The sequence below is a fragment of the Meriones unguiculatus genome, chromosome 6 (genome assembly GCF_030254825.1).
Source record: "Meriones unguiculatus strain TT.TT164.6M chromosome 6, Bangor_MerUng_6.1, whole genome shotgun sequence".
Lineage (NCBI taxonomy): Eukaryota > Metazoa > Chordata > Mammalia > Rodentia > Muridae > Meriones > Meriones unguiculatus.
Window position 1 is genome coordinate 25,618,261 of NC_083354.1, and position 142,593 is coordinate 25,760,853.

The 142,593-nt window shown below is 50.3% G+C and overlaps 1 protein-coding gene and 1 non-coding gene across 2 annotated transcripts; one reads left to right on the top strand and one right to left on the bottom strand.

Annotated features, from left to right (window-relative positions):
- Positions 1-366: 366 nt before the first annotated feature.
- Positions 367-95,622, bottom strand: Itga11 (integrin subunit alpha 11). Its single transcript, XM_021640481.2, has 30 exons — positions 95,461-95,622; positions 74,208-74,319; positions 46,096-46,196; positions 44,498-44,589; positions 43,162-43,276; positions 39,369-39,496; positions 37,589-37,737; positions 35,633-35,777; positions 34,860-35,025; positions 33,320-33,390; positions 30,541-30,685; positions 29,504-29,652; positions 26,500-26,640; positions 26,034-26,237; positions 24,586-24,716; positions 23,380-23,546; positions 22,342-22,484; positions 21,161-21,271; positions 18,262-18,347; positions 16,474-16,681; positions 13,705-13,803; positions 13,148-13,224; positions 11,221-11,310; positions 9,784-9,874; positions 8,334-8,447; positions 8,073-8,159; positions 6,202-6,312; positions 5,973-6,068; positions 3,267-3,380; positions 367-2,701 (listed from the first exon to the last, which is right to left on the bottom strand). Exons 1-30 carry the CDS (start codon positions 95,510-95,512, stop codon positions 2,630-2,632), a joined length of 3,567 nt encoding a protein of 1,188 aa, XP_021496156.1. The 5' UTR covers positions 95,513-95,622; the 3' UTR covers positions 367-2,629.
- Positions 95,623-97,481: 1,859 nt separating this feature from the next.
- Positions 97,482-97,611, top strand: LOC132654974 (small nucleolar RNA SNORA17). Its single transcript, XR_009592573.1, has one exon. It is a non-coding gene; the product is annotated as a small nucleolar RNA SNORA17 (small nucleolar RNA).
- Positions 97,612-142,593: the final 44,982 nt, after the last annotated feature.

A 142,593-nucleotide genomic window follows, 5' to 3' on the forward strand; every position in this document is an offset into this window, starting at 1 on the left:
CAAATGAGTCCATCACTGGGGTTCTCAGGGCATTGTCATGAAATCTACCACAAACTCTACCCTGAAGATGTTTCTTTAATAAGCACAAGGCCTTTCAGATTAGGCGAGGCTGGGTTAGTTTGGCCAACCTTGAGCATCAAACAGTTCCCAGCATTCGTCACAGAAAGCTTCTGTGTGTGCTCTCCACGTGCCAGCCCCTGCTTTGCTGTCTGTCGTGGCCACTGGCTTGGAGTTCAGCGCAGCACAAGGCACCCACAGAGGCTTTGATAACCAGGCCCTGACATGTTGGATCAGAATCCCCAGGGGCCATGGCCCTTGCTCCCTAGATGAGGCTTTGAAGTGCAGGCACTCTTGCAGCCAATCATGTAATAGACTAAGATTTTTTATTTTTTATTTTTTTGCCTGAGACAGTTTCTCTGTGTAGCTTTGGCTGTCCTGAACTCGATTTGTAGACCAGGCTGGCTTCAAACTCACAGAGATCTCTCTGCCTCTACCTCCTGGAAGCCTGGAATTAAAGGCATGTACCAACTCCACTGCCCAGATTCAGGAAGTAGAACTAAAAAAGGAGAGAGTCTCAGGGCTTAAGAACAAGGACGTACAAGTGTGTCTGATCCAGCCACCTTTTGGTCTGGGGGTAGGCAGGGGACATGGCAAGATGGGAGTCCTGAGGCTCTCTATCTCTGAGTCCAGAGGTTTCTGCTAGAGACATTTAGCATCATAGTAGCACAGGTGTAAGTTTCCAAAAACATGCCAAGCTGCTGACATCAGGCTTTCTACGGCAGCACTCTCATGAGATCTGATGGTGCTGGAGGGAAGACATGTTGAGTCAGGGTTTTGACTGCGTTTGTTTGTTCTCTTGTCAGCAGTGATCATATTCATAGGGTGCCCACTGATACTCTGTTGGGGGGAAATGGGCTTGGTATCACTGTTTACCTTTGGCCTTCAGTGTAGCCCTTCTGAAGCTGGGGAGACGGCGTTCCTCTTTGGTCTTGATTTGGCTATGAAGAATGGCTCTGTTGCCTCCTGGTCTCCTTGGGCACCTATGTGCACATACGCTCGCACACACAATCTTAAACCCCGAATACTTTATAAATCATGTGCTACGGTTGTGAAAAGTGAATGGCATGAGGATAGAACGGAGATGCTTTGGTTGGTGAGAAGCCTCTCTCTAAAGGGAAATGAGTCAGTGTGGGGGACGGGTGTCAACACTGAAGCTCCAGCCTGGAGGAACTGGAACCTGTGCTGGGAGAGCATCTGGCCGAAGATGGGGTGGGTGATGGTGGTGGTGGGGCACCACTGCCAAGATACAGAGATGTCATAGCAAGAGGCCAGGTGGACCTTGAGAGATGGCTACACAATGAACAAGACTGTTCCCAACATTTAGATACAAGCACACACCCTCATTTTTAAGACAGAATTTGACCTTGCTCTGTCAGAGTGGAATGTCCGTTGTTTTCAAACACCTTTTAGAACGTTTTCTTAAATATATTTCTGACAGTAAGGGTTGTATTGCACAGGGGAACAGATGGCTTTGATGTGTCCATTTCCATCTCAACAAACGGGTTAAGGCATAAATTACTGTGCTGGGCACTCGGCATGCCCCTTGTCCTTGGGGCTTGTCCCGAGAACTGGAGGGTGAGATGCCTATCTGCTTCTGAGGTTTAAGGTTCTGAGGGGCCTTGCATGGGCTTTTTCAGTGCATGCCAAGAGGGCCCCTCCACAGTGCCCCGACAGGAGCCCTTCTCCCACACATTGGTGGGTGGGAGGTGCGCGCGTGTGTGTGTGTGTGTGTGTGTGTGTGTGTGTGTGTAGGGGACTGATGCAAGGAAGAGAGGTTCCCTATCGCAGTGCATCTGTGCCAGGAACAAGTTGCAGCTCTAAGATAAGTGGGTCTGGAGAGCCACAGATTTATAGCTTTTACAGACTCCCCATGAGTTGCCTAGCAACCAAAGCAGCTGAGAGGGGCTGCAGGCGGCCAGGGGTGTGTGGGTGGTGGCTCCTGCTGGAGAACCTTCCAATGTCTGAGCGGCCCTCAGCATCCGGCTCCCTCCTGCCCATCTGGTACATCTCCCGTGTCTGTTTTCACCACTGGCCTGCAGCTGTCACATGACACCACACAACTCTGGTTCACTCATGGAGAACTATGGGGCCTGTCTGTGAAGAAAGGATGAGTGTGGCTTGGGAACCAAGAGCAAGGGTGAGAGGTGGGGTGTCTATGCTGCCGGGCGATGGGGTCCTGAAACTAGAGGTCCAGATGGAGCATGCGCAGTGGGCTGGTATCTGCCCTCTTCCCCTTGAGTTTCTTCAGAGGCGGGCAAAGTAACAAAATCCTAGCACCTTAGTGATTTAAGGCAGCAGATCCCATCCCAAAGCCTGGGAAGGCTTCCGGTGGGTCTTCGAGGAGTCCCTGTAAGTCCTTAGGTATCTGTACTGGAGGTGTCTCAACCTCCAGTAGGGAAGTTGCTCCGACACGGGTAGAGGCCATCCCACAGGGACCGGTTGCCATCCCTTCAGAGGTGAGCTGGATGCAAAGTCCACAGGTGTCCGCTCCAGCTCAGTGGGCCACACCCTAGGCCTGCCGCCCCAGGCTGGTGTCTGGCCCCATCAACTGTAGGCTTCCACTGTATTCTCACTCCAGCTCTTTGGGGTTGGGGCCCAGTCCAGGCTCCCTCTTGCGCTTGGCACTTTTAAAGAACCCGAGCTGTAGGAAGGCAAAGGTAGACAGTCTCAGGGGAGGACAGAGCAGGGGGATGCTGCTTCTCAACTAGTCCCTCAGATTTGCTCCCTTAGATGGCCTCCCCATAAGTAGCTCCCGCTCATTCTCAGGACCCCTTTCTCCCAAACTCAGGGTGTAGACTGGAGCCAGATGGGTGGAGTCCAGGGCAGGAGACAAGAAGTCAAGCTGGGTCACCCAGCCCTAGTTAACATCCCTCTCTGGGCCTCCTCAGTTTTATCTGTAGCAGATGGAGATTGAGCCCTGAGTTCTTAGCCAGAGGTTTGGAGATGAAGGAGATTTTGTGCAGTTTTATTTTTTTTCTAGTAAGAGGAACCCTACAAACCTGGCCCATATTTTGAGTGGCCTCTGCGGGCCCTGACTAGTTTTGCCTACTGTGGAAGGGGCCAGCTGTCATGGGAACTCGCATACAGTTGGAGGAGGCTGGGCAGTGCCGGCTTCTGGGGATAGGAGACTGTAACATGAGCGCAGGGTCCAGGAATTTGAGGTCAGACACGGAGACTGTTTCTGTCTCTACCTGCAGGAGCCTCACCTTCCACAGTGCCAGAACCAGCAGGGCCAGCAGCAAGAGGCCCCCCAGAGTGCTGCCCACGATGATCCAGATGGGGACCTGCCAGTCTTCTTGCCTGGAGATCTCAAATGTGACCTGCAAAGGGAGAGGGTGGCAGCCCAGGGTTAGAAGATGGCACACCTGCAGGGGGAGCCGCAGGTGTGGGAGGGACAGGTGGTCCAGCTGGCCAAGGTCTCAGAATGGCCAGTTCTGCCCAGCGGACCTATAACTGGGTGACCGGGGGATCAGGCTCCACGAGCCGTGCTCCTTTGGCATTAGCTGCTCTCCTTGATTACCCTCCATACGAGCTAATCTTTGTCAGCCCTCCTAGCTGCTCCTCATTTCTGTCAAACGTCCCAGCGTTGTTCTGTTGCAGGTGCGGTTTTCTGAGCCCCAGGATCACTTGGGGGGGGGGACGCAGGGTTGTGCACAGGGAAGCTGTTCCAATTGTCTTTTTCCTTTTTTTTTTTTTTTCTGGCAGGGTCACACTGATCTCAAACTTGTTATGTAGCCAAGGATGACCTTTAACTACCTTTTAAAACATAAATTACAGGACGCTGGCGAGATGGCTTAGGGGTAAAGAGCACTGGCCACTCTTCCAAAGATACTACTTCAATTCCCAGCAACCACATGGTAGCTATAATGACATCTGATGCCCTCTTCTGGCCTGTAGGTGTACACACAGGTAGAACACTATATATAATAAATAAATAAATCTTTAAAAAAACATATAAGTTACATTGTCCTCCCTCCTTTTTCTCCTACTCCTCCTCTGTAGCTACCTCACTCTCTTTTGAAGGCCTGGCCCCTTTTTCTTTACTTGTTATTGTTTAGCTGCTTTTTAAAACAATTATTATTGTGGTGTGCATGCACACGTGCATGCGTGCATGAAAGGGGCAGAGGTTCTTCCTCAGTCACTCTCCACTAGAACAGAGTTTGAGACAGGGTCTCTCGCTGAGCCATGGGCTGGCTGATTTGGCTAGATGGCTGGCAAACAAGCCCAGGGAGCCTCTAGTCTCGGACTCCCCAGCTGTGATTTTACATGGGTACACGGCCTGTGAGGTCTCACAGGGACCTTTGGAATGGGCCTGATGGGTGTGAGGGGGATATGTGTGATATGTATGCATGTGCACAGAGCTCAACCCTTAAATGTTTTTGTTTCATCCCTGAAGGCTTGGGCCTTTGTGCTGCCTGGCCCCGTGGACACTCTGTGCACTTCCTGGCCTCCTGTGGGGTTGCTGGTTTCCTACAGGTGAGAGACTCAGGACAGTAGGATTTTTTTTTTTTTTTTTAGAGGGCATCTTGGGTTAGGAAGAAAGTTCACTAAAAGATAGCCGAGTGTTGGTGACATATGCCTTTAATCCAGCACTCAGGAGGCAGAGACAGGAGGACCTCTGAATCTGAGGCGAGCCTACAGAGTGAGTCCAGGACAGCCAGGGCCACACAGAGAAACCCTATCTCGAAAAACAAACAAACAACAAAAGATACTAATGGGGAGAGACACGGTTAATCTGGCCTTCATGTGGTTTTGTGTAGTTAAAAAGGAGCCCAGCTCTGAGGCCTCTCTACCCCACCTCCACCCCCACTGCTGCTGGCATTTCACTAGAGCTGAGGCTCCAGGCAAGGGTGGGATGCTAGTCTGTGTCTGCTTCCTGGAAAACTGACAAGACCCTGAAGATTTACTTCACAGGGCTGTCTCCAGAACGTTCTTCCTGGACGCCCTGTCCCTCTCCCTCCCTCAGTGCCATGGTGTTACTGTGCCCATGCTCCATTGCTACTGCGCTCCACTGTCTACGCCACGTGTGACTCTGCTGTCAGGCTGGGTGCGAAGAGGGATGGCTCCCCAGCAGATGCACACCCCCTCAAAGAGGCAGAGGTGGCAGGGGCCGCTAGCCTGAGGCTGGGGTGTCTGGGTGGGCCAGACTACATGATATGGGACTAACCCCAGAGGCCTCACTGTGCACAGTTCCTTAGGAGAACTCCTGAGCACAGCTTTTGGGTTTGGCCCTAATGGCCTGTAAGGCTGCACCTCATTGAAACTGGTTCTGATGGTGTCCCTTTGCCAAAGCTGCTTTTCCCTTCCTCTTAACCTTGCCTGTTTGTAATCTAGCATCTCCCAGGTCAGTAGGTTGAGGGGACAGAAGCCTACAGCTCAGGCCAGCATTCTTGAGATATGGCCAGTGGGGGGCAGCAAAGTCCTAAGCTGCTTTCTTTCTACAAGACCTGATTTTGATCCAAGGACAATTGCTATCTTCCAGATTTTCACTCTTTTCCTCTGTCTTGAAGTCAAGGTAATCTGGCCTTACTCGGTTTTTGTCTAGTTAAAAAGGAGCCCAGCTCTGAGGCCTCTCAACCCCACCCCCCAAACCTCCATCCCACCCATTGCTGCTGGCATTTCACTAGAGCTGAGGCTCCATGCAAAGGTGGGATGCTAGTCCAGCTGTGTGCCCATGCGAGAGTGGTGTGCATGAGTGTGTGTGTTTGAGTGCATACTTTTTGAGACAGTGTCTCATTGGCCTGGTGCTAGGCTAGCTGATGGAAAAGCCCAAAGATCTGTCTTCATCTGAATGCTGGGATTACAAACTGCCACACCTGGCCTTTTTCTGGATTTTGAGCACGGAATTCAGGTCTTTGGCTGAGCTTCTCCCCCATCCCCCTTCTCGGAGGTGAGGACCCCCTGGGGCTCACCTGGCGGCTGGGGTCCTCCTCTCGAAAGATGAAGGGGCTGTGGAACTGCCTCTGTAAGGCCGCGTTGACTGTGATCTTCATAGACCTGTACTTGAGCTGCATAACCAGGGCCTCCTCAGAGCCGGCTCTGGGGGCCTCTGTTCTCGTCCATCCCAGGCAGCCCCAGGTGGAAGTCTCCCCATACCTGGTCCTCCCTTCCTTCCAGCCCTGCTGGGGGTGTCTAACTTACTGCTTTCAGGGACCTCAGCCACAGGTTCCCCACCAGGTAGAAGCTGGTCTCCTGGTTGGGGGCCAGCCTCAGGTTGCAGATGATGGAGATCACGTCGGAGTTGCTGTGATTCTGGAAGAGAGTTGCCAGGGTGATGAGGGGCATGGAGGATGGGGCCTGTGGCCTGGAATGTGAGCAGGAGCTTGGGCTATCAGATAGACCCAAGGCTGGGCCAACTGGGAGAGGGAAGCAGATGGCTAGCAAGGATAGAGACCTGTGTGGGACAGGAGGGACACTGGGAAGGTAAGCCAAAGAAAGTTCCCTTTGAAGTTGCAAATAATGAACAGTGCCCCAGGAACAGAACTTCCGTTCAACTTTAAGGATTTGGCATTATTACCGTATAAACAGGTCAAATGTTAAATTACACTGCAGCACGTTACCACAGTAGATGCAGAAAAGGGAGTGAAATAAACATCCTGATGCAAACTTCCAGAGAGTTTATCAACCAACCAATCAACCAGTGTCTCTCTAACCTTTGTGTGCACTCACACACATACCCAGAGCAAGTGCCATATCCATAAGATCAGGATCAAGATCATTCTGACCATCCTGCTGTCAGTTCTGTTTCCACTGCCCTAGTGGTCAGAGCCAGAGTAATATGACAAGAAAAGCAATTTGTAAGGATTGGGTGGGAAAAGTAACAGAGATGAATGGAAAGTGCAAATATCTTTATCTCAGAGCAACTGGACTTTATTAGGATAAAGTTGTTTTTGAGGTGGCCTTGTGCCCTCCCAACTCTACCCAAGGTCAAATCATGGGTGAAGCGCAGCTTCAGAAATGCTGTGTGGGGGCTGGCAGGACTGCTCAGCCAGCAAAGGTGCTTGTAGTGGGGGTGCCACCAGATCGGCCGACCTGAGTCTGAACCCTGGGGGTGCACATGGCGGAAAGAGAAGTGACTCCTGCATGCTGTGCTCTGACCTTCGCATGTGTGCACACTCACACCCACAGTGAAAGGATGGATGGGAAAGAATGTTAAGTGCTTCAGCTAAGAACTTTGGAGAAATGAGAGATAAGGATCTGAGCAAAGCTGCTCAGCACATGCAGGAATTCAGCTCCTCTTCCTCCCTGCTCCTCTCCCCTTACACGGGATATTCCCACTTTGCCCAGCTGATCCTTCTGCCTGAGTCTACCTAACACTGGGACTACAGGCAGCACCAGGGCATCTGGTTTATGTGGCCAGGGCTTTGTGTATCACAGTCAGCTTAATAAAGTCTTAAAGAATGTTTTTCGCACTAAGTACATGCTTTTAATCCCAGCACTTGTGTGGCAGAGGCAGTCTAGTGAGTCTGAGGCCAGCCTGGTCTACATAGCGAGTTCCTGGACAGCCTGAGCTACACAGTGAGCTCTGTCTCAAAAAGAATGTTTTTCACTAGTATATATTAGTTATATATTATATTGGGTTTCATTATGACCTTTACATGCATGCACGTAATGTGTTTGGGTCAGGTTCACATGACACTTTTCTCTCCTTCCCCCTTAACATTCCTGCTAAGTCCTTCTTCCCAACTCCAGATCAATCATCTATTTTAAAATTTCATTTTTGAAACGCACGCACGCGCGCATATGTGTATGTGTGTGTGCGTGCGTGCGTGCGTGCGTGCGTGCGTGTGTGTGTGTGTGTGTGTGTGTGTGTGTGTGTAAGTGTGTGTGTTCCAGGGATGGTTCATAAGTGGTCAGCTTGGTGCCATGGTCCTTTATTTCATGGGCCATCTCACTGATGGCCACTCGCTCCTCAATAAACTCTTATCGGTACACACTTGGCCAAGAGAGAAGCCCCCAGAATGGGGGGCACTGGATCTACTGCCCTTGGCTCTTGGCTAGGGGCCACTCACCCTCTGCGGGGTACGGCTCAGGTCTTCTTCAGTTGGGGCGCTCCGGTACTCTGTGCTGTTCCCCCAGATGTTACAGGACGTGTTGACCTGTGTAGAGGACACACACACACACAATTCTGAACCTCATCCTCAGTCCTCTCACTTCTTCCTCTACCCAGGCAAGCCCAGCGCCCACAGGGCGCCCAGAGACTGGGGGTGCTGCTTAGGGGTGTCTTTTCCCTTCTGTCCTCTCCCTGGTCGGTCCCTAGGGAACACAGGTACCTGGCTAGTGAAGAACTCCCGCAGCAGCAGCAGGCGGTTGCCTCCCCTGGTGGCGACGGGCACGGTGATCTTCATCATGACCCCGTGGATGGGGAAAAAGCCCAGGTTCTGCACCTGCAGCCGGAAGGAGTCAGCGCTGAGGGGCAGGGACAGAGAGCTGGCGGGGACCAGCCAGCCCTGCCGGGCACCAGCCAGCCCTGCCGGGGACCAGTCAGCGCTGAGGGGCAGGGACAGAAAACTGGCGGGGACCAGCCAGCCCCGCCGACAGGTGTCAGCAGGCTCGGGCACCATGGAAGCAAGACTGTGCTGAAAGGGTGGGTTCCGCAACCCTGACATAGGCTCTGTGGGCACTGAGCCTGGAGATCAAGGACCTCTACAACCACAGAGTCCTCTTGTCGGTGGGAACTTGTTGAGGCTAGGAGTGGGGGTGCTCCGCTCAGTAATCAGGGAAGGATGTCTAACTGAGTGTGTGTTGTCTGCCTGCTGAGAACACGGGGAATTTCAAGCTGGGCTCTGGGTGCTGAGAGGCTGGTACCGACCGGGCCCTGGGCTTCCCCTGGGTGAGCTGTGTGGCCTTGAGGGTCTCAGGGTGAAGCCCTGTTTCTAGCCGTCCTGCTGCAGTCCTCACACATTCTCAGAGAAGCTGACACTCACTTGAGGGGTGAGGGACGCCCCCAGTCTTCCTGTTGCAGAGGGTGTTCAGCTGCTCTTTAACTGTCATCACCCTCCTCGGTTAGCGACAGAAGCAAGATCAAAAGCCACCCTTCCCAGCTTCCTCCCAGCTAAGCACCATGTTCAGAGGTAGCCGCAGAGGTGGGATGTCTGGGCAAGCGTGACAGGGAGGGGCACACTCTTCTCTGCCTCCTTGCCGCCTGAGCTGAAAGTGTGATGGAGGAAGCTGCAGTCATTTGGGGCTGAGAGATGAAGCTGACTGTCTCATGTCTGGGATGCTGTGATATTCCTGAATGATTCTGTAGAGTCATCAACTCTGGGAGAAAAGGTGTTTTTTTTTTTTTTTTTCTTGTTTGTTTGTTTTTGAGAAAAGTAAACCTTGGTGTGTTTAAACTGCTGTTATTTATATTTAATTTAATTGTTTTTTTTGTTTTTCAAGACAGAGTTCGTCTGTGTAGCCCTTACTGTCCTAGAACTAGTGTGTGGACCAGACTCAACTCAAACTCAGAGACCCATCTGCCTCGGCCTTCTGAGTTCCAGGATTAAAGGCCTGTGCCTCTACTGCCTGGCTTTTAAAATCTTTTTGGTACACACTAAGAACCCAGTCCAGCCTGAATGTCTTTCAGATGAACCCCAGAGAGGGGAAGTGACTTTCTATAAGCCGAACAGTGAGCAGGTGGCAGAGCTGAGGCTGAGCTCCAGGCCCTGCAACGATTCTAAGGTTTTTTCCTGCTGGGGTGTGATGTTCTCAGTTCTCCCTCTTCACTCATTTCCTCACCTTGAAAACACAGCTGAAGGGAGGCCCAAGGCCATCGTATCTCTCCAGGGAGCTGTTGGCCTTGATCTCATAGTGGCTCAGGCTGCTGCTCCTGCAGAGATAAAGGAAAACCCGTGCATGGGCAGAGTCAGTACTGGCCAGAAGAACAGGTAGCTGGAGAGATCTGCTTCCTGGGACCCTGTGTTGTATGTGGCCCCTAGGGGCACTGTGTAGAGGATTCATAGGTTTGGAAATGAGTGCTCAGGGCAGAGGCTGCAGTCTGTGGGAGGGCGCCACAGTCTAAGAATCTAAGAGTCCTAGGTTGGGCACCCTGGCCTGGCCAATCTGTCCACGGCAGGGCTTTTTGGCAGCCGTGCCTCCCGGGCCCCCTCCCATCCCACGTTTCTGTTATGCCCTGTCTCTCTGTTGTCTGTGGCTGGGGACTTTCCAGTGCATAAGGGCTACTTCTTCACAGACTGGGGCTCGAACTCTCTAAGAGGGGTGGAATATCAACTACAGTTTGGCCTGGGGCCTGGGTTCCTTCTCAGTCACACGTGAGGCTGTTGAGAATTGCAGGTGCAGTGGCAATCAGAACAGATTGCATCCCTCCTTTCCTCTCTCCCTCTTTTCTTCCCTCCCTCCCTTCCTTTCTTAAAAAAATAAAAAAATAAAAAAGAAGAAATGTTCCACAGGCTGGCTCCCTATGTCACCAAGGATGCCCCAAACTTCTGATTCTCTTGCCTCCATCTCTAGAATGCTGGGATTATGGGTATGTCTGGTTTATGTGGTACTGTAGATGGAATAGGGGTTTATGTATTGGTCAGCACTCTACTGCATCCCCAGGCTGACCTGTGTGTGTGTGTGTGTGTGTGTGTGTGTGTGTGTGTGTGTGTGTAGGTCAGAGGATAGCTTTTGGGAGTTGGGTCTGGTCTTCCACCTTATTTTGAGGCAGGGTCTCTCTTGCTTCTCCTGATATACCGTATACTCCAGGCTAGCTAGCCCACAGGCTTCTAGATGAGGCTCCTGTCTCTGCTTCTAGAAATTGAGCTCAGGTTGCTAGAGCCATTTCATTGGCTCCACTCAGACTGATCTAAAAATAAACATTTATTTTATGTAATTGTGTATACATGTGTCTGTGTGTGCATATGTGAATAAGGTGCCTACAGAATTCAGAAGAGGGTGTCAGATCCCCTGTGACCAGAGTCACTGGTGGTTGTGAGCCATCTGATGTGGGTGCTGGGAACTGAACCCAGGTCCTCTGGAAGACCAGCATGTGCTCTTAACCACCGAGCCGGCTCTCGAGTCTGCCAAATTAACTTTGATGGGCTCTGTCTTTCACTTCTCCCCCAGCTTTGTGTGCTGGGGAACCTCTTCCTGCTGACTTCCATGCTTGTCCCTGCTAGCTCAGCCCCTCTTTCCCTCCCCTGCCTCCCTGCCTCAGACGCATAAGTTGCGCACCTGGTAAAGAGGACATCTGCTTCGTATTTGAGGTGGAAGCGAAGGAGGGCCACGTTGTCATCTCTGGTGCTGTCCTGCTCATGACTGTCACTACAAGGGGAATGGAAAGAGAGGATACTGGCACAGAGATTCTAGAGACTAAGGGGAACATGTGCTAGTCTTTCAGGCTGCTGGATTATGATCAGGCCACCGAGGAAAACTGACGTGTCTCCTGGATGTTGGGCCAGTAGGCGGGAATGGGTGCCAGCCCTCTCTGTGACCAAGCTGTCAGGGGGGCCTTTGGGTAGTCCATGGCCACGGCCTGGCTGTGCCACCTTCTTGATGAGCCTCCCCAGCTGTTTTGCTGAATATGAGAGGGACTTGGGACTGGGAGAAAGATGAGCCTTGAGGAAAGCCACCTACTCTGCCCTGAGAAGATCAGTGGAGTTCACTGATCCCTGTTCCCACAGGGTGCAGACCCTATAAGACATTGGGTGACTATGTCAGGAGAAGCCAAAGGGTGCTGCTCAGAGACCCCTGGAGGGGAATGGTCCAAGGTGCTTCCACCTTATAGTGAGTGCTTGACTACCAAGGCAGGTACCCACAGAGGTCAAACCCCAAGATTTTAGCTTGTACATAAACTAAGTTTGACTCTCCAGGCTCAGGGGTGGGGCTAGAAAAGGGTTCCCTGAAATAGACTGACACCCATGTCCCTTCTCGCCCACCCCATGACCACTGCTGTGCAAGTGTGTTCACTCTCCAAAGATGTTCTGCTCCAGGGAGGAGTCAGGAGGCCCCAATATAACAGGACACTCCACAAACTCAGCCATATGTCAGGTGAGGTATCTGTGGACATGTGGGGTTTGTTTAGCTGGTGGCCAGCACAGGCTGTGTCGGGGGTGAGGTTCCCCAGCCCACCTGTGACTTGGGATAAAGACATTGATGTTTGGTTTGCTTGGAGGTTTACTACTAATTGGAGGGTTTTGGAAGCTCTGAGGCTCCTGACCAGGCAGAAGCCAGCCTGCCTTTCTTCCCTCCCTCCCTTCCTCCCTCCCTCCATCTCACACAGAGGTGATTCTGTGAGAAAGGAAACAGTTTCCTGCTGGCCCATGGAGAGTCATGGGTCAGCATGAGTCAGGCTTCTCCAAGAAGCCTGAGAGACAGATATACAGGCCCACACAGAGGAAGAAAGGTTCTCTGAAAAATGGTTAAGTGCCCAAGCAGAGTGTGATGGCTCATGTTTATGGTCAGCCAGACAGGAGGGAGAGTAACCTCCGGTCCTGGCTGTGAGGGATTGCCTAGATTGGCTTAGCTGAGGTGGGCAGACCCACGCTGAATGTGGGCGGCACCATCCCCTAGGCTGGGCTCTCATGCTGAATGAAAAGGAGAATCTGAGCTGAGCACAGAATTCACCTCTCTCTACTTTCTGGCTGAGGATGCCCTGCGACCAGCTGCCTTAAGCATCAGCCCCCATTCCCCACCATGGTGGACTGTGTCCTTAAACTATGGGCCAAAAGAAACCTTTCTTCCCTTTAGTTCTCTGTGTCAGGCACTTTGTTACAGCAATGGGAACAGTAGCTAATACAGAGAGAGCTAACCAGGACTGGAGGGGCATCAGATGAGGTGTGGGACTGAGTGTCCTGCTCTCCATCGTCCTGTTTATATCTATGTTGTTGGAAGTCCACACAACCTCTGCTGGCTGTGAGGGGCTGCTGTGTGGATTGACAGAGCTGAAGGGCTCTAGCTGACTGCTGCCTAAGCTCTCTCTCTACAGGTTAAGGGACAGTCATTGTTTCTTGTGGCTGAGCCTCAGGACAGTCGGAGTGAAGCCTTCTGTCCCTCTGCCAAGCTTGGGTCAGGGAATAGAGTTTCCAGTGGGATCCAGTGGGCATAGGAGAGCACAGGGTTGGGATGGTGCTTTGGGGGTGGGGGAAGGGGCAGGCCTGACCTGCCAGCACCGAGCTGGATCTGAAGATGGTGCAGGAACACAGACTTGCTGAACTCGAAGTCCAGACGAAAAGCCACCTGTGGAAAAGCAGGCCTGAGTGGGACGCTAGAGGAGTGCCAGTTCTGACCAGCTTTTGACTACCTTCATAGCCCCGCAGAGAATCACTGAGAGAGGGGGATGGGGGTGGAGAATAGTGAACTAGGGCCATCATAGTTGCAAAGACAGCAGCTTCCCATGGGGTGTTCCCCTCCCTCATTTTTGAGATGGAGCGTCATGGGGCCTAGTCTGGCCTCAAGTTTGCTGTGTAGGTGAGGCTGGACTTTACCTCCTAACTTTCTGTCTCCACCTCATGAGTGCTGGGGCTACAGGTGTGCTGGTGTGTTCCACCCATGGCTTCATGCACGCTAGGCAGGCACTCTACCAACTGAGCTACAGCCCCAGCAAGAAATTGTACTTAGAACCACCCCAAGCCCTCTTCCTGCTCCCTGGGCCTTTGTTTGCTCCCTGTTTTCTGGGTCCCAGTTTCTGCCCCTCCCTGCTAGGCCCCCAGCCTCCACCTTGGCCTTGGCCCTGAAGAAGGGGTAGCTGACGTTGCAGACTTTCTTGTGTAGCCGCCTCTCCTCGTTCACACACTCGATGCTGTTGTCTGAGTCATCCTGGGATGGGCAAGGCAGTAATCAGGCAGGCTCACCACAGCCAGCCCCTCGCCCCACCCCAGAGGCCACCCGCCACTGGCCATAGGAATTAGACACGTGGAATGCCACTTTCTGACCACCTGAACCACAAAGGGCCCATGAGGCCGAGGCCGGGCATCGTTGGTTCAGACTAAAGGCATGAGGTGGCACAGGGGCAGGGTGGCTCAATGGCCAGTTTGGTAGACAAGTACTCAGGTGTGTGCTCAGTGTCTGGGGAACTGGAGAGCTGCAGGTGGGACTCTGAGGTCTAGACCTCCCTCAGGGTATGGACAGTGGCTCGGAGGGTGTTGACACTTGGTCCACTTAAAGGTCGGCAGCCACTGCTCAGGCTCTGACCTCTCTACCTCCACAGCTCTTGAGGCCCTTTGAGTGGCCATGTGGCATCCCTCCCAGCCTCCTCCCCCCAAGAGAAATTGTGGAGCCACTGAATTATATTGCCTGGTCTCCGGCAACTCGTGGACAGGGCTATTCCATGCTCTAGGGTCCCACACCAGCAATTACCACCCTCTCCCTCAACTCCCCACTTCCTTTTGGACACAATAAAATCAGCTACCCTGTCACCGTGCCATGAGGGACTAAACAGTGAGCCAAAGTAAACCTGTCCTTCTCTCAGTTGCTTTTGTTCAGTACTGGGTCACAGCAAAGAGGAAAGTAATTAATCTATTTGTAGCCCAGAAAAATAGCCAGTGGCTGGGCCTCCCCGAAGTTCCATGATGATTCCCTCCAAGGCAGGGCTTGATTCAGAGTCAGACGTAGGCGCTCGTCTGCTCCGGTCACAGCCACGTGTGAGTGAGTGTGCTGTGTGCAGCCTGGGCATGGTTCTACGTGGCAGTGCCTGTGCTGATGTACACCCTAGGTTTTTTTGTTTTGTTTTGTTTTGTCAACTTAACACAAGCTAGAGCCTCTGGGAAGAGAGACTCTCCTATAGAGAAAATGCATCCATAAGGTTGCATGTAGGCCATCCCTTTTCTTAATTAGTGATTGATGTGAGAGTGCCCAGCCGATGGTGGGCACTGTCACCCCTGGGTGCTATAGAAAATGAAAAGAACCAGCCAGTAGGAAGCATTCCTCTGTGGCTGCTGCATCAGCTCCTGCCTCCAGGCTCCTGCCTGCTTGAGTCCCTGCCCCGACTTCCCTTAGCGATGGTCTTACCTGGAAGTGTAAGAGAAACAAACCTTTCCTTCCTAAGCTGCGTTTGGTAGTGTGCTTTGCCACCAAATAGAACCTAACGAGGAAGCTTCCTAATAGATTAAAATAATACATGACACTAGCAGAACTCCCCAGTGAATAGAGCGCCCCACATTCTGCTCCCCCTCCTGGCTAGGGAACTGTAAGTTCAGGTACCAAGGAGGTGCCCACACGACTTCTTCTCTGGGTGTGGAACTAGGTAGGAGAGGGCAGAACGTCCTCCCCCATCTGTGCTCTGGACTCCACATGGATACTGAGACCCAAGGGGAGGGGGACCACATCTGAGGGGTCCTGGGTACCCCTGACGCCTACACTTGACAGCAGTGCCCTGCTTCGCTGAGTGGACACACCTCGAGGGCCTTCTACGCGTTTAGCTTTGGTCCAGGCGCTTGAGACAGGGCTTTTCCTCAGAAAGTTTGGAGTACTCTTCAGGTGTGTGTAGGAGTGGCAGATGCATGTGTGTGCATGTGCTCAAGGACGTCAGAGGACACCCTCGTGAATTGTCTCTCTCAGGAGTCATCTACCTTATCTCTTCACACAGGGCTTCTCAGTGGCGGGGAGCTACTTTGCCCCAGGCACCCTCCTGTTCCTTCTCCCCAGGGTTGGGGCTACAAGTGCTTGACTTGGACTTGTGAGCTTGGGATGGAACTCCGGGCCTCATGCTTGCAATGCAAGTCTTCTCAGTTGGAGCCATCTGCCCACTTGCTAGCTAGGGTTTCTTCAACAGGCAGTGATGGTGGCCTCAGAGGACACACAGGTTCCAGGAGCAATGTGGGGTGGAAGGTCCCTTTGGGGCTTGGGAAAAGACATGCAAAGAGCTGGTACAGCCCAGCTTGGTGGCTGATAGGGAGTCCATGCTCTCACTAACTAGCTGTGTGGTCCTCTGCCAGCCACCTCAGCTCTCTCCAAGCCTCATTCTCCCCTTGTGATGTGGAGATAACCCCCTCCCTGACCATACTACCACTTCCTCCCAAGGATTCTGCATTGAACATTATTTAGTATTTAGTATTTAGTATTTAGTATTTAGTGTCGGCATGAGGCAGGGGATTGTGAGGGAGCCCCAGGCAGGCCCACAGATTTAGCAGAGGATCCAGGTGTGAATGAACAGGGTGTCCTGGGAGTCAAGGAGGGGACAGTAATGGGGGCAGGGTCTGATTCTTGCAGGTATGTACACATTGATGGCATAAGTGCGCATGCTCCCAAGTAGGGCCAGGGGGACAGCTTCAAATAGTCCTCTCCTAGTCTCAAAAGATGCAGACTCCCTGATAACCATGATCCCCAGCTCTGGATGCATGCTGAAGCCCAGAGGGAGATGTCAAAGCCACCTATGTGTAGACCACCCACTGAGAACCCCCAGAGGAGGGACAGGACACAGCTCTGCCAATCCCTCTGCTACTCCTCTGCGCGTGGCCTGGGTCAGCTGGGCAAGCAGCCGAATCCTACCTTCTGGATCAGGCTGGCGAACTGCAGGTTCTCTGACTGGGAGATGTTGAGGGTGGTGCTGTAGGCGTTCTCCCCTCTGTTCTCCAGCGTGGCCTCCACTGCCACCCGGCGCCGTGTGCTCTCTACGATGAAGACTGTGGTGTCGAAGGACAGTGTGTATCTGGAACACTCCTGTGCGGGCCTCCTGAGCACCCGTTGGCAGTACTCCCTGTGGGAAGAGGCCACTGGCTATCAGGCAGGCGAGATGGGGGATGAAGGGTGGAGCTGAGCCTCAGGACTGGCACAGAGACATGGGACTGGGGGGCCTGGCCAGGTACTGCCTGTGGAAGCAGCCACCGAGAGAGGGAGTGGATGGAGAGGCCTGAAAAGAGATCATGCTTCTAGTCTACTGTGTGCACCAAGGCCCCTGATCTCGAGTCACAGGTTGTAACTGCCTCTGAACTCAGCTCTCTGATTTCATTTCACTAGTCATGTATGATCTCTTCTCTTCCTTTTTGGATTTGGCTGCCAGGAAGCTCAGCATTCAGTCTTGATTACCTAGACTGGTAGTATGTTTATTTCTTTATCCTTCGATACTGTTTGGGTGTGCTCTTTCTATGGGCTGTCTGTAGCTCGTCGTTGACATTTTACCTCATTGCATAAAAGTTAAGCAAAAATTATTGTAAAGTTTAGTCTCTAGCTTAAAAATGTGCACATGATCATGGCACCCTTGTCTGCCTTGTGTGCTAGTCTGTTTCCTCCAGGGGCTGAACTGTGTTCAGCCATGTCATGTGGAGGTCAGAGGCCAACTTGTAGGAGTTTCTTCTCTTCTTTTTACCCAGGGATCAAACTCAGATCATTAGAGGCACACACCTTTACTGGCTGAGGCATCTGCCAGCACCCCCTTAGAATCTCTCTGTAAGAGAGGCTAGCAAGCCCTGGTGTTCAGCTGGTGGACTCTTGACATTATCTCAGGTCTGAGATTAGAGGACAAGATGCAGAACTCTGGGTCATCTGTCTTTGCTTTCTGTATCTTCTTGTTGTTCTTTGCTTGTTTGTTTTAAAATTTATTTCATGTGTATGTGTATTCTGCCTGTATGTATCTACATACCATGTGAATACCATGCCCATGGAGACCAGAGGACAGCACTGTAGCCCCTAGAACTGGAGTCAAAGATGTTCATGGGGCCACATTTAAGCACTAGAAATTGAACCTGGGTCCTCTGGAAGAACAGCCAATGCTCGTCACCACTGAGCTACCTGTCCAGTCCCCTGTTTGTTTTTCTCATCTCATTCTGGCTGGCCGGGAACTCACAGAGTTCTGCCTGTCTTTGTCTCTTAAGTGCTGGGATTAAAGGTGTGTGCCACCGCATCTGAGCTCCCCTCCCCCATTTCTGAGAGGGTCTCCTGTAGCCTAGGTTGACTTTGAACTCATGAATTGAATTTCTGATCACTTCCCTGAGTGCTGTTACTGTGTATGGTCCACCACTGTGCTTTGGCTTGAACCTAGGGCTTTGTGCATGCTAGGTAAGCGCTCTATTCATTGAGCTTCGTCTCTGGCTTCCTGTCTGTTTAGTAGCTTGAGCTCCAGTGGGAGAGTTCCATTCTCAATGAAGCTGGAAAAGGTAGAGTAGACTGATGTTCATTTCATCAGAGCACCCGAGGCCAGCAGAAGGGAGAGGCCCGCCTGAGCTCTGTGCATCAAAGCAAGCTGCCTGTGAAGCAGCTGCACCAACACAGTCCAGCCTTTAGGAACTCCAGGCCACCAGCAGGAAGGGGGCAAGGTGTACAGGACAATGAGTCACTCACATGGCAGTGGGCAGGTCACTCCGAGCATCCAATACAAGGTCAGGGACACAGTGCTCATCCTCATTACAGCCATTCCAGAAGGGCACCTGCAAGGAGAGCCAGCGTGGGTGTCTGGAGAGGGGACCATGGGCTCCAACTGTAGAATCCAGGGCCCCCAGCCTCTGTCACTCCCTGCCAGATGGGGCTCTGCCTGCCTTGCCCTCCCCCAACGTTCCTTCTTCCTGACTCCTTCAGCCCTGCATAGACTCTGCCTCCTCTAAGACACAGTCTCAGCCAGGCTGGCAGCCTTGGCTCCCTCACCAGCAGCAGCTTCAGTCCACAGGAACTGCCCATCTGTTGTGTATAAGGCATGCAATATTGGAGAAGCAGGCTGAGAAAGACGCAGCATCTGCTCTTGGATCATGAGCATGACTGACACTCGAACAAACAGCTATAGTGTGAAATGTGCAAAGAAGCAGAAACAATGAGACCAGAAGAGGCAGAAGGAGGACTAGCTCTTGTGCTCTGCAGAGAGAGTTTCAAGGTGGTGACAGCGGGTCGGAGTTCTGAAGCATCGCTCAGTGAGCTGGATGCACTAGTGGGAGCAGGAAATCCAAGAGAGGGCTGGAAGTACAGAGGTCCTGAGGCTGAAGAGATGTGGTGAATGTAGGAAGTGACTCCATATTTCAGTATTGTGTAGAGAGAGACCAGGCAGAGGGGAGGAAGAAATAAAACCATGACCATTCCTACAAGGCCTTGGGTCATCCCTTGTACCTCACAGGTCAGTGTACTAGCATGGGAGGGTCCTGCTAGACAAGCACGCTGAGAGAGGTGGGAAGATGGGCGGGAGGGGCCAGGCTAGCGGCGAAGAGATCAGGGAAGATCACCCTCAGGGGGGATGAGGGTGGCATTGGCTTGCCTAAGGTCTGCGAGGTGGGGTCACCAGGACCCAGAAGCTCTTGGGGCTGAGGGAAGGGCCTGAGGTGTTGCCTGGTTCTTTTTCACATTCTGGAAGGTGGACAGCTCCACACATTCAGAACCCTAACCTATAGTTCAGAAGCTTGGCTTGGGGGCATGGGTGTGAGGTGTGGGAATGTGCCCTGTGGCTCCTCCACGGAACAGCTCGGTAGGGGCTGGGCGCTGAAGCCCAGGCTCAGTGGCATCAGAGGCCATCAACATGGAGGTGGTCTTGGTGGTGGTGGGGGAGGGGGCAGGGACTGGAGGACCGGGTCTCTTAGCTCTTCTTGAGATAGACTGGGCCCTCAGTTTAAACACGTGGTTAGAGGGGTCCAGTCACAAAGGCACTGTACACACTCCACCAAGCCTAGGCCAGGGCCCTGGTGGCTCAGGTCTCCAGCCAGCCATCTTGTAGGACAGCCAGTTCTCAGAAGTTCGAGCTAGATGACAAAGAGGGATGGTCACATCATTGTCATAAACTGTCTCAACTAAGGGTTTCATGTCTCAGCTGACCTTGCATTTGCTATGTACATAGCTGACAATGACTTTGAACTTCTGAGCCTCTTGCCTTCACCTCCTGGGTGCTAGGATTACAGGCCATGCTGGAGAGGGAACCCAGGGCACTGAGCATGCCAGGCAAGCACTCTGCCAACTAAGCCATGTCCTCAACCCCTCTGTGCCCCATAAAATGGGTATGGTGAGTCCCAGAGCTCAGGTGCCTCTGCCACAATAAGCTCATGACTATTTCTGGCTCTTTCACCTTCACCCCACTTTCTGTCACTCCACACCCTGGAGACACAGCCAGCTCTCCCGCTTTAGAAAAGGTCTCCCTCCTTGCCCAGCTCTGAGTTTAGTTTGTCTTTTAAGGTCAAGCCCAAAGCCACCCCCTGCAGGAAGTTCTCCGTTCACTATTTGGGGTGGCTCATGCCCTCCATCTCCACCTGGCACCAGGATCCTGGGGGCATCAGGATGATTGCATGTGACTCTGCCTCATGGGCTTCCCGAGCAAATAGCGAGCACTCATTCCCTTGCTGTGTAGGCTTTGTGATTATGGTGTTAGGCAAATCAGTGACTGGGAGCAGGCAGCTGCCTCCCCTGCCTGCCCAGTGACTCACATAAGGAGTGTTGGGGGGGAGGGACAAGAGAGAGCAGACCAGCATGGTGGGAGGCAGGGGGGGCAGGTGCTGAGGGAAGATGGAGGTTGCAGGCAGGGCTGGAAGGGTGTGAGGGGATGGGGGTGCTGTGGAGGGTGGAAGGGGCTGTGGGAGTGTGGGTGGGACAGGGCAGCACTGCCAGATCCTATAGTCCTAGCACACCGCTGGAGAAATCCAAGCAAGCTTTGAGTGACTTTGAGGCTGTGGGCGGGACTTCACTTAGGTGTCTCAGGAGCTCCTGGTTTCTGAGTGCTGTGATATAATTGAGCCTTTTCCTAATGCTTAGGGTTCAGTGTCGCCTTCTGTAAATCCTGCCTGCTCTCCTCGCCCACCTCGGCAGAAATAGACCTTCTTGAGGGCATTCTTCAGGGAACAAGCACTCCAGTTATTAGCAGAGGACCCAGGTGCTCCAGAACAGAGGACCAGGTGCTCCTAGTTCTGGAGGCTGGAAGATAACTGATGGGCTACTGCCGTCGGCAAAGAGAAAGCTTTTGAATCGCAGGCAGGGAGAGCCCATCCCTGAGTGAGTCACTCAACAAACCTAAGAGCAAGCCTGAGCAGCTGAGTCCTCTTCTGAAAATGAGGGAGGTGAGAACCTGAGGTCACGGCTCCATTCTGGGCCTCCACATTTCCTCAGGGGCTGCTTGGTGCTTCCCTGTGCAGAGGACAGGGAACACCACAGAGGAGGCTTGTCCTTCTGTTACTAGCCATGGGTGTCTGGGGACCACAGGCAGGAGGGTGAGGGAAGGACTCCTCCTTACTCATTACACTAAGGCTGGAGTGGATGTGTGGCAGAGGGCAGGACATACCGATGCTCTGAGTGTAGTGGGCCAGCCATTGTCTAGCATGGGACCGTAGTCAGGGTCCTCTAGGGAGTACTCCACGGAGAAGGTCACTGGCTTCACGTAGTCAGCAGTGTCCTGTGGGGCACAGAGGGCAGAGTTCAAAGAGGACAGAGCAACCATTTTGTGGGCCACGATACCAGACCTGGAACCTCCACCCTCTAAGCTGGGAGGATGGCCCTCAGGATAAGTCCTTAGGTAGACAACGGTTCCTGCCAAGGTCTGCAGGGGAAAAGTGTGAGCTAGGTGGGAAAGCAAGTGTATGCCAGTTTGGTGTTCTGAAGTTTCACCATGCCCTCGTTGACCCTTCAAAGCTCAACTCTCGCCGCTCAGATACCTCTGGTCCTCCAGGAAGCCTGGCAGATACCTTCCTCCTCCTTCCAGGGCACTGATGACACCTAACTGTTCTTTTCTCTTTGTTTTGTTTTTGCTTAACCGCATAGCTCAGGCTGGCCCCAAACACAAGCTTCCTGCCTCAGCCTCCTGAGTGCTAGGATACATGTACTACCATTCCGAGCTAAAAATCCACCTGCAGGCCTGACTTTCTTTCCCAGCAAGGAATACTCTAGAAACCTCTTATTGTAGCCCAGCCACTGGGATATGGCCTTATAATGCTGAGTATGAATGAACATGTGAACAAGGCAAGGGGATTCACTCTCTCCTGACTATGGCTGACAAATGCCTGGGGTGCCCCAAGCTGCCAAAAAGCTTGTGCTCTAGAGCTGTGGTCAGCACACATAGCATTTCTACAGGGAGGCAAACCTCTTTCTCATTCAGTGATGGGCACCAGGCCACTACCTCTCTTGGGATGCCGCTGGCCCATGTACCCATGCCTGTGCCCGCTGTATCCAGTCTTCACTCCACCCTGCTGTTCTGCCCTTTCTAGCCATGGTGGTGGTCCACTCTCTTCCTTGTCTTCCCAGATGGAACTCACTTCCCTGATTTCGTTCCTTCTAGGAACAAACATCTGGAAACATCTGGTGGGTGGCATGCCTCGAGGACTTTTATCTGAGACCCGAGGAGGGTACTGGCCAAGGTTGGCCTCGCTGCTCCCTGGCTGTGTGCTGAACTGGCCTGGCACTCATGTGGCTCACTGCTCCTGCAGAGTCCCTCCACCCTGTGTCTGTCTTGTAGGGCTCAGGGCTCACCAGCACGTGGAAGCTGATCCTTTGACAGTGTTCCTGGCCGGAGGAGAGAAGGGCAGCCCTGTTGGTGAACTGGTCTCCACCCTCGTCCAGATGTGCCCGTGGCATGTACCGCCTCTCATCCATGGTGGCATTGTACCTGATGCCTGGAAGAGGGGAGAGGAGAGGCCCAGCTGGGGCTTCATCCCCATCCTAGACTGCTCACCTGATTATCCTTGGGCCAGATGAGGCCAGTGTTGCTCAGCCCTGCTGACACATGACCTCCTCAGCCCTCCCCTCGACACCCTGCCTCACACCACTGCTCTGGGCCTTTGGGAACTTGTCCTGGGGGCTTTTCTCATGCTAGTGGTACTCCTCAGACTCATGTCTTTATTCTGTGGCGTGAGTCCCTCAGGAATGGCCCAGTGTCTCCTGACCCCCATGCAGCCCTCTGTGGTGGCTGTATCCTTGAATTTTTGTCTGTCATATCATAGATGGAATGTCCATGCACAGCCACCAGGCTGGGATGTGTTCTCTTAGCCACCCCCAGGCTGCTGCACACCCAGCTCTTCTTTCTCTGGTTTCGTGCTTCATCACTGAAAGAGACACTACCTGTCTTCTCTCCTGTGGTTTATACCCATCACTTCCAGGGCTGCCTGACCCTTCCCAGGCCCACAGCCTTGCTGGGTGGTAGCTGGGCCCATGAGCCTAGCCTGTGGTCCTGTGCTCCCCACTGCTGGCTCCAGGTTGGCACCTGAAGTTTGGCTGACTCTTAGCCTCCTTTCTGTAGCCTGCTGCCTGCCTTTTGCATACCATTCAAGATACAAAGGATGTTCTTCTGTCCCTGGCCTTTGCCATCAGCTCTGCTCACTACCACTCCTGCCCTGCCAGGAATCCCTCAAAAGGAGAGCATCAGAGAATACAGCAGGCATGGAAGGTGCCTCGGGATGCGGCCTGGTACTTAGAACCCAATTTGGGAAAGGCTCTGGCTGTGAGCCAGAACAATCACAAAGCCCACGGAGAGACTGGAACTTGGCCAACAACCCAAGGATGCTGGTTTACCAATGGTTGCTGTTTGGAAGTTGGCTGCCAGGAAGACGGGCACGAAGCAGAGGAAGGCAGCCAGGCAGGTGGCATCTCTGCCATTGCGCTTGCAGTCCTTGTGGAAGATGTTGATCTTGGATGGCTCAAAGTGCAGAGTGGCATTGATCTGAACCACTGGGCGGGCCCTGGAAAAGAAAGGCAGATGAGCGACGACGGAGGGCTGGTTCCGGCTTCCTGCCTGGACCCTGCTGCGGAGGTACAGACCCAGGTAGGAGCAGAGTCTGTTAAACCTCCCAGAGGGTGTGGTGAGGAGGAGGGGCAGAGAGGGCCCAGGAAGCTACAACACTGCTATCTTGTTATATCCCGCATCCAGGCAGCCGGCTGACAGGGACTCTGCAAGTCTAATGAGATCTGGAGTCGGGCTGAGTGGAGGGAGCACAGTTCAGGGAAAAAGACTGGAAGTACAGCCAGAAGCGGAAAGAGTCTGTTAAGGCAATCGAAAGTTGGCTGACTTTTTTTTTTTTTTTTTTTTAATCTTCAAATTTAAGGTAGTGCTGAAAGCCCAAATGATGGAATCGATCTCAATAACGTATATTTAAAGAGCTCCAACCATCTGGGCATGGCACGCCTCTCATCCCAGCAAAGACAGGTGGATCTCTGTGAGCTCGAAGCCAGCCTGCTCTACAGAGCGAGTTCCAGGCTAACCAGGGCTACACTGCAAAAGTGCTCAAAAACAAACAAACAAACCTTGGCCAGTACCCCACCTCAAGTCTCAGATAAAACAAACAAAAAAACAAAAAAACGCACAGGCTTTAAAAAAAAATACTGAGGTGGAGCCACACACCAAAAGAAAATGAAGTCAGAGGGGTTGGAAGAAAGAAACCCCTATATTCCACATCCATCTTCCGGCCTTCTAGAAGAGGCTCAATGCTCTCTCTAAGTAGCCTGGGAGGCAGGAATGGCAGAGGCCCTGCAGGGGCCAGAGCACAGGAAAAAGTCTGGGGCTGAGGGACAGAAAGCAGTCCCCAGTCCTAGAACTCTACTGAGAACAGATTGGGGCTCCAAGAACATGTAGGCTGGGAGAGGCTCAGGGTTCATTTCTATGACACTCGTTAGAGTCAGGAGGCAAAGACCCCAAAGGAGATCTTTGAAACACTCTATTCGGGTAACCTTGTTCAGCCCTCCGGTAGGGAAGTTTTCCAGTAGGGAAGCAGGGGAACCAACCACAGAACCACAGCGTTGCCCAGGCCGCCCACGGCCAGGTCCACAAGCCCATCATCGTTGAGGTCCAGTTGTCCATGGATACTGCAGCCGAAATGCTGCAGGCCAGGAGCCAGCTCCGAGGCTGTGATTCTCTGCAGGGAGAGGAGAGAAGGCTGTGTACCGTGAGCCCAGGTTAGCTCTCTCGGGGACAAACACAATCCTGAGCTCTGAGAACCCCTACCTTTAGCCACTGTTATGGATGAAAATATGATGTGTCAGAATATTTCCCAAACAAGGTTTGGTGACTGACACTTACAGTCCCAGTATTAGAGAAGTGGAAATAGGATCATGAGTTCAAGATGGGCTACACAGCAAGACCTTGCCTCAAAAAACCAAGGGCTTGAAGGTGTGTGTAGCTGAGTGCTGGAATACTTGTTGAATGTCAGTGTATATTACCTGGCAGCTAACAAACCCACCGGCATCTCTAACCTTGGTGTATTTACTTGACTATTTTACTAATAAAACATGTGAACAAATTCTCTAGACTCATACAACTCTTTAGATCATTAACTCACAACTGTAGTTACCTGCATTGGGCTCTATTGGCGATCAGCCAGGGAAGGGGGAGGGGCCCCGGGGGGCGGGGCTACAGTTGATAGATTCTGGGAGAGAGGGACTCATTGTCTATAGTGTGTCCCCCCTGCAGAAGCACCAAGCTCCAACACGTAGCTCCTGCAGTCACACAGGAGGCCCTTAGTAGTGGTTCTCAAAACAAAATGAACATACACGTATGTGTGAAAGAGATTTGTATGTTTGAGCGTGTGATGGGAGTGGGCAGAGGTAGTAGGTGGATCTTTGTGAATTTGAGGCCAACAAGGGCCACAAAGGACAATCTTGAAAAGAAAGAAAGATAGAAAAGAAAAAAGAAAAGGAGAGAAGGAAATAAAAAATAAAAATGGGGTTGGAGGGATGGCTTAATGGTTAAGGGTTCTCGTTGCTCTTACAGAGGACCCAGGTTTGATTCCCAGTACCCACAGGGTGGTTCCCAGCCATCTTCCACATGGCAGCTCACAGTCATCTCTAACTCCAGTTCCAGGGAATATAACAGCTTCTTCTGATAGCCATGGTACACACACATACATGAAGGCATCATTTATACATAAAATAAATAAGTTAAAAAAGTAAACAAAGCACTGGCAACCCTTGCAGAGGACCTAGGTTTGGTGCCCTGCACCCAAATGTCAGCTCACAATGGTCTATAACTCCAGTTCCTGGGGCGTCAATGCTCTTTTCTGGCTTCCTTGGCCACTGCAATGACACACACACAGGCAAAACATCCATACACACAAAATAAATACACACAGGCTCCATCCTGAAGGCCTGCCTGGAAGCAGAGTGAGGCCCAGGAGTAGTGGGCACTGCTCGGACTCCTCTGTTTTCTGCCCCACCCTCTCTTCACAGAGCCCCACCTGCACGGGCTTTTTCAGGATGCTGCTTTGGAAGCCATGGAAGATGTAGATGGCCCCTCTGTGGCTGTCCTCCAGTGGGGCCCCCACCACCACGTCGTTGTAGGAATCCTGGTTGAGGTCGTGAACTGAGGCGATGCATGACCCGAACCGGGCGTTCTGGTAGCTGTGGGAATCCTTCAGAGTGCCATTGTAAACAAACCGGTTCTGCAAAACCAAGGCGGGGAGAGGCTCGGAGACTGGGTGCAGGCTCAGGCATCTTGACTCCCTCTGCCTCCACTTCATCCCTCCGGACCTCTCTGGGGGCAGGGGCCCCGATACTAGAGCCCAGGGAGAGAGCTTTCTGTCCTTCCCCTGACTCCTGCAGGTCAGGTCCTAGCGGCCCTCCCCAGAACCTGGGTGTCCTTGCCCGAGGCAGGGCAGGCCTCTGGTGCCCTGAAACGCTGCCCGGCCCTCCTGGCCACAGTACCTGTCTCAGGTTGTAGACATACACTCTGCCTCGCTCTCGGCCCTCGCTGAAGTACATGGGGGCACCCACCAGCAGGACATCTGTCACTCTGTCGTTGTTGATGTCCACTGAGGTGATCTCACTCCCAAAGTAGGAGCCTATCTGTGGCACATGGATGGGAGAAGGATCGGGCTGGGTCCCCAGGTCTCACACTGATAGCCCTGGCCAGGAACCTGGTCATCCTTTGACCTGGAATGTTTAGGGTCCTGGTGGGCCCTCCCTTCTCATGCCCACCCCTCTCTCCTCTCCTGGGGCAGACTTCCCTGCTTCCAGGGTATCCAAGTCCCTTTCCCTATCTCCTCCCCACCCTCCTATATTTCTGTTACTTAACTTTAATTATACTTTTTTATTCTTCCAAGCAGTGATATGTTATAAATCAAGAAACAGAAATATTATAATGATAAAGAAGGAAACTACAAAAACTGTATGAAAATAAAAACAAATTACCCATAGTCTCAACACTCAGACAAGCCAGTATGAGTGTTTTCCTCTGATTTTCTTGGTTCTGCTGAGTCTTTAGATTGCTAGTTTTTATGTATAAGTATGTTTTTATTGTTACAATGAGGCTGTTCTTCCTCTATCCTGATTATTAGATATAACAATATATACAGAGCCTTTTCTCTAGGACATATTTTTCTTCATAAAGGTCCCACTTAAAAAATGTATTTGTCTGGATGGGGTTGATGCACACCTTTGATCCCAGCACTCAGGAGGCAGAGACAGGCTGATCTCTGTGAGTTCGAGGCCAGCCTGGTCTACAAAGCTGTTCCAGGCCAGTCATTGCTCTCACACTGAGCCTACACCTCAGCCTGGCTATTTCATTTCACAAGAGTTACTTGAATATTTCAGAGAATTCCGGTTGCCTGGCCAGGGTTAGAAGACTGGTTATTGCTGGGCCAGGCCTCTCTGAGGTTGGAAGCCTAATGTTCTTTCCGCTACTACCTCTAGACATAAGACTATGTAGTCCTGGCTGTCCTGGAGCTCACTCTGTAGACCAGGCTGGCCTCAAACTTGCAGAGATCTGCCTTCCTCTGCCTCCTGAGGGCTGAGACTAAAAGAGTGTGCCACCATGCTCAGCTCAGAAGTCTATTCTTTTTTTTTTTCTTCAGAAGTCTATTTTTAAGCCTAAAAACTTTAATTTGAGCTAGGGATGCAGCTCAGATCGTAGAGTGCTTGCCTAGGATGCTGAAGCCCCATGTCTGAGCTTCAGCACTGCACACCCAGGTGTGGTGGTACAAGCTGATAATCCTAACATGGGAGGTGCAGGTAGGAAGGTCGGGAGTTCAAGGCAATCCTCAGCTGTACAGTGAGTTTAAGGGTACCCTGGGCTACATTAAACCCTGTTTCAAAAACAAAACAAAACAAAACAAAACAAAAAACGTTTAAGGAGGAAGATAAAAATACAAACGAAAGAAAAGAGAAATAATGAGCCTGGACTGAGGTGAGGAAGAGAGAGAGGTGTCTCTGGAAAGTAATTGTAAGGCAGACAGAAATGTCAGCTAAATTTGTGGCTTCAGCACGGTGGGTCACAATAATCTAGAATCTCCTTAGTCTTGCTGCCTTCCTGTCTGGGTGTTGGAGGTGGAGCCTGGCAGGAAAGAGTTATAGCCACTCCCAGGTTGGGCCTTTCCTCCTGAAGGAGCTGGCCCTGAGTGGGGTAGGGCAGGCTGAAGCAGGTTGGAGCAGGCTGGGGCAGGCTGGGGCAGGCTGGGGCAGGCAGGGGCAGGCTGCTGGGGCAGGCTGGAGCAGGCTGGAGCAGGCTGGAGCAGGCTGGGGCAGGCAGGGGCAGCCTGGAGCAGGCTAGGGCAGGCTGGAGCAGGCTGAAGCAAGGTGGAGTGGGCTGGAGCCAGGTGGGAGGGTTGGGAGTAGGGTTATGGGGAGGGGAGGGTGAAGTGGAGGTGGGAGGTGAAATGGGGTGGAGCTGGGCAGAGGGGGTGGGGCAGAGTTGGCCAGTCTGCTCACGAGGGGCACACTGCTGCTCCCTTGGCCTGGAAGAGGAGTGACAGAATGGTGACCCTCTGTAGTTAGTATTCAGGGTGATTTGAGAGGGGCTGGTCTTCCTGGTGTCAGGCTATAGGCAGGAGAAGCTGTAGGATGAGGCTGTTCTCAGACTCCAAGTAATGAGAGAAGGCAGGTCAGGGTCTGTGTGGGGCTGAGCCCAGGATACCAGGAGATGCTGTCCGTGAGGAGATGCCAAGGCCTGGGTTAGGGGCTGCTGGGCAGTCAGGAGGTGATGTAAGGCGAGAGTCTGGGTTCGTAACCTGACCTGGTCAGGACCCTACCCTACGGTCTGGGAGAAACTGTTGCTTCCCAGGACTGTGGCTTCCTTGGCTGCTGCAATAACTCATTTGTTCCTGCAGCCAGTGCTCACTTGTCAGAGCTTTTACAGCCTGCCACACATCCAGCTGCCAGCCACATCCCAATGGGACAGTGGCATTAGCAGTGAGCTTTATTCCCAGGAAAAAGGATGCTGGTGTTTCTGTGGGTCTTGCTGTAGGGTGGAGGAGTGACACAAGGGTGCTCAAGGAATGTGACTGTCCCTTCAGGACACCCGGGGACAGCAGAAGCCCAGGCCAGGTAGCTCCACACTGAAGCGGCCTGTAGCCTCCATTCCAGTGCATGTAAGGCAGGGACTGCTGGGCAGAGCAGCAGCAGAGGTCCCCCAGCACTCTTGAGGCAGGTGGCCCCTGAGATGAAGGGAAGAAATTGCCCCAGGCTCCCGTGATGTAGCTCAGGAGTTGGCCTGATTTGAGGGAAGGGGACAGTGCAGGTTTTACGGCTGTTTAGGGTGGTAACTGCTCTTGCAGGTGCCTTCAGCCACAGAGAGAATTGGGCATGCGCCCCCTACACAGGGGGATGCTTGTGAGATGCTTCTTGCCGAGAGGAAAAAGCCCCTCTACCCGGCCTTTCAGGTCAGACCCTAACCCTCGCCCCAGCCTGCCCCCTGCAGCAGGCCCTCCATTACCTGCTCGCCCCGAAGAGCCTGGTGGATGGTGAGGCTCCGGTTGCTGTGCATGGTGAAGAGAATGACCTTGCCGGTATGGTTGAACCTCGGAGCTCCAGCCACGTACACCCGCCCCTGCTTGGAGGACACGACCGAGGTCACTGTGTACCCTGCCGGGGAAAGAAACAGGCTGGTCTCTGGTGCTAGATGCTCAGTAGGCCTTGCCGGGATTTGGCATGGGGCTCAGCCAGCTCTGAGGAGTAAGTTTTGTTTCCCTTGCACATAGATTAATTAAAAAAAATCCTGGAGATGTACAGTGGAGAGCATGTGACTGACCTATGCATGCCCTGTGCATGATCCCTGTGTATGTGTGTGTGTGTATGTGTAGTGTGTATGTATGTGTGTATATGTATATGTATGTGTGTGTATGTGTGTATGTATGTGTATGTGTGTGTATGTATAGTGTGTGTCTGTGTGTATGTGTGTGTATGTGTGTGTATGCATAGTGTGTATGTATCTGTGTGTATGTATGTGTATGTGTGTGTATGTGTGTATGTATGTGTCTGTGTGTATGTATGTGTGTGTATGTATAGTGTGTATGTGTCTGTGTGTATGTATGTGTATGTGTGTGTATGTGTGTGTATGTATAGTGTGTATGTGTCTGTGTGTATGTATGTGTATGTGTGTGTATGTGTAGTATGTTTATGTGTGTATGTGTGTGTATATGATGTATATGTGTATGTATGAAGAATTATTTAGTAAAAGGCAGAGTGGGTGTTGACAGTCTTTTTCTTTGTCTGCGGGGAGGCAGGCCCAGGGTGATATAGATCCAGCACAGGCCTGAAGCTTTAAGGACCCCGACCACCAACTGAGAGTCTGGAAGCTTCTGCTGCAGTCTGCCTGTGCTGTGGAGAACTACCTGTGGTTTATTCTGTGCTCAGAAGCTGGGTGTGGGATGCTGCTAGGGGGATGCCAGCCTTGGCGCTAGGCCTGGAACTGTCAACAGGCGCAGAGAGAGGCCCTCTCAGCCTGTCTCCAGCCACCGCCATGGGCCTCACCAAGGTACGCAGCATGGTTCTTCAGCTCCTCCGGGAACTCCTTAAGGTAGGACTCTCGGTGTGGAATCACCTTGCCTGTGCTCGTCTCCTTCAGCACTGCCCCGTTCCAGTCATAGGCTCCCACGGCTCCCAGCAGGACTCCATCCTGACACCAGGTAAGAACAGGGAGTGAGTGCTGAAGGCACCCTGGGTCTTGCAGTTTCTGGGGTACCACCAGCTACCTGGGGCACCTTTGCCAGGGGTGGTGACATAGAAACCCAGCTTCCAACTGCAGCTCTTGGCTTATAAATAAGCCTCAGAGACTCACGCCCAGTCTCATGCTAAGCACAAAATGGGTCAAGCTGATCTCAAGGGCATGAATTTAAAAACAGAAAAAGGAACATTCTAGAAATAAAACTCAAGCCCAGGGCAAACCCTCCACATTTCCTTCAACTTTTAAACTGCTCAGGTCTTTTGTTACCTGCCCACCGCACACTCTTTCAAGCCTCGCTGGCCACAGGTGACCGCCTCTATGACTGTGCAAAGGCCCTGAGTCAGAGAAAAGGCAGTTTTGCTTTCTAGGAACTGAGTGAGAGCTGTTTGGTAGAGCAGAAGCAGAGTGGACTGAGCTGGGATAGAACCTGACCAGCAGCCTGGCTGCAGCAGCTTGGACTTTTGCAGTACGGGTAGGTAAGGTCTGTGCACCCTCCCCCTAGGCCTTCGTGAGCCCACTGGGCTGGCTGTGCTCAAAGTTTGCCTGCCATTTTAAAGAGGCAGGTTGATCTTATAACAGTAGAAAAGGCTAGTTCTCTGGAGGAAACTTTCCCTGTGGAATGCTTTTGCAACTATAAATAAGCTGTCCCCAGGGAAAATCTGACCACTCTGTCAAGTTCAAAGTCAGGCTTTCTAATTAGCTCCTGCTCCACTCAGCTGGAAGGCTCTGACAGTTGGTGGGGGTGGGGCGGGGGCAAGACTGAGGTTCGGAGCCCAAGTTCCTGTCATCCACTGTCACTGCCAACATCCTGGCTTCTGGAGTTTGCTCCTTCTTGGTGGCATACTTTCTCATCCAGGCCCATGGGAGGCCATAGGGGCCCTGTGTGTAGTGGGGCAGACTGGTCCTTATCTGAACCTGAGGTTCAGAAAAAGGCAGCAGCTCTCTTAAAGCCACACAAGTCTTGTTGGGACAGGCATACTAGGAAGCGTGCACACAAAGGCCATAAAAAAAAAAATCTGCCCGGGCTACAGTCTTTTTCCAAATGAAGCATCTCCCCCCCACCCCAGGCATCCCGAATGGTGGTGGTGGTGGGGTCTAGAAGATCCTTGGGGGAAAGGCCAGTATTTTGGCTGGTGAAACCAGGCATGTGGAGCAGCTGGGAAGTGCCAGTGAATCATCTGGGAGAGACTGGCAGCTGGATCCCATGTGTCTTTGTTGGCTTGTCTAGATTCCATGATTTATGGCTTCCCAGGCACCTTGCATTTATGGGGCCACTGAGCTTCCGTGACACAGCCCGAGGGTGTCTCCACCTGGGTGGCAGTAACTGTAAGGACCATTCCAGAGAATGTCTAGGGCTCTGGCTTTTGACAGGGGCTGATTTTGTCCCCAGGTGACACCTGGCAGTGTCTGGAGACATCTTGGCCATCTTAGTTCAGGGTGGGGGTAGGGTCAAAGGAGTTTTCTGCCAATGGAACCTTGTGGGAGGTCTCTAGGACCTCCCTCAGAGGGTAAAAACTGTTTATAATTCCCTCCCTCCACCTTCCTCCAAGGCCCCCGGAGCCCTGTCTATTCTCCATGTGGAGGTGGGAATCCCATCTAGATGTTTCCTGGCACAATTATGCAGTTTGGGTCCCTAGTTGTCAAGGGGTTCACAACTCATTTGTGCTACTGTAACTCCTGGTGGGTGACCTCTGCATTCATTTCCAAATATCAGTGAAACCATCAACTTCAAACGTGGGTCCAAAGTTTGACCATGAATCCATAGCTAGCCCTCCTGGGAGTTTTTGGAATGTTCTTTCTACTTTCTGCAAACTACATGGGTTTTTCCTGTGGCCTTAACCTTCTGTCCTTGACCTGGGCCTGTGGGACCCTATGAGTGTCCAGTGATCTCTTGTGGGATTTGTCTTTGTAATGGACTTGGATCCTTTTTGTATTCTATTGTTTTCATCTTTGCCAGCTCAAACTCTGGTTTCCAAAGTGCAGCAGGAGATGAGGGATGGGACCTTTCTTCTGCAATCAGAATAACTCTACAGGGCTATGGACCTTTCCTTCTAACAGAACTGGACAGGCCCAGGGAGCTTCAGACTCCTTGAGCATATTTTCAGATGGTAGCTTTTTGGAGGTTATTTGTGCCCACTTCTGGAGGAGGAGTCGGGGGATGGTGTGATGGCTGATAATGATTGACAGGACCTGCTGGAGCTGGACACCTTCCCCACATGGATGCAAGCCCCGCCCAGCCTGCTCAGGCACTCATGCTGTCAGGTGCCTGCTGTCGCTTTTACCACGTGACCATATTTCATGGGAATCTATGGACCAAATGAGACTTTGGGCTCTGGGTGGGCCCTCCACCTCAGTGCTCTGCTTCTTGCCGGTGGGTAGTGTGTGTTTAACATGTAGAGTGGGCTGGCTTCTGAAGCAGGCAGGGGGCAATAGAGAGAAGCTGAAGACCTTAACTTCCCCATTCTAGTCCTTACAAGGTTCTAGGAGGCAAAGAGATGCCAAGAAACAGACAGGAGAGCCATGAAAGGTGGGATGACGGGCAGACCTTGACGAGTAAGAACGGGGAGGGGAGGAGAGGTCCTGTACCTCCACCACGTGCGAGGAAAAGCCCGTCTGCGACATCTCCAGCCCAAAAGAGGTTTCGTTCTTGTTGGTGCCTGAAACAGGAACAAGAAGATGCTAGCTCTGTGCGTTACTGCTTAGTTCATGGGCCCCGTTCCTGGAGCATCTTGAGGTAAGGCCGGCACTGCCTCATTCTCGCCCTGTTATTGTGTGTTAGCATTGACTATTGAAGTGTGTGTGCATTTGTGTGTCTGTGTGTGCACACATATGTAAGTATGTGTGAGTGTGTGTGCATTCCTTTCCGTATATGTGCATGTGCACTCTGTGTGTGTGTGTGTGTGTGTGTGTGTGTGTACCTGCAGAGTTACTCAGTTCTGCAGAGAGCCTGGGATAAGCCATGTTGCAAACATGTGCACTACAAATGACTGTTAAATGTGTGTGTTTTGGGGAACATCAAATAAAAATGTGTGAATTCACATATGTTTTGGGGAAGAAGTGTGTTATTCCTGCTGCCTATTCCCAGTGGTCACAGGATTTGGTTGCTGGCTCACCAGGCTTGTCACCACTGTGGATTCACACGACAAAGGCCACGTGTGCTGAAAACCATCCCACGAGGGATCCTGGAACAAGTCGTCAAAACCACATTCTCATGACTGAAGGTGACTGTTCACGTGGGCAAGGAGAGGACATGGAACCCATCAGTTTGACTATCTGAATTCCAAGCTTGGGAGGGCCATTGTGGTCTCTTTGCACGTGTCTGTTGGGTGTCATTTCAACACGCTGCGTACCTCTCAAGCTCTGGGATGCTCATTGCCTCTCATTTCTTTCCATAACCCCACAGATGCTGGGAGGCCCGTGTAAGAACATTACGGAAACACATGGCAAGAACAAGAGCTCTGCAAATGGGATCTTTCGGTGGAGAGTTTCACAAATGCTGCTCTGCTGGGGAATCAAGTCATGGTCTTGTTCCCTGGAACAGGGTCCATACAACCCAGGCTCACCATGTAGCCGAGGATGTCCTTATTCTGCAGCTTCTGTCACTGCCTCCGGAATACTGGGCTCACAGGCAAGTGCCCCTTTGCTCACTGGGCTTTATGCGCTTGAAAGCAGGCCGTCACCCGTTAGGTAAGCACTCTCCCAGCTGAGCTGCATTTCCAGCCTCAGACTATGGCTGTGGTTTACACAGGAATGGTAGAGTGAGAACTGTGACATGTTAGGACGTGTGTCAGGAAGTGGAGCCAGGCCTGCTGGGTTCAAGCCGAGGTTGACAGATACAACATAGAGTGCCCAGCAACACTTACCTTAGGGAAACAATGCTTCCGTCTGAGTCTGTCGTAAGCACTTCTATTATATGTTTGCTAAGTCTGGCGATCCTAGTTCACCCCTCCCCCTACCACAATGTCCTTAGCAGTCAAACAGGGTCTCAGAAAACCCAGCCCAGCTAGACCACCAAAGCGGTGCTCAGTAGTGGGCAGTTTGGGTGGAGCAATGGTTTCTGCTAAAGCCTTTGTGCTCAGTGAAACTACAGTCCTTGGACCAAGGGGTAAGCCCTTGCGCTTGTCACCTTCCAAGCTGAAGATCCTGTCCCCGAGGGCATCGACAATGTCCTTCAGGGCTGCCTCATCTGTGACGTTGAAGAAGTGCTTGTCGTCAGGCTCACTGGCGATGTATTTGATTTCGCTTAGAAAAGTTTCTGGATTGATCCCCCTGCGGTTGTAGTAGCCCAGGACCTGCCAGAAAACAGGGCAGGGGCGACAAAGCAGGGCATAGTACTGACTTCTCCACACATCCACAGCGCCTGACCCCGAGAATCCCGCGGTGGGCTGCAGCCATGAGCATTTCTCAAGGTGCCACTGGCATTTTAAAGCAGGTATGCTCCTGGGGTACCGGATAAGAGCCCTGAGTTTAGCTGGGTTTCTGGAATCCAGGAGGGTTGCGGTACTTTCTATTTTTTTAAAACTCCCTGGGAAAAGAAGGAAAATGCAGTCCCACACATTTCTGTGTCCATGCGCACAGTGTTACAAAGACCCAGCTCAACAACCAAAGAGGCCCTGGCCGGCTCAGAACTCCATACAGCCAAGAGATGCCCTGGAGCTCTTGTTCTTCCTGCCTCCACCTCCCTTCTGCTGGGACTGCAGGCGTGCCACCGTGCCTGGCTTCATGCACTGCTGGGGATGGAACTCCTGCATGCTTAGCTTGTTCTTCAGAGAAGGCTGCAGCTTGTGCCTTTGCTAGGAAGGCAGATCCCTGAAATCCCTAGGGGTGTGAGGGCAGAGCCTCGGAGAGTAGCACCACCCCCGCCCAGGGGCAAGAGGCAGGGCAAGGGGCAGGACTTACGGCCACAGCGTATCTGGTCACGTTATCCTTCTCGCTTTGCCGGATCACCTTCTCCAGATCTGGGCTGTCGTGGGATTCCCCGTCCGTGATGACAATCATCACTTTCTTGGCCCCTTTCCTTCCACCTTTCTGGAAAGCCTCGGAGCTGGAACCAGGAGTAAGGGTGGTCAAAAGAAGGGTGGGACAGCCTGATGTCCTTCCTCTAGGGGGCAGCCATGGAAGCCACAACTTCATTGAAGAGTTAGACATAGAAAGAAAACTTCATGCAAAAATGTATGGCATGAGGGGCCAGTCAGGTGGCTCATCAGGGCATTTGCCACCAAGTCAAGGTGGCTGGATCTAAACCCCGGGACATGGTAGAAGGAGAGAAAGAGAAATGACCAAATCTGGTTAATGCAGTGCTGGGGATTGAACCACCTAGGTTTTCATGCATGCTAGGCAAGCATTTTCCAGCTGAGATATATCCCCAAATCCTCATGCTTTCCATAGTCTATAGACTATGTTTTCCAAAGTTGGCTGGGTGCTACTGCCCTCCCCAAGGGCCTTTCTTCAATGTGACCTTGCCATTCATCCATCAAAAGGCAGGCTCACCCATTTGGTTAGGGCCTGGTCTCTGGTGATTTGCGTGGGTAATGGAATGTATTGGGAGTTGCATTGTGAGACATCTTGGCTAGGTCATGGCAGCCTCCCAGTTCTTGCTATATCCCTTGGGAACTCCCCAACGCCATGATAATAGTACCAGGTAGGTAAAGGAGTTAGCTCCAAAGTTTTTGAGGAAGACTGCTGCTGGATTCGGGTAACAGTGTTTGATGACGGCCAGAACACCCCCTTAAGGTCAACTATCCTTGAAGCTGCAAAAAGGTTGTTCCCAATATGTCAGAAACTAAGGCTCAGGTCACTGTCCCACACACGTGCACCACTGAAGGCTCCCTGTTACGATATTGCTTGCATTGTGGCTTTGCCACCTAGCCACCTTTTGCGAGACTCACGGGAAGAAGTACCCTGAAAAGGAGATCTGACCTGTGGTGGTTTGAGTAAGAATGGCCCCCAGAGGTTCATACATTTGATGCTTAGAGTGGCACCATTTGAAAGGATTAGAAGGTGTAGCCTTGTGTCCCTGAGCCAAGCCCAGCCCAGTGGCTCCCTTTATCTGCTGCCTGTGGATCTGGATGGAGAACTCTCAGCTACCTCCAGCGCCTTCTCTGCCCATGTGTCTCCACGTTCCCCACCACAATTATACTGCACCAAACCTCTGAAGCTGTAAGCAAGCTCTGAGTAAATATTTTTCTTAATAAGAATTGCTGTGGCCATGGTGTTTCTTCACAGCATTATGACACTGACCTAGACATGATTCATCACAAATATTCATAAACACTTAAAAAATCCATAAAGCAGAATCCATTGAAATGCTCCCAGCATTGGAGTTGCTTATTCTGGCCTCTCTTTGGGGTGTTCACTTTGCTTTGCTAAGTAAACTTCTGTGTATGTCTCCTGGACCTCATTCTCTCCTTCAAGAAAGCAAGAGCTGAGACACCACTGTCATAGTACCGAAGAACCAAGCCAGACGGCCATGGTGGGGAACTCGGATCAGCAGTTCCCACTGTGCTCTTGCTGATGGTGACATGAATGTGCTGTCTTGTGTGTCTAGTCTAGGTGAACTTTCAGGTGACAGGAGCTCTAGCTGACACCAGATCATAACTATATGAGAGGACTGACCCAAGAGTGAACCGAGCAGCTGAGTGCAGCCCAGTCAGAACTTTGAGGAATTAACAAGTCACTGCTTGAAAGCACAAAATGGTGGGGCCCTTTGTGCACAGCAGGGACAGCCAAAAGAGTATCTGAGATTTACACATATATATGTAAATATACGTATATATACACAATATACATATACACACTATGCACACATAAACACACACACACACACACACACACACACATATATTTTTTTTTTACCGTGCAAATTCAATGCCAAATGCTGTGCGGGTCTCTGTCCCTCCTCTCTGCTCGATGTGGCTGGCGGCTTCCACCACGTCTTTTACAGACTTGTAGTCATTGAGATGGAACTCATGGACCGCGTCTTCTCCATATTGAACTATTCCAACCTGCAAATCAGAGCAGAGGGCAGCAGAACCCTGGAGCTCAGACCTCCACCTGTGAGGGTTGTTCTGTGAGGAGTCACCCCTCCCAGGGGACACCACAGCCCAAGGGAAACAGCTGTTCTGGGATGTTGGTGGGACAAGCCAGGGGCACACAGAGGAAGGAACTTGGCAATGAAAGGGAAGGCTCATCAGGTTAATGTCTTCCTCATTGAGATGAGGAGTGGACACAGACTAGAGGTCTAAACCACCAGGGGCCGTGGCTGGGGAGAGGACTCAGCTGCTAAACTCTCCATGCAGGCACATGTGAAAAAAGCAGCCTGTGGTGCTATCCAGAGGGCAGAAGCTGGTGGACCCCTGGAGCTCTCTGCCAGTCGGCTAAGCCGAACAGTGAGCTCCAGGATCAGTGTGAGATGCAGCCTCAGAAATCCAGAGAACATTTGAGGAAGACACCAACCTCTGGCCTCCACATTGCCACATGCAGGCACACATATTTGCACACACCTATGTACACACCCACATGGACACATGCACATGCATCCCAACATCCCCAGACCCCACTTCCAACCCTGATCTGTGTCCCCACCTCCCCGAATTTATCAGGAGCAGTGTGTGGAGGACCATAGAGTTGTTGGCCAGACTCTGTGACAGTGATTCTCAACCTCCCCAGCCTTAAAATTAATTCACTGCTACTTCATAACTGTAATTTTGCTACTGTTGTGAATGGTCCCGTAAATGTCTGATATTCAGGTATCAGATATGTGACACCCATGAAAAAGTCGTTTGACCCCCCCCAAAGGGTGGAGACCTACAGGTTGAGAAACCACTGCTTTATAATGAAGAGTCCTGACACTTAGATGAGAAGAGGTCTAATATTTTCAAAGTGGGCAGTGCCTTGGCACCATTGGCCTCAGAAGAAACACCCTAGAGATTGGTATCGGGGACTCCGTGACAAGGTACAACTGCTGGATGGGCTCACCAAGCTCTTAGGGCCCAAGAATCCTTTGCATGCTGGGTACTTGCCCCTGGCATCAAACAATGGGCCTCTGGTGGGAGGCGCTTGCCCCTGTGAGAGCTTGCTACCTCTTAACAGCCCTACTTGGTAGAAAATTTCTTGTGTGTGTGTTGTATGTGTGTGGGGTGTGTGGATGTGTGTGTGTGTGTGTGATATTGGGGAGGCTGGAGGGGACTCTCAGGTGTTGTGTTGTATGTGTGTGGGGTGTGTGGATGTGTGTGTGTGTGTGTGTGTGTGTGATATTGGGGAGGTTGGAGGGGACTCTCAGGTGTCGTGTTGTATGTGTGTGGGGTGTGTGGATGTGTGTGTGATATTGGGGAGGCTGGAGGGGACTCTCAGGTGTCCTCTACAGGACTAGCATCCACTTCCTTTGACATAGGGTCTATCACTGATCTGGCACTCACCATTTAGGCCCCTTGGTTACTTCTCTGGCATAGAAAGAATTTCGTAGAGTCAGCACCTGGTACTTTGACTCTTTGTTCTCTTGTAGGAAATAATGTCCCTATCCATCGGTGTTTCACAGAGGCTCTGGCAGCTGGGGTCACTTCTCCCCAGGTCCACACGCCTGAGTCCCCCCAGAGTCCTCTGCTCGCTCAGCAGAGGTGATCCTGTAGACACTCACCTGGATCTGGCCAGGACCAATGTAGAACTTTTTCAGGATGTTAATGAGGAAGTGCTGGACCTCCACCCAGGGGTAGATGCTGTTGGAGCCATCCAGGACAATGACAATGTCCATGTAGGTCTGGCACCCTGGAAGCGAGATACAGTCAGGGTCGCCGAGGGTCCGTATGTCTCTAACATTCTTACTCACTTAAAGCAACCTTTCTTTAGTGTTTATGTGTTGGTGTGTGTGTGTGTGTGTGTGTGTGTGTGTGTGTGCACGAGGTCTGAGGTCAGCCTTGAGTGCCATTTCTCACCTTATTTCTTTTCTACAGGGTCTCTCGACTTTCTTATTTTTATTTTTGTAAGCAAGGCGGCTCTGGCAGGAAGCCCTGGGCACACACCCTGTCTCAGCTTCCCCAGTGGTGGGATTATGAGTGCCGCCAGGTCTGGCTTTTACATGGGCGCTGGAGATTGAGGCCTCATGCTTACAAGGTAAGCACATCACCAGCTGAGCTATGTCCTCAGCCCAAGTTTCTCCTATTCTGAATGATCTTTTCAAGACCAGTGAAGAATGATCCCCGCCATCCTCTGCATGGAGAGTGGTCCTCAGGCTAGGTGTTTATTTGAGCCACATAAGCAAGGCAGCAAGGATGTCCTGTATAACTACCCAGGGGGCTGTTTGAACAGAGCTGAAATCAAACCTGACCCCTCTGCTCCCCACCAGAGACTGATAGTTGCTGTCTGATCAGAACTTCTGGGGCCACTGCTCCTGCTGGACCTTAGGACCATTTGCTTTACCGCTGTGGGCAGGCGGGCGTCTTTCACTAGAACCTGGATGAATGGGTTTCATGGTTGACAGAGGAGTCATTGGGGAAAGGCTGGGAATGTGCACTCTGGCATCAGCCTGTGACTCCTGGCTTTGCCACTCACTGGCTGTGTGATCCCAGGGCAGTCACTCAGCAGCTCTTGGTTTTCTGTGCTGTGAGTAATAACTAAGAGTTGCCAGTAAGAGTAAATGAGAAGCTGCTTCCAAGGAGCCGAGCTTAATAAGTCTTAGTCGACCCTATTTTTACTGCCCCCTCCCACCCAAAGACAGGATCTCACGTAGCCCAGGCTCATCTGGAGCTAGCTCTTTAGCCAAGGTTGACCTTGAACTCCTGATCCTCCTGCCCCTACTTCCTCAATGCTAAGATTATGAATGTGTGATACTGTGCCCAGTTTGCGCTCTCTCTCTCCTCCCTTTCTCTGTCTCTTTCTTTTTTTCTTCTTCTTCTTTATTATTATTATTATTATTATTTTTTTTTATCAGTTACATTTTATTAACTCTGTATCCCAGCCGTGTCCCGATCCCTCATTCCCTCCCAGTCCCTCCCTCCCTCCCTCATCTTCACCGTGCCCCTTTCCAAGTCCACTGATAGGGGGGACCTCCTCCCCATTCATCTGATCCTGTTTTATCAGGTAACTTCAGGACTGGCTGCAAAGCCCTCCTCTGTGGCCTAACAGGACTGCTCCTCCCTTCAGGGGTGGGGAGACCAAAGAGCCAGTCATTGAGTTCCTGTTAGAAATAGTCCTTGTTCCCCTCACTTTGGGAAACCAATTGGTTACTGAGTTACCACAGGCTACATCTGAGTGGAGGAGCGCATCTGAAAGACTCTAACTAGCAGTGTTTTCAAAGCAAAGACTCATGACCAAACCTTTGGCAGAGTACAGGGAATCATAAGAAAGAAGGGGAGTTAGTCTGATGGGGAAAGGATAGAAGCTCCACAAGGACCAAATATATCTGGGCACAGGGTCTTTTCTGAGACTGACATTCAACCAAGGACCATGTATGGATATAACCTAGAACCTCTCTGTCTCTTTCTGTTTCTCTCTCTCTCCTCCCTTTCTCTGTCTCTTTCTGTTTCTCTCTCTCTCCTCCCTTTCTCTGTCTCTTTCTGTTTCTCTCTCTCCTCTCTTTCTCTGTCTCTTTCTTTTTCTTCCTTTCTCTCTCTGTGGGGCAGAGGCCACCCTCCAGTCATCCACTTTGTGTCACTGAGACAGACATGGGGCTCACCATTTATTATTTTGATTTCTCTTTTAATTTTATTGTTTTTGTTTTGTTTTGTTTTTGTAAGGACAGCTTTGGGGAGAGGGCTGGAGAAATGGCTCAGTGGTTAAGAGGACTAGGATAGGGTTCAGTTCCTAGCCCCTACATACTGGCTTACAGCATCTGTAACTACAATTGCAATGGCCTTATGGGCACCAGGCATGTACATGATTCACATACCTGCATGCAGGCAAAACATTCCTACACTTAGAGTAAAAATAAATAAACATTGCTGGGTGTAGTGGTGCACTTGGGAGGCAGAGGGAGGTGGAGTTCTGTGGCTTCTAGACCAGCTTGGTCTTCATAGTGAGTTCTAGGTCAGCTAGGGATATGTAGAAAGGGGCCTGTCTCAAAAAATCAAACCAAACCCAACAACCAAACCCAAACAAACAGAAAAATCACTCAGCCAATTAATCAATAAATCTAATAAATAAAATTTTTAAAAGATATCTTAGAAAGAACCTATTTTAGGTCTGTGGGCTTCTGTTGTGTGTGTGTGTGTGTTTGTGTGTGTGTCGACATCAGGTGTCAGCCTCAATTGATCACTCCCTGCCTTATTTTTGAGACATGCTCTCTCACTGAAGATGTAGCTCTCTGATTTGGCTGACTGGCCAGTGAGTCCCAGGAAGCCTCCTGTCTCTTTCCCCCAGCGCAGAGGTGACAGGCACATGCTACCAAGTCCAGCTTTTGATGACAGTGCTGGGGTGGAAGTCAGGTCTTCACACTGGCATGATAAACACTATGCTGACTGGGCCGTTTCCTCAGTCTTGCTTAGGTCTGTGGTCCTTGAACAAGTTTGAATAGTCTATCAGGGCAGTCTCCCTCCTCAGCCTTTCCCAAGACCCCCTTAGTTAGAAACGGCATAAAGGGCACCCTGATATCTGCATTTGCCTAGTCCTAGCAGAGCGATCCACCATAGGGGAAGCTGGCTGGCAGTCTCTCAGCCAGCAGCAGATGGAATGTTAGGGCTGTGATGCCCTGCCCTCTGACTTTCCCCTGTGCCCTGGGGCTGCCTTTAGGGACCCTGTGTGAATGCACCCCAGCCTCCCCACCCTGCAGAGGCCAGCTCTTTAGCCTGACTAGACAATGTTTGCCCTTCCTTCCTCCTGGAGGGGAGGCTGCCTGAGCCAGAGGTGCTAATCCCCTTGCCTTCCATAAACAGGCAACAGCTGCTTGTGAGGGTGTTTAGCTCAGGGGAAATGGTGAGGCTCAGAGCCAACAAGTCTAGGCTTCTGGCTCCCCAAGTTTGCTTGGGAGGGAGGGGGAGGTTTTGTGTCCACGAGGCTCTGGCGAGTTGCCCAGGGGAGATGACTGGGTGTAACCATCACCCAGGTTATTTCTGGTCTCCTTGGCTCTCCACTCATGGCTTCCTTACTGCAGGATGTCAGGGAACACCATTCATACTGTAGTCGAAATGAATGATGCCCCAGCCTGGCCTGTTGAACGTTGAGTCCTGGCTATCTCCTCCTTCCGGACACCAGGATGGTTTTCATGCATTTAGCTAACTTGTTGCCACCTGACACACTGTGGGGGAGGGGCAGCCTGGGATGAGGACCTCACAGGGACCAGCTAGAAGTGACTGCTCTCAGATCATGCAGAGGGCTGAGGCAGTCATAGAATCCACACACTGCTCTGTAGGTACGAGGTGGCAGTGAGGCGAGCAGAGCCCTAAACCTCCCTGGACGGCCCCAGTGCCGCCGGAGCCCTCAGGTTTGAAGGTACTCACTCTGCAGCGCTGGCGCCACTGTCTTGGAGAACCTGAAGTTGGAGTTGACTCTAGAGCACATGCCGGTGGTGTAGTAGGAGCTTCCGCACTCGTGAGACCAGAGAGGGCTGCAGGCCTGGGGAGCAGCACAGCACAGAGCCCGTTACAGGGCTCCAGACAGGGCCCAGCCCCACCTTCCAGGACCTAGGCCAGACTTGTCGATCGTGCTGGCGCTCCTAGTGTGCGAGGTCTCTGAGTCCAACTGTCTGCTGCAGTGCCCTTGGTTCAGGTTTCTTGGGAATGGTGCAACCTGGGTTCCTGGCCCTTCTCCACCCTGTCATGTGGGGTGGTGGCTCTTCTTCCCTCTCCTTGCCCACTCCCATGGGACCTGAGTGAGCCTTTCATCTACAGGAGTAGCCCTTCCAAGAGCCACCAGGCTGGCTCCTGTCTGCAAAGGGCCCTCACTGGGCAAATTTCCAGGCCTTACTAGGAGGAGAAGAGAAAGAATGCTTCTGCTCTGTGCCATTTGCTGCCAAAGCCACTGTGTCAGGCCCTGGGCCAAGAGCCAAAGGTAAGTTCCCCCCGGAGGCAAGGCCAGTGAGAAAGGAGCCCAGCTTCCATGCTGCTCCCCAGGTCCAAGCACAAAAAGGCTCCATCCTCTTGTAGTGGAAGTTTTGGTTTCTTTGTAAGCTCAGTTATGTTATGTAAATATGTTTTTGTTTTAATCCCAAGTGTGGGGTTTAGTTGGGGTTTAGTTTGTCCACAGCTGTTAAATTGTCTCGTGCGGGGCGTGGCTTTTGCCAGCTGGTGACAGCCTGCCGTGGGCATCGTGAAGAGGTGTAGGGCTCGGAGGATAAAAATGTGAGTCCAGAAAGAGAAGGTGTGGTGCTGAGTTCAGTGTTGGTGTGTGGTGTGGTGTGGTGTGGCGCTATGGCTTGGAGGAGCCTGCTGGCTGCAGTTGCTGTTGATGGACATTGGCACAGCCCCCAAAACAGGTGGGAGAGGTTGGGAGAAGTAAAGGGGTGTGCGCTCCCTCTCCCCAGAACGTTCTCTCTCTTACGTAGGTTTGGGAGGCCTAAACACCCCAAGTAAAGTTGGGTTATAAAACCGACTGCTTCATCCTCTCATCTTTCTGAACTATCATGGACCTGAAGGGACAGGCCAACAGAAAGACCCACACCCAGCAGGACCTGTCCCTGTTGGTCTGTGGGGGTGGGCCATCCAGGGGGTGGAAGGGACAGGCATGTAAGGAGTGTGTGGAAGCATGTGTGGGGCTGCTTGGCCAGGCCTCTGAATACCTGTGCAGAGGGTGTGTGCAGGCAGGAAGGCTGGGGCAGCCGGGGGCTGGTGCTCTTACCAGGAAGCTGTTGTCCTTGGGGTTGGTGGCAAGGCTCAGGCCGAGGCGCATGTTGTCCTTCCTCTCAGACACGTTGGACAGAGTGACCCTGCCTGGAACGGAGGAGGCACACTCAGCCCACACCCCTTCGCCTTGTCGTCTGACCAGAGCGAGCTGTAGTGGGTCACCTGAGGTGAGCCCACACCCTCTCGGTATCCCGGAGGGCAGAGTGGATCTTTCTTAGATGTGTCCGATCGATAACTTCCTCACAGCTTTCTAGGGGATGAAGCTCACAGAGTCCGAGTAACTACACAGGGTCTCACAGCAAACCCACAGCACAGCTTTCGCCTTCTTGCTTAGAGCTCTGCCTTCTTCAGCCAGCTGACTGCATCCTGGACATACCATGGCAGGCACCCACAGAGGCGGTTTTCTCTGTGCAGGGCTCTACCCATCCAGAGACCCGCCCGCTCCTCCCCGAAACGCTTACCATCCGAGGTTCAGTCATCCAACAGCCCTTCTCTACCCGCCCGCCCACCTGCCCCATGCTGAGGGTCCCTCAGAGGGAGACACCCTGAATAGCCAGCCATGGTAGGGATAGGTGGTTCTGTGGCAGGTCAGAAACCATGGCACAATGACGCAAGGACAGCTCTCAAGGTCATCTTTTCAGGACCCTGACAGGATGGAAAAGAGCTTGGATTCCCCAGAAACAAATTGTGTGTGCATGCGCTCATGTGCATGTGTACTTGTGTATGTGTGGGTACTTGTGTGTGTGTGTAGTTATTATATATGTGTGTATGCACACGTACTTAGGATACAAGGAGTGGAAAGGATGGAGTGTGTCAGTCCTAAGCTGCTGTAGACCCGTGTCCCCTGCTGTGGGCTTGGGAGTCTGCAACCCAGAGGGAATTGTGCTCTGTCGGAGGCTGATGTGTTGAAGATGGCCTGGTTTCCACAGGACTGGTCAGCACGGCTGGGGCAAGCCAGGGGCAGAACCACAGAGGTGACCCGACAGTTATACAACAGACGCCCTGGGGGTGGAGGCAGGGAGCTGCACCGTTCTTCCCTCTTGCTTCTGTCAGGTGTTTGGTTTGTTTTTTGGATAGGGTCTCACATAACCCAGATTGGCCTGGAAATCACTGTCTAGCCAAGGATGACCCAGCACTTCTGATCTTCCTGCCTCTATGTCACAAGTGCTAGGATCACAGATGCACCACCTCAGCTGTTGGGTGCTGGAGATGGAAGCCAAGGCTTGTGCTCTCCAGGCGAGCATGCTGCAAACGAGCCCACATTCCCACCTGGCTCCTCAGTGACCTGGAAGAGTGCATAGCAGGTCTAGAACAGACTCCAGGGGCCATCAAATCCACCCCTTTACACCTGAAAACCTGGGGGGCAGAGACAGAGGGGGGCTTCCTACCTAGCTTCCTGCCTGCAGTGTGAGCTCAGTGATGCACCTCACGGGAAAAGGAGGAAGAGGCAGGTGGCTGTAAGTGTGGAGATGTATCAGAGTCTGCTCTGTGTGTAACGTGGGCTGAGAAGAGCACGTGACTAAGAACACGGGAACGCTCCAGCCTGTGCTCTGGACCTGAGTGGCTGTTGCGTGGAGGCCAGTGGCTACTTACCCAGGTTGAGCTTGGTGCAGTTGCCCTGGGTTACCGGACACTTGTACACATCTCCTGTCTTCTGATGGCCATTGGTTTCTAGAGGCGCACCCACGACCAACCTGCGAAGAGAACAAAGAGGAGCCAAGTGGTTGGAGGCAGCCCTCCCTTCAGGCTGGCCTGGGGGGCGGCAGAGGAGGTAGAGAGGAAGACGGGATGGAGTGGAGGACTTCCCTGATGAAAAACTGGGCTTTCAGCACCAGCTTGGGGGGAACTTGGTGCCAGGTCTGGGAAAACAGAGTTGAATACCTGTAAGGTGGTTGCCATGGGAGGAGCTGAGGGAGTGATGGTGGGTGCTGGGCGGAGGAGCTTCAGGAGCCTCATTCTAGCTCATGGAGGGGTCCTTCAGCTTGCTCAGGGTGGGTGAGGCGTGTGGCCCAGGGGTCACTAAGTCTGCCTCAAGTGGGCACAGCTGCCAGAAGGAAGAGGGGCCGGGGAAGCTGCCTGCCTGTGCCCGCCTGTACTAGTCTGCTGCTATGTGAAAGAAGGCCCTTTGCAGATGGATACAAGGCAGAGCTCCAGGCTGACATGGTCTTAAATGATCCTGGTGGTCCTATGACCAATGCTTTATGAGGTACACACAGAGGAGAGGTAAGCGGAGAAGAGGTGGCTAGGCCATTAATGATGCTGTTGCCACAAGCTAGGGGGCATCAGGCGCCCCTGGCATCTAGAAGGATCAGTCAAGATTCTGCCCCAGAATGAGGAGAAAGGCAGAGGGAGGGAGGTAGTTTTAGTCTTGGCCTTGTATCTATGGAAGAACCTTTTCCTGCTGTTTAAGGTGCCTTGGGTGTGAGTCCCTGCAGCCTCCCCCACCCAGGAAGGGTACCCCTTGCTCACAACCCACATTCCCAGGGACGTGAGCCACACACAGTGCAGAGAGGGGCAGCTTGCGATGTTGGGGACACATATGGTCCAGCTTTCAGAAGAGCAGCCTGTGCTTGGTGAGTTCCACACTGACAGGATGGCTCAGTGTCTGCGGATGTGCACCCTGAGCCGCTATGCCTCACCCCCAACCTCCACGTGGCAGGATTATGCCAGGAGGCCCCAGAAGCCGGTGACCTGAGGGGAAGCCTAGCTGGCCAACTGCGTCCCTGTCAGTGTGTGGCATTCTGATACACCTGGAGGCCTCTGGACCTTGGGCACCTGCACACCTCTTTGCTCAAAGGTTCACAGCTAATAGTGAGTCAAGAATGGAGGCCTCTGAGCTGCAGCGATGGCTCAGTTGGAAAAGTTTACTGGGCAAGCATGAAGACCCGGGTTTGATTCCTAGAACCTACATAAAAAGTCAGGAATGGCAGTGGGTGCTGTAACCCCAGCACTGGGGTAGGATGGTGGAGATGAGTGAATTTCTGGGGCTCAGAGGCCAGTCAGTCTAGCCTAATTGGCAAGTTCAAAGCCAGTGAGAGGCTGCCTCCAAAATACAATGTAGGTGGTGCCTGGGAAAAGGACCAGGGTTGACCTCTGGCCTTTACACATATGCAGGAGTGCTTGAGTACCCGTATGCAGGCGCGCGCGTGCACGCGCACGCGCACACACACACACACACACACACACACACACACACACACACTGCATTTCTTCCAAGGGCTAGTGTGTTGTCATGGGATGGATATTCCAGCCCACCACAGGGAAGCTGCCGGACCCGAGAGCTGCGGAGTAGACAGGACTGGGGTAGAGGACGCAGGAGCTCTCCTGACCCTGCCCTAACAGCAGCTGCCCAACGCGATGCTTCTGGGGCTCTGACTGCACGGGCTAGCAGCGGCTCCTCGTGGCCAGATGCTCCACCTCTGCGCTGTCAGGAAAAGATGCCAGGCTGAAGTGGGGCTTGACAGAGCTCTGTTAGAAAGGAAATGTCTGTGAAATAAGAGTCGAGCTTTCTCCCTAGGGAGCCAGATAATGACAGCTGCTAAATACAGCCCCTTATTAGGTGTGCCTGCGTCTGACTGGCAGGGGTTAATTGGGCCTATAAAATCTGTTTGTCTAGACGACTTTTGGCTACTTAATTCTGGGACAGATTGCATAGGCAAAGCTGCTCCATTCTCTCAGAGGGAGGGTGAGGGCTCTTCAATGGCATGCGGAAACTTTAAGGAGGACCTGCCATAGCGTGTTCTAGATTAGGACAACCACTGCCATCTTCTAGAGCAGCCATAGCCATATGTCTCCTAGGGCTTGCTCCCAGCCTGCCCTGGGTGGACTCCTCACTGCAGTGCCCACTTCCAAGTGCAACACTGAGGTCCAGAGCTGCTTGAGTTGAGAATCTCGGAGCTAGGTCTCCATCCTGGTCCAGCTTGCTGCTTACTCAGGAGAAATTTAACTGACCAAACCTTGGTTTTCCTAGCTGTGAAAGGAGGTTAACTGCTGCCTTACTGCAAACCTCTCACTGTCTCGCCAATGCTAAGAGGCTGGGACACAGAGCAGGACTGTGCTTGGGTATGCATAAAGACTGGTTGTCATCAGCAGCTGGTCACGCATCCTGGCGAGTGTGTGTGCGTGCGTGTGTGTGTGTGTGTGTGTGTGTGTGTGTGTGTGCACTCCTACACACGGTTACTCAAGCACTCATGAATATGTGTAAGGCCAGGGATCAACCCTCGTGCTTTTCCTGGGCACCACCTACAATGTATCTTTGGAGGCAATCTCTCACCGACTTAGAACTTGCCAGTGTCACCATGGAGCAACATGGCAGTAATTCACTAAGTCCTCAGGACCAAATCTGCAGCAAGACGGGCTTTGTGCTTCTCAAAGAACAAGAGTGGTCTCTATGTCCCATCTCCACTCTCCCAGACCTCATTTCTTGGGGGGTTCTCAGCACTTTCTGGGGAGCAGGGCAAGGTTTACTGTCCCCCACAATACAGATGCAGAAATGAGAGGCCCTGAGAGGAAGCTGACGGAGACCCAGTCTGTGGCAAGGTTGGGACTCGAGGGCTCATGGGACAGCTTCCTCTGTGCTGCCACAAATGTCTTGCCAAGAGGGAGACTGGGCTACCTCCTCTCCCTCCGCAGTCTGGGCATGACGTGTGCTTGGTGGGTTGAGGCTTGGAGGGAATGACGCAGGCTTTGAGGGGCTAAGTGCTGAAGCTTTGAGAAAAGCTCACGTCACCGCCAAGAACAGCCAAGCTGCCCCTGGGGCCTGGCAGCCACCAGAAGCTGCGGCCTCGGCTTCATACAGCCATATGCAATCTCAGAGCACGAGGGGCTGTTTGGGCTACGATACTTAATATCTTCTGGTATGGGCATCAGATGGCACGGGAAACCAAGAGGTTGTGGCAAGCATGTGCCCTCCATGCTGAGGGCTGTGCGTCACCAGCTGTGGCTTCCCGGCATTCTTCTTGGGAAAGCGATGGTAGCAGTGCTTTGGCTGAAGCAGGGGCCGGCAGCCATCATTGTAGCTCTAGTCTGTAGGACCCTCTTCCTTTGCTGGCCAGCTATAAGAAGGCTGTGCCAAAGGAGGAGGACATTGTGGAGAAGTCCATTTGTGGACAGCCTGGGCTCCTGGGCTCCTAGCAGGACATGAGCTGGGGGTGGGAGTTGGGGTGTGTGTGTGTGTGTGTGTGTGTGTGTGTGTGTGTGTCTGGCATGTAGGCTTCCCTCCTGACATCCCACTTCATAGCCCCTCCGGCAAGGCTCTACAGGATGCGTCCTGACATCCGTTTAACTCAGGCCATGTGGATGCAGCTTCTTTGTCAAGAGCACTTGCCTTACAAGCAGGCTTGATCGTGGTTCTTAGAGCCCCGCCCGAGGTGGCGTGTGTTTGTGACCCGGCACTTGGGTGACAGAGACAGGTGGATGGACCCCTGGGGCTCACTGGTCAGCCCAGCTTCTCCTCTGGCGTTTGGCTGGCCTGTTTGGCAAACTCCAGGCCAGTGAGAGACTCTTAATAAAAGCAAGGTGGCTGGTGGCTGAGGAGCAGACGCTGAGGCTGTCCTCTGGCTTCCACACGCATGTGTCTCTGCATACATGCGTGTGTGCACCCTCGTCTCCACACTGCTGCACTGTGAGAAACGTGGCAGTGGGGAGAAGATGCCCGGGCCAGCTCAGGCGTGACCGGGCTATTAACATTACATACATTATTTCTCGTTTAAAAAAATTACCTACCCGTGTGTGTGTGTGTGTGTGTGTGTGTGTGTGTGTGTGTGTACATGCCATGGTGCAGAGGACAGCTTGCAGGAGTTGTCTTTCTCCTTTTATCATGTGGGCCCCAGGATCACACTCAGGTTGCCAGGTTTTGAGGCAATCACTCTTACCTACTGAACTACCCCTCCTGCTCTCTCCTCCTGTTTAACTGAACACCTGGAACCGTCCTCCAGCTAGTCTCAGTAGAACAGAAACTCTTTGTTTTCTGTGTGTCCTGCTTCAACAGCTCCTGGAGAGGGGACCCTGCACGCCAGAGGCTTCTGGGTACCTAGTACTGAGTGTTGAGACTACAAGAGCTGGAAGGAAACTTCCCTGACAGCCTTGGAAGAGACACCCAGAACCCAGGGCAAGGATGGACTGAGTGCCAGGAACAGGACAGGCAGAGACAAAGCTATTTTAAGGCCCAGTGCCCTGCCTCTGGGCTTCACCCAAGTTTCGGAGGAAAGAAAGCTGGAAGGCAGGGTCTAGGCTCTGAACCCAGCCAGGACTTTTACCACCCGTGTCTGCCAAGGCAGGTGTGAGCAGCTCAGCTCCCACACAGACGGTGGGAGCCAGAGCCTGCGAGCACTAGTGGCTTTTGGATGTCTAGGAAAGCAGAAGAGAAATTCCAGGAGAGGCGCCAGCCTCTGCAGGACACCCAGGTCCAGGAGCTGGCAGGGACTGCTTAGGAAGGGCGAACTGGAAGCTCAGTTTCTTCCCTGCACATTGGTAGGAATGGGTAATGTTTGCCCCTGAATCCCAGGGGCTGCAGCAATCAGTGGTGACCAGGCAGTTTTAATGAGGCATGTGTACACAATGCTCGGCACATGGTTTTGGTTGCCAGGTCAGTTTGTAGACACCGGAAGCCAGTCTAGGGGCAGTTTCAGAGCTAGGACTGCAGGTTCAGTGATTCCCCACTGTGAGGACTTTAGAAGCTCAGAGTGAGGACAGAGCTGCCCTCCAGAAAGCCAATGGACTCCTTTCTCCAAGGTGTTCCTGTTCTCTCCTCTCTGGAACCATCCCTTTGCCATTTGGATCACTGGGTCCTTTCTGCACTGCCTTGGACCTCAAAACCGAACCTGGCCATCTGTCCCTTTCTTTCTTGCCTTCACTTTCTCCTTCTACATCAGATAAAGGCATGATGTGTGTGTGAGCTCACCAGTCTAGGAAATGAAAGGGACTCTTCCTTCAACGAGGCTCTTTCTCTCTCTCTCTCTCTCTCTCTCTCTCTCTGCTTTCATGGAAAATGTAACCTTCTCCAGCCAGTGTGAGCCTGCTGGCTAATGTGTTCAAGATGCAGTGGGGGAAGTGCTGAGCACAGCAAGCAGAGAGCCTGTGGCACTGGGGCTCAGGGCTTCAGGGCCGTGTGTGCGTGTGCGTGCATGCGTGTGTGTGTGTGTGTGTGTGTGTGTGTGTGTGTGTGTGTGTGTGTGTAGGGAAAGCCTACCCGGGGCTGCCAGAAGAGCAAAGTCAGCAATGTAATTCTCCTGAGCCAGCAGCAGGGGTTTCTGCCCGCCTTGCCCCAGACACCTGGCAAAGCCTGGACTCCTAGCAGCTGGGAACATGAATGAGGCCACTCTTTGCCAGCACTTCCCTCACTCTCCCTGACTCCATAAAACTCTCAGGAGAGATCAGAACCCTCTGTTTGGTCTTAAACAAGCATGCCTACTGTGAGAGTTAATGTGTCGATGTGACTGGCACAGGGATCCCAGATCTTTGGTTCCTGTGAGGGTGTTCTTGTACATGAGAAACAACTAAACCTGTAGCCTGAGTGGATCTGTAGACTGAGTGGGTCAGACTGTCTTCTATGAGGTGGGGGGTCTTGTTCAATCTGGTGAAGGCCTGATAAGGGTGACCCGACTGTCAGAATCTTCCTGTTGGACTGCCTTTAAATGTGGACATCAGAGTTCTCTGTCCCCGGATGTGAGTGAAGATGTCACCTTTCTTTGAATCTTTCGTTTTCGAGCCTCCGGATTGGAATGCTGCCGTCTGCTCTTTTGGTCTGCAGCCTTCCCACTCTCCTCCTTGCAGGTCTTAGAAACAGCTAGCTTCCATCCCCACACAAGCCAAGTCCTTGCTCCCCCCCCGTGTGTGTGTGTGTGTGTGTGTGTGTGTGTGTGTGCTGCATGCTGCAGAGGTCAACTTCCATTTGCTTTGTTTTCTGGGACAGGGTCTCACTGGACGGGAGCTTCCAGTTAGTTAGGCTGGCTGGCCCAGTGACCTGTGATCCATATCCACCCCTCTCTGCCTCCCCAGTGCTGAAACTGCAGGCGTGCACCACAATGCCCCAGACCGAAGGGCCAAAGGCAGGTCTCCATGCCTGCATGGCAAGCCCTTTACCAACTGATCCTTCTTCATCCCCTCCACCAAATCTTTCTGACGAAGTAGTACATCGCTGAAGTTGGTAGTTAATAGTTTGCCAGGGTATAGGCAGGATGTGTGTGGCCCCTGGAAGCCCATTGGCAGTGGAGAGGGAGGGTAGGTAAGGAGAAACAGCAGTAGCTGAGGCCACCACTGTTTACCGTCTCTCAGCCTTCATGGGAGCACTTGAGGGGGATGGAGAATAAGGTCCAGCCCAGTTTTTCATGGTGGTGAAATGTGTTATATTTTCATACCGGTGGCACATCTGCTGAGAGATGCTCAGGAGATTTTCTATTGTACAAGTTGTCAATACTAAAAATGTAGGAGCTCTCACGCCCAACAGGAATGGGTAGAGATGATGCCAGTCAATGCGCTGTCACCCAGGGCTGGCTGCGGAGGTGTCTGAGCATAACGCCTGCACCTTCCCTTCTGAGGACCTCACGCCCTGCCTGTGACCCTGCCTCTGTATGTCTGTCTTTTTCCTTCTCCAAATCACTTTTAACCATCCCAAATCACAGAAGCACTTAGAACAGATGAGGGAATGAGTAAGGGAAGAGAACTGCAAGGGAGGTTCTCAACACAGCTGAAGGGAGGTGAGAACGGGTCTGCTGGCTGCCTGCATGTGCCCAGTGGAAGGGTGTCAACCCTTTGGCACCTCTCCGGCTCACAGCCATGCTTGGTACGTGCCCATTGCTCGGCATGTCACACTCTGTTCTGTGTAGTCTCCTATGACTGTTCTCATTCCATCCACTCCCAATGGGCCTTCCTCAGCTCTCTCAGACAAAAGCTGTCTTAAGTCCCATGATGCTTTGCTTGTGCCTCTAGTGCACCTTCTCTCTCCTTAGATAACTGGCCTCCAGGAAGCAGAGACCTCCATCCCTTTTGAAGCCAGAGTTGGTCTACTTTGAGTAGCCCAAGCTTGGTAACTACTGAGGAAGTGGGTGGGCAGATGGAGGAGGCACGCACAGTTGTGTCAAGCCGAGTCCTCTCTGTTTCTTGGAATAACGCTTCCCGATGAGCTTGGCTGAGCTCTCCTTTGCAAACAAACTCTCGTCTAGAGTATCCTTTTTGTGTGTGCCCGGGGTTTCGTCTCTAGCCCCACCCCCCTCCCTAGAAAGGCTGAGTGCCACATGTAAAAATCCTTCCTTCTCTTTCCAGAAGGCTTGATAAGCCCTGGCTTTTTGTCCAAGCCACACTTAGAGAATTTTTTTCCTTTCCATTTTGTAAGGCATCTTTTCCTTTGCAATGAAACCTAAGCACTGAGGCCGTTTGGACAGATGTTTCTCAGTGGTCATGTGGCTCAGCCTGCCAGCTTCCCAGCCACTGTCTGGTTGTCAGGAAGGCCCTCTGAAGTTCCGGCTGCCCTCCACACAGGTGATTACTGTTAGGGCGGGTGTGCAGTGCACTCCGGCAGTCCTGCCCCTGTGAGGGAAGCAAGCTCACCACCCTCCCCAGCCACACAGCTGGCAGAGACTGAGGCACTGTGGGACACTCGTTGTCCAGACGGTCCAGCACTCTTCCCTCCAGCACCGAGATCTGGGAAGGGGAAAGGCTTGGAGGCTGAAGGATGGACACTAATGTTCCCGGGCCCAGCAGAGTGCTATGGCCAATGGTGGTCTCTCTACTTGGCCTAAATGCCCTGGAGTGAGCCACACCTTCCCTCTCCTGCCTCCATTCCTCAGCTGTAAAATGAGGGACTTGGATAGGCCTCAGGGCCTGTGTGCAGGGTACTGTGAGCTTCACCAGAGTGGCGTGGAGGATTATGCTGTGACCGGGCCTAGGCAGGGGCTCCTGTTTGGCCATCTAACAGTTCATCCCCAAATAGTGACCCCTGGTAGAGGCTTGTGTCATGAAGAGTGTCACCTGGGGATGGAGGTCTGGGCCCATGGGCAAGAGTGGCATGACTCCCAGGTCAAGGTGCAAGTGCTTATCTATGACTTCTAATGTGTATATTTGCTGGTGACTGTTGTGTCGGGATGAACCAGAGAGACAGAATCCTGCCTTCCTTAGAGCCTTGGCAGTCATACCTATCCTTCCTGACCCTCTCACCCCACCTCACCAACAGTCCCATCCATCCCTTCTCCCTTCACAAGTCAAAGCACTCCGGCTAACACTTTTACATATCTGGTCACGTCCAGCGTTTAGATCATGCAGAAAACAAAATAAACAACTCCCCAAACTCAACACAACACAACACAAAACAAAACAAACCACACTGTCATCTACAAAGTTTGCTTCCAAGAACAGCACAACTAAATCACAACAAAACAAAACAAAACTCTAGGTGTTTTAATTAAGCTTATGGTTTTGTGTTAGGTCTCATTCATAGCTATCTTTGTCTACCTGCACTGACTCGTGCCACATTGCACTGATTGGGCCGTTCATTCTCCACCTGCTTTCACAGTGTGTGTGTGTCCTACCGTTGGTCATGTACTTGGATTCAGGTGTTAAAGGTACATACCAGGATTAGCTCAGTCTTTGACACCACAGGCCTCTCACCAAGGAGGGCATAGGTGGCCTTAGAAAGGAGTCTTTAGACTTATCTTGGGATGGTTAAAAGTGGAAATCTCAGGCCCCCCCTTCCCTCACCCTGCCAAGTCTGCCCTGGTAATTGGCGGGGAAACCCAAGTGTTGGTTCATTTCAGCAGGCGATTCTGTTCTGCAGGACTCTGGGAGCCCATGGCCTGTGTTAACTGGAACTCACCAGGGTTGGAAGTAATGACATCTGGACATAAAGGGCAGGAGTCATTAACACGGGGGGGGGGGTGCCCAGGGGCACCATTGCTATCTCCAAATCAACAAAAACCGGAGCATGAGTTTGTCTGTTTTTACCAAAGTGCAGCATGTCAACTGATTGGGCCAAAGGAGCGTCCATCCATTCTCAAAGCCCTCCATGGGAAGAGGCTGTGGGAAGTGGCTGTATGAATAGATCCTTTGTGGGCACTAATTTTCTAGTAGAGATTATGCTAAGGGCTTCTTCTGGCCTTCACAAGTCCTCACAAAGTCCCATGGCCTTTCTTTCTTCCTTTCTTTTGTTTTCCTTTTCTTCTTCTCCCTCCCTCCCTCCCTCCCTCCCTCCCTCCCTCCCTCCCTCCCTCCCTCCCTTCCTCCCTTCCTTCCCTTCTTTCTTTCTTTCCTTCCTTCTTTCTCCTTTAATGTACTTCAGGCTGATCTTGAACTGCCTGTGTAGCTAAAGCTGACCTTGAACTTAATCCTCCATTCTCAGCCTCCAAGTGCTGGAATTACAGGCATGTCCCACCACTCCCAGGTTATATGGTTCTGAGGATGAAACCCAGGGCTTCCTGTATGCTAGACAAGCTTTTAACCCCTGAGCATCACCCCTAGTTCACAATGACCCCATGGAAGAGAGAGGGACAAGTACTCCTATTTTGAAGTTTCCTAGGTCTCCCCTTCTCCTGATCCCACCTTGGGAGGTAGAGGGGCAGGACAGCTGCCAGCCCAGTGAAGGGTCATAGCAGGGGGCTCCTGGCATCCTTCAAACCACTTTCTGTCTGGCTCAAAGATCAGATTCTCTTCATCTTCTCCCTCTGGGTCATGGTGAATGAATATTCTCTTTGGAAAATTATTTGTTTTATGTATAAGAGTGTTCTGCTTGCATGTGCATCTTACCGCTGGAGTTCTTTGTGCCCATGAAGGACAGAAAGGGTGTTGGACCCTCTGGAACTGGAGTTATAGGTGGTTGTGAGCTGCCATGTGGGTGCTAGAATACAGACCCAGATCGTCTGCAAGAAGTGTTCTTAACTACTGAGCGACCTCTCCAGCCCCCCAATGGCCATTCTTACAGTCATTCTTATTTGGGGCACTCTAAGGAAACAAAAAGACTGTACAGTCACTCGAGCCACTGACCACTAAGGTCTGTCCTTACATGTTTGAAAATGGCCACATCTTGCATTTCAGTCATGAGCTCTGCAGTTGGGAGGACAAGGAAGAAGGGAGCTGCAGTTGCCGGCCGTGCTGTCTGGTGTGGGACAGGCTGCCGCACTACCCTTGCCCCTTGCCTGGCTTCACTGTGGCTGATCCCTCCCCACCTGGCAGGGAAAAGAGGTCTCAGCATCTCCTCCACAAGGACCATGGTCCCAGAACCCCATCTAAGATGTCTAGCTTTCTGCTTCCCTGAGATTTAGTATGGATCTCACTCAGACTTCTAGAACCATCTTCGCTCTTCTTACTCCTTTCTGTGGGCCCGAGTCTGGCACTGAAGCTGCAGAGACCAGCATGGGGCAAGCTTATCCTTGGGGCTCCCAGCCACCCTTCTCTGCCTCTTCACTTTCCATTTCCCACTTTCCATTTCTCCTAATTGGTTTTTCTTACAGTGCTCTTTCCAGGTGGCTCTATGTTACTGCTTCAGACTGACTCATGGCGGCTGGACCAGGAGGGAAACATTCCAGAGGTTAGGGGTAGATTTAAGAACTCAAGAGAAAGCCACAGAGACACCAGCACAACCAGCTCAGCTCAGAAACAGACATGGGACCACTGGCTATCCGTAGAAGCAGGTGTGAAGGGGTGGTGGCAGATGGAGGGATCCACATCCCAAGATCTTGGTGGTGTTGCAGTCAGGGATAGTTAAAAGGAAGCATTCTCTCTAAGCCTGGGGAAAACCCTGATTAGATTAACGGGGGTTGATCCCAGCTGAGATTAGTGAGAAAGACATTGGTGTGTTTTCTGATTGTACACAACTTTTGAAAATGTGGCTGTTTTCTGATTGCAGTGGAAGGTCCGTTTTTGCTTGTTTTGTTTTGTTTTTGTTTTCTTGTGGTGCAGCTTGCTGATGGGAAGCTCGTGCTGCCATGCGGTCAACCCATGGCAAGCCCACAGAACTGGGTAGAGGAATTAGGAGTGGGTCAACCTGCGCCCTCTAGTGCCAGTTAGTGCAGGTGCAGCTAAAGTTGTAAGGGGCCGTAAAAACGGGCCATGAGCTATGGTGTGGTGGCTCACACTTGGGAGGCAGAGGAAGGTGGATCTCTGAGTCCCGGGCCAGTCAGGGCTGTGTAGTGAGACCCTGTATCAAAAACAACCTCCTCTCCAAAATGTTTATAGCCATCCCTTAGTGTTCATGGAAAACTGGTCCCAGGACTCCATAAACACTAAAATCTGTAGCTACTCAAATTCCTACACAAGATGGCTCAAGATGGGGCCTGGCAGGATGGCTCAATGGTAAGAGTGCTGCACGAGCATCGGGACCTGGATAAAAAGCTGGGCGTGTCCATGCGTCCCTGTATCCCCAGTGCTGTGCAGGCTGGGAACTGAGACAGGAGAGTTGCTGGAGCTTGTGCCTGCAAGCCTAGCTCCAGGTTCAATGAGAGGCCCTGTCTCTACAGGAGGCGAAGTGAGAGAGCAGGAGCCCTCTGTCTTCTGTGTGCATGCACAGGGTGTGCACATTCATAGTACGTGTGCATGCAACACTCAACACACACACTCACACATATGCATGAGTGTGTGCACACACACACACACAATGGCTTAGCATTTGCATAGAACCTACACACATCACCTCATATACTTTAAGCCACCTCTAGGTTACTTTTAGCTTGTAAATCAATACAAATACAAATAGATGGTTACTGTAACCTAATATTTAGAGACTAATGCTAAGAAAACCTGGACATGTTCAGCAAGACACATTTTGAATATAGTATGCTCACTCTACAATTTATTGAATCTGTGGATTCAGAACTCACAGACACGAAGGGCCGAGTGTACCAGCCTTGAAATGGTAGGAACCTGCTTTGAAGATGATGTGGATTTTGGTCTGAGCTTATTTGCTCCCTCATCTGAGACAGCCCTTTGGCCTCTCTCGCACTGGGATTAGGAAGGGTGCGGGAGCCACAGAGTGGATGGTGTGGGCTTTGGAGCAGGGGTAGGGTGAGGAAGCTGAGGCTACTGTGCAGGGTGGAGAGAGGGTAGAGGGTGGGAAGAGGCAGGCCAAGAAGATGCTGAGTGGGCAGTTCTCCCGGGCTTCCCGAGCTGGCCAAAGCCAGTTTATTTTCTTTCGTGGGGGCTGGTAACCAGGAGGCTTTCTTTCAGTGTTTCCACTCCCAAGACTGTCTTCTTACCATAAAGCACACTATTTGGACCCCTGCCCTCTGGAGTTGAGCACTAAGAATATCCTCTGCTGTCAGGCATGCCCTTGGCTCTGCTGCTGTCTCTGTGTGAGGAGCCACCGGGCCATTGCTCACACACTCTTCAAGGCCTGGCACCTTCTGGCATTAATTCAGAATTAAAAATAAATATATAAAAGAAGAGCAGAAAAATAATGACTTGGGGGCCTCAAAGAGACTTGAGAGCTGTGATCTGGCTGTGTCTCACATCCACACACGGAGCCTAGGTTTGCACTGGCTTCTTGGGGCTGGCAGTCCTCCTCTCCCTCCCCATGGCTGCTCTGTGCCATTTGGGAGCCTAAGGTGTTTCCAGCCCCATCAATGAGGACAAGTGCCTGACTTTCTACTCCCCTCTCGGAGCCTCCCACAATCCCCTCTCGCCTGCCTGCCTGTCGTGCCAGGGCCTGCCTGGTGGCTTGGCCTGGGGCCTAAGCCAGAATTTCCCTAGAATATGGTTTCCCCCTTCTCTCTGGCCCCATGCAGCGGATGTCATCCTACCCACCGGCTTTGCCTCTGTCATGATTTATCCTCTGACCAGAATGAGTCAGGGTGTGGATTCTTTAGTTGTTCCAAGGGAAAATAGCAGCGGGCATTTCTGCTCTGGGGGCCTGAATTGGGAACAAAGAAGAGCATATTCCCCAGAGACATTTCTACAGCATTAAGGTCAAGTCTTCCCCGGGTGGCTCACTGAGAAACGGGGACCAGACTGACCAAGCAGCCGGTCAAGCACCCTTTCCCTCGGGGAAGGAACGGTACAGGAGATACTCTCCCAGTTATTGCTCCGTGTTAGACATTCTACGTCACCACCACCTCCTCCTCACGAGGATGTTCCAGGATTTACATCTCTGGGTCCTGTTGTTGGATGAAGAGACTGTGGTACAGAAAATGGCTGTGATGTGTTCAATGCTCATGGCTTCGAAAGTGCTGAGCTGTGAAGGGAAGCATTTCATATGGCCCGGGCTGTCCTTGAACTTGCTATGTAGCCAAGAATGATCTTTTGATGGTCCTGCCATGCTTCCTGAGTGCAGGGGTTACAGGAGTGAGCCGTCATGCCAAGCTTCCGCAGTGCTAAGAACTGAACCCCGGGCTTTGTGCATGCCAGCATCCCACCCCTGTAGTGCGACTTTGAAGACTAGGCTCTGCTGGGTGGGAGGCGGGCACCCTCAGTTGTCCACCCTCTGAGCCTCTGGGCTTACATGTGGAGGACCCTAGGGCAATACAAGCTTATCAGCAAGGAGGTGGAGAAAGCCCTAGGAAAGAAGTTGTGCCTTGTTCTGGATGGGTACCAACTAGGGCATCTTGTGCTATGGGATCCAGGATGGCAGGTGGGCTGTCTCTGGCACCACTCATTTAAGTGCTCATTAATCAGGGGAGCTGAGGCAGGACCTAGAAGCTGCTTGCAGCTGGCAGCTGGACATGAGTTTCAGCCCTGGCTCTCCCACTGACTTGTCGTAGGACTTGGTTTAACATTGTTCTACCTCTAGACCTTGGCTTCCTCATCTTTGAGGTAAGGAGATTGGGAGAACCTCTCAGACCACCCTCCCTGCAAAGTGGAGCTGACACAGGGGCACAGCAGCCCTGAAGGCCCACCCATGGTACAGTGTGGTCTACCCGGGACTCCTGGGTTGCTCCTAGTCCTGAACCACCCCTAACTCTCCTCTGCCTCCGAGAACTGTGTTCTGTGGAGAGCTACAGCAGTGGTGGTCCTGCTTTTAAGGGGCGCTGTCTGCTCTGCCTGGTGTCTCCTTGCACAGGATGCCATGCCTGATAGTACTTAGGCATAGAGACTAGGATGTGTTCTACTTCCAAATAGGGCACTGGGGAGAGAACGGGCTATGTTCTTTTCTTCTTTTCTGTCACTGTGATAAAAACGCTCTGGCCAAAGTCAAGGAGGTGAGCAAAGGGTTAAGTGGGCTTATACTTCCAGGTCACAATCTTATTGAGAGAAGTTAGGGCAGAAACTCAGCAGGCGCTTGGAGCAAGGTCGGTGGAGGAATGCCGCTGACTAGCTCTCTCTCTGCCTTGCCTAGCTGGTTTTCTTGTGTGGCCCAGGATCACATGCCTAGGGATTGGTGCTGCTCACAGTGGCCTGAACCATCAGGACAACCCCCCACTAGCAGGTCCACAGGCAGAACTAATCCAGGCAATTCTTCAGCCAAGGTTCCCTCTTCCCAGGTGGCTCTGCATTGTGCCAAATTTGTTTGTTCAGATTGATTTATTATTTTGGCACACACACACACACACACACACACTAAATGTGTGAGTCTGTGTGCATCCCCTACATGCACGAGCCAGTGGAGGCCAGAGGGTGGCAGACACCGTAGAACGGCACTTACAGTCGGTTGGGAGCTGCCTGACTTGGGTGCTGGGAACCTGCAAGAGCAGGAAGCATTCCTAACCATTGAGCTATCTCTCCAGCCCTCGCTGGGCCAAGCTGACAACCAAAGCTAAGCAGATGAGGTTGCTGACCTGTGCCAGACACGAGTATCCCAGCCCTTGTTATCCCAGGACCACCATGTGATGCCGCTTCCGGTGGACTGCTGGAGGATGTTTTTTGTTAGTTTGTTTTGTGCACTGTATATTCAGATGCAGATTTCTGTCCCCAGAGATCTGGTTGCAGTCTGGACTCTGGCATTGTCATTTTTATGAAGCGTCTCCTTTCTCAATGTTGTGTAAAAATTGCTCTTCATCGCCTTCGGATTGGTTAATAAAGAGCTGAACAGCCAATAGCTGGGCAGGAGAGTTAAGGAGAGACTTTCAGATCCCAGGGAGAGGGGCTCAGGCCGAGACCAGAGAGAGGGAAAGGGGAGTCGCCATGAGCACACGGATGAACCAGGAGGGGCCAAAACAAAACTAGGATGGCAGGAAATGGGCCACATGGCTGGGAAGTCGGCCAGGCCAGTATAGTCGGGTCAGAATCCTTTACTATCAGCCCAGCTGTGGTTCCTTTTAATAAATATAATAGGTCTCTGTGTCATTATTCAGGAGCTAGGGCGGGCACAGAAGGTTCTTATTTTGACAATGGAGGTGTTGGTGAGAACTGTGTTCATGTCTGCACCTCCCCAGTGGGAATATTTGCTTCCAAACTTTGCAGCTGTTTGGGTCACCTCCCCCCAACACCTGTAAGACATACAAACACATGGCTCTTGAAGCCTCTAACTAGCCTAGTTAAACGTTTGCCAGAGCACCCTGATGAGAAGGCCAGGACTTGAGAGTGCCTGAGTGAAGATGTCATGCCTGACCCCATTCCTAGCAGCAACTACAGTTAGGCCCCAGCTGTTCCTTCTCCACAGAGAGAAACGCCTACCCTTGAGAACAGCCTGGGCTGAGGAACCCAAGGCAGCTCGTGCAGGCACAGCAGCTTACCCACCTTCCTCAGGTGCCTCCACGTGCTCACTGCAGGCTGTCCTCTGTCCTCCTGCTAGGATCTTTGCTCCTTTGACCTTTAATTCCTCCTGTGTGTGTGCTCTCCTCCTTTCTACTTGGGAGCCCAGGGCACTTGTTCACTCAGGAAATATTTCAGGCTCTGGAAAGCTCAGCCTAGGCACCTTCCCTCCCTGTCCTTAAGGTACAAGTTGAGCTGTCGAGGTACTGATTGATGGCTTCCTAGGAAAGCAGGGGGCAGGGGAGGGCTAGCCTCTTCTTGCTTGGTAACCTGCAACCTCTATACCATCTCCAAAGGAGATTTGGGTGAAGGAGAAAAGAAGGGGGGGTGGATGGTGGGGAGGATAGGGGGTGGAGGAAATGAGAAAGGGAAAAGGAGAATAAGAAGGAGGGGAAATAGGAGAAAGAAAAAAGGAAGGAGGAAGATGGAAAGAAGGAGCTAGGGAAAGTGAGGGAGCAAGAAAGTGATAGAGAGGGAGGAAGACAGGGAGGAGGAGGGGGAGGGAAGCAGAATGGACAAGAAGATGTTCTGACATCAAAATCCCAGCCTTCCTATCCTCCTCAGATTCCTCTGCAACCCTTTGCTGCCTTGTTGGAAACTGATTCCTTACACGAACCCCAGATCCTTTTGCGAGCTCCTCTCTGGGTACCCGTGAGCTGGAATCTGAGATCTGTGAACATGCCTGTCTCTTCCTAGCAGGGCTTGGCTCCTGCTCCTCCTGTGTCTTCTTAGAACAGAATCCCCAGCTCTGGCTCTCACAAAGCCAGAAGTAAAGCTGGGGTCAGGGGAGGGCAGCAGATGGTAGGTCTTGGGCTAGGCTCAGGGTAGAGCTGCTTCTGTTGTGTCCCTTTGGGCCCAGGTATGACCATACCTGAGGAGATCTGGGCCCCTGTATCATTCTGACACTTGCTGTGTCCTCTGTTAGAGTCTCAGTTGCCTTTCCTGTGAAATGGGGACAAGCTTACTTCACTTTCAGGTTGCCTGATGCTCTGTCTACACCTGCACCACCACTGTTAATCTCAACTGTCAACCTGAGGGGATTTAGAGTCACAATGGAAACAAATCTCTCCATGTGTCTATGAGGATGCTTCCAAAACCTTTCACCTGGGGAGGGAAGAGCCACCCTGAGTGCGGCCTGCACCGTTTCGTGGGCTGCGGTCCCAGCCTGAATATGGGGTGAATGGCGGCTGAGCGCCTGCTTCCATTGCTCTCGGCTCCCCGATGGCAGGTGAACTGTGATTCCTGTCACCATGCCCTCTCCACCATGATGGACTTCCAAATAAACCCTTCCCTCCCTTAGGGTGCTCTGCCAGGTGTTTTGTCCTTGCTCTGAAAGCGTCACTAATATACGCACCCAGGCAGCTTACCATGGCCTTGTGTCAAAGTTCACACAGTCCTAACAGGGTCTCCCCTAGCAGAATGTTCTCCTTAGTAGGGAGCTGAGGTTTCTCCAGCCAGAGGCTGAGAACAAACTGGTGTCTTATGGGGCCCAGCTCTCTTTCTTCCCAGCATCAGGAAGCTTCCTGCTCCACAGGATGCAGTCAGGGCCTTCTGCAGGCCAGCACTGGAGCATGGGGACATCAAATGGTCTTAATCACTTCAATGTAAACACACTCAAGTCATGTGGATTGAATTTCTCTGAAAATACACAAGGGCTTAAAAGAGTAGGGACAGAGAACACTCAGTCCTGGAGGAATTTGTTTTCTCTTTCCTTTCTGTGTGCCTGTGAGTGTTATTGTTGCTGAGACTGAAGCATGTCAGAAACGGTTCAAGATGCCCACAGCAACCCTGGGTGCTCGGCAGAGCCCACGGAGGGCTCTGAGTCAGACTACGGTGCTCCTCAAACCCCATGAAGCTCCAGCAGATGGCCGAGGCTCTCCTGTGGGTGCTCACAGTGGGTGGCAGTGGGCTAGTTCTTCCCTGGGACACACTGGCATCTGGGAGTGATGCTTTCCCCTCTCATGGTGTCTCCTTGTCTTCATGATGTGGTGTAGATGGTGAACTTAGATGGTATCTCTCTCTGCTGGAGATACCTGGAAAGCAATCTGAGCGACACAGACCCCCTGGGTCTGACCCAGGAGACATAGCCTGTGGGTATGAACTCTGCCAAGGGCTGGGTGCATCGGAGCCCCTCAGGTCTCAGCCACTGTCTTGATTTCAGGCTTCCCTGCCTCCTGCTGCTAGTCCCTCAGTTGTCACTTCCTGCCTTGCTGATTATGAAACATATGTACACTTACAGTATTTAACCTTGCCCAACGTTTCCAAATGGAGTGGGGGGGTTCTGCCTTATTTGGCATATGAGTAAATAGAGGTTCAGAAAGGCTCAGTCTCCTAAGTGGGAGAGGGAGCTTTGGGCTTCAAATCCTCTCTTGTCCCTGCTTTGAGGTGCCTCCTGGAATACAGCCACATCAACACCTGCCACAAAGGCGTTTGGAGTGATCAGCCAGTGTTCCCCACCAGGTGACACTGCCATCAGCCATGGGAACAAATCTCTGGATGTGCCTGTGAGAGACTGTCTACATTTTCAAACCCTCAGCCTAATCGTGTGTGCGTGTATGCATGTGATGTATGCCTGTGTACAAAGGTTAATCTAGGCAAGCCCCGCCCTGAATGTGGGTGGCTCCATTCCGTGGAACGGGACCTCCAACTGCATTAAAAGCAAAAAGTGACCTGACCAGACACAGTGGACCAGCTGCCCCTCATGCCGAGCCTTCCCTGCTGTGCTGGACTGTGCCCTCCTCAAAACGTGAGCCAAAGCAAGTGCTTTATCCTTTCCTTAAATTGCTTTCTCTGGTATTTTGTCACAGTAAGAAGACAAGTGTTAATGCAGGGAATAATTAAATAGGACCGAGGTTCCTATCACCGGGCATGGGACCCCTGAAAGGCCCAGGGTGCTGTGCTCCACCTTACATGTACCACAGCTCCCTGAGTTCCCAAGGCTGCTTTCTTCTCAGTAGTGGCTGTAAATAAGCTCAGGTCTAGGGGTACAAACTCCATCCTGCAAGGCTCTGGGCCATGCTCAGATCAGCAAAAGAGTCTAAGAAGTCAGGTCCTTGACCCACCCATAGTCGGCTCCTATTCAAACGTCCCGCCCTGCCCCCTCCCCAACCCCAGCCAAGGCTCCCTGATCTTAGAACCTGGCTGAGTCTCCGCCTTGAGCTAGCTGCTCTTAGGTTGCAGGGATTTGACACTGGTATCTCACGGGGGACAGGAGGCATGGGGTGAGAGGTCCCTTATGACCTTAGAAGTGATATGTCAGAGGGAAGACCTAGGGAGGGAAAGGTCATTCCAGGACAGGAAAGCCCTCATGGAGAAATGCAGAGAGTAACTCCACAGAGATGGGTATTAATACTGCCAGGTCATCTTTTGTCTTGTTTTTAAGTCATTGAGTCATTGCCTCCTCTGTGGGTCTAAGGCTAACTCCAGAGTGAAACCATGCTGTTAGCATTCCACTGCTGTGCAGAGCCTGCAAACTTACAGATGTTTGACAAATATTGGTCAAAATAAGTTCCATCTTGAAAAAGTCCATTCAACCTTTTTTTTTTTTTTTTTTCTGATTGCTGGTTTTATGTATTCCAGGCTGCCCTCAGATTATGGAGCCACGATAGACTTGAACTTCTGATCCTCTTGCCTCTACCACTTGAGTGTTGAGATTACAGGCTGGTGCCGCCATAGCCAGTTTATATAGCGTTAGGATTGAACCCATGGCTTTGTGCTTTACCAACTGAGCTACATTTTCAGACCCTCAGCCTAATCATGTGTGTGTGTGTTGTATGCATGTGATGTATGCCTGTGTACAAAGATATGTGTGGGTGTGTTTTGCAGGATGTTTGACCCCACTGTGAACAATAAAAACCTGTTGTTTGGCTTGGTTCAGCCCTAGCACACACCTTTAATCCAAAAACTCCATGTTTGTTGTAAACAGATGATTATGGAGTGGCTCAGCCCTAGCACACACCTTTAACCCAAGAGCTTTCTGTATACAGGATTTAATGAAGTAAAATCCAAGAGGGGAAGCAAGAAACCAGCTGACAGGGATTAAAGTACAAAGGAGAAGCATTGAGTTTAAGGGTATTTAAGACAGTGTGGAGAAGAAGAAAGAGCTCTTCAGCTCCTTGGCCTTTAGCTTTTGGCTCCTTAGCTCTTTAGCTTTTAGCTTTTTGGCTCTTTCCTCCTGTGCTGTAAGGTGAGCTAGCAGGCCTTTTCCTCCTGTGACATGGGCTGAGAAGGAAGATTAGCTGGGTGCTTTCAAACTTATTTCCTTTTTAAAACATGTTTTTAAAGAGCTTTTTACTTTATTTTTATGTGTATAGGTGTTTGCCTGTATGTCTGTGTATCATATGTTCCTGGTATCAGGGAAGTCAGAAGCAGGGGTCAGATCTCCTGGAACTAGAGTTACAGATAGTTAAAGGCCTTCATGCTTGTGCTGGCAACTGACCATTCCTCTGTAAGAGCAGCAAGTGCTCTTCACCATCTCTTCAGCCTGTATTTTCTTTTTTAAGACAGGGTCTTATTATACAGTTCAAGTTGCACCCCAATAATTTCACCCTCACTCTCTCAAGTGCTGAAATTACAGGCACTGCTGAGCAAGAACGTTCTTTTTTCAATAGAGTTCTTTGGAACATTGTAACTTTCTGTAAGTTTGTAATCACATAAAAGGGCTATGTTCATGAATAATCAGTATTACAGTCTTAGCACTTTATTCTTTGAATAGTGATGTGCATTTCCATTTCAGGTTTTGTCCGGGAAGATTATAATCTATGTGCTCACTAGACATTTCAAACAAATGAACTTCAGATTAATTGTAGTTCCCAACTTTAAATCCTACAGCTCTTCCAAACAGACTCAAATGGTCAGACCAGGGTAGAAATCACTACACTAATATGAACATCAATTCAAATAACTGTCCAGCTAGTAATTCTCTCTTCCCAGGATCACCACTGTAGAGAACTTCCACATACAGCAAGCCGGTGATGACATAGTTACATAATACTTTGTTATAGTCCCCGGGAGGAAAACAGTCAGGAAGAACATCACATACAGCCTTACTTTAGATAAACTCAGAGACACAAGTTCCAAAAGAAAACTATCAATTATTTGAAATAAATAAATAAGCAAAAGGAAGAGCTCCAGCTGTTTACAAAGTGGAGAAAAAGCCAAGGATTCAAAAACAATATTATATCGAAAACAGTAACTATTAAGTTAAAGCAAACATCTGCTTAGGAAAGGTGGCTGAAGTTGAGAAGCCTAAACTGGTTTCTGCTGCAAAGGAGGTCACTGCAAGACTTATCAAGGTCTTGGCCTTACAGACAGTATCTTCGCTGGGTGCTTTCTCGGAACTAGCAAGTTTTCACCCCAGCATCTGGCTCCTGAGTCTTATTGGTAAAACTGGTTGGGTTTTCATTATTTATAACAACAAGTGTGGTTATATGTGTGTGTGTGTGTGTGTGTGTGTGTGTGTGTGTGATGTATGCATGTGTACAAAGGCCTGTGTGGGTGTGGTTGTATCTGCATGTGGTGTGTGTGTTCGAACACGTGTGTGCATGTAGAGGCCAGAGGTTGATGTCTGGTGCTTACCACTGTCAGTTTCTACCTTAGTTTTTGAGACAAGCTGTCTCCCTGAACCTAGAGTTCACCACCATGGTGAGACTGAGTGAGCAATGAGGTCCATGGGTCCTGTCTCCGCCCCTCCCCCCAGCAGTAGGTCGCAGGCATTTGCATCAAACCCAGCTTTTTCTGTGGGTGCTGGGGGTACAAACTCCGCTCCTCACCCTTGCACAGAAGGCCGTTGATTAGCTGAGCTATACCCCCAGACCCCCAACCTTGTTTTTTTTTTATTGTTCACACCTTGTAAGGTCTACACATAGTGTTTTAATACAGATCTTGGGTCAGCAAGATGGCTTAGCGGGCAAAGGTGCTTGCTGCCAAGTCTGAAAACCTGAGTGTCACCTCCGGAATCCAAATGGGGGAAGGAGAGAAGCAACTCCCAATTGAAAACTCGTATCTAGTTATATAACTACGATATAAAATATTAAGATATAAGAGAAGATATATTAGTTGAACTAGTTGAGCTCTGACCTTCCCATGCATGCCTTGGTGCCTCTCCCAACAAACAAACAAACAAACAAATATAACTTTAAAAATAGATCATAGTAAACCATTAGTACATGTTTTAACCTCTCGGTTGAACTGTAAAAGGTAAGTGAAAGAAGGGATGTGCAAAGCCGGGGGAGCAGCTCAGTGGCAGAGTCCTGCCAAGCACAAATGAGACCCTGGATGAATCTCCAACACTGGAAACAGCAGGATACAGGAACAATAAAAACAGAAAAGAAAAAGAAGGCATGAGGCAGCAGGCGTGTCCTGTGAGGAGACTATGTTATCAATTCAACCATGCTATTATATTAAATGTCCAATTGAAAGGCAAGGCTTCTCAGAATGGGTTAAAAACTTGTGTGTCATTTAGAAGAGGAGTACTTTAAATATAAGGACACCATGGACTGAAGACGTGGCTCAGTGGTTAAGAGCACATACTGCTCTTGCAGAGGACCTGAGTTTGGTTCTCAGAATCCACACTGAGTGTTTTACAACTGCCTGCAGCTCCAGCTACAGGGGAGTGTCCTCTTCTGGCCTCTGCAGGCAACCGCACTAATGTGTATATATCCACACACAGACATATGTGCACATATGTAATTAAATATGGCAAAAACACATCGGATAAAAACACAAAACAGCAAAAACCATGGGATAAAGCTGCTTGGTACCCATCTCAGGCTCTGGCTTAGCTAGTTTTCTTACAGCTGAGAACCTCCAGCCCAGTGAATGGTGCCACTCACAATGAGCTCAGCCCTCTCACATCAATTAGCAATCAAGACAACCATCTCCTAAGATGTGACCACAGGCCAATCAGTGCGATCTGACAATTCTGCTGTTGAGACTCTCCTTTCTGGTGATTTTAGACTGTGACAATTTGACAGTTAAAGCTGACCATGGCACCTAATAACTCTTATATCACAATATTTTGTATTCGTTAGTCATGGTAACCATGTGAAAATAGAATATTAGGCAGCAGGGCTAAGTTGTTGCATATAACTAATAATGAATTACTCTCTATGCTTAGTTAACATCTTTAAGAAATATAGAGCACAGCAGACAGAACTAAGTGGTGCATCCTCAATGACAGCTGGAGGTTTAAATACATTTCTCAGAAACACAGGATAAGCAGATCAAAAGACTCCTGACTCCAAACAAAGCCAAGTAAAAACAGTGACACTAGCACAGTAAGCCATTCAAGCTAATGACATACCGAAAAACACCTAACAAAGAACAGAAAAAGCTGGGCATGGAGGTACATGCCTTTAAACCCGGCACTTACGAGGCAGAGGCAGGCAGATCTCTGTAAGTTCAAGGCCAGACTGCTCTACAGAGTGAGTTCTAGAACAGCCAAGGCTATACAGAGAAAGCCTGTCTTGAAAAACCAAAACCAAACAAAAAACAAAATAAAAAACAAACAAAAACAAAAAACAAACACTCTACCCCTTCAAAAAAAACAAAACAAAAACAAAGCAAAACAAACACAGCAAAACCCCAAACAGAACAGACTCATCAAGGGACCTGGAAATGTACTAACAGGTATCATATCGATTTATACAACATGAAGCTGGAGAGACGGCTCAGCAGTTAAGAGCAGTGGACCTTCCAGAGGACCCAGGTTCAATTCCCAGCACCCACACAGCAGCTCACAACTGTCTGTAACTCCAGTTATAGGGGGTCTAAAGCCCTCTTCTGGCCTTTATGGGTACCGTGCATACTCATAATGCATAGACATACATGCAGGCATACATATATCTCCTAAAAAAGAAATTATATAATGCCACTACTGATTACTAGGAATGAAGCGAGAATTCTGATGGTAAATAACTAGAATATTGGCAAATATTTAGGAATTAAAGCAACACATTTCTAAACAACACATGAGTCAAAGAAGGCATCACAATGGAAACTAGATGTACATGTGATTGGAATGAAAATGAAACCATAATATGAGGTGCAGCTTAAACGATGTCTAAAAGAATGTTCGAGCCTTTTTGTATATCTTTTCTGAATACAATGAACACCAACAATTTAAAGAAGAACCTAGGAAAGATAACTCCCCAAAGGAGAGAAAAAAAAAAAAAACTTAATAAACAGTAAAAACTGGTAAAAGAGAAAACAGAGATTTGACAGGGTTTAATGAAACCCAAAATCAAGGGGCTGGAGAAATGGCTCAGCAGATAAGAGCACTGGCAGCTCTTCAAAGGACCTGGGTTCAATTCCCAGCACCCATGTGACAGCTCACAACTGTCTGTAACTTCAGTTACAGGATTTGGCACCCTCACACAGACATACATGCAGGCACAACACCAATCCATATGAAATAAAAATAAATAAGACTTTAAAAAACAAAAACAAAGCTACAAAATTGATCCTTATAAAGCTTTAATGAAACTGATACACCTATAGCAAGACACACTGTGAGTAAGGGAGACAGTGTAAGTTATCACTAAGGGAGACAGTGCAAGCCATCACTAAGGGAGACAGTGTAAATTATCACTGGGAAGCATGAAAATTATGCCATACAATAAAACTTAAAAACCCTGATATAAAATATAAACGGGAAGCCGGTGATTGATATTTTGTCAGTAAAACTCGGATGGAATGGGGGAATCACTGGAGAAACACATTAATACTAACACCAGCAACTGGAAATCTGCATGGCCCATTATCTTTAGGAAGTTGAATCTCAATAGAAAATCTGTCCACAGAAACACTCAGAGTGAGAGACTTGAGCATTAAGTCCTTAGTGGGATGCCGTCATCATCTCATCCCTCCCCCCAAGCCTGGGGGCGTCTATTTGGAAGAGGAGGTAGAAAGATCATAAGGGGCAGAGAAGGTGGATGATCTAAGAAAATAGTGCTCTAGGTACAAGGTTTCCGGGTGCCTGTGTTAGTATTGAAAATGTGTTTTTAGAGGGAGGTTGTGGCACACTCCTTTAATCCCGGAGTCAGGCAGGTCTCTGTGAGTTCGAGGCCAGCCTGGTCTACAGAGCGAGTCCCAGGACAGCCAGGGCTACACATCCTGTCTTGAAACACCAGTAAACAAACAAGTAAGTAGATAGATAAACAGACAAATAGGTAGATGGATAGATAGATAGATAGATAGATAGATAGATAGATAATGCTTTTTCTCTAGTGTTAGTCCAAGAATGCAAGTTTGAATTCAAACTACAAAAAAGAAAAAAGAATAAAAAGAAAGAAAAAGAGAAGGGCTGAAACAAAAACCCCTGAGTTAAAAAACTCAACCCATCAATAAAAAATAGTAACAAAACCAGAAAAACGGCATGTCTCATTTTTTACAAGAAAGGTGCCTACTCCAATTGAATACTTTCTTGTTGAAAACATTAAAAAACAACAGAGCAGCGTCAGGGAGGTAGGGATGCAGCCCAGGCGGTAGAGTGCTGGCCAAGCACGCACGAATCCTAGCTGTGATTTTTCAGCACCATGTAAAGCAGCATGGTGGGACACATCTGCAATCCTAGCCCTCCAGAAGTGGAGGCAGGAGGATCAGGCCATCCTTGTATTTATCAAGTTTGAGGCCAGCCAGTGAGGCTACGTGAAACCCTGTCTAACTAGGAAGAGAACACTTCTTTAATCTGACGGTTTCTACAGCCAGCAAATGAAGGAAGCACAGACACCATCTTATTTTGTTATTTGACACGCTAAACTTCCTCCATTAAAGATGAACTAGGTTGGGCAGTGTTGGCACATGCCTGTAGTTCTAGCACTTGGGAGGCAGAGGCAGGTGGGTCTCTGTGAGTTCAAGAACAGCCTGGTCCACAGAGCAAGTTTCAGGACAGACAGGGCTACAGAGACAGAAAATCCCTGTCTGAAAAAACAAAACAATGAACAAAGGAACTAAGAAAGCTTGGTGTCACCTTGTCTAATCAGCCTTAAACTGACAGCTCTGGGCCCTGCAATGAGACAGAAGGTAAACACAGGTATGAAGATTGGAAAGAAGAAGCAAAGTACAACTGCATGAGATGACCTGACTTTTCAGAAACCCCCAAAGAACCACAGGCAAAAATAGGGTAAGATGGCACAGTGAGTGAAGATGCTTGCCACATAAGCCTGGCTACTCAAGCTGGATGCCCAGAACCCACATAAAAGTGAAAGGACAGAACTGACTCTCCAAAGTTGTCTTCTGACCTCTGTACACAGGTGTGGAATATCTCCAATCACACACACACACACAAACACACACACACACACACACTTAATAATAATAATAAATAAAACAATTTTATAACAAAAACCAACTAGCAAGATAAGCAAGCTATTAGTACTATAAATGATTCTGTAAAGTTGTGAGATAAAATATATTCAAAAGTCAACTGCATTCTTCTGTAGCAAACAGACTAGAAAACAAAATGAAAACATCTCATCTCTAGCATCATAAAATGCAAATATGTAGAAATTAATGTTAATTAAAGATGGTCAAGACTTTTACTGTGAAAACTGTGAGAAAAATTTTAATTAAATAAACTAGGGGACCAGGACACTTATAATTATTATGATTTGATTTATTCTCAATTTTATCTATGTATTTAGTATTACTGTAATCAAAGTATCAGCAAATGTCACTGGAGGAAAGTTGGCAGAAGGACATAGGGCTTAAAGCAGAACAATCTCACCCAGAATGAACAAATATGGAGAATTTACATGCCTGACTTAAAAATTTATTTTTTTGAGATAGTCTTACATTGCCAATAGTCTCAGAATCCTTAGGTAGTTGACGATGCCCTTGAATTCATGATTTTCCTGCCTCTGCCTCCTGAGTGCGGGATTACAGCGAGTGTCATCACTCCTGGTTCTGCGGTGCTGGCGGCGGAGCCCAGCCCTTTGCGCATGGCAGGCAAGCATTGCAACGGCTGGGCCACATCCCTCCCCAGAAGGAAGCTGCCTTTCTACTGACACAAGCTTAGCCAAAGAGATAAATGGGACAGAGTGAGGCAAGCAACTGACCTGAAGGTTTGTGGTCATCTAATGGTTAACAAAGGTGACACTGGAATTCAGTGGAGAAAATGAACTTTCCGTAGATGCTGCCATATCAATCCCGTATCCACACAGGCAAGCAAAACCGAAAAGCCGTGTCTCAAAAACTATTTGGGCTTCAATCAGCGATGTAAACAAGAGAACAAACAGCTTCTCAGATAAAACAGAGGTGAAGATGTTCAACACGTGAGGAAAAGTATAGATTCCCTAAATGGGCATATGAATAGCGCTAACCATGAGCTGTTGATAAACATAGAACTTAAGCTAAATGTGATGTAATCCCAGCGGACATCAGGAGCTGGAGGCAAGAGGGCAGTCTGGGTTACGTGGTGAATCCCAGGCCAACCAGGGCTACCTGAGACTGTTTCAACACACACACACACACACACACACACACACCTGCAGGCTCATACCATATGATCACATTTCATTGTATACATGAGTGAAATTCTCCAAAATAAGAAAAACTAAAAATAAATATCTGTATACAAATGAAATAAAGCAAAAAAGATTAAGAGCTTCAATTTTTAAAAAAAGATTGAGGAGGCAAGTTGCACAACAGGAAAAAGTATTTGCAGTCTTTCAGACACAGGGTTTGTGTATGTAATGTGTTATTTTAAAGTCCTATAAATCAATAATAAAAGATGCATATTATAGCTTCTAAAGATGGGCAAAAGAGGGCTACGGGGATGGCTCAGTGTAAAGAGCTTGCTGTGCAAGTGTGAGGGCCCGAGTTCAAATCCCAAGCACTCGAATAAAAGCCAGGTGTGGTGGGACATGGCAGACGTTTGGCAGATCCTCCTGATGCCAACCATATAAAGAGCCTGTGACACTGGTTGCTCAGGTCTTGTGTGTAAAGCCCACTGGATTTTGATCTGCTGGGATGCAGAGTTGTGCCATAGGAACCAGGAAGCCTGAGAGAGCCAGCCTGGGCAGCTGGCAGGCCAGGGGTAGAAAGGAGGGCACTGGCATGACGCGGAGCTGGGCTAGGTGGCTGCAGCGTTCACTCACCACTTCTTGCCGCTGATGTCGTGCTGCTGTACTGTGTAGCCGAAGAAGGCAGCACTGGGACCAGCGATGACCCGGGGGTTCCTGGTATCCATGTTGAAGGTGTCCGTGAATCCTGAGAGAGAGCAGAGGGGAAGACGGGTGAGTCTGAGGGTGCAGGCATTGTCCAGGGGTGTGTCCGGGTCCTCTGGCTGCTCATCTGCCTCAGAGAGGCTGGACTGGGAAGCAGGCGGGTGCCGCTGTCTTTGAGGAGCCCTTGTGTGAGGTGATTGACTAGCCTCTAAGGGAGAATCCATGGTGGCCTCAGTGCTGGAGGCAAAGGCCCTGCTTTGGGGAGCTACCGTTTGAATGAAAGACCATTTCTCTCGCTGCTGGCACCTCTGCACCCTAGTCAAGGTCTTGTTTGACACATGGCGGCTGACACAATAGCTAGAGACCAGGATGCTCGCAACACCCGCTAGTTTTACGCTTGATTTCACATCAGCCCTGAGAGATGGCACATCTGTGAGGTTAAACTTGCTCAGCAGGTGAGTTGGGGATGGGGTCTAAGAGCTTGGGGAGCGGGGGCAGGGTCACCACCTCGAGGGGCTGGACTTGGAGGGCTGGGGAGCAAGAAGGCTCTTCCCAGAGAAGAGGGTCTCCTTCTCTACCTCAGGTCTCATCCTGGGGTCAGAGCACAGCGTCCTTCATAGAAGTCTGACTAGAACTGGCTGGCAAACCCTCACCAAGTCTCCATGGAGAAGAGAGAAATAAAGCTTGGCCACCAGAAAGAGATGTTTAAGTTACCAGAATCCAGTTACTGTGTGTGTCTGCCCAAACCAAACTAACCAGAGGGTGGATTGCCAAAAAAAGATGTTGAACCTGCCTTTCTGACCTTGGCTCTAACCAAGCTCTGGTTCTTCTGAAATCCAGGGCTTTCTTTCCCTGGAGGTGATATGGGGGCAGATATAACCCTTCTTGGGATTATTGACCTCAGGTACAGACAAAACAAAACAGAACGTTGTTTTTGATGGAAATCAATAGGCTGGCTGCAGAGATGCGGAAGCTGGCTGGGCACCATGTCACCATTCTGCCCCGAGTTTGGTGACAGAGGGGGAGCCCACAATTCCTTGATGGTCCCCGCTCTGTGGCTGACAGCAGACCTGTTCCCTTTCTCAGATTTGGCTTTTGAAAATGACCAGTTGGTCCCAAGAAATCAGAGCTGCAGATTCAGGCTTGAGCGTCAGCGGGAGACCAGTCTGCAGACTGCCTCCCATGGTTCTCCAGGCTAAGGGACACTGCCCAGTGTGGCCCTGTCAGCCCAGTGTTCCACGATAGCTCAAAGAGTATGTGCCAAATGCCCACACTGTGATGAGCTAGTCCCACCATCTCTCCTCACTCTCCCAGCGTTCCCAGGGATCCGAGGAGAGGGCACCCAGTCTCTGAGGAGAGATGAGGGACTGGCTCAGTTGGGAAAGTGTTTGCTGCAGAGGGGTCAGCCGCAGAGCTGACATGGACAGTGAGGGCAAGGAGCAGTTCCTCCTCCTCCTGTCAGAGCATGAGGATCCTTAGAAGCACGTCCTAAGGGCTTTCGATCCTTGTTATAAAGTGAGCAAAGCAAAGCACAGAGAGGCTGGGATTTCCCCAAAGTTGCCAGCCTTTCTTCATGCTTGTCTTCATTCTTTGTATGCATGCATACATGTATGTATGTATACATGTATGTTTCAGTGTACATGTACATATGTGTGAGTGTATGTAGAGGCAATAAACATGTTGCTTTGTAGTTGCCTTCTACCTTTGGCTTGAGACAGAGTCTCTCATTGGTCTGAAACTTCACTACGGTAGCTGGCCAGTGAGCTCTATGCATCAACCTGTCTCTACCTCACATCTTGTCACTGGGACTACAAACATAGACCGCCTACCACACCTGTCTTTTTTCATGACCTCTGGGGTTCAAACCCAGGTCCTCATGTTTGTGAGGCAAATGCCTTATTAATGGAGCCAATGCCTACTTATCCTCTATCACTTCTTTTGTCTGAGTTTTTTTTCTACAAATCTTCACTTTAGAAATATATCTGCTTGGGGTCTATTCTGGGGGGTAGGAACACCTCCCTGGATAAGACACAAGGCCATCAGAGTCCCCATCCGTGCTGAGTGGCCCAACAGACTCATCTGTAAGTCAACAGAGCCTGAAGAGATGCCAAGACAAGTGTGGGTAGGGTGGGGCCACCTGGGTTCTAATCTCAGTTTGCTATAGTTTGGCTGTGTGTCCGTGAAGAGTTTCTGCTTCTCTGTGCCCCAGGTACTGTGACATGAGAGGGTTCAGTTCCTCATTGTAGGAACATTTCCACATGTCAGTGGTTCTCTGGGGGCAGACACACAGCTGGCTTCCAGTTGTCAGCTCACAAGCATCTGCCTTTCAAGATTCATCTCTGCAAACAATTGAGAACTGGAGGCCAGGCAGCTGGGAGGAATGCAAGCTCATCTGAGTGTCGGCTAGACACATCTGGGAAGGGAAATCTCCAGGCAAAAAATGACAATATTTCGCATTCCCAAGCCAAGGGAAGAATTTAGGGAAGCCAGCAGTGCACAGCTCTGAACTGTGCAGGCTTGGCTCCCTCTCCACTTGTTTGTACTGAGGACACTTGGTGACAGACTGGAGCTTCTGGATATATCAGACACCAGAAAGATAGAGGCCTTGCTGGGTGAGCAGGGCATGTGGTAATCTTTCCACAGAAAGGCTAGCCTTGTCCTCGGAGCTGGATGGTGATACTAAAACATCAGTGAGTTCCAGAGCAAGAGAGCAGAGCATCACCATCACCGTAATGGTTCCTACCCATTGCCAACCTGGTAGGGTCTAGAATCACCTTGGAGACAAATCTCTGGACCTAAGGGATTATGGTGGTTAGGGCAATTGAGGAAGGATGATGCACTCTAAGTGTGGGCGGCACCATTCCCTAGGCTGGCTTTCTGGACCACATGAAAAGGAGAATGAGATGAGTACCAGCATCATTGTGCCTTGCCTCCTGACTGTGGGTCAGTGTGGCCAGCCACTTCAGCCACCATGATGGACTGTCCCCTCACGCTGTGACCTAGACTCAACCATCCCTTCCTCAAGCCGCTTGCCTTGAGTATTTTCTCACAGCAGCAAGTCACCACTACACGGTTCCCATCCGAACTCTCAACAATCCAAACTGCCCACTGCCTCTCCTCCTCTGGTGCTTGGGTGGCTGTGGAGTCCCTTTCCTGGAACTCCTAGAGAGGGTGGAAGGCAGTGATGGCGGAAGGCCAAGGTCAAAGGCCCCAGAGTAGACTTCTGACTGAAACAGCTTGGTATGCGGCAGAGAGAAGGGTGCGTGGGTAGAGAATGAGTCCTTCTTCGGAGCAGAGACTGCTGCAGGAAGAGCTGGGCTGGGTGAACAGGGACCTGGGCTCTTCCCTGCTGTACTGCTTAGTGGCCACGTGGCCTTGAGTAAGGTATTAGCTCTCTCTGGGCACCGGTCGGTCTCCCATCAGGCTAACCATTTCCAGGCCTGCCGTCCCGAGTCTGTGTGCTTCTCTGTCATCATTTCCATCTCATCTCATCGGAGATGAGGAGCCTGCAGTCCTGGGAGCACTCCTATGGGCAAAATGCTTTCCCGCAGCGGTCTCTGGGGTGCTCCTGCCTTCCCTGCCAGCACTTGAGTCCTATATAACTGTCCGTCAATTTTGGGGCTCCTGTGAAGGCAAACTGCACCCCTACCTCTCCAGGACTCAGCACCTAGCCTGCCTGCCATTAGAATCGGAGGGTGCAACACTCAGGCAGGGACTGACTCTGGCCTGCAGGTCCTCTCTTACCACAGGCCTTCTGCTCTGTAGAGTAAACTCGCCCACACTTGGGACTTCCCAGGAGAGGGACTGTTTATTTTTCCAAAGCCCACCTCATGCTCTCTCCTTCCTTCAGGACCTCCTGCCTCTGTTAACTGTGTCTTCTCCTGGCCGGCTCCTTTGAAGGCAGCGCCATGAGGCTGATCTAACTTCACATTCCTCCTGCACTGGCATCAGTGCCAACCACCACACCTTTCTCATCGCCTCCTCTTTCCTCTCCCTTCTCTGTTCTCCTGTTGAGAAGGATGGATAGGCAGGGCTTTGGGCAGGGCTTTGGGCAGGGCTTGGGTAGGTCTGCCTCCCAGAGGCAGGTGCAGAACACCATGCTGTAATAGAAAGTGGGCTGTGTGCGTAGGTGTGAGCACAGGCGAGGGACCGGAACAAGATGCGGGCAGGCCACACTGAGGAAGAAATGACTTCTTCCAACTAAATTCTGGAAAGGGGTGGAGCTTAAGGGAGGAGGGTGTCTTGGTAGATGTTGGGGGTGTCCTGAGAAGGTGGGAGAAGGGGTTAAGTCTAGGCGGGGCTTCCTTGGAAGGGCGTAGCCTCTTTGCACCTCCTGTGAGCACACTCCTGGCTCTAGGGGAATCTCACATGGATATTATCTCATTTGGAAAGCAGCAGGTCCCCAGGCCACACCCTCCACTGCTTCTGGCAGTCAGCAGCCCTGAGCATGCCAGCAGGGAGAAGCAAAGCCTGGTTCCTGGAGGCTGAGGGCCACAGTGTCATGTTCTCTGGCTCTATAAGGACCTGTCTTTATGTGAGTGTGCAACCTGTGGAAAAAAGACACAGCGGGTGTCTGAACACTCCCTCTCATGGGTAATGAGAGGGCTGGGCGGCCTCACTCCAGTTGATAGGGCATACTAGAGAGTCTGGAAGACACTGAGGCCCTGAGAAGAACTGAAAGGAGTGAGAAGTGAGCACACTTAGAGGACCTCATCTGGCCAATTCACTTCGTACTCCAGGAAGTTTCAGAGAAGGGTCACAAGAGGGTTCATTTCCCTGGACCCCCAAGCCCTCTGCAAATGAAGCCAGGCCTGCTGAGGCTAGCTTCCTTCCTCAGTTTCCCATCTTAGAAGAGGCTCACCCGAAGTTTGCCCATTCTCTTAGGGCCAGTCTGTGCCAGGCCAACTACGTGCTACAGTTACTATGTTCTACCCCAGCTCTCCAAAGTTCTTGCACATCTTCATGGGGAAGAATTTTTCTGGATGGGAAATAGCCAGGTGGGGGCTGGGCAGCCAGTGTGGAACAGCGGTGCCTTCACCTGGGCCGTGGAGACCAGGCATTTACTGGGCACATGCCATGCCCACTGAAACAGATGTGGGGAGAAGCACCCAGAGAGGCACAAGAGAGGAAAGAGGAAGCGTCAGGAAGAGCTGTGGGGGCTCTTTCCATTTGGAGGTAAGTCAGGAGTTTGTCATTGTGCTGGCTAAGAGATGTCAAACTTGTAGAAAACAGGCCTGGAAACCGAAAGCAGCAAACAGCACGCTGAAGTTGGCTGTAATTAACATAGCTTTCTCTCCCTGCCCCAGAGAACTGCACAACGTCTGCAGAGAACGAGTGCATGATTCTTACCCTTCTAGAGTAAGGCCATAGAGGAATGAAGGCCAGGGCATCTTTATTTCTTTGCGTTTGTTACGTTGTAAGTTGTATGTTATTGTTGGGGTGCTCTTTTTGTGCACTGTGTAAAGGTCATCTGTACCGGCAGAGACTTGAGAACAGGCCTGGTACTGTTATCCTTATGGCTGCATCATATTTTGTAAAAACTTCCTCAAACAACTTCTGGTTGGTGTAATAAGGAGCTGAATGGCAAAGCCAGGAGAGCAGAGGAACCCTGGGAATGAATTAGGAACGGGGGTAGGTGGTGGGTTCCTCCAGCCAGACTGGGACTGAGAAGAGGTAATGAGCCACATAGCAGAACCTATGTTAGTACAATCAGGTTAATTTAAGTTCTATGAGCTGGTTGAGAAAAAGTCTAAGCTAATGCCAAGCTTCATATTAATAAAGAGTCTCCATGACATTACTCAGGTCCTGGCTGTCCAAGAGAGTCCTGTTACATGTTATTTTTTTATATCATGACTGTAATGCATCTTTCTTTCTTAATACCATTTCTTTTCCTCTCTAGGTAGGGAAATTTATCAAAACAGAACTCTACCTACAAGCTTTCAAGAGCACCATGATGGGTATTGGTAGTTCCAGGCTATGTTCATCACATAGTCTGAGTGATCTTAAAAAACAAAACAAAACCTGGATTCAATCTGGAACTTTTTTGTTTAAAACCTTCTGCAACCCCAACTCGTTCTCCACACAGATACACAGACGTGCAGAGACACACAATCCACATGTTACCCTCCTTCCCCGCCCCCCCCCGGAGTAGACTGTAGACCATTCCCCAGGGCCCTTGGGTGCTGAAATGTCACAGTCTTTATTACATTGTCCTCCAGCCATGGGGCCTCACACACTCCAGCTCCTTCCACTTTGACGCTGTTCTCTTTGCCTGGAACGTTATTCCCTGAGATCTCTCTCTCTCTTCCTGTCCCCCTCTCTCTCTCCCCCTCTCTCTGTTGTACAGGTGTGTGCCTGAGTGTGTGAAAGCTAGAGGACAGCCTTACATGCCCTTCCTCAGGATGCTGTACATCTTGTTTTCTGAGGCGGGGTCTCTCACTGACTTAGAGTTCACCCAGCAGGCTGCTGACCAGCAGGCCCGGGGATTCACCTGTCACTCACTCTCCAGAACTGGGGTTACAAGTGTGTATACCCCACTCACTGGCTTTTTCACATGGGTTGTAGAAATCAGCTGAAGCCTTCATAGTCATAAGGTAACATTTCACCAACTGAGCCACCTCAACCCCACAGCAAGTATTTACTGAGCTATACTCCTAGCAAGCACCTCACTAACTGAGCCATGCTCCTAGCAAGCACTTCACTAACTGAGCCATGCTCCTAGCAAGCACCTCACTAACTGAGCCATGCTCCTAGCGAGCACTTCACTAACTGAGCCATGCTCCTAGCAAGCACCTCACTAACTGAGCTATACTCCTAGCAAGCACCTCACTAACTGAGCTATACTCCTAGAGAGCACCTCACTAACTGAGCTATATTCCTAGCAAGCACTTCACTAACTGAGCCATCAGCCAGCCCTTTTCTATAAGATATTTACTCAGTTGGTGGCTCCTTCTCAACACTGACTTTAAATGTCAAGCCTCTGAAATTGTTTGACCATCTTATGAAGAACCCATTTTTGTCCCTAATTTTTCTCCCTCTTCTTTACTTCCTTCACAGTCAACAAGAATTGCAGATGGTTTAAATCACACAAGGGAAGGGATAAGTATGTGCTGGAGTCTTCCCACAAGAGCTGATCACATTCAAGCTCACATTTAGCCACGTTGTGTTGGTAGTTTTCAAACTGACCAGGAAAGATTTACACCAGGGTAATTGGCACCTGCTTCACATAAGCATTCTCTCCACGGCAGGGCTGGGGAGAAGGCGCACACAGTAATGCATCTGCCTCATAAGCAGGAGTACCAGAGTTCAGATGCACAAAGCCCATGTCAAAGGCCAGGCTCTACGGTGCTACCTGCTATGGGAGGCAGAGACCTGCAAACTTGTGGGCCAGCTAGCCAAGTTCCAGGCCAATGAGAGATCCTGTCTCAAACAAGGTAGAGCGTTCCTAAGGAAAGACCTGCAAGATTGTCCTCCACATGATTCCATACATGTGCCATGCATGTATGCATGCAACCTACCAACACTCACAGCTGCACACACACACACACACACACACACACACACACACACAAGTTCTCTCCACTTCATCCTAAGAGACAAAATCAACTGATATCCATGTCACAGCACAGCACTGGAAGGGACTTTGTCTTCTCCTCTTTATTCTTAGCGCCCAGGACAAGGCTCAGTACACAACAGGTGACTAGTACATTTGCGAAAGATAGAAAGGGTGCAAGGGTGAGACACTAGCCTGACAATGGAGGTTAATGGGGCTCTGAGAGCTATGGCTTCAGGGAAGGTGAAGCCCTAGAAGCCTCAGTTCCAACCCCAGTGGGGCTTCGAGTTTGTGTTTCGTGAGGTGTGAATCTCTTCTTCCTGGTGCTCAGCTTCCTTCCCTGGAAAGGGAACATACTGGACTAGGTGCCCGATCTCTGAGTCTTCACAAAGGACTCAGAGAAACCTATGTGTGCTCATTCTGCCTGGGCACTCCTGGGTCACTCACTGGCTGGGGTGCTATTTGCACACATGTAACTGGCACAGTATCGGCCTTAACAGCTGTTCTGTGTCCCCCTTTCCCTGACATACTAACCAGCTTGAAAAACTTGGTTTGGTTTCCAGCTCCTGTGCTTTGCTTTGAGTGTGTAAATAAAGAGATCTGTGCATCCAAGATTGGCCTCAGCTGGGGAAGTGGGCAAAGTCGGGCAAAGAGCAGGGCAAAACTGGAGATGTGCAATTTGTGGCAGGGTTTTCCCTTGGACAAGAGGAAAGAGGGTAATGAGGACCCAGAGATCAGGGGGGCCACCCAGTTCTGGTTCTTTGAATGTCAACTAAAAAAAGGAGTTGCGGGATGCCCTTCCTTTCAAGCCAGCAGACTCACCCTGCAGTGATGTCCACACCCATCTAGAATGTTCGCTGGCTCCATCGGGCTCAACATAGACCCACTAGATGCCACTGGCTTTCTTGCTGGGGTTGGGAGACTGAGGAGGGGAAGGCTTGGGACTCATGTGGAAGTCCTTCTGGGTTTGGGTATAGTTCAAATTTTTTTTTTGAGACAGGGTTTCTTTGTATAATAGCTTTGGCTGTCCTGGAAGTTGCTTTGTAAACCAGACTGGCCTTGAACTCACAGAGCTCCTCCTGCCTCTACTTCCTGAGTGCTGGGAAAGGTCAGTTTTTTATGATTGCAAAATGATCTCTATTTCCTGCTGTACTTTCTCATTTTCCACTGCTCTTCCCCATGAACCATCTATTGCCACTAGGTCACAGAGGACTGCCTAGCTCGTCATGAGCATCTTGACATGGGAGCAATGCAAGTCAGACTCTGTGAAGGTCTTGCTGCTGAGCCTCGAGGAAGCAGGACCATCTTGGGACCCACGATTCCTCACGGATGTGGGGAAGATCAAGGTCCAGCCTGCTCCCTGGTGATAGAGTCCCTAGGACTGACTGGTTGCTCAGCCAATAGAGTGTTCATTGCACAAGCATGAAGACCTCAGCTCAATCCCTGAGAACACAGGTTAAAAAAGTGGATATGGCAGTGTCTTTGCTAGGGGTTTATTGTTGACCAAGGCAACTCATAAAGGCAAACATTTAACTGGGGCTGGTTTACTGTTTTCAGAAGTTCAGTCCATTATCATCATGGCGAGAAGCACAGAGGCGGACAGAGCGCTGGAGAGTTCTACATCTTGTTCAGAAGGCAGCCAGGTGGAGACTGTCCCGCTGTGGGCGGAGCTTGAGCGCTAGGATCCCCCAAAGCCCCGCCTCCACAGTGACACACTTCCTCCAACAAGGCCACTCCTACTCCAACAAGGCCACACCTCCTAACAGTGTCACTGCCCACGGGCCAAACCTATTCAAACCGCCACGGGCAGTGTGCACCTGTAATCCTGGTGCTAAAGATGTGGAGCTGGGTCCAAATCTGGGGCTCTGAGCAGCCCCTAGTCCATGACAGACTGTCTCAAACAAACAAGGTGGGTGTCACCTGAGGAGTAACACCTGAGGCTGCTCTCTGCCCTCTGTGTGTACCTGCTCATGTACTTGCACACACACACTCACACACACACACACACAAATCCCTATTGTCAGTGTCTTCCTTCTGTGCATCCGGCTTTATGGTCAGAGCTCAGGCTTAGGAAGTGGTCTCAGAAGTCAAGAGCAGAAACCCCAAGGGGCTTTTAGAAACAGTATCGCTGTATTTCCTTTAGAAGTGAGTGAGTAGGGTCTGGAGGCCTGCAGGCCTGGCCCCAGTAGCATCCAGAAGTGGCCTCGACAGGCTCTGGTGGGCTAACTGACTACTCCACACAGTCCCTGATCAGCAGAGATGGGGTAGGAAGCGACATGCTCTGTCAAACATGGCTTCCTGGGTATCAGGTGCAGCAGAGCCAGGTCTGAGGAAAAGAGGGTGCTGGCTGGTAGGACTTGCCAGAGGGGCCATGGCAAGAAGAGTGTATTGGACCCTGGGCAAGATGGATTGATGCTATGGGGGAGAGGGAGAACATAAAAGGAGGAGGTAAAGGGTCCCATTGCTAAGGGCTCTAGACCACTCCTGAGGAGTAGGGCTGCTCCTACTGAGGTAGAGAGGCTCAGAGTAACATGGCAGTTATTTAGCAATGGTTATTTTAGCAACTGCCCAGGAAGGCTTCCTGGAAGAGGAGGCTTTTTTAGAATTGGCAAGGGCATAGGAAAAGCTGCAAACTTCTCTTTACTTAAGCCTTCATATACTAGCAACCTTTGTTGGGAGGGAATTGGGGGGCTTCTTTTTCTTCTTCTTCTTCTTGTGGAAGGCTCACAGACTGATATTCACACTGTCTTAGTTAGGGTTTCTATTGTGAAGAGACACTGTGATGATGACAACTCTTATAAAGGAAAACAGTTAAGTGGGGCTGGTTTATAGTTCAGAGGTTTAGTCCATTATCATCATGGTGGGAAGCATGACAGCATGCAAGCAGACATGGTGCTGGAGAAGGAGCTGTTCTACATCTTGATCTGAAGGCAGCAGGAAAGACAGCCACACTGGGCATGGCTTGAACATCTGAGCCATCAAAGCCCGCCCCCAGTGACCATGTCCTCCAACAAGGCCACACCCACTCCAACAAGGCCACACCCACTCCAACAAGGCCACACCCACTCCAACAAGGCCACACCTCTGAATAGTGCCACTGTCTATGGGCTTATGGAGGCTGTTCTTTTTCAAACCACCTTCATAGACACCGTCATAGAAAAATGTTCCACCTTGAGGGCACCCAAGGAAGTGTCTTGGCCCACCCCCAGGAATGGGGAGAGTCAGAAACAAGAGGGGCATTGCAGTTTGGTGGCAGGAACATGCTCTCAAGATGCATCCTGGGGAAAGTGAGGGAAAATGACCAGTCCTGTCACCTGGGTACCTGCTAGCCTCTCCAGACCCTGTGACCCCCAAGAGGACAGCTGTCTCTTAAGGGAGCTTCAAAAAACCCACAGGAGGACAAGCAGCCAGGAAGTCACATTGCAGCAATGGTGAACATCCAGAAGTTCCCAGTCAAACTGTGTGCCCCCTAGCTTCTTAGTTCTGGGGAGCAGAGGCTGAAGGGGATCTGTCCTTCCTGGGGACTGCGTGGCGGCACCTGGAATCCCTATGGTGTGGTGGCTGGGTCTATGCAGAACACACAAAGGTTAGCCAAAGTTGTGTGAGTGGAAAAGCAAGAAAGAGGGGCCGAGGACATGGCGCAGTCTGTAGAGTGCTTGCCCAGCTCCCACGAAGCCCTGGGTTTGATCCTCAGTGCCTCAACCGGATGTGGTAAACACACCTGTGGACCTGGTACTTGAGAGGCAGAGGTAGAAAGATCAGAAGCTCAAGGTTATCTTTGGCTACATAGTGAGTCCAAGGCTAGCCTGGGCCTCATGAGACCCTGGAAAGGGGGAAAGGGAAGAAGAAATAAAGAGAGGGATGGAAAGAAACAAAAGGGGGGAGCAAGAAAAAAGGCTCTCAAGATGGTCAAACTGTTGCTGAGTTTGGGGTCTGTTTCTCTTGATTGATAGCAGTGGTCTGGCCTTGAGAAAGCCCCCTCTAAGCCCCCTTAGGATCAGTCTGTGGAGTTTGGCTGCCTGGTCCAAACCCCAGGCTGTGGTTTTATCATCTGGGTGATCTTGACTAAGTGATTTCAAGTCTACGTCAGTCTGAGTGCCACGCTCAGAACCCTTATGTCTGAGAGCCACACTCTAGGCAGTGCTGAACACCTGAGAGCCATGCTCTTAAGAAGGGCTTGGTAGCATGCAGACTCAGACCTGCCACCTGTAGCCAGGTTTCCCACAAGCCAGCAGGGACTAGATCACATGACTCCTAGAGACTGAGTGCTAAGTTGGGGCCCATGAGCAGTCTCCCCATCTCCTTCTGGTGCACCCACTTTGTTAGGTGGCAGGTGACAGGACTGCATTCTGCACTGCAGCATTGGCACCCAAACACAGCATTTTAAATTCTTCTCTGTTGCCCCCTCCTGCCTGGGTGCCCCTTTTATAAGCCTGCATGTCCCTTTCTGTGTTCCCTGCTGTCTCTTATCCAGGCCAGCCTGTGGTGCACCCATTCACCCCTCCACACCCATCAGCAGGCTTCCTTGCCATGTCTATCAAACGCTTCTAGCCTGGAAAGATTCATTTATAATTATAATTATATAATTATACATATAATTATATAATTATAATTATAAATGTCAGCATGGCAGTCTGGTGTCTTAGGAAAGGTGAGTAGGGAGCCATTTATCAGCCAATATGAACATTATGAGCATTATGAACTGCTGGGTGGAATTCCACCAATGCATCTGTCCATTTCTATAACTGTTGCTTACCTACTGTGGCCAGGTCCAGTGCTGGAGCCTAGGATATCTAAGTAAACAATAGAGAAAAGATCTTGCTCTCCTTGGATTACGTTTTGTTAGGGCCTGAAGCATACAACATGAATAAAGGAGGCAGGCCATAATGTCATACGGAATTCGATGCCTTTTGGGTGCTAAGGCAGGAAAGGCATAGGAGGGCCTCTGTCTATGTGAGAGTCTGCAGAGGAGGGTGCAGTTTTAGGGAGCAGTAACTGGTGAGATGGGCACCTGATAAGAAGCGTTAGAGGGTCCCCAGGGGGAGCGTCCCAGGTGTGGCGGCTTGAATGAGAATGTCCCCCAGAGGCTCAGGCATTTGAACACTTGGGCTCCAGTTGGTGGTGCCATAACTGGTTATGGAGAGCTGCAGCCTTGAAGGAAGCCCGTCACTGTTGGGGCCTCTCCTAAAGCCTCAGCCTGCTTCCCGTTTGCTCTTTCTCTGCCTGGTGCTTGCTGTTAGCGATGTGCCCTCTCAGCTCACTGCCATGACTGCCAATTGTTGTCATGTCTCCACCCGGCCAGGACGGACTCATCCTTCTGGAGCATAAGCCAAAGAAATTATCTTCCTTAAGATTTTTCGTTTTTGGTTACAGTGTCAACTACTAATACAAAGTATTACTAATACAAAGTAACTAATACAAAGTATTAGTAACTAATAACTAATAACAAAGTAACTAATACAAAGTAACTAATACACATGGTGTCTGGGGCTGTGGGACCCTAGGATCAGCTGAAGACGAGTCAGGAAACCTGAGGTCTTCTCAGGGTGAGGAGGGGAGCCCGGGAGGGTTGGTGGCCTGGTCCAAGCTGACCAGCATCGTCTTGGTTGTATGGCAGAATAGCCTTTACAGACAAAGAAAAAGTCAGGGAGACCCAGTAGACACCTATTTACCATAAGCCTTGGGACTTCTCCAAGCCTTCCCTCTCAGGCTCTGCCGGCCCCCTGGCCTTAGTCTTCTGGATTGACCAAAGAGTGGGGACTTGAAGGGGTGCTTCCAGTCCAGGGTGATGTGGGATAAGGCTCTGGTGCAGAGGCAGCAAGAGGGCTGGGTTTAAGATGTGTGGGAGAGAACTCATGCAGGCCCATACTGAAAGAGCATTTGGGTAACAATTTGGTCCTGTTTGGGAGGATGGGCGGGGCCTGTTTTGGGGTCTGTCTGGGCTTCTGCCCCTGGCTGGCTCCACCGTCAGCAGCAAGCACATTCCATGACTGATGATTGGCTTGTGGTCTGGCCTGGCTCTTTCAGTGGTTTCTTCTGCTCTTTAAAAACCAGAATTGGAGTTCTCTTTAAGTTTGGGGCATGAATCACTGCTTGTGGCCTGGAAGAGGGATGGAGGGGCAGTCTCTGTGATGTTGGGTGCTAGAACTCACTCAATCGGTAGGCTCCTGAGGCCAGCTGTGGGACTGGTCCTAGTTCAAATACTGGTCCTTCCTGCTTCTGGGCTTCTAGCCATCCTGGCTCTGAATACCCCTCCATCCACCTCAAAAGCCCCACCATGTCCAGAGATGACCCAAGACTCACTGTTTGAACCTCTCACCTCTCGTACCCTCCACAGGCCAGGGGCCCTGACCCTTTGCCTCCTACACCAACCCTTGTCTTAGGACTCAGCATGATGAGACTTGGCCTCCTGGCCTCACTTCTCTTTCATTTCACCCACACTCATCTCAGGCTCTGGGTTTTCTTGTCTGGGTCACTGCAGTGGACACCCTATCTGTCTCCCCGCTTGTCATTGCTCTATATTATCAGCTTTCCCCTAATCCCCTCAGGAAGCTTCCCGAAACACAGAGTAGAACATCTGTCTACGCTTCTTCCCTTAGATCCCTTCAGTGGCTCCTGTCTACCAACCCAAGTGTTCCAGTTGGCACTTAGGTCCTATCTCAGTGGCCTTAGCTGGCTGCTCCATTCCTACAGCCCCCCAGCATCCTGCTGACTGAACACTAAAAAGTTTGTCCACTAGTTCCTTTAGTTTGAACACTAAAGGAACCTGCCCTTCCTGTTGGAGGATCCGTCCTCACCCATAGTCTGCCTCTTTCCACTGAAACCCGAGTCCTCTAACTGAAGTCCCTTATAGCCTTTCTTACGTCTTTTCCTGTATCAGAGTCATTTCTCCCAAACTCTGCTCACTCCCACAAAATCATAGGCTCCTCCGATAAGAGCATTCCCGCCCATACCAGAGCACCCATTGTGGCATCTGGCTCCTACAGGCTACTGTGTTAGGACTTCTAGGAGTGATGTGCAAAGCCAGGCACCTGTTCTGGCTTTGTCCTCAGATATCTTCAGTTTTTCCTGGGGGGACAGGTAACCCTTTCCTGCACTCTGCATATGCTAGGTACCTGCTGTGTCAGCCCTGTGTAAAAGCTGGGGCTACAGGCACTCAGAGATGTACCCTCTGTGGATGCTGTGCTCTCAAGGCTGCAGGAGAAGATGGTTGGAATGCTCTATGGTAAGGAAGGACTAAGGGCTAGTCTTGGAATCACACTAGTGGGGTTCCCAGACTGTATCTGCAGGGACAAACAAACAAACAAACAAACAAGGTGCATGGGCTGAGGAAATGGCTCAGTGGGTAAAGAGCTGGCACAAGCATGAGGAGCACAGGTCAGCTCTCTAGAATCCACAGAAAGGCCAGGCAGGCATAGAGCTGCTGTGGGAGGGGGAGCAGGGATGGGATCCCATGGCAAGCTGGGTAGCTCGTCTAAGTGGCTTGTTTGTTGTTTATTGAGGCAGGGTTCTCAGTGAGGCTGGAGCTAACTGGTTTGGCTAGATTAGCTAGCCAGCAAACTCCATCCATCTGAGACACATCACATCTCCTTACAGACAAGAGAAACACATGCAATGCTCTTCTCAGACTGTTGGGAGTGGCACTCTGTAGTCCATGCATGATTTTCCCGAAAAGAGTTGCTGATCCCTGGAAATCACTGTCAGGGGTCCTGGGAGTCTGGCTTAGTTAGGTGATGGTGGAGCTAGCTGTCAGCCGCTAATGCAGAGACAGAAACACCTTCCCGTGCCATTCTGTCTGGCATCCTGGAGTGTGTTGCTCTGCCAACTCATGCAACTTGCCCCACATGCCACAAGGAAAAAAAAAAACCTCTCTGCCTACTTTTGAGCATCATCATCCAAGCCTCACGCTGGGTTTTTTTTCTCCCTATAGCATCAGGCTGTCCATCAGAGGCAGGCTCTAGGGAAGGACCTGCCAGACCAGGATGCTGAGGGGCTGGGCCATGCCCAGCATGGTCTGCTTCCCCGAGGCCTACCTCAGTTCCTTTGGCTCAAAGCACCACTCAGTTAAAACGCAAATGTCTTTGGGTAGGACACATCAAGTTGTCCTCCCTCATTAGCAATGTTCAGCATCAATTAGCTTATTAAGCTAAAACTCTGAGCAGGTGTGTCTTGATGGGGCTGTGGGAGGAAAAGAGTGGGCTATGGGGGCACCTGGGCATTCAGTGTTTGGGTACTTGGAGGCAGGCAGGTGATAGAACCCTTGGGAGGGTCTGACTGATGAATCATCTGGAGACCACTTCTCATTGTCCAGCCTGGAGGAGTCTTTATACAGCTGGGGATGGAGGGGAGGCTGCCCTGCTCCTGCCCACGGAGAGTGGGCATCTGCATTCTGACCCCATGCCTTCTGAGTTTCTTTCTCACAAGAGCATCGTATTGTTTTTCTATGACCCAAGGCTTACTTTCTAAAGAGAACATCATACATGAATTAAGAGTAGAGGTCGTGGGCCAAGGGATTCAGCTCAGTGCTTGCTTAGAATGAATGAGGTCCTGAGTTCAGTACTACCCTCACATTGGAGAGAAAAAGAGCAGAGACTCTGGGGGTCAGAGAGGTCTGACTGTATGGCCCTGACCTTGGACACCTCTCTCATGGAACCTGGTAATCAAAGTTGTGACTCCATGAAGACCCCGTGAGAGCTTGCCACAGTGCCTGACACAAACCAAGTAAGAAAAGATGAAGTGCTGTGGAGATGGCTCAGCAGCCACGAGCCCTCACTGTTCTTCCAGAGGACCTGAGTTTGGTTCCCATCACTCATGTCCATGCAGCTCACAGACACTTGTAATCCAGCTCCAAGGGATCTGATACTCTCCTCTGGCATTTACAAACACCCCCACACATGTGGCATTGAATGAACACACTCACCCACACCACACACAAAAAGAAAAGAAGAAACCATGAGAGTGGAGTTACCAGCTCTCATGGACAGAGGCGTAGGGGCTGCCAAGGACTGTTTGGTGCAGTGAAGGTGGATGGATCACACATGGGCCATTAACCAGAGCACCATCCTGAGAAGTGGTTCTCCTCATTTTACAGTTCAGGAAACGAGCCCCCGTGGGCCCCGCTCAGGATCACCCACCTGGAAGGGATCTGAAGGTGGCAGTCTGGCCCCCCAGCACATGTGCGTGCTGTCCTGCTCAGCAAATGATAAACAGTTAATGCTCCAGTGAACGAGATGAGAGGCAGCAGGGAGGGGCTGGCCACATGGACTGTCCCCTCCAGGTGAGATTTCACACATATAGCTTAGGTCTTAAGGACACCATGTGAAAACTCCCTGTGGACTGCAGTTTGTAGATGACTCTCGTCTCTATTTTTGCTTTTTCCCATCACTGCCAACAAACTTCTGGGCATCTGGCTGAGAATGGACGAAGTGAGGATTGCTCTGCTGGGGATGGGACTGTCCCATTTTAGCCCCTGTTCCCTATAGCAGACACTCAATGCTAAGGGTGTGTGGGTATCTCTGGAGCTCACCTTCTCTTTGGGGGAAGGTAACTTCACAAGGCTATGGCTCCTTGGTGACAGTCTTCAGTATAGGGGAAGCAAGGGTAGTGACAGACCAGACATTAAGTGGGCAGGAAAGATGCCATGTTTGAGACGTGCTGTGCGTGCTGTGTGTAGGTGCTAAGTGTACATAAGACCAGGGGCCAAGGTCAGGTTTCCCTTGCTCACCCTTTACCTTACTTTTGAGGCTAAGTCTCACTGAACCCAGAGCTCTCTGATTCAGCTCACCACAGGCATTCTCCGTCTCCCAGCTCTGAGATGTCAGGCATGTGGTGCTGTGCCTGGCTTTTTCACATTGGTTCTGAGAACTCAGATCTGCATGACAAGCATTTTCCTGACAGAGGCTCTTCCCAGCTCCCAGGTGTGAGTTTTGATCATGATAACCCCTTCTATCTAAGGCTGCACTGCAGTGACCAGCTTTGACTCCAAAAAGAAGAACTTGAAGCTTGAGGAGAGACAGCGATATCCCAAACTTGGTATTGTGGAGAGGAGAGTTCCTAATTCCCCAGATCAACTCCCATCCTCAAAGCAAGAGCCACGCCAATCAGCCCAGAGCCTAATTTAATCCGAGCAGCAGGGACAGGACACTGGGGTGGTGTTTGGGGATGGGGAGGATGAAGGTAGGGTGAGGGTCTGCTCTTGGAAGGAAAAGAGTGAGATTCAGAGAGGGCAAGTGGGAGGGGAGAGCTGGGTAAGCTCCTTGGGTGCTCACTTGTGTGGCAAGGAACCATGAGAAGGGTGTGATTTGCATCTCCTCTTTGAGGAGGGGGCCACAGGTATGGTAGCTAAACAGAAAGAGAGGGAAATTTAGTCTTATTTCCCTGGAAACTCAAGGCCCAGCTTGTGGTGGCTGAGAGGCTTGGACAGGGCAGGCAAAGTGATCAACCCATTCTCAGCCTGGGCCCTTCTGAGCTGGAGAGCAGGCTGGAGCCTTTGCGGGCTGATAGCCACAGGGCTGGCACTCACTGGCTTTCTTGTTGAGGGGGACCTCCACCTACCAGGATAACAGAGGTGTTCTTCCCCCCAACACCAAAGAATCACCGCACCAAGATCAAACTGATTTTAGGATAACCTCAGTGCCAAATATTAAGTCCTTCAGTTCGGGGACCACAAGGTAGGGCCAGGCCCTTGCTGGGAGAAGTGGGGGAGTCTTGGTTTACTCAGGGTCCTGGCACACATGTCTCTGAGACTCCAGTATACTTCCCTAGACTTCTCTGAGCACCCTTTGAGCCTTACTTAGAGTAGAGCCTTGACCCATGGGCGGCTGCCAGAGACAAGATGGTTTAGTATGGTGGCACTCGCCAAACTCTACGAAACTTGCTTACTTGGTCTTTGCAATACTTTACATGTTCTGATACCCTATCTTGTAGAGGAGAAACTGAGGCACAAGTAGGAATTAGATAGGGGCAGTTTGGCCTAACTGCAGAGCCCGGTCAATTCCAGACACTGAGACTCTGGGTCTTCATCGTCACACTTCCTGATTTGTCTTGTTTGTGTCTTCCCTCAGACCCGTATAATTCCCAGGTGAGAGACCAAAGTCCGTCCTGCGCTAGGGTCAGGAAGTGACCCAGCGATCTCCAAACCCTTCCAGCACACAGAGGTCAGACTAGTCAGGCACCTTTACGCTTTAAATGAAAACTGGTGCTGTGGCATGCATTTGTCATCCCAGTGCTGGGGCGTGGAGACGGGCAGGGCTCTGGGGCTCATCAGAGAGCCTGGCCGACTTGGAAAGTCCAGCGTCAGTGAGGGACAGTCTCAGAATTGTGGGCAGTGCTGCACAGTGCCAGGAACAACACTTGAAGGTGTTGTAAGGCCTCCACACTCATCTGCATATACACACAAATAAACACACACACCCAAACACATGCACACGCAAACACACACACATACACACAGACACACACAAACACACACAGACACACATACACACACATGTGAACACACACACACAAACACACACACACATGCAAACACACACACATACACACAGACACACACACAAACACACAGACACACACACAAACACATACACACAAACACACATACACACAGATACACACACACAAACACACACAAACACACACACAAACACACACACACACTTAAGCACCTACACACAAATTGTGACCCTTTTGTTCTTTGAAATATGAATGGTGTCATTTTAAGCTCACTCACTGTGCTTTTTAAGGGATCCAATTCCTCCTCCAGGGAGCCTCCCTTGCTTGTCTGCTCGACATTGAATCTCTCCTGTTCCAACACACGCCTGGCCCTAATGCCTCTGCTCCATTCAGTCCCGCACAAGTCTGTTTGTCTCTCAGTTCTTGCTCCCCTGAGCCCCAGCAGGGCCCAACGGGCACGTGATCCCTACTGATCCCTACGTTCTTCCTGCAAGCCGAGGCCGGCTAATGCCGACTGATAGGTTTAATGAGTCCCATATTCCAAAAGCCCAGGCTGACCAGATAGAGCGCAGAAGCGGTTTTCTCCGTATAAAGGGAGCGATGAGTCACAGGCTGTGTCCTGAGAGTGCCTCAGCACCCCGTCCCGCAGGGCCCCACTCCCTGCAGTCTCAGGAGCACTAGCAAGCCACCGCGCATCAAGTCTCAGTCCTCCGGACGGCTTCCACAGCTCAGAATTCTGCCTCCATTGTCCCCAGGAGAGGAAAAGTCACAAGGTCTCTGCGCAGAGCCCCATCCGAACTCCTGCTTTTAGCTTGGGGATGCTCAGACTGCCCCGTTTTCTGGGGACACCTGTCTGGAGCCCCCCAGGGATTTTCATCTTGCTATGGCTGGACCTGTAGGGAGCGCAGACAGTTCCTTCCCCGCCTAAGTGTCCCCGCAGGCTTCTGTCCCCGGTTTTTCCAGAAGCGACGCTGGCAGTGTTCCCCTGCCCCTCCCCCAAGCCCCAGGCTTCACGCGGGAGGGTTTGTTTCCAACTGTGTCTCTGCGCTCAGAAGGAAACCCAGCTAGTTTCAAGAGGCCCTTCATCCGCAGGCGATCCCAGAAGCCGCGGACACACGTGTGCCCCCGTCCGGACCGTCCGACCACTGCTTGGAGAGCGAACCCGACTGGGTAGGGGTGGGTCTCCGCGCGCTCTACCTCAGGGCACCTGCCCAGCTGTCACCGCCTCTGTCCCCTCCTACTGGAGCCAGAGCCACTCACAAGCGCACCGAGCTGCGCAGCCGGTGCCCGGCCAGCTGGGTCCTCGAGCCGGCCCCGAGCGTCCCGCCGCGCCGGGAAGGGGCCGGGAAGCTTTGGGCAGGCGCGCGGCGGCGAGGGCCGGCCGCGGCCGTGCTGGGCGCCGGCAGCCGGAGGCAGGGCTGGGGGCCGAGCGCCGGCCGCGGGAGGCAGAGCTGGGGGCCCAGCCTGCGAGCCCCCGAGCTTGCCTTTCTCCCCTCCCCGCGGGCCCGGGGCTCCCGCTGCGTGCCCACACCTGGAGCGCATTAAGCGGGCGCGGGGCGACGGCGGCGGCTCCCCCGGGTTCCCGGATACGTGATTCCGAGCGCGAGCTGCGGACGCTGCGGGACCCTACGCTGCTGTCAAGGCGCTCTCCCACCGGAGCGGGGCTGGGGGCTGTGCCCACTGCCTGTGGAGGAGCTGGAGGGGCTGCCAACGCCAAGCAGCCAGACCGAAGGGACCGGGGCCTCCTAGGGCCGCCGCGGTCTGGCCCTCCTGACTTCAGGACGCTCCGCCTCGGGTGGCGGGAGGGCAGCAGGGTCACACTCGCTGGCTCGATCTGTCCCCTTCCTCAGCTAGGGCAAGGGAGGGATGTCCGGGTGGACACGTGGGAACTTGTCCCCAGAGCAGCATCGGGGACACCCGGAGTGCTCAGCTGTCCCAGCAACCCTAGTCCCTTCTCCTCCTCCCCAAACACACCAAAGTCCTTGAAAATGTTTCCCAGGCACATCTCCCTCCTTGGCCATCTTGGCGGGACCGGTCGACCTCAGCCGGGCCCGGCAGACCTGTGTCCCCAAGTGCTGCCAAGGGAGGTGCGTCGCATCTCTCTCCACACCGCTGGAGCGAAGGTCCTGGAGGACTAGGAGGGGCTCCGGGAAGCAGCGGGAGGGAGGGGACACGTACCTGGCCAGAGGCTGAGGGTCCAGGCCACCAGGAGACCCTTGGGCAGGTCCATGGCCCGCGGCGCGGCGCGGTGTCCGGTGCTGGCGGGGCTAGAGCGGCAGCCTCGGTCCGCGCGGCCGGCGTCGGGAGCCTGCGCTGCTCCGGCTCCCTGACAGCGGCGCAGAGGAAGTGGGAGGGCTCGGCGGCGGGGAGGGGCGCGGACGCCGCGGCGGGCCTGGCTCCCGGCCAGTCTCGCCCCTCTGCCACCTGGGCCGGCGGCAGGCTGCTGCCCCCACGCCCTCTCCATCTCTCACCCCCATCCAAGCCCCATCTAACCTCAGAGCCATAATAGACGACTGCTCCTGAGAGCCAGCCCCCTTGCCAGCGCGGCACCTGCCTCTCTCTCCGCCATCCCCAACCAAACCAGTGTCTGCCCAGGAAAAGGGAGATAAAATGTCCGTTTTCTAGGGGAAAGCGCCGCGTATAGACCATAGGGGACCTGAGCTGACCCAGGGCCACTCTGCGTCAGATCTCCTTTGGACAGGTTCAATGGATCTCCTCCTCTACTAACATTCATTTTGACACACTGTAGTCTCCCGGTTTCTTGAGGCTTAACAATTCAAGGCCACAGAGTTTCTTGGGACTCTAGAATAAATGCAGACTGCCTCCAGCTTCTCCCGCCCAGCCTCCACACCTGAACAATTCCAAAGTGGCCAGTAGGACCAGGGGCCACGTCTGAGCATTCACGAAGCTTCTCTTTGGAATCCAGGCACTACTCCCACTCATGGAAATCATGGACAGTTAACTTCGATGCACAGTTATTGCCTGAGCTTTCAATCAGGTTTTGGGCCACAATCTGTGGGAGTGGTGGCTGGCCTTCTCAGCAGGAGAGGAGCAGAGGGAGCCAGCTCATTAGCCAGTGTGTGAGGGAAACTAGAACCCACTGTTTTCTCAGGAGAACCTTCCCAAGGCCACATACAGATCTGCAGACAGGTGCTCATCTCTTTCTCTTCTTGTTGTCACCGTACTTCACAGGAAAAACCAAACAGCTATCGATGCATCTGTTACTTCTCTCTCTCTCTCTCTCTCTCTCACTCAAATCTTGGTTTGTAAGGGCACTTAACCCCTTGTCTTCAGGAGCAGAAGAGGTCAGTGGATGGATGAATAGATAGATGGGTGAGTACAAAGGCTGTGTATGAGCTGAGAGGAAAGCTGTCGGGGAGAGATGGGAAGGGCTTCCCAGAAGAGTGGACATTTAGGGAGGATCCTTGAGGGTAAATTGAGACAGTCCACCATTTACAAAGGCCGAGGAAGCTGTTCTCATCCTGGAGGAGTAGAGAGAAACAGAAAGAGAGGGAGGGAAGGAGGAGGGAGAAAGAGAGAGGAGAAGAGGAGAGGGGAGGAAAGAGGAGGGTAGATGAAAAAGCAAAAAAGGTGAGAGAAGAAGGGAGGAAGGGAGAAGAGGAGACACAGGTCTTAGGCTGGAAGCAGTGTGTCTGTTTTCTCACCCTCAGCGCTGGGTTTCAGAAAAGACGAGCATGATAAAGGGACAGGCTCTCTTGCTGTTCTCAAAGAGCCCATCGATCAAAAGAACCAACTTCTCTCTTGGCCTCTTTTCTCCCTTTATGTCACCTGGCAGGCTAGGACAAGGGTGGGGCAGTGAGGGCTGGAGGGAGCAGGAGCCACCTGGGGATGAGGCTGGCCCTGGTTGGCCTCACAGGGAAACACTGGGAGCTTGATGGCGACAATTTGACCCTGTGGTGTCTGATTCAATGTTTAGGTGATCTTTATTAAATCTTGTTTAACGGTCTTTTCAGTTTGCTTTGTGGTGCTGGGAACGGAACCCAGGATCTCAGGCAAGCCAGACAAGTGCTCTGCCACTGGGCTGCATCCATAACCCTTCAGCAGGACACCATATTTGTGCATATGTGTATGCACATATTTGTTCATGCACAGGCACATGTGGAGCCAGAAGGCAACTTTGAGAATCTTCCTTGATCTATCTCCATTTTATTTTGATATTTAAAAAAAAATTATGAGCACCTTCCCTCAGAAGCGTTCCAGGTGTGGCCACTGTGTCACGTGTGTGTCAGTAGGTGGCAGAGGGGAGAGAGGCCGTGTCCACACTCTGTTCTGATCTGTGAACATCTGAATGATGAGTAGCCTGACACTCCCTGAAAACAGTGAGCCTGAGATGACCACCAATCTGGAGGTGTCATGCAGGCCCAAACAGGCTCCCGGGGTGGGGAATGATCCAGAGACAAGATGAACTCTGTCTGGAACTGTGGGCGCAGGACAGACAACCCCCACCCAGGTGGGAGTGAGGAGCGAGCTGAGATGACCACTATTCTGGGGCCAGGGGACCCAGACAGGGAGCTAGCCAGAAATGACCACCATTTGGGCACTGGTGAGGGGGACCATGCCTGAGATGACCCCTGCCTGGTGCCACAATGCACAGGTGGGACATAGGATTCCTGAGACAAGCCTGGACACTTACAGACCCCATACCACTAAGAGGAGCAAGTAAATGGTGGAGAAATGGAAGAGAAAGAGAACAGAAGAATGTGGGCACAATGAAGAGAGGCAGAACAACTGGAGACTCCAGGGTAGTGAGGGACAGCCTGATGTGAGTAGCTGGTGATGCCATCGGAGACCATGGTGGGGTCTTGGCCACTTGTAGGCTCATGACCTTGTAGCAGCCAAACATCCCTGGCATCCCATGCCCAGGAACACGTTAATGTCTGGGGGCTGTGCAGGACTGGCCCCACCTCTTGCTGGGAAGCACAGGAAAGCTGGCCCTGGGAGTGTGAGAACAGGAGAGCTGACCTTGCCAACTGCAGTACTCTGGAAAGCTGCCCACACATCACCCAGGAAGCACAGCAGTGCTGGCCCTGGTTGTGGGAGGTGAGTGGGAGGTGGGCATGAATGTGGGCGTGAATGTGGGAGAGCTGTCACTCTTCTCCCATGTGATGGCGTGGATGAGGGAGAGATACCTTTCTTCCGTTTCCCCTCCCCACCTGCAGCCTGTGGGAGACATGGCCCTGGGGTCATGAGTGCAGGAGAGCCAGTTCTGCCCCTCACCAGATGCAGCACTTGGGAGAGTGAGCCCTGCACCTCGCCTGGACAGCATAGTAAAGCTCACCCTGGTGGGCAGACCCCAAGGGCGTGAGCATTTGTGAGCTGGTACCACTGCTTGTCTTCTCATGTGCTGACATGGGTGAGGGAGAGATGCCCCCTCACCCCTTTCCTCTTGTCACATATGGCAGGCAGGAGAGCTGACTCTGAGGTCAGCAGAGCAGGAGAGCTGGCCCTGTCCCTCCTCTACTGCAGTGCTCAGGAGAGTGAGCCCTACACCTCACCTGGATAGCATAGTAGAGCTGGCCCTGAGGGTGTGAGCATGGGAGAGCTGGCACCATAACTTGTCTGCCATGCAGCAGTGTAGACGAGGGAAAGATGCCCCCCCTCACCCCTTACCACCTACAAGCACCTAGAGAAGGGAGAGCTGGCCCTGAAGTCATGAAAGCAGGAGAGCTGTCCCTGCTCTTCCTGTTACAGCACTTGGGAGAGTGGACCCTACACCTTTCCTTGGCCGCACAGTAGAACTCTCCCTAACGGTGTGGGTGTGGATGAGCCAGCCCTAATGCCATGAGGGTGGAGGAACTGGCCCCATCCCTGGCTGGCTGTGGTGTTGGATGGGTCATCTGGGGCTGTGCTGAAGGGCTTACCCCAGTGGTGTGTGTGTGTGTGTGTGTGTGTGTGTGTGTGTGTGTGTGTGTGATCTGGCAGGCTGACCAGCTCAGATACTTCTCAGGCCCAGATCCAGGGCTTTGGGTTGATCTGCCCAATCTACCCCATTGATGAACTGCTGGACCGTGTGAAGGGGCCAGGCATACAGACCCAAAACTACTGAATCTTCATGACTCAGGGCAACAAGAAGATATCCGAGAGGGGTCCCAACCAGATTGCAGTATTGACAGTGTAGCAGAAGCCAGAGGCCTCGGATCAGACCAACGACTCATTGCAATGCACATTTGCAAGCAAAAAGCTGTGGGCAAAAAGGGTATGCTGTGGACACACTGTGACACACTACAGTTTCCACAGTGAGATTTTTTTTCTCTGTTGAGGAGGGGGGAGGTTAAAGGGTAGAAGGTATGAAGGGAGGGGAATGAGTGGGGTCGGGTTGCATGATGTGAAATTCACAAGGAACTAATAAATAGTTTTTAAAAATTATGTGTCTGTGTCTCTCTGTGGGTTTGTGCATGTGAGAGCAGGTGCTCATGGAGGCTGGAGGCATGGAGCCTCTGAGGATGGTCACACAGTTGTGAGCCACTTGGCCAGGATGCTGAGAACTGAACTCTTGTCCTCTGGAAGAGCAGCATGCACTCTTAACTGCTGAGCCATCTTTCCAGACGCCCTCCACTAAAGTTTTTGAGATAAGATCTCTCTTCGAATCTGGAACTCACCAAGCTAGGCTGGCTGGCTAGCCAGCTCCCAGGATGCTCCTGCCTCTGCCTTTTAGGTGCTAGGGTTGTGGATGCTCCGCCTCGCCCAGCCTTTATGCTGCTGCTGGGGAGCTGAACTAGGTCCTCATGCTTGTGCAGCAGACACTTTGCAGACTGAGCCATCGCCACAGCTAAGAATTAGTCGTGTCACACAAGTCAGCAGTGGATATGTGAGAAATTCACCATGTGGAACTCAGAGAACTGGATGAGAGTCTCAATGGGAGCTGGGCTTTGAGTTGATAAGCAGCGCCTGTCAACTCTACGTGGACAGCGCCTGGATTCTTCTGTAATTTTGATTGAAATACATCATGTATTCCACCATATAGTTGAACCATATTTGAATAGTCACAGGGTTGTGTCACCGTGACCACTAATTTCATAATGCTGTCATCAGCCCCCAAAGAAACCCTGCACCCGTGAGCCACTAGTTCCCTCACCTCAGTCCCGGCAGCCACTAACCTTTCTGTCTCTGTGGATCTGCATGTTCTGGACATTTCATGTAAATGGAATCATCCAGAATGTGGCCTCTGTGTCTGGCTTCTCCCATTCAGTAATATCTCCAACATTCATGCATGACAGAGCGGTGTCTTTTTTGTCATAAGCGGCATTCCACTGGAGGGTGAAACCACAGTGTTTATGCATTCCACAGGTGATGCTCTCTGGGCTGTTTTCACTCTGGCTTATGTTGAGTAACACTGCTACAGACATCTGGGTGCAAGTTTTCATCTGAACAGACATCTTCACTTCTCTGGGTAACACACAGCCACACACAGTGTGACAGTGAATCAGGCTTAGTTGGTACCACAAAGTCGGGCCGTGTAATAGACCATGTTATCTAGATTTGTGTAAGGCTACTTTGTGATACTGGTACAGAAATGACAAGGCTCAGCATTCACTGCTGTCAGCGTGTCCCTGTTATTAAGGGATGCACGGCTGTGGTTAGGAGTGCACTGCTGAGTCACAGAGTAATTTTATGTTTGATGGCTTGAGGAACTCCCAAACTGTTTCCACGTTCTCTCTGCCATTTTGTGTTCCCACCAGCCACATATGATGGCTGTACGTAGTTTTTTCTCTTTTGAAATCTGCTTGCAACAATGACCTCATTCACCCTTCCAATAGCCCTAGAAAGAGTTTGGTTCATTTTTTATAGATAAAGACATTACATAGGTGAAGAGTTTTCCAGTTGCAAAGTATAGAAAGAAGCCACTGAAAGAAGCAGAAAAGCAACATAAAAATCCTCATGTAGGAAAGATAACACTGGACTAGCTGCAGGATCAAGAGTCTCAGACAAATGCCCCTTCTTTCTTTTATGTCTTCTTTCATCTTTATTCTGGTCTCCTTTCCCACAGCAAAGGTTTCTTTGCCTTTCTGGAAAGATGGCAGGGCAGGCAACATTCCCAAGCTTTGTCTTCGTTGATTCTAAAAAGTCAGAAACAATCTTCCCTCCTAGACCCAGCAGAGAAGCCCAGGGTTTGAGCTCACACCCTCCACTGAACAAATCATAGTGTCTGGAGGACATGATATTTTAACTAGCCTAGTCTGAGACACACACCCATCCCTGGGGCCTTGGGAGGAGACGACACAAAGACTGACAGTTCCACCAAGATTACGTGTTATAAGACAGGGGCTCTCTAAAAAAGCAGGAGAAGAGGGGTGGGAAGACCTGCTGGACACACAGCCCATAATTGCCAAAGCCACTACAAAGATCTACGCTCCGAGCAGCAGCGGAAAGTCACTGTCATGCAAGCCCCCAGAGCACCTACAAGTAGAGTGGGATGCGAGCCCAGGGATTGTGCCAGCAGACTCGGAACACGGCACAGCATTTCTAGAAAGAGGAGGTAGGCATTCCACGACGGGACTGCAGGAGCCTGGGCAGGCTGGAGGAGGGTCCTACGGCTGCTTCTCTGGGAGTAAGTCTGTATTGGGAGGACACCAATGGCAGGGCCTGAGTTCTCGAGGATTGCTCCACTCTTCTTCCAGCGTAGTACATGGCGTAGCCTTGTCTGCCTTTGCTTTGCTTTACCTCTTTCTCTGTTTTTTTCTGCTTTTCCCCTCTGGGACTATGACCAACCATCCAGGTTTTCTTTGGACTGAGGGATTTCCCAGATCGCTGAATGTTCAGAGTCAAAATTGGGAAGATGACAGGACATGGTGGTGCCAACCTGTGTTCTCAGTGCTTGCGAGCAGGAGGCAAGAGAGTTGTAAGTCTGAAATCAGCCTGAGCTGTACAGGGAGACCCTGATATCCAACTCTGTGCGCACGTGCACGTGCGCGCGCGCGTGCACACACACACACAGAGTCACCCATCTTTTTCTTGAATCATGACCACTTTCTTCAGCACCGCTGCTCTGGGATATCTGTGCAGTGGGAGGCGACTGTTACTTCTTATGCAGATAGTCCTAGAGGGCTCCCCTTGTTTCCGGTGTCTCTCATCAGCTTTCATCACCAACACTAAAATGAGCACAACTTGTGTCAAGATGGCACACACCCCAGCAGGGCACAGCACTTTCTGCTTCAAGGTCTGTTCTGAGCTGTTGGGCCAGGAGGGTACCAGCATTCTCCGTAATCCCATTCCCGAGCCCCAGCTGTATTCCTGCGGAGGGCAATGAGTAAGCCCTGAACAGTCTATTCTGAGACCTTCGATTCTCAAGCCACAAATATGTTCAGTATTTGCAGGAAAGATATCAAAGGAAAGAAATATGTCCCAAGCATAAACAAGACACGCAGGACAGAGGAACATCCATCCTTTCAAGGGAAAAGCAAGGTGAAGGGTTCAGAGAGTATATACAGCCTGACAGTCCATCAGGTACAGCCAGCACCCTAACTGAGAGGTCACCTCTCTCTCTCTCTCTCTCTCTCTCTCTCTCTCTCATTTTTATGAACGTTTAAAATTTATTCTTTCTCTATTCCATAGGCACCTCAAATCCCTCTTCCATTTACCTCAGATCTCCCCCAACACTTTTCCTTTCACCTTCACATCCTTTTATTTTCTTAATGATCCTGAGTCCTCTGCAGGCTGCCCGTGTGTACATGCTGTGCAGTGTCACTCACCGTTGGAGCATGGCACAGCTTCCCTGCCCCCTGCCCCCAAAGAAAAAGAACTGTCCTTTCTTGGGGAACCATCAATTTTTGATGTATCTTCCACTAGGCATGGAGCCTCATGACCTCCACTCCTGCCCCCCACCCCAGGCTGGAATGTTGCCTGCCTTGATCTTTTATTGTTGTTTTTGTTTTTATTTTTGAGACAGGGTTTCTCTGTGTAGCCCTGGCTGTCCTGGAACTCTGTTCTACAGACCAGGCTGGCCTCTAACTTGGAGATCCCCCTGCCTCTGCCTTCTGAGAGCTGGGATTAAAGGCGTGCCACCACGCTTGGCTGGACGGGTTCGGTCAGGTTTATGCGGTCCCTGTAGCTGATGTGAGTATGTGAATGCAATGGCCCTGTCATGTCCAGAAGACAGCATTTCACAGCTCTGCTTCCCAGCTTCTGGCTCTTGCATTCTCTCTGTCTCCTCTTCCCAGATCCTTGGAAGAGGATTGATACAGATGTCCCTTTAAGGCAGAGCACTGATGAGAGTTAGGTGAGCAAAACCTTTGACAGCAGAACAGATGGGAAAAAATACAACCAGGTATTATGGTAGTGCAGGCCTGTCATCCTACTTGGGGGGTCAAGGCAAGAGGACCAGGCAGTTACTTAGGCTACTGAGGGAGTTTGAGGCCAGCCTGGGCTACATGAAACCCTGTCTCAAAATAAACAAATAAAAAGAGTCACCCCAGAAAAGCCACCATGGCAATAGCAACACTGCACAGAGCTACCCTAGTCAAGCTCGTACTGCGGGCTAAGTGCTGTTCATTTTCTTAGGGAAGGTCTTCAAGACTTCTGCATGGGGGCGGCTGAGTTAAGGTGTCAGGAAGCAGCCATGGAAATTAGAGTCTGTCTGAGAGCAAAGACAAAGATGGACCTAGGACGCTTGGGAAGCAGCCATGACAGTAATGTGAAGTGGGCAGAGAATTTCCATGGTGCCATGGTTCTGGGCCAGGACACAGTGTGGCTAGAGACTGATAGCTGAGCTATCCTCTAAATGTACTCACTGAGCACCATGCTGAGACACAGCAGCAAAGCTGATGTGGCTCCTGGCTCTCCTCAGAGCTCCAAATCTCAGAAAAGAGCCAAACGTGGACAGTAACGGCCGATTCGGCAGCCGCCACTGACTGGCTGCTTATTGGTCTGGGCACTTCGCTTGTCTCAGTTCCCTTCGTCATCATGGTTCTTCCATGAAGTATCTAAAGGCTCAAATTAGTCAGGGCACAGAACTTGGAAAAGGCAGACCCCGGATTTGAACCTGGTCTTGCCTGACTCCAGATTCTGAGCTCCTGGCTTTCAGCTTCATTCCTTTTCTGGTCCAGGATGGGCGATAGGGCTGTGATGGGGCTGTGACAGAGTGTTAGCAGAGTGCTGGGGTGTGCACAGGAGTCAGGGAGGTGGTCACAGCTGAGGGGGCCTCGCAGTGGGGAGCTCGTCAGGTGAGGAGTGGGCACTCTAAACGGGAAATGGCGACTATGCGAGAGTTTGCAAACTGAGAAAGACTCTCTACTAGGGTGGGAGTGGAGCGTCTGGGATGTTGCTCAGTTGGTAGAGTGATCGCCTAGTATACACAAGACCCTGGGTGAGACTAGTCTGAGCCGTTTGAGACCCTGTCTCAAACAAACAAACAACAAACACGAAGTGTGCCGTGTGTGATAAAGCTAGTGGCAGGTGGCAAGTGTGTGGGAGCAGGACAAACCTTAGTTTCAGGCTTCCGGACCTCCCAGGGTCAGTTTCCTCGGGAGTACTGGGGAAGCATGTCTTGTATCCTCATGGAGCACTTTGTGAGTGGCTAGTTCCATCCAAGCCTTGCCTTCAGCCTCTGTGTTAGCAGGGAGGACTACGGAGATTGGCCTCAACTGTGGGTCACGGGAGGCACGGTCAGAACACACACGCGTGCGTGCACACACACACGCACACACACACACACACAACATGATACACACATACAAAGACAAAGACACAGACATGACTCACACATACACACAGAGAGACACACAGCCACACACAGACATAACTATACACACAGACACACACACATCATACACACACACTACACACATACACAGACACACATAGACACACCACATACACACACAGACATTGACACATACACCATACACACACACTACACAGACATAGCCACACACAGCAGTAACAGCACTGCTTATGTCCTGCACAATCCAAACCCACATCAAGCTGAGCGCTAACTCCTAAGGGAGTCTTGTCTTGTGAGCACCCTCGGAGCAACTTCATGTTATTCCTTGGTGTGGCTCTGAGGCTTGTAATTCTTTCTCCCACTTTCAGGTACCCCCTGGGAATGGTGACTTATGGCAACTATATCTAAAGTGCCAGGGACAGAGCCCCCAAAGGACACTCTTTGGCTACACAAATGTCACGAAGAAAACATTTTCACTGTTTAAAATCAAATTCTACAGAGGCAAATCTTAAGAGTTTTGAGGAAGGGTGGATAAAGAGGCAAGTGCTGTGACATCACTCCAGGTCGAGTTTCCGGAACCTTTTGCTACTGTAGTGATGAGTGTGGTCTTCATTTAGGTAGGAAAAAAGGTGTAAGGGCTGGAGAGTCAGCCCAGCAGTGAAGAGCCCACACTGCTCTTGCAGAGAGCCTGAGTTTGGTCCCCAGCACCCGTGTTAGGCAGCTCACAAGTGCCTGTAACTCCAGCTCCAAGGGGTCTGCTGCCCTCTCTGGCCTCTGAGAACACTGGGCCTCATGGCCACACACAATTTTAAAAACAAGACATTCTGAAAGGCTTTAAAAAGTGAGCAGGGAGGAGAAGGGAGGTCTATGTGTCCTCAACCAGTCAGGGGGGACTTGCTAATGGGCCATCTTAGACATCACTCTGCTTCGGGGATGGTGGGTGCTCAGCAAACTGTAAAGATGGCTCTGCAGGGCTCATTCCCTCTGCCTACCGTGAGGCTTGCAGCCCAGGCTTCTGCATGCAGATCTGAGCCTGCCCTCGAGGTCCTGAGAAACCAAGTCACTCCTGCCTTCCTTGTTTGATTTTCTACCTCACTCTCAAACCACCATGGGAAGCACGCCCAGCACACCCCAGCATGTGAACAGCAATGGCTGATGGTCACTGGCCGAGGACCAGAGGCTGCATGGAGTGCTTCCCAGGACTTCACTCACCCTCTGCCTGAGAGGGACCCCTATTCCCTCTCAGCACCCTGTTCTCCTGCGAGGGCTGGATCCTGTGACCTTTCTTTACAGCTTGGAGCTATGTGTGCAGGTTGTGAGTGCTGGGTAATTAACGGGCACAATCTTCAGTCAGTAACTGAGGGGCCACAGGATGAGAGGTGACTCTGAGACGTTCTTTTACAGGGTCTTCCAGGGGACGCAGTGTGTCAGGCCCCATAGTCCAGCAGTGGCATCCTCCTATGGCCACACCCTGGGTTTGCTTCCCAGGGACATTACCTTGTAGAGAAAACTACTTACACTGAACCCTTGAGTTACAGGCTATCTCAGCCTAAGCTCATGGTTTATAGAGGTGAAGCAGCCTGTCTCAGGTGCCACAGACAGAAGGTGCAGATGCAGGATTAGAACCCAAGGCTTCATGCAGTATTGATGGTGTCTCCCACCCATTCCTATTGCACTGCCTTCAGACCCACTCCTCACACCTGGGCAAATGCCTAGACGGTTGAGAAAGGTTGGACATCCTGCCCTTTGAGGGTACATCTTGGACCCTGAAGAACACACACACACACACACACACACACACACACACACACACACAATCTGAAACTGTTGTCAGCCATTCACTCACACAGTGTGAACATACTTGCTACATCCTTTTCCTCCCCAGCCTCCGTGAGCCTCCGTGAGCCTCCGTGAGCCTCTGTGAGCCTCCGTGAGCCTCCGTGAGCAGAGTGGGCACCTTAGCAGGGAATTTGGAAGTATCACAATGCAGGCGCCTATGGCCAGTAGGAGAAGCAGACCATTCAGGGACAACTGAGAATGTCACAACAGACAGCTGGTCCTGTCTGTTCATTTAGCCGAGTCAACCTGGCCCTCTGGGAGGACGCTGTCGACCTGGGAGGATGTTGAAGCGGTCACTCAACATCCCCAGCTGCATTGCTCATCTTAAAAGATGAGATTCAAATACAGACACAGACAAACCACGGAAAACATTCGTGACTGCAAGGCCAGTAACAAACCTACTATCTGATTTCCAACCACCAGCCAGACTTCCTGGCCAACCTCCATGAACCCAACGCCCATAAGAAAAGAAAAGGGCTGCTCTTCTTCTGCCTGTATTTCTGCCACAGGACTGGCCGGTTTGCCTTATCCCAGAGGAATAAGACCCTGCCAGGCTGGGGCAGCCACCCACGGGAGCTTCTGCAAGGGTGGCGTGTGCTGTGGAGGTCAATCCAGACTGCCCCAGCTGCTGCTGCTCATCTCAAGTGTGCACCAGAATAAACATCCCCAGAGCAATCTGCTGCTGGGACCGGGGGCTGGAGGTGGTGGGTAGAGGGACGGTAAACAGGGTGTTACAGCTTTAAAAACGTACACCAACAAAGGGTCTGCAGGGAACATCTCCTACAGTAGAGGCTGAGTCCTGGCATGTTAGGGAAGATTGCTGCAAGGGAAGTAGAGACTGTTGCCTCTGGTTTCCAGAGAGCCTTGAAACCTGCTCGGCCAGTGGCTGTTGCCTCTGCAGTTGCTGTGGGGTAGTGTTGGTAAGGACCTATTGATTGTCAGCTTTAATGGATCTGGAATAATTTCTGGGAATGTCCATGAGGGGGTTTCTAAACTGGCTTAACTGAGGTAGGAGACCCACCTAAACTGTTGGTGGCACCATTCCGTGGGCTGGGGTCCTAGTTTCATTTCTGTCACTGTGATAATAAACACCTTACAAAAAGCAACCTAAGGGAGAAAGCGTTGATTTTATCTCACAATTCCAGGTTATAGTCCATCATATGAAGAAAGTTGAGGCTTAAAAACAACTGGCCACAACTAATCCAAACCCAGGAGTAGAGAGAAATGGATGCATACATATCTCACTATTCAGCTCAAAATAATAATGTCATTTCCCAAAATATTTTTTCAAATTATTATTAATAATAGTTTTATTATTCGTAAGCACATCTCTGTAAAGCTGGTGCTATCTTCAGCTCCCCCTTTACAGAGGAGAAACTGAGGCACAAGAGATACTTGCCTAGGACTCTCAGCTGGTACTGGGTGGAGCCTGGAGGTGCCTCAAACCTCCCACTCTGCTTCTGCCTCTGCTGTTGCTGTGAGAAACTAAATGTGGCCTAGCAAGGGCTTGGCTGGATGCCATCCCAGGGCAGACCCTCAGTAAATGTTAGCTTTTATTATCAACAGCCCTCGAATCAACATGGAGCAGGCTAGTCAGGCTTCCCGCCTCGTTTGAGATCCTTAATGATGCCTGACATTTGTTTAGTTGTGTCTGTAATTCAAAAAGCTCTCCCAAGGATGTGCCCTATAATCCTTCCTGAAGTTCACAGAGGCAACAGATGGCTTAGAAGGCGGGAGAAGGTCAGTGGCCTGTGGAGGTCCCTTCCATCAGTCAGCAAGTCTTTACTGACAGCGGGGAGCCTGTGTGGTCTGAAAGGCCCCGAGGGCCAACAGCATGTGACCTTACAGTATGGCTGCCTCTGATTGTGTTTACACAAACATTCTTACACTCAGCTGTCTAGACTGTGACACAATTCAGTAACTGTTCAGATTCTACTTGTACGCAGAAGTGATTGGAAGGGATCACCACAAAGGCACATATAACAAACTCACAAAGTCACCCACAAATAAAGAATAACAGATCAGGTGTCAGATAATAAAACGTAACATTCAAACAGCAGTTTCTAGTTCATAAATAGCTGCGATCTCATTTCAACCCTGTGATACCCAATTTCTTAAAAAAGTTTGTAAGAGATTAATGTTAATGACACTCACCATATACTAGCTAGAGTTCTTGGTTTCCTTTTTGCTTTTTTTTGCCCCAGGCTCCACAGCTGGACCCCTCTCACGCTCTCCCCTATTCATCTGTGATGGTTAGGTGTCAACTTGACTGAGTAAAAGGATTTCAGAGTTTGTAAATAATTATTCCTGGGACAAATGCCTGGTTTCGAGTGTCAGCCCTGATGCTTGCCAATTATGTGACTTTGGGCAAAGTAAGGAAGCTCTTAGTATTTCTGAAGCTGAAGATCAGCTGCTTCCTGTGCCTCAAAGGATCAAAGGAGCTAACGTATGTACGGTGTTTGGAAAAGTGCCTTGCATGTAGTAACTACGTTTTTTTTTTTTTTTTAATAGGAAATAAAAAACACTGTATAGTTGTCTCCTATGCACATTGTGGAATTGCATCACTCCTTACAGTTTGGTACATATTTTTGCTTTATAGATTGTTTTAGAGGCTAAGTTGTTAGGTGCATACAAAGCATAGTCATTTAAAAGTGACTAGATTTTTAAATTAATTTTTAGCAATTCTTTTTTTTTTAAACTGCTTTTCCTGTGGTCAGTGCTTGCATGGGCTTTCATTTTCCATTTTTTTTCAATCTTCTTTTAGCTTCCTTTTTTGGACGTAGTCATGTAAGAAGCATAGAGTTGTTTTGAAATTCAACCTATTGGACCTGCTTTTACATTGATGCTTGTGTAAGTTACTTTTCTGTTCCTGTGATAAAATACCATGACCAAAAGCAACTTAGACATGAAAGTATTTATTTTGGCTTATGGATACAGAAGGCTGAGTCCATCATGATGAAGGGCATGGCAGCAAGCTGTAGAAACAGGGGCCTGAAGAATAACACCTCAACTGCAAAGAGACAGGAGGGGAGGGGAGGGGTAAGGCTATAAACCCCCAAAGCCCAACCCTCAATGATGTACTTTCACCAGCAAGGCTCCATAACTGCCCCAAACAGCACCACCACCTGGGGACCAAGGGTTCAAATACATGAGCCTATGGGGATGGTTCTCAGTCAAATCACCACAGTGCACTTAGTTCATTTACATTTAATAATTTATTTATCTTTATTTTTTTGTACATTGGGGTTCTGCCTGTGTGTGTGAGGGAGTCAGATCCCTTGGAACAAGAGTTACAGACAGTTGTGAGCTGCTGTGTGTGGGTGCTGGGAATTGAACTCAGGTCCTCTGCAAGAGCAGCCAATGCTCTTAACCACTGAGCCTTCTCTCCAGCCCAGTTCATTTACATTTACAAACTCAAGCATGGCAACAATGAAATTAAATCTACTGTCTTAGTATTTGTCCTGCCAGGGTTTGTGTTTCCTTTCCTTGTTTCTTTTGGAGTAGATACTTTGTGGTCATTTTGTTTCTTCCTGTTAGGTTAGAAATGTTAAACTCATTTGCTATTCATTCTTTAACAGCCCCCTAGAGATCCCACCATGTATGTTTGATCTGTGAAACTCCAGTAAGAAGCACCTTCAGTTTCTCAACTCTTCAAGACATCTGTGATGCGTTTATTACATTCACAATGTGATACAAGTGATTCTGTTCAGTCTCTCTTTATCTCAAATACCCTGAGATAAGTTTAAAAGATTTATTTTGTTTTTAAGTGTATGTGTGTGCATGTATGTCTGTGCAGGGGATGTGGGCATGAGTGCTGGTGGCCACAGAGGCAGAAGAGGGCATCAAATCTCCTGGAGGTTGTGACCTGTTCAATGTGGGAGCTGGGAATCAAACTCAGTCCTCTGCAAGAGCAGTATGCACTCTTAATTACTAAGCCATGTCTCTAGCCCTTGTTAGACTTCATTTACCGCCAGCCAGTTTTTAAACTCATCCACATTTTCCCCTTTGTATTGTTTTCCCAATCTTTGACACTCCAGATGGGCTCATATTACATTTGTTGGAAGAATGTCATTTGCACTAAACCTTGGTTGCATGCTTGTAAGACCAAAGACTCAGGATACTGAGGCAGGAGGATCACAAGTTTAAGATTTGCCTGGTTTTCAGAGTGAGTTCAAGGTTAGCCTCAGCAACTTAGTACTAGCCTCACTCCACATGAAAAATGAGGTGGGGGTAGAAGGGCCTGGGCAGGTAGCTCAGTGGTAGGGCATTTGCCTAACAGAAAGCTTCAGCATTTCCAAGTACTGGATAAAACAAAAAAGAAAGAATGCCATTTGATATTTCCTTAGGACAGGATTTTTATTGTGTCAAATACTCTCATTTATATGAAAATGTTATTGTTTCACTTTTTTGAGATTTATTTTTATTTCATGTGCATGGGTGTTTTGTCTCCATATATGTCTATGAAGCATTTGTATGCCTGGAGTCATAGATGTTTGTGAGCCGTCATGTGGCACTGGGAGTCAAGCCCTGCTGCAATAGCAGCAGCACTCCTAACCACTCCGCCCTCCGTCCTCTCACGGTCATCCTCAAAGGATGTTTCCTCTCGCATAGAATTCTAGGTTGGTGCGGTTCCTTTCCCCCTCTGAGTGCACTGAAACTGTCTGCCAGCTTCTGATCTTCCTTATTTCTGTTGAGAAGTCCGTTGTTTTAACTCTCATCACTCCTTTAAAAATGAAATACCCTTTTCATTCTCTACACCTGCCTTAACATTTTTCTTTTTGGTAACGATTTTGAGAAGCATTACTATGTTATGAGTTTGTTCTTGTTTATTCTTCTGAAATGACTTTGGTTTCATTTACATGAACTTAAGCCTTTTCTTGGTTTTGGAAGCTCTTCAGCCACTGCCTCTTCAAACTATGCCCATCCGTTTGCTGTCCTCCACTGACTCTTCCAGGAGACACTGTGGGGTTTTCTAACTAGACCCTTAATGCCTATTATCTTGCTATACACAATTTCAGTTTTCCTTCCTGTGCTTCATTCTCAATATTTTCTTCTCTCTTTCGAAGAGATTTATCAAGTCTTCTCGGCCAAAGCAAAATCTCTCTGTCTCTTTCTGTCTCTGTCTCTCTCTCTTTCTCTGTCTCTGTATGTGTATCTCTGTGTGTTTGTGTGTCTGTGTGTATGTGTATGCACATATGGGGGCCAGTGGACAATCTCCGGTGTCAGTCCTTGCCTTCCATCTTGTCTGAGACAGGGACACTTGTTCAGAGCTACATATGCCAGGCTAGCTGGCCCATGAAGGTCTCTTGTCTCCACCTCCCAGTGAGCTGGGATCACAGACACACATTTTTGCCTCCAGCTTCACTTGGGTCCAGGAATCTGAACTCAGATCCTCCCAGAGCGCTGCACAGCAAGCACTTTAACAATGGAACATTCTACTCTTCAAAAACAGTCTCTAAATTTTTTACATTTCATTTTTTAGTTTAATAATTTCTGTTTGTTTTTGTTTTCCAGTTCTCTGTTAAAATTCTTACTTTTTTCTGTCACAGCAAACATTTTAAAGTCCAAGCCATAAGCTACAATCTTAGGGTCTTTTTCTATTGAATGTTGATTCTTCCAATGCTCATACATGCTGTTCTCTTCTGCAACTTGTTATCTTTGCCATGAGTCATTATAACTGAAAGTTGTGAGAATAGATTGAAGACTTGAACTTTACTTTCCTGAGAAGGTCACCTGCTCACTTGACTTGTTAGTTATGTTATAGGCCTGTAACTCTCTTGGGTACAGATGACATCTAGACAGAACCCAGGCTAGGGTCTGTGTGAGGCCCAGTTTTCCAACAGCTCTTTTTGTGTGTGTGCTTGGGAACAGCCTTACAGGGCTTGGAAGAGCTTCATCACAAACTCCAAACTCTGACATTGTCCTCTACACAGATACCTCAGGATGATTCCTGGTCCCTCAGTCACCAACTCTGGACTCGGTGACTGCCTTAGGGCCGCAGCAGGTACCTGTGTTCTGCCAGCTCTTTCCATGGGGCTCCTTTTTCTTTCAAATCTCAGCCATCCCCCCCCCCTTTTTTTTCTTACCTTGATAGTTTCCCCACACTTTTATGCTGGGTTTTCTGGAAAGTATTTTGCCCACTTTTTCAAATTCTCCTCAGAGGAAGAATTTGCCTGAATCACTCAAGCTGTCAAAACTGGAAACATAACCCAAAATATGACAGTATTGTTTCCTCATGGTAACCCATAATATTGCACAAAATTTAACAAAGATCTTCTAGTACCCCTGTCTCAACCCAAACACTCTGGGACAGCCATTTTATCCACACATATCTAAATGATAATTCAAGGAGTAAAATATTTTCTTATTGATTCAAGAAACGTTTATTGAACCTGTGCTGCGTTTCAAGAACTGGTCTAGGCAAAGCAGTTATCTTTTCTTTTTTCACAAAGAGTAGGGATATGGGCTGGGTGTGGTGCGTGCCTTTAATCCCAGGACTTGGGAGGCAGAGTTCTGTGAGTTCTGGAGCCCTCCTGGTCTACATTGTAAGATTCAGGCCAGCCTGGCCTACATAGTGAGACCCTTTCTCAAGAGAAGAAGGCAGACAGTGAGACTCAAAGTGTTTTACTTTTTAAAAAGCTACTCTTAAATGTGATGAGAGATGGAGAGGAAAATTGGTGAGAACAATCGATTGGGACAGGAAGGCGAGGGGGGTGATGCCAAGTGCTGCATTCATTGTGTAGCTTTGTTTGCAAGAATCGGAAAATTAAGCCTAAATGGATTTCAGTAATGACTGAATGCATCAGCTGTCATGAAACAAGAAGCCCAGAGGCCTCTAACAGAGACCATCATGTCTCTTGCTTCTTGTTGTTCTTGGACTGATTCAAGGTAGCAGCTGAAGTTCTATTTATTCTGTGCAACTGAGCCAGTACGGGGTGGAGGAGGCTCCTCAGAATCCCGTAGCACATTTTTTCCACCTTTTTTTCTGGTCAGAACTGGCATCTATGTTCAATTCTGCTCCTGTCATGGCTGATGGAGCAAAATTACTGTGCCAAAGGCACAGTAGCTGAGACACTGCTCAGCAGCTGAGTGCATGTGCTGCTCTTGCTCTTGCAGACGACCTGAGTTCGGTTCCCAGCACCCACATCAGCACTCACACCTGCCTCCAACTCTGGCTTCAGATAATCTGACACCTTCTGACCTCTATGGGCAACTGAACTCAGGTGCACAAAATCTACACACACATAATTAAAAATAATAAAACTAACAAAATTAAAAATACAGATCTTAGGGAAAAAGAGCTACCAAACTGTCATGATGGCTTAGACTGATTGTAATCTGATTCTGCCTAGGTGAGAGGTTAATTCCTCAGCAAAATTGGGGTGCCAGGGCAAAAAGGTTGCGGGGTGTAGGAGGAGGAAGAAAAAAAGAGAAGGAAGGAGCTGAATGGGGTTCAGAAGCAGCCAGGAGCGTGCACAGTAGGCGGCTGATAGACAGCAGAAGCTAGTATCAGCACCAAGAGCAACGATTAGGTCCACAATTCCCGGAGGTTTTTACATATGCCTTCTTCGCTCTGACCCTGAAGACAGCAATCAAAAGCTAGTATGCCTGTACATGTGCTAATCACTCAGGCTTTAATAGCCCAGGGACGTAGATCTATCCTTTTACAATGACAGAAAGGACGTGCAGAGTGTGAAGGAGTCTTGGAGGAGCACACAGTTGGTGGAGCCTGGAGTTAATCCAAAGGTATTTTATGTTATTTTATTTTTAACTTTGTTGATATACTGTTTTGGAGGGAGGTTACCATTATTCTGATTTTTTTTTTTTTTTTGAAGAGGAAATTGAAGTTGGAAACATTTCCCAGAAAACTCCCCTTTCCTATCCAGGGGCTACATTAGGCTTCAGGAGGGTGCTACCCTTGACCTTTGATGTGAACACACTGGTGGATGGACACTATGGCCAGAAGGAAACAGGGAAGGCACTGCCACTTGGTGCTTGAGTTTAAGCCACAGTCCAGAGATTCACAGCTGTGGGACCCTAGGTGAGTCTCATCAGCTCCTCCTCGCCCCGCCGGGAGGAAGGATTTCAGCCCTTGAGTGTGGGAAAAGCTGACCACGGCACACCGCTGTTGGGTGAGATCAAGTCACAGCCTCATAGCTCACACTGCACCCGAGTACATCGCTGGGCTTACAACAGCGAATGGCAGGGCTACATGAGGCTGGCTGGGTACCACAGGGGGATGAAGTGTGTCAGGTTCCCACAGGGGCATGCGGCGACTTGCTCGGTTACTTCTGTGGCTGAGGGAACTGAGAGATGCCTTTCTGGGATAAGCAGGAGATTCAGCTGACCTGCCTGATGCAGGGGACTGTGTCTAGGGAACACTGCAATTTGCAGTGAGGCCATTTGGCAACTTGCTGATGTCACCCATGTCCAGGTAGCATGTAGCACCAAGCTTGGACTTCAGGCCTGGCACTACGTCACTGGTTCTATTAAAATGTATTATTTAGAGGCTGGAGAGATGCTCAGGTTAAGAGCGTTCGCTGTTCTTGCAGAGGACCTGGGTTCAGTTCCCAGCACTTCAGATGTGCACAACCACCTGTAGCTCTATTCCCAGGGCATTTGATGCCCTCTCCTGACTTCCCAGGGCACCAACACATAAGATGCATAGAAATCATTCAGGTACATACATAAATAAAATGCAAGTCTTAAAAAAAAATCACACACAAACACAGAGATTGAACTGACAAGCAGGGACCCTGCACGGGTCTGACCATTTATGTTACGGTTGTGCAGCTTGGTGTTCTTGTGACACTCCTAACAGTGGGAACAGGAGCTTCTCTGACTCTTTTGCCTGCTTTTGGGACCCTTTTCTCCTACTGGGTTGCCTTGCCCAACGGTAATGTGAGGGGAGGAACCTCGTCTTATTACAACTTGCTATGTCATGTTTGGTTGGCATCCCTGGGAGGTGTGCCTTTCCCTAAAGGAGGGGAGAGTGAGGAGAGACTGGGAGGAGAGGAGGGAGGGGAAGCTATGGTCAGGATGTAATAGATGAAAGAATAAATTGAAAATAAGAACAAATCTCTCTTTTTCTCTCTCACACATGAACATGCAATCTTGCCTTGGCATGTAGCCTTGGCCATCCTGGAACTGGCTCTGTAGGATAGTGTGGCCTCAGGCCCTCGGAGCCCTGTCTGACCTGCCTTCTGTGTACTGCGATGAAGGGCGTGTGCCACCACGAGTCCATATAGCCTAGCCTGGCCCCAAACGCACCGTGTGGCAGAGTGTGACCTGGAATTTCTCGCCTTCCAGCCTCCAGCTTCCAAGCGTTGGAATTACAGGTGCATAGCACCACACCAGGGTTTATGCAGTGCTGGGGACTGAACTCACAGCCTTGTGCACAAGGGGTAAGCACTCCACCACCCTAGCTACAGCCCAGACTTAACACGGCTCTGGACCTTGGCGTATCTGTAAAACGAGAGCGGTGACACCTGATTCACTGGCTGTTTGATGTGAGTTAGCAGTTTGTTATGAGGACACGTGTGACGGTCATTACCCACTGCCAAGCACAGGGCTTTGTGACTTGTATAGCATCACATTGCTGTAAGCAGAGAGCTCAAATTCAAGTGTTCATCCTTCTTTCTAGGTACAGGAAACTGTTCATAACATTAAACAAGCCTTTTGCTGGAGAATGACTGGTCTGTCCATCCATTGGTCTAATATGAACGCATCCATTCCTTAGAGCAAGATGCTCTTTCAGAAGTCTGACATGGGACACGTGGCCTGAGGATGTGCTATGTCCTTGGAAGCCAGTGTCGTGCGTGACACAGGGAGAGCCCTGGAGGTGAGAGATGGCTTGTACAGACACTGAGAATGTTCTCTAATGAAGCCCATTGGACTAGCTCCCCTCCACCACCATGGCACTGTGGGCTGATGATGCCTTTGCTCCATAGGGAAAGGAGCGCTTTCATTGAGCACCCTAATAAATGTCAGGCTTTGAAGAAAAGACGTCTTGAGGACAAGGAACTGGACCCTGAGCTGTGTCACTTTTCTCCTCCTTGTGCCTCAGCTTCTTAGTGCAATGAAGGACGAGCTCTGTGGTCCTGGAGGGTAGAAGCGCTTCCTGCAAGGAGCCACAGCTGTCCCTTGAAGCTGGCTTCCCTCCCTCTTTCCCTCCCCACAAAACTGCTGCACACATGCAAAACTTAGAAACATGCAGAGTAGATGATGGTGGCCCTTGTGTAAGATAAGATACAAATTCACGAAATGTTCCATATTTTAAAAGTAATGTGTAAAAAAGAGCCCTACCCCCCCCACACACACACTCCTCCCCAACACACAATCCGCAGTCCTCTCTTATACACACTGCACTTCTGGGCACGGACCAACTCTCTCAGAAAACTGCTCCCAGGAGGAAAATGAAATGAGACAACAGCAACCAAAAAACAAAAGCAATCAAAACAGAAGGCTTGCTGCTTTTCTGTCTGAAGCTGGAGCATTGGCCAGCCTGGCTTTTCCTGGAGGAAGACTCATCTTTCAATTAGCTGTGCCATGGCATGGAGGGTCCATATTCCCAAATTCTGTGCTTGGAATTATCTCTTCACAATATTTTAGAAAGAAAAGCCAACTTCGCAGTTTTCTCCAGATCTGCTTGTTGCTGGAAGATCTGGGAGGGGCCTCGATGAGATGAGAAGATGGAAACCCAGCAGGACCCCAGACTTTCCATGCTGGTTAACTTCCCAACCACAGCAGTGGGGGGGGGAGGATGGAAAGGAGGACGGGGCACCTGCCTCGAGCGACTGGCTGTGCAATGGTATAGAAGAGTGAAGGTCAGCTTCCCACAGGCTGTGTTGTTCCCATGTGTCTGGAGGCTGGCTCTAGTCAGAGTCTCAAAGGGGCAAAGATGTGTGGCCACCCCCTGGCCCTCCCAGACTGGGTTAGCTCTTCTCTCCCAGGGGAAAGCAAGGTTCCTTCTTTTTTTTTTTCTTTCTTTCTTTCTTTTCAAAACAATGAAAGCATGTAAGTTCCTGGAGAGTTGATGATGTCAAAAGACACCAAATAATATGGGCCATGAAGGAAAATGGGGAAAAAAATCTTGATGCAAACAAGGCAAGATGTCCTAGTTTCATTTCTGTTTCTGTGATAAAGACCAAATTTGTCAAAGCTGAGAAGTCACAGTGACAGGTACTTGAATTAGCTAGCTGAATTGAGTGGAGCGAAATGAATGTCTGAGGAGCTGTTTGCTTCTTGGCTGACTTTCTTCTCTCTTACAGAGCTCAGGACCCCTGCCTAGGGGATGGTGCTGCCTACGGTGGGCTGATTCTTTCTACATCAATTAGCAGTGAAGACGACCCCCCGCATATGCCCACAGGCCAACTGGACCTAGACAGCTCCTCAATGAAGACTTTCTTCCCACGTGACAGTTAAAAGTTAACCATCACACAAAGCCACTAACTGAATGGTTTAGTTGTGTAGGCTTGCTTAGACCATTCAAGTGCTTGGAAGGAGCTGGGTCAGTTATTGGCTCTGGAATCAGATAGACCTATCCTGAATCTCAGAGCCAGCACCATGTGATGACTTTGAGTCAGAGACTTAACATCTCTTAACTTCAGGGTTGGCATGGGAATTAAGTGAGCAGTGCAGGTCTAATGTACTGCAACATTTAGTGAATGACTGATGAGTTCTCACAAAGATGAAAGGAGGGTGGCTGGATTTCATTTTCTCTTCATCGTCCAGAGAGAGCAAAGTGCAGTGAATGTTCAGGAGCCAGAGTGTAGCTCTTGGCCTCCAAGGCTGCCCTCACCCCCATCCCCAGGCACAGAGGCTAAAGCTCTTCTAGCCACCAGACCTTATCAGGTGGCTGGCTGTTGCTGAGGTTGAGACAGGGAGCCTACGATGCCAGGTGAAATCCAGAAAGTGACAATGGATGGGGGCATGAGGGGAAATAGACATTTTCTGAAATTGACCACAAGCAGGAAGCAGCCCACGACTCTAGCTAAATAGACCTTGTCATCTTCTGTGCTTCAGAAGGTGGTGGCAGGCACAGCCTGGTCATCTGAGAAGGCCTAACACAGACACTTCAAAATCCCCCCCAAAGGTGGGGGATGTGGCTCAGCTGGAAGAGTGCTTGCAAAGCACGCAAGGAGCTGTGGGGTCCATCTCCAGCACTGCTTCAGACGGGGTAGAGTGGGACACACCTATCACCCCAGAAACTGGGAGGTAGAGGCAGGAGGATCTTAGAAGTTCAAGGTCACAAGCCAGGGAACAGGGCAGGCTCCTGGGTAAAGGCGTTGGTGAGACTATAAATCTGCAGTCACTTGGGGACTCTGCCAGCCTGAGTCTCTGAAGCTGAACCCCCAGGAGCCCTGTGATGTGGCAATTTTGCCCCAGCTGTGTTCCCCAAGGACTTAACGAGAATGTCTGACGCCCTGCTGTGTGGAGCAACTCCAGACTAGAAACCGCTCGATGTTCACGGACAAGGGAGAAAGAATCATGGACTCGTGGTCTCTTCACTCGCTGTCACCATGAGAATGAGGGCTGTCTGCATGCGACGACATGCATGTATCTCCCCCAAAGAATGCTGAGCCTTGTACCTGGTGTCATTTCATTTAGAGGCAGCCCGGGAATGTGCGTGGCACTAACTGGGACCTGGGTAAGAGGAAGCTGAGGTCTCTCTTTAGGCGGTGGTGAGTGACACGTGCATGAGGGGACCTGGGGCCGGTACTGATGTTTGACTCCAACTGTGGTGCGTTCAGTTTGTGACTATTAATGTGCATTTAACTTAATGTATGTATATAAATAGATACATTATATATGTCATATATAATATATTTTATATGTCATATTTTATATATTATATTTTTTCTAGTGGACACTGATAAGCATTTTAAAATACCAAATACAAAAAGAGCAGAAACTATAAGAATCTTGGAATAAAGTCATAAAACTCTACTAAAAGACAGGCCCTAAGGCTGACTGACGTGAGGCGAACCATGTTCTTGAACTAGAAGATGAAATGTAGCATTACTCTCCCTAAGCTCACCTAGAAAGTTCATGCAATTTCACAATAAATACCAACCTATTTTCTCCATTTAAATGTATATGAAAGAGTTAGATGTTCAAAAAGAGCCATGATATTCTGTTTTTTGTTTGCTTGCTTTTAAAGTTAAGTATAAAGGTTGGCGGGCGAGATGGCTCAGTGGTTAAGAGCAATGGTTGTTCTTCCAGAGGACCCAGGTTCAAGTCCCAGCACCCACATGTCTGCTCACAGCCTTCTGTAATTCCGCTACATTGGATCTGACTCTGTCTTCTGGTCTCCTTGGACACTCACACATGCAGTGAACAGAATACACAAACAGACCAAACACCCGCACATAGTAATTTGTTTTAAAGGGAAGCACAGTCCATGAGCCAGACAGTGTACTTGGATGCCAGATACCAGGATGTGTCACAGTGAGACAGTGACTGAGACAGTGTGCCACAGATGGGGACGAAACAGATGAGAGAGCCCAGAAATAAGCCTTCACATGGGTGGAAGCTTGTGGCAGCTGCCAGATGCTGCAATGGTGTCACACCAGACCTATCGCTTATCCATACGAGGAAAGAGAAATTAGATTCCCACCCTAACCGATCCACAAAAACCAACTCCAGATGGAACAAGAGCATAACTACAACACGGTTGGAAGACGATATAAGAGAATATATCTGTGACCTCGGGCTGGGGAAGATCTCTTAAACAAAATACAGTAAGGACCAACCATAAGGACAACATCGAGCAATTTAACTACATTAAAATTAAGATTTTTTTTTTTCTTGTAGAACTACCATATGGGCCAGCCTGGGTCCACTTTGGGGCATATACCTTATACCTAAAGGGGTCTAGGTCCTCGCACAGAGACACGTGCTCACGCATGTTCATTGCTGCTTTGCTCACAGTACCAGGAAATGAAAACAGCCTAGATGTCCACCAGTTGACAGATGGATAATGAAAATGTGGTACAGATACACAATGGAATTTTATTTGGCTATAAAGAAAAATGGAGTTATGAAAGTTGTAGGAGGGTGGAGGGTCTGGAAATTATTATATTAAGTGAGGTGACCCAGGCTCAGAAAGACAAATACCACATGTTCTCTCTCATATATGGATGCTAGCTTTTAATGTTTATGTATGTATACATGTGGGTGAGAGTGGGTACAGGTCATGAAACTAGAAAGGGGACCAAGAGAAGGAGAGGAAGGTGTTGAGGGAGAGGGGAGGGCAATAGGACACTGAAGACATGAAAGCAGAGGCTGTTGGGGGGAAAGGGACAAAGGGGAGGGGGAGAAAAGGGGTGGGCACAAGGACCAGCATTAGAAAATGCCGTAACAAAACCTAATGTTTTGTATATTAATTAATTTATTTTTTTACTTTTGGTTCTTCAAAAGACAGTATAAAGAAAAGTCACAAATGGGAGAAGGTGATTATATACAAATAGCCAAGAGGATTGGGTAGCCAGCCAACAGGAAACCTGGAGTTGTTATGGTCTATGGCTAAAAATGTCTTCCATCTTGCTCCTTCACATGATCACCAGCTCTTTATCAAGCGCTGCTGTGAAGAAAGCCCCATGGTGGCTGCCGGGGGCACAGCATGAAGAGAGCCTGCAGTCTACTGTGGAGGCAAGACCTAGGAGAGCTAGCGGCAGCCAGCGCCAAGGTACTTCTGTAGTTGTGGCAGCAGCATGTGAGAGTGGCCTGATGGTGAGATGGGGGTAGTCATAAGCCAACAGGGGGCACGCGCTCCCGTATGAAGGGCTTGCTTTGCATAGCAAGGCCTGGGCCTCTCCAGGAAGCTGGGCGCTCTCTCTCCCTCTGTCTCTGTCTCTCTCTGTGTGGTGTATGCATGCATGTATGTGGTTGCACTCTCACATGTGTGCATGTATGGAGGCAAAAAAATCAATACCAGGTGTCTGTTTCTATTGCTTTCCACCTTTTTGTTTGTTTGCTTGGTTGCTTGGTTGGTTTGGTTTTTCCAGACAGGGTTTCTCTGTGTAGCCCTGGCTGTCCTGGAACTCACTCTGTAGACCAGGCTGGGCTCCAGCTCATAGATCTGCCTGCCTCTGCCTCCTGACTGTGCAACACCACCCAGCTCTACCTTACCTTTTTTTGCTATAGGGTCTCTTGCTGAGCCTGGAACTTGGTGTTGTGGCCAGATGGCTGGCCCCTAAGCCCCTGGCATCTGCCGAGTCTCTGCATCTCCCTCTTTTAGGTGCTGGGCTTTTAGGCATACCCTGCCATGCCTTGCTTTTATGGGAGTGCTGAGGATTTGAACTCAGGTCCTCATGCTTGCACAGCAAACACCCACTGAGCCACATTCCCAGCCCCTACCTTGTTTGTTTGTTTTTCCTACCATGTTTTTTGAGGCAATGTCTCTGGTCTGTAACTCACCAAGTAAATTAGGTTGGCTTGCCCAGGTGCTCCAGGGATCTGCCTGGCTCTGCCTTTTCCAGTTCTGAGGTTACAAATGCATGCTACCATGGCCTGTCTCTCTCTCTCTCTCTCTCTCTCTCTCTCTGACTATTTTGGTATTTTCAGGACCTGTAGCCCTGGGTATCCTGGAACTTGCTTTGTAGACCAAGCTGTCCTTCAACTCACAGGTGTCTGGTTTTTAAAATGTGTCTCTTAAAGGTCAGACTGAGGTCCTCAAGCTTGCAAGGCAAACGCTTTAGCACAGAACTATCTCTTTAGCTAAAGTGGGCATTTCCGAGGCGAATTAATTCTGATTGGTTCACTAGGAACTGGGGAGAGAGGTTATATGTGTTCTTCCTTGAGAGGCTGCTGCGTAGCTGGTCAGCAGAGATTAACCCTGGGAAAGAACCCTAGTGATACAGGTGTAGGAAGCTGTCAGCATGAGCGATCAAGACTGACACAGCTGTAGGTCCTGGGACAATGTAGATGGTCAGAGTGAGGCTTCTAGCTCACAGTCAGCCCAGGGTTTTAGTCTCAGCCCTGCCATTGAGCAAATTCCTTAACCTCTTCAGAATGCGCAAATGTTCTCTCATGGGGAGTGACCCTGTGCCGGGGTTTGCAGTGGAGCGATCTCTGACCAGAGCCTCTGAGTGTATTAAGCCTCAGTTGCTATCATCTCCCTAGTTCAGAGAGAGGATGTGTCCTCTGCAAACAGGAAGGAAGATGCCCTTAACAGTGGAATAACAGCAGGACTGTAGCCAGGCTGGAGTGCTGCCCTCAGTTTCTAGCACTGACTATTCAAATTACATTTTTGCTAGGCTTGGTATGATACCAGCCACAATTCCAGCACTCAAGAGGTTGAAGCAAGAGGATTGCAAGTTCAACGGCAGTCTGGCCCACATCTCAATAAACATAAGAAACATAAGCTCGGTGGTGGGGTTGTCCGTAGCTCGGCATGTGCAAAGTCCTGGGCTGGACCTCAAACATTCCGAACAACCACACAAAGTGCAGAACAACTGGCATGGCAAGGTGGTGGAAACTGAGGCATGGGGTAGGGAGGAGTGTGTGGAGGTGGTCATTGGTTGCCGAGGGATCTTCCAAGATCAAGCACAAAGCTGGAGCTGGGAGGCTGTGGTCAGACTGACTTGGGGTGAGAATAAACTCCCACTAAAGAGTCTGAGGATGTTCACAGAGGCCAGGGGGACTCCCTGTGGCCCGCTGAAGGGTTTCTGAAAAGTATAGCTCCTCACCTGCTAGGAGTGTTTGATCGTCTGTGACAAACACAGGAGGCTGCTGCTGTTTGGAAGCAGGCATTCTACGGAGGAGCTCTGCTGGACAACAGTTCTAGAGGAAGACGCTTGCTCTCTGCCTCTGTGTGTGCAGCCACGTGTGTGTACAGCCAAATACTTATCACACACATTACATACATACATTCACACCCCAAATAAACAGATCAAATAAATGAAAACTTTGGGGTGGGGTGGACAAGTACTTGATGTCTCCAGTCTCTGATCTTCTGTGACCTCTGTGTACAACCCCCACCCAGTCCGACCTTGCCACTCAGGTTCCAAAGATGTTGGTGGCACCACTCCAGGTATTTTATTTGGTTGGAGTTCACATGGTGTTGGCGGGAGTGGACCCCATAGTCTCACCTTCTTTAAGGCCTTAAAAATTGACAAGGCGACTGTTGTCTTCTGGTTCTGAATTTCAGAACTAACATATTTTTTTAAAACTTCTTTAAATGTAAATCGACTCCAGACTAACCCACAGACAGCCATACAGGGTCAGGAAGGGGGGTACTTTGCCCTTGGATGGGTATGTGGGGAGAGAGTTCTGGCTCAGCCAGCCACCGTCCACTCTACCTCAGTCTAAACACTGCACTCTGTAGCCTGGACTTCCTCATGTATGTAGCAGGGCAGAAGGCAGAGGAAGTGCCATCCCAGTGGACATGAGCTTGTTGTCAAATCATACTGTCATCCTGGTTTGTTGATCTTGGCCATCACAAAGCTTCATTTCCAGCTTGGGTCACCAAGGCTCAGAATGAGGCATCAAGTTTTCCAAAGCCACGCAGTCATGGCCAGGCTAGGAAATCCACTTTCCCGGCTCCTGGATACCATTCATGATACCTCTCAGGCACACAAAGATTGGACCTGCTGCTCGCATCTCAGACCCAGTGAAGCCAGGCTCAGTTTCGAAACAGGCAATTCTCAAATCCTCCTTTGACATCTCAGTGATGTCAGAGTTCCTGACACAAAGAAGGGCCTCTCTCCCAACCAGAGATGACCAATGCCCCGAAAGGCAAGGCAAGGCTATGTGGCTGCTGACCGCAATCACCAGCAGGCCCAGATTCCAGCAGCTATTCCAGAAGCAGAACCTAGGCCTATAATTTGCAGGCTGGTCCTGGACCAAGAGCAATTCTACCACTGGATCAGCCACCCCAGTGGTCCTGGGTTATTAATTCTTGGCTCCCTGCATGGCCAGGCAGCAGTGCTCAGGAGCCCCTGCCTACAGAGGGGCCCACAGGTTCCCCTTTGTCTCATCATGCTCTCCAGACTTTCTCTGTCCAGAGGAACCCAGGCCCCTCTTTGCCTCCCCTTTGCCCCCAGCCTGTGTCTGGCCTCTACCATCAATCACTAACCTCCCTGGCTCCATCCTGCCAGCTGAATCATGCATTTCTTCTCCCCCAGAGGGCCTGGGCTAGGCTTCCTGCCATATACTCTTAACAATCTATGCAGATAACTGTAGGGCATTTTCCCACAAAAAATGGGAAAATGGCCCAGAAATTGGAGAACTTGCCTCCTTCCTTCTACCATTTTCTAAGAAGCCAGAGCAAAGCCAAACAGAAGCCAGCTCTCGAGAATGAGGCAGACAGTTCACCCTACCTCCAGGGACTGCTTTGCTCCTACATAGGACAAGAAGCTGGGCGTCCCTTCTTGGATGGATTCCAGTGACCTCCAGAAGATGCCCCTACAGGTCTTGCCCTGTCACTGTCATCTAGATAGCCAAGGTGATGTGCCGTACAGGTGCTTCCTTCCAGAGCTCCCTGAAAGCCAGACTTCCCTTTCAGAAATACAAATCTGTCACAGTTCCTGTGTGTGATCTCTGGCTCCCTACTATCCTCAGGGGGACAATTCCTATGCTTCTCAGTTTTCTGGGAGGGCATGTCACCCTGTCCTCCTGGACCCCATGATGGCCCTGGCTGCTCCCATTGCATGCTTCCCTCCACAGGGTCCCTGCACACGGGCTATTCCCTCTGCCTGAAATGCTTTCTGTCTGTCACCGGGGTGACATCTATCTGCTCATCTCCAGTCTTTAGCCTGTGTAACCCAATCTCTGCTTACCCACAGCCCCTTGAGCCCACCCATCACAGCAGAGTCACAGCGTAACCGAGTGCTTGTTGGGGGGCTGACTGAAGTCTGTTTCCTCCATGAGAGCAGTGAGATCAATGCCTCTGCGTGCCCCTGTGTCCCCTGCACCCAGGACCCTGCACAGCTTCAGCCAGGCCACCAGGCAACACCTGGAGGAAGCAAGTTCAGTCTTTCTTTTGCCAAACTCCCCTGGGTCTGGGTCCCTCACTGAAGTTCCCAGAGTTCCCAGGGGAAGACTGCAGAGTTTCAGAGGGTTCCTTCCCTGTACAGGTGTGCAAAATGACATGGATAAATTTTCAGGCATACCTGCTATACACAGACTTTATCTGTGTTTACATGTTGTCCATGGCCCGAGCTCTCCCCGGTACTCGTGCTCCCCCATCCCCTCCCCACGGCCCTCGTGGCCAGTCACCAGCATCAGGCTGTTCATTGCACTGGCATAATGGAAGCCAGCTCCAGGAGAGAAGGTTTTAAAAACCCATGTGCTGAGGTCACAGGCCTAGGCTGGAATCCTGGGCTGTTCCGGTTCATCACTGCTTGAATTTAATTTAGAGTCTCAGTTTGTCCTTCTTTAAAAAGGAGGCAGGAAGTGTCCACCATGCTGGATTGGGGTATGCTGAATGGAAAGTGTAAAGCATTTGGCACTGTACATGTGCAGGTTTGGCTGACAATGGCCATTAGCATGGCTAAAGCCAGGTTTGGCTCTCCTGTGAGGTGAGCGCTTCTCTGGGCTATGTCTCACATCCAGCTTAATCAAGAAACCAAGGCTTTTTAATGTACCTGAAAACCAACTAGGAAAAACTCCTCAAAACCAACTAGGAAAACCATACAGCTTAAGGAAGGTTTATTTTTCAACGTGTGTGTATGTATTTATACAAGTTTCTTTCTCTCTGTCTGTGTATGTAGGCCAGAGTGCAATCTCTCATGTCATTCATCATGAGTTGTCCATCTTGATTTTGAGACAGGGTCTCTTATGGCCTGGAACACGCTGCCTGAGCTAGGCTGGTTGGTTAGTGAGCACTGCCCTCTCTTCCCCCCCACCCCCCAGTGCAGAGACCACAAGCTCACAAAGCCGTGAGATGCTTTAGATATTGGTGCTGGGGCTCAAGATCTAGTCCTCGCGCTAGCATGGCAAGTGGTTTATTGACTGTGTCCCTCTCCCGCACTGAGCTAATAAAGGTTGTGAGGTCAGGTGAAAGCAAGGTCACATACAGTACTTCACCAGGTAACAAGAGCCCCTCGACACCCTTCTGATCACGGTTCCTCTCCGAACTCTGCTTCTGGGCACTGTTCCTCCACCCTTTCCTCAGATGGCCTGTTTCCCCAGGAGCTCGGGCCTGGCCCAAATGTGTGTCTGTTAGAAGAGAAGCTGGCACTTTCCCACGCCTGTCCTCAGCAGTGGTGTAGCAATCGTGGGCATGTATGTGGTATGTGCATACATGTGGAGGTGTTCACAGGTATGTGGTGCATGTGTGTGTCCAGGAGCATGTGCACGTTTGTGACCCTGCGTATGGAGGCCAGATGTTGACCCAGGGTTTTCCCTAACCGTCCTGGGAGCTGAGATTACAGACAGGCGTGCTGGCACACCCCCTTGGCTTTGATGTGCGTTCTAGAATCCAAAGTCTTGTGTCGTGCTTGCCCCCAGAACACCACATCTTTTTATTATAATTATGAAATGGCTATTATTTGTTTTCTGTGGCTGGGTGTTTTGTGTACATGTTTGTCTGTGCATGGTTCTTGAAGAGGTCTAAGGGGGGTTGGGGCCTCTGGACCTGGAGTTACAGACAGTTGTGAGCTGCCCCGTGGGGGCTGGGAACGGAACCCTGGTCCTGAGGAAGCCAGTGCTCTTAGCCACTGGACCATTTTCCAGCACCAGGCGAGCACATCTCAATGGAAGCTTTATTTCTGGGGCTCTCTTCTGCTCTGCAAGCCAGGAGCTGGCTGTCGCTTTTCTTTCTGAGTACAGGGTTCCGACTCTGAGAAATGGGTGGAAATACAGCCTTCTTCTATTTTTAAAGCACATCCCCTTCTTTTTAAACAAAGCTCCTTCTTCTGCAGAGAGAGTTGAAGATGTCTTCACATGCTGGGTTGAACTCTGTTACTCAGCAGCTCTGGGAAAAGGCACCTCTTATTCTCCTCCTCAGAAGACTCCTTAACCTCCCACCCACTTCCCTTTGAAAACACCCCTCAGTTTATTCTGGGCTTCGGCCTCCTCAGTAACTCCGCTTTCGTGTTTGTTCTTGGCTGTCTATCTGTGATTTCACTCTCATAGGCCCTTTTTTAACTACAGTTCAAGAGATTGCCCAAGGTCACCATTCAAGCCCCTCTAGCATCCCCTCTTGGCCTCCTTCAGGTCAGGTCACAGCTGGCCATGTCCCGTCACATGCAGTTGTGAGCTTTGACAGCCCAGCTCCCAGAAGGAGATGTGAGAGCCTTTTGCTTCTCACTCATCTGGAGAGCTGCTAGCCAGCTTGGCCTACGTAGTGAGTTCCAAGCCCGCCAGGGCTAAAAGAAGAAAATGAGCCAGACCTACCTAATCTTCTCAGAGGCTTCCTAGCCCCGCTCAGATTGTCTGGGCTGTACCCAACTCTCTAGCACACTTTCCCAGGCATCCTGGCTTTCCTCCCAGTTCCAGCTGACAGTTGACCTGTGGAGACAGGGGACCTCAAACCTGGGGTGCACCTGGTGAACTCAGGGACTGTGTACACCTTACTGCTCTCATGCCTTGGCTAAAGAAGGGCAGCACTCCAACCTGGCTGTCAATGAAAGTATGCTGGACTTTGTGTCACTAGCATACAACATGAGAATTTTTCCTGCGCTGCAAATCTGTCTAAACAATTGTCGAGCTATATTTTAGGTAATTGGACTGGAGAATTCGATACTACGATGGAGCAGCTGAGAGTGGCCATTGTCACAGTAAATTCTACCGGAGTGGACGCAGGACTAGCCACAGGATTATCATCATGGATTGCTGCAGCCATGAATCATCTGAAGGAATGGGCGGGCATGGGAGTGTTAGCAGGCCTTCTGGTGTTGGTCTCCTTGGTTTGCCTGTGGTATATATGCAAGATTAGAGTCTCACAACAGTGTGATGCAGCCATGATCATTCAGGCCTTTACAGCCATTGAAGCAAGGCATTCTCCCCAAGCATGGTTGGATACCATAAAAAGCTAAAATGATACGCTCAGGATGCGAGGCTAAGCACTGCACTCAGGGTCAGCCGCTTTGGACCCAGAGAAGAGCATGTCTGATTGCATGCGGGTTGATGCCCCAGGTCCCGCCTCTGAGAAAAAGGTATTGGACGGGTCCGATGCTCTTTGGGTGGATGACACCTAAATGAACATCTGTACAAAGTCCCAATTTATTTCTAATATCAGAGATCAGACCTCTACTCTTGCCTGATGCGTCTAAAACAAAAAGGGGAAACTGTAGAGAGCTGCAGAATACTATGCCTTAAAGATGGAGCTGGTTTCCGCCCTCCACCTTCCCGATGGTGAGTGCTCTCTCTCAGGAACAACTCCACATTTGGCTAAGGCCGAGGATCTGGCTTGCTTCCATGTATGTGGACCTATCTGCATTGCCCCCGTGGCACGCCTGGGTTGGCTACCCAGAGGCTATTTAAGCTGTGGGCTGGCTTTCCCCGGGGTCCGAGGATTGTTCAATGTTCCTGAATAAACTGCATTGAAAAAAAAAAAAACAAACAAAAAAAAAAAAAAAAAGAAGGGCAGCACTCTTGTGCAACTGGCGGTGGAGAAGTAGGTTCGGTTTGGCTTGGTTTTGATTTCCTTGGTGAGAGGAAGCTGTTTACCAGGTAATAAATGTTCCTCTTCTAGTGTTCTTTCTGGAGCCATTGGGGTTGAACTTAGGTTGGTTACTCAGTAATACTATTCACTTACTAATATTCACTGAGGGCCCACCCTGTGCCAAACAAGGAATGTTTCTTTCAGTGAACATGAAGCATGGAGCTTGCTTCCCCACAGAAAAGGTTGATCCCACAAAGCCAAAGAAAAAGAAAAGAAAAAATGGTAGCCCTCTTTGCGGGGCATGGGGCAGTCATAAAATGTAATGTGATAAAGCATTGATAGTAACAAAGAGATGACCCAGCCGATGCTGCCCAGAGTAGGGGTCAGATGGAAGGTGCGGAGACTCGTGGGGACTGTGCCAGAGACAGGCTAGATCCCGTGGCAGGCTGCAGTGGGCAAGGACTTAATTCAGTGTCTTTGTAGCCTGTAGACTGGGAATCGCAGAGGTCAGGGAGTAGAGGAATGTGGAGACCTGAGCAGCAGAGTGAGGAGCAGGAGCCTGATGCCTGGGAAAGTGTGCTAGAGAGTTGGGTACAGCCCAGACAATCTGAGCGGGGCTAGAAAGCCTCTGAGAAGATTAGGTAGGTCTGGCTCATTTTCTTCTTTTAGCCCTGGCGGGCTTGGAACTCACTACGTAGGCCAAGCTGGCTCTGAAATCATAGAGACCTGCCTGCCTTTGCCTTCCAAATGCTGGGATTAAAAACGTGCACCATCACACCCAGCATTATTTAATTTTTAAAAGTATATGTATATGTGTGAACATGGGTATGTGTACATGATTGCAGGTTCTCCGGGGGTGGGGGCAGAGGAGGTATTGGACTCCTTGAAGCTGGAGTTACAGACAGTTGTGAGCGCTCGCTGCAGATGCTGGGAACCGAGCAGTAAGTACTTTTACTGCTGAGCCAGCTCTCCTGCTCCTTGGCTCATCTTTATCTGCTTAAAATCTACTGAGCATGAATACCTTGCCTTGTCTTGACAGATGGGATGACATATCAGAGTGCAGGACCTGACTCGAGGGTTCGTGAGGCACAAATGAAGCTCACGCGAGGGAAAGGGATGTCACACTCACACTCTCTCTCACTCACACATACATGCACACTCCAGCACACACGATCACCTCCTGCCTGAGGTGCACTAAGAGGCACAGGCATGAGTCGCGGGGCAGGGCAGTAGTGTCTGTCAGGGACGTCCGGAGCCTGGAGGAGAAAGGAAAGATGAGCAGGCACACACCTGAGCAGATCACGGCCTCCTAGCTCAGCTGGCAGCTTCCAGCCATGGATGGGAAGCGATGCAGTACCTAAGTGATAGCAGCATTCACAGAGCACAGGGCACACCCAGAGGCACAGACGTGCCCTTTGGCCTCCTCAAGACTACAAAACACATTTTTGAGGTTAGGGTTATTTTTTCTCTATTCCAAGAAGTCATTTTAACCAAAGCAACAGAGTTTGGTGATGTGTCATTTCAGACAATCATAGTTTCTGCACATTGTATTTCTGCAGTCAAATCGTTCTCTCCTCGAATAAACATTTACCTCGCATTCTCTCCATGCCAGGAACTGCCCTGGCTGCTGAGAATCCAGCAGGGGAATCAAGATGAGTGTGGCCTTCCTGGGGCTTACACCCAACATGAGCTCAGGTTCCGGGAGCAGGCACACGCCTAGTAGGGCTGTGATCCCTGTACTGTGATCCCTCATGTGGGGTCTTCTGGATGCACGGTTTTCCCCAGTATCCATCATCACTTACAGACCGCGATGTGGGACTATATGGGCTCCACATACCCACGAGGCACTGAGCTGTGTAGCAGAGGACTGAATCCAGCTCCCTTGGTTGCCTTTGTTCATCGGCCTCCTCAGGCCAGAGCATCCATCAGGCTCCCCCGACCCTGCTCTCCCCACAGTGAGCTGGGGGAAGACACACCAGCTGAGCAGCTGGCCATCTTCTGGCCATCTTCAGATCTCATGTTGGTCCACATCATTGCTAAAGTCCACATTCTGTTTCCTGGGGCCTTCCTGCTCACACAACTCCATTCCACAAACGTGCTGTGCCAATTGTATGCTGGGCGTACATGCTGGACACTAAGAATGAATGAACTAGCAGGCTCAGAGTTGCTGATGGGACTGCTGACTCGGAGAAACAGGGCTGGGCTGAGACAGACATGGGTGGTTGGCTGGAGTCAAAGAAAGGCCTGAGGAAGACCAAGGTTGGGTGCTTTACACTGATTGGGGAGGTGTGGCCAGGGAACTCCCCAAGATATCTCCATTGTCCCTACTGGGTGTTCCAGGTCCTAGAACATGGTAGACAATAAATGGATGCTGAAGAATGACTATATAAAGCAAGGCTGAGTCACTGTTAGCAAGAGCTTTACTCACTGAACCATCTCCCGAGCCCTTGCTGTGCTTCAGGAGCCACTCACCAGCACGTCTTCACAAGGTGTGTGGCTCTGTTCAGAATGGCTGTGCATCACTTTGAAGCCATCACTCATCTCTTAGAAGGAGAACTCTGATCCTTGTCTCTTCCCATTCCATTCTTCTGCCTCTTCTTGCATAGTTAACTCTAATGCAGAGCCACACACATCTGAACCCTTCCACTACTAGAATTAAGAATATAATTTCCAGCTGGGCATGCTGGCACACAGAGGCAGAGGCAGAGGCAGAGGCAGAGGCAGAGGCAGAGGCAGAGGCAGAGGCAGAGGCAGAGGCAGAGGCAGAGGCAGAGGCAGAGGCAGAGGCAGAGGCAGAGGCAGAGGCAGAGGCAGAGGCAGAGGCAGAGGCAGAGGCAGAGGCAGAGGCAGAGGCAGAGGCAGAGGCAGAGGCAGAGGCAGAGGCAGGCAGATCTCTGTGAGTTCCAGGCCAGCCTGGTCTACACAGTGAATTCTAGAACAGCCAGGGCTATATAATCAGACACTGTTTCAAAACAAAGCAAAACAAAAAACCTATAGATATTTTTCTATGTACACATGACTACATACATATACATGTACATATTTATGAGTGCATATATGTGAGACAATTTGCTACTACAATCTTGAAACATAAATTCCTTCATTTACATATGTTTTCATTTTTCTAAAAGTGACATGCATTCCTTGTAAATTTCTGTGAGTAGGGTTTATTCTGTAAAGAATGTAAGATATGCTCAGTGTTTAAAAATCAATCCACAGGCCCTCCATGCAGACAACTGAAGAAGAAATATCACATAACTACATTACTACATTGTTTAATGAAGAAGAGGCTTCTGAAAAAATTCAAACTTCATTCATGATTAAAAAACAAAAATAATGAGCTCAGACTTGCCTCTTTAGGTGAGAAACAGCAGCTGCAGGAAGCCAACAGCTGTCTCACAGTTGACGACGCAAGGCTTCCCCCTAAGTGTGGGGACAGAGCACGACCGTCCACTCGTCCACTCGTTACTAGGAAGGCAAGCGAGGAAAGGCATTCACGGGAGAGGGAAGCATCGCGGTCTGACGGAGCTCATCCGTGTGCGAGGCCTCTCAACAACTCCCCCAGACACACAGAGAAACGAGTCCGCTAAGGCAGCAGGGTGCCAGATAAACACACAAACCTGACTGTGTTTCCGTACAGCAGGGACAAATATGCCGAAATAAAGCCAGCACCATGTTGCTCATGGAAGTAAAAGAAGTGCAAATCTACCAAGTCTGCCAAAATAGGAGCAGGAGGGACCAGCTCATAGCCAAAATTCCCTCAGGTTTTGTAGGTAGTCGGGGTTAACACATATTCAGCCTTTCTGAGTGGTTGTGAATGGCTCTACAAAACTCAGGAAAAGATCCAAGGAGCTGAGTCTACCTAGAGACACGTGTTTGTGGATTAGAAGACTCAACATCCCCCTAAATCAATGTGTAGGTTAAACACAAAACTACTCAAGCTCTAAGAAGATATTTTGTAAACGCAGACAAGATTGCTTTAAAAAATTTATTTAGACTGGAGAAAGGCCTCAGACTGCTTTTGCAAAGGACTTGAATTCTGTTCCCAGCATCCAAGTTAAGCATCTCACAACCGCAGTTCCAGGGGACGTAGCGCCCTCTTCTGGCTTCTGTGGCACCTGCAATCAAGTACCCAGACCTATACAAAAACAAACACACATACACACAATAAAAAATTATAGAATAAATCTTTAAAAATGACTTAGAAAGACAAAGGCATTAGAACGCCTAAAGGATTTTGAAAAGAAAGCTAGGTTGGGAGAAGTCAGCCCACCCAGCCTCAGGACTCATTTGACTGTGGAGCCACAGCAACCAAGACTGTGGTACTGGCAGGACAGTCAGAAGTCACATAGGTCAGAGGTCACATGGCAAAAAGAGGCAGCTAGCTCAGAAACAGGCCCGTACAGACAGGCCCTGCTCATTTTTGAGACAGGTACAAAGTAACTTGTGGAGAAAGGACAGCCTGTCCAGCACGGTGCCAGAGGGATGAGTGTCCCGTGGGGCTTTTCTGTAAACCTCACACCTTATGCAAAAATCACAGACTACAATGTGAGGCATGAACATGTTTAGCAAAAATGACAGAGGAAAATCTTTGTGGTCTAGGGCTGACGGGGGTTCTTGAACTCAACACCAGAAGCATGACCCATAAAAGGAAAAATGCACAAGTTTGACCTCATCTGAATTAAAAACGTTTGCACTGAAAAATACTCTGTTAAGTGGATGAAAAACAAACCAGAGAAAAACAGTGCATACCATGGGGCTGACAGGGGCTGGAATTCAGGCTGGAGTTTAAAATGCAACCGTAAGAAGAAAAGCAACAAGCCAATTAGGAAATGTACGAGGACATTTCACCCAAAGGTCACCTAGGTGACAAGCCAGCCCACACAGAGATGTCCATCTCATCAACCACGACAGGAAAGCACACTGAGACTCCCCTGAGGTATGACCACACACCCCAGGGAATGGTGCCAATTAAACAACAGTGACAATACTGAGAGAGTGGGCAGTGTTATCTATCTGGTAAAAACAAAACAAGAGGGCTGGGGACGGAGCCCAGATAGTGTGCTGGCATGTGCTAAGCCATGGGCTCAGTCAGCCCATGGGTGTGGACACCTGTAATCTCAGCAGTTGGGAGGTGGAGACAGGGGGATCAGAGGTGCAGGGTTATCCTGGGCTGGATAGCTACTGTGAGGATAGTCTTGGGTACATGGGATTCTGTCAGAAATGCGGAGAATAGGAGAGCATGGAGGGGAGGGAAGAGAGAAGGGAAAGGAAGGGGAGGGGAGGGGAGGGGAGAAAAAGAAGAGAGGAGGGGAGGGAAAAGAGAAGGGGAAAGAAGGGGAGAGGAGGGGAGAAAAAGAAGAGAGGGGGAGGGAAGAGAGAAGGAAGGGGAGGGGAGGGGAGAAAAAGAAGAGAGGAAGGGAGGGAAGAGGAGGAGAAATGAGGGGAGGGAAGAGTAGGAGAGAAGAGAGGAAGGGAGTTGGGAAGAAAGGAGAGGAGAGAAGGGGAGGGGAAAGAAGAGCAGGGGAGGGAAGGGGAGAGGAGGGAAGAGGAGGGGAGAATACAGGGCATTGTGCCCTGGAATGAAGGATGACAGTTTCTTTGAAAATCAAACATGCAGCTAACATATGACCCAGCAGTTCACTGAACTCCTGGGCATTTATCCCAGAGAAATGAAGCCAAGAGCTGTATGTGAATATTCACTACCGTTTTATCTGTAATAGCTCCAAACTAGAAACAGCCTTGGTATCCCTTATTGGGAGCAAGGTTAAATAAACTGTGGCACACCCATGACATGGACTACTCCATAACCATGAAAAAGAGGTAAGCATGGCTACCTGAGGCAAGTGGCCGAACCACGGAGAGCAATGTTGAATGGAAGATGTCAAGACACGTGTCAATTAGATGGTGATGCACTGAGCGGTTCCACTTACAACATTCTTTAATGAGGGTGCAGAAATGGAGACTCTGTGACTGTCTGTCCAAGAGATAATGGAGACAAGGAAGGAGGTGACTGTCTATAAAGGGCATCATGCCAGAGTCTTGCAGATGGACAGGTCCCTGACTATACAATGCCAGACTCCTGCTTGTGATGTCCTACTATGGTCATACGGGATGCTAGTGCTGGAAAGCTGAGCCACAGCTACAGTGAAAGGCCTTGGTGTTATTCTTCATGACTGCACATTAATCTTCTCATCTCATAGCTCTTGGATCAAGACAGTGTGGAGTAAGGTCATTGGAGAGGCAAAGGCATCTGCTGGCGTACTAAAAGCTGATATGATTGCAGATGTTGGCCATGGCCAGCTTTCGGTGCTGGCCGGGAGCTGTGGACCCCAGCGTGCCCTAATGGAACCAGGCCATGGCATCAAGGCAGAAGACTTCCGTTGCCATCTCAGCTTTCCCATTTGCTAAGCGCTTGGCCTTTGGCTATCCTCCTCTGCTGCCTGTGCTGCAGATGGCCCAGCCTGTCCTTGCTGGCCATTTGTGAACACAAGGATAATAGCTGGCTCTTCAGGGACTCACCCCCAGTATGGATGGTATCAGGCAGGATTAACAATGGTCTGACTTAAGCCTCCCCCACCTCACTTCCATCTTTCTCAAGAGCTACCAGAAAGGGCAATCTTTTTTCTTCTGGGATCATAGAAGAGTGATTTGAAAGCCCTGAGAGATGGATCAGTCAATAAAGGACTGTCTTTCCAGCAGGAGGCTCTGAGTCTGACTCCCAGAACCCACATGAGAATTCTAAGCATGGTGGCACATGCTTCTAATTCCAGCACGGAGGAGACAGAGAGAAGCAGATCCCTGGGACCCAGTGATCAGCCAGCCAAGCCATTGCATTCCAGGCCAGTGAGAAACCCTGTCTCAAAATACCAAGGTAGATAACGTCCTGAGAAACCACATCCAGGGTTCTCAGCTGGCCTACACACACACACACACACACACACACACACACACACACACACTCATATAATCATATACACTCATCTGTTTAAACACATGTACACAGACACGCAATCATACACCCACACATACTCATACACTGACAGACACATAAACAAACACACTCACACAATTACACACACATACACACAAACATACAAAAATACACAAGAATGCACAAACACACACATATACATATGTATATATAAATGCACATATGCACGCAATACATAATATACATACATACCCATATACACATGGATATACACACATATAAACACATATGCACACACAGACACATGCACACACACACTCAGGCACACATACACACTCACACACGCACATACCTGTAGTTTGAAAACTGCTGGGATCTTCCCTAGCTACTAGGAGAAGCAATAACTTGACTGTTAGACTTTCTGGGTCCAGCTAGGCCTGAAGCCAGCTTCTGTGTTGACTGACCTTTTTATTTTTTAAATTTGAATGAAGTTTCTGCTGCTGGCACTGGTATATTAGTGACCTTTATTTCCTGTAACCCTATCAGGTTTGCATTATTACCTCTGAGACAGGTGTGGTAACACCTCCATCTCACTGTGTGATTGTGTGTGGATAGATCATACAAATCTTCCTTTTCCTGCTTGTAACCAGTTTATGAACTTGAGTCCATAGCTAAGCTTCCAAAGCCCCTACAGCTTCTATTTTTCACTACATGATATAGCTGGGTCAGGGCATAGGAAAACCATCATAAGAGGCTTGTAGTTTGGCAGCAAAGGTGCTGAATTCTCTAGGCAGAGTTTTTTTTTTTCAATAGTTATTCTTTTAAAATATAATATTTTTATTTAGTTTTTTGAGAATTTCATAGAACAATATATTTTGGTCATATTCACCCTTCTGTTCCCTCTCCCTAAGATCTCCCAGATCCACTTCCTTCTCTCTCACCCCTTCCAATTCTATGTGTGTGTTTTAAACCACCTAGTCAAATCTATGTTGCTCATATATGCATGAGTCAACATATCAGGACCACACCCTTAAGAAAGCCTGGTTCTGCCTCCCCCTGAAGCCGCCAGTTACTAACATCTTTTTATCTCTTGAACTTCCCCCTCTGGCTGGAATGCTGACTGGCTTGTCCTTGTGCAGGTCTCCTACAGGCAGCCATCACTGCTGAGCGTCTGTGAACTCAGCTTCCTGTGGTGTCCAGAAGACACTGCTTCACTCCAGTCTTCCTTGACAGGGCTTGCACACTTAATCCCCAGCACCGACTCATGAACGGTAGTGTGTTAAGAGGACTGGAGGAATGGGGTAGGTGGATTTGAGCAGCTCTTCTCCTTTGTACAAACTCACAGGTCACTCTGGAATTACCACAGGATCAGCTTTAAATGAGAATGAGGCACAGTGGCAAGGGGGCACTGCAGTGCTTACAGTGGCCACTGAAGTGGGGACCAGGTTTGGCCACCTGTCCCCCAAAGATTGTTCAGGAAAGGCAGCCTGTCAGGGTTCCCTGAGGATGGTTTATTAGGTGGGTTCCCCCTGAAGAACCAGGCACCCCAACTTCAAATGCATTGGGTCATTTGAGGATGGGCTTCCTGGGAACTCAGTTGAGGAAACTGGGGAAGCAGAGCATGATGGGAAAGAACCTACTACAGGTAATTACCCACAGGGGAGCTCAGAAAGTAGGGGCCACCTTGGAATTTCCCCTCATCAGACATCGCTTGTATATGCAGTTGATGTGAAGGTTCCTCCTCCCTTACCTAGGCCCTTCCTGCTTAGAGGTTACTGCAGCATCCCAGAACAGTGTCCTGAAGGTCAAAGACACTCCTCATTAGCAGAAAAGCTCTTTACAAGTCAAAAGGAAACTTCTGGCCTTCTGAGCTGGGATCGAGGTATCAATCACAGCAGCTGGTACCTTTCTGAGGAAGAAGGACTTTCCGTGCCAGAGAGGCAGATAACTGTGAAGAGAGCTGACACTCCTGTGTTCTTCCTTCTTAGGCTCCTAGCAGAGCGCAGATAAACACCCAGAACCTTCGGACTGTCACCCACCTTCCCACAGCCCTCTCCAGCCTGCCACACACATGAAGGTGGAATATTTTTAGCTGTGCTCATTTGCAGTCTGTTTCTCTAGACGGTTGCATAAGTGGCTTGGCAGGGACGGTGAGCGCACCAGAGGATGGTAAAACCATTGATTCTGGGGGTGCAGCCAGTGCGGCTTGGCAGAGTGGGCAGGCCCCAGGCCCCTCTGCACATGGAGGGAAAACCTGACGCATGCCAGGGAGGCGAGGTGACTTCATCCTGACTGATTTACGGTGAGGAATAACACCCGAGTTCTCCAGTTGCTCTTGCCTGTTGATGATTTTGGAATCACAGAACATTAAACTGTGAGAAGGACCCCTGATTGCAGACCAGCTGCCTGTCTGGGCAATTTGAAGGTTCAGAACCGAGCCTCAGAGTAGGCCGAGACGGGGGCAGAGGCTTGGGAAGCAGGTTCCATCATGCTGGGTTGTTTTGTTTTGTTTCTGTATGTTTCATGTTCGCCTCTCACGTTAGCACTTTGGGCTGGGATTCTGAACACTGTTTTTATGACTAAGAATACAAGCTCAGCTCACAGAGGTAGCGTGGCTTCGCCTAAGCCCAACAGCAGGGCAGGTAGCTGAGAGCTGAACTGAGGTCTGCCCTCTACCTGGTCAGACTCCTGTTTTCTCCAACTTCACTGGAAACTGAGACCAGCTTCCTAACCAGCTACAAGAGAACCATGCATCAACTAGTCAAAGTCCAGAGAAAGAGTTGCTGTGTGGTTCTTGGTCATAAGGGACATCTATACCACAGCCCTCCTCTACAGGCTCAGAGACCATTTTGAAAGAGAGGCTGGAAAGATGGAAAGAGCCAGAGGTCAAAAACAATTAGGATGTGTGGTGGTTTGAGTAGGACTGGCCCCACAGACTCATGTGTTTGCATGCTTGGCCAGAGGGAGTGGCACTATTAGGAGGTGTGGCCTTGTTGGAGGAAGTGTGTCACTTTGGAGGCGGGGTTATGAGGTCATATATGCTCAAGCTCTGCCCTAGGTGGAACACATTCAGTCTCCTCCTTGCTGCCTGTGGTTCAAGATGTAGAGCTCTCAGCTCCTCCAGCACCATGTCTGCCTACACGCTGCCATGCTTCCTGCCATGACAATAGTGGACTAAACCTCTGAACTGTAAGCCAGCCCCAATTACATGCTTTGCTTTATAAAACTCGCCTTAGTCATGGTCTCTTCACAGCAATACAAATAATCTTATACAAACAAACAAACAAATGAAAACATGAAGTTGGGAGGGAGTATAGGGATGAGGAAATCCTGGGAGGAGTTAGGGGAAGGGCTGGGGGTGACACAGATACATATACATGAATAAATAATAAAATAAAACGTAAAATTACCAACCAGTGTAACCCATTCTTTGTCAGCTTGATACATGAACACATCACTTCAAGCCCTAACTTTCTGCCTTGTGTCCCCAAAGTCTTAAGTTAATATCATTATACTTAAATTGCTCTGTCAGGTATTTTGGCCTCAGCAACAAGAAAAATAACTAGTGTAGAATCTTGGGAAAACTGAAAGAAAAACCACAAAATCAAATCTGTTCCTGTAATAAAAAATATCCAATAGTTGACATTTTTAGGAAAGAGGAAAACTGAAGAGTGGGTACATGAGTCACACTGACTTCTTCCAGCTACTAGCATTTAAATGCTACATGAAGCTTCCGACCAAGGAACCTTGGATGCCGCCACTGGTGAGGATGCTGAGCACCCGTCCTGCCAACTTCACGCCTGCCCCTTTCCTGTGGAAACAGCCACCCTCACTGCCCAGAGCCCTGTGCCTCTGCTGGTGCTTGGAGTGAGGAGAACTGGCCAAAGACAGGGCCCCTCCCCCAGCCTCTGTTTCTCTCTCTGCAGAATGGGAGACAGGGGCTCAACCAATGTTTTTGAGGTCCTGTCAGCACTGACACAGCCTGGCATGCTTTGGATTGATGAAGCATGAGTGGTTGTTCTGGAACCCTCCTGGTGCTCAGGCTGTTTGCCATGCTTCAGGGCTGTGCTCTGCTGCCTGGGGAATACTGAACTCTGGCAGACACTGGAGTTCAAAGACGGGATAGAAGTTCTGGCTTGGGAGGAGCTAGAGATGTGTGTGTGTGTGTGTGTGTGTGTGTGTGTGTGTGCTCTGTTAGTTACTGTTCTGTTTCTGTGAAGGCGCCATAACCAAAGCTTATAGAAGAAAGCATTTAATGGGGGTTTGGGGGTCCTGCTTAGAGTTTCTGAGGGTTAGATCGTCATGGTGAGGAGCATGGCATCAGGCAGGGGGCATAGCGCTGGAGCAGTAGCTGAGAGGGAAGCAGGCAGCCCTGGTGTGTGCTTTTAACACACCTCCTCCAACAAGCCCATACCTCCTAACCTTTCCTAAAAAGTTCACCAATTGGAAACCAGATATTTAAACATATGAGGTTATGGGGGTCTATTCTTTCTTAAGCCACAATAATGTGTGTGTGTACATTTGTATATGTGTGTATGTGTGTGTCTGCATATATGGAAGCCAGAGGTCATGTTGATGTACTTCTCTCTGTAACACACACAGACACACACACATGGGGGGTTTGTGTGTGTGTGCATGTGTGTGTCAGAGGACAACTTGAGGGAGTCTGTTCTCTCCTATAATGTAGGTTCCTGGAATTGAACTCTGCTCACTAGCCTGGGTCACAGTGCCTTTGACTTTAGGCTGAGCTGTCTAGCAGGTTCTTTACCTTATTTTTTGAGACAGGGTCTCAGTGAACTCAGCTCACCAACTGGCTACATTGGCTGGGCAATGAACTCTAGAAACATGCCAGTCTCTGCCCTGTTCCCTCCCCAACTTAGTTTACAGAAGTGGGCTGCCATGTCAGGCTTTCACATAGGTGCTGGGAACCTGAACTCAGGCCCTCTTGCTTGCACAGCCATATCCTTCCTCCCTGAGCCATTTCCTCATTCCCAAATGAGGGGGTCTAGAAGAAGTAGCATCAAAGTTGGAAAGTAGAATGGATGACTGCCTGCTTGGGTTGGTTCAGGAGAGGGAATCACATGTAGGGAGATGGACCAGATGCAGGGAAATGGGGCAGATAGATGCAGAGAGATGGGTCAGATACAGGGAGATGGACCAGATGAGGGAGAAGGGCCATATGGGCATAATGAGGGCAGGGATATTCTGACCTTTTTGTCAGGCTCAAGCCCACAGTCACCCAGCAAAACCACTGTCATGGAAGGTCACAAGCGCTTCACTGACCACAGACACCAACTGCAGGACCTGGTCCTGCCGGATTCTACTGAACTGAGGATGCTGCACGGGGACCCTGCAGCACGGCACTTTCCAGGGTTTCCTGGCTTTTGTCAAGGAGAGGTGTGTGGTGGGCCAGAGCCACACAGCAGGGTTTTAACAGGGCCTGCCTCTCGCTAGGAAGTGATGAGAAGTCAGTCTTCAGAGACAGTTGAGCTTGCCGAAGGAGCTTTTCTGCAGAGGCATGAGCAAGGGTAAGCGGGCTCACAAAGACGGGCAGCCCAGCGACTCCACTGCAGGGGGAAGGGCTGGGAAGTGGGCTGGAGCACTGAGAGAGGTCTTAGAAGTCTCACTCGCCCTTTGGGAGTATCGAACGACCCTTTCACAGGGGTTCCTGAGGTCATCAGAAAACAGCAATTCACATTGCAATTCACAACAGTAGCGAAATTACAGTTATGAAGTAGTGATGAAAATAGTTTTTCAGAAAAAAACAAGAAAATAGTTTTAGGGTTGGGGGTCCCCACAACATGAGGAACTGCATTAAAGGATCGCAGCATTAGGAAGGATGAGAGCCACCGGCCTTGAGGAAGACAGCAGCAGTTAAACCAGAGCTGTCACGGAGGGAGTTGGACCAGGGCTGATAACCCCACCCCCACCCTCCAGATAGTACCCTATGGGCTGAATCCAAGAGGATGTCCAAAGAAGAGGGGCCAGGGTGAGAGCAAGTGGGGAGTCAGTCCCAGGAGTGCCAGGCAGAATAGACAAGGGCAGGAAGAGGGAAAGACGAGTGCTGTGGCTTTCCGCTCCTCCTCCAGACCTGCTGTTAGAATTAAATGAGTAAACAGCTTAATCTGCCCTCTGCTGGTTGGCTCTTCAGAAGACCTATCCTGTAGCACCTGTTGAGGTTGGTAAGCATTATGGAAAACTTCCTCTGGTGGGCACTCTCGTTTTCACAGAAAACACAGCATCCTAAGGTTACGGAGCTACCCATGGGACCCCAGCCTCTCTTTGCTTCTAGACTCTCAAACCAAG

Excerpts from the sequence above, each read along its gene's own strand:
- Itga11 (XM_021640481.2), bottom strand. The coding sequence starts at position 95,512 with ATGGACCTGCCCAAGGGTCTCCTGGTGGCCTGGACCCTCAGCCTCTGG. Across the intron at positions 44,590-46,095 it reads CTGCACCAAGCTCAACCTGG|GCAGGGTCACTCTGTCCAAC; the intron begins GTAAGTAGCCAC and ends CCTCCGTTCCAG. Across the intron at positions 24,717-26,033 it reads TCCTGAAAAAGCCCGTGCAG|AGAATCACAGCCTCGGAGCT; the intron begins GTGGGGCTCTGT and ends CTCTCCCTGCAG.